At 40.2% G+C, this 134,577-nt stretch overlaps 2 protein-coding genes across 2 annotated transcripts; both read left to right on the forward strand.

Moving 5' to 3' along the window:
- The first annotated feature begins 24,958 nt into the window (after positions 1-24,958).
- Positions 24,959-97,911, forward strand: LOC134372396 (killer cell immunoglobulin-like receptor 3DL1). The gene is given in 16 exon segments (XM_063089914.1): positions 24,959-25,039; positions 30,500-30,515; positions 37,233-37,517; positions 39,305-39,610; positions 40,962-41,261; positions 41,834-41,884; positions 73,920-73,985; positions 74,223-74,258; positions 82,812-83,093; positions 84,938-85,243; positions 86,595-86,894; positions 87,467-87,517; positions 96,926-97,030; positions 97,484-97,536; positions 97,635-97,766; positions 97,768-97,911. Coding segments are annotated over 16 exon segments (2,514 nt in total).
- A 17,225-nt stretch (positions 97,912-115,136) lies between these two features.
- NCR1 (natural cytotoxicity triggering receptor 1) lies at positions 115,137-119,717 on the forward strand. The gene is made up of 7 exons (XM_063091864.1): positions 115,137-115,170; positions 115,252-115,287; positions 115,474-115,758; positions 116,588-116,866; positions 117,094-117,144; positions 119,338-119,385; positions 119,527-119,717. The coding sequence occupies exons 1-7, from the start codon at positions 115,137-115,139 to the stop codon at positions 119,715-119,717; spliced, it is 924 nt and encodes a 307-aa protein (XP_062947934.1).
- Positions 119,718-134,577: the final 14,860 nt, after the last annotated feature.

Raw genomic sequence — 134,577 nt, forward strand, 5'->3', positions numbered from 1 at the left:
ACATTACAAAAGCCTTCTTAGCCCCCAGATTTTAAAGAACAGGAAGCAGTCTGAGACATGCGCTCATGATCTGTCGATACAGATCATCTCTCAGAAAAGAAGGACTTCCTGCAAAGTGGAGCCAAGAGCCTTGATGGCAGAACCAAGGACACTGGGGAACAATGGACTGAGAAGCAAATCCCAAAGAGCTGAAAGGGACCCTAATCAGAGCACCATCCCCACCTTCTCGGTTGGGGGCTTGGCAATGTGAGCCCAGCTACATTTCATCGTTGCAGTGGAGCAGGGATTGCTAAGTGCTTCCCATTCTATCACCTTTTTGCCTCTATTTTTTATTACATTTTAAAATAAAACAAATACAGAAAGCCACAGTCCAAAAAATATATAAATTATTAAAATATTTCAGGCAAACTCCCTTGTAACCATTATCCTGGTCAATAAATAGAACTTTTCCTACAAACAAAAGCCCCTCCATGTCTCCTAATGAAAGCCCCACCATCATTCTAAAAGTATCCTGACAATTCAAGTGATCATCGCAACCATTTCTTGCAGATTTTAAGGCTTTGTAACACAAGTGTTCACTCCTAAACACTACACTATAGTCTTCTTTGCTTTTTAACTTGATTTATCTTTTAAGTCTCCTTTAATCTACAAAAGCTCCCTACATTCCTTTCATTTCCAAAAAAAAAAAGGAAATGCTAGAATAAACCCTGTGGTGTTTAGTTGGGGTGAGAGATATCAGTATGAACTGATATCTCGAGTGTGATAGAGCTGAGAGTTGATATACAGGTAGGTAGATATATAGATATAAATAGGTAGATAAATGTGGATGTGTATATACACACAGGTTAATATGAATACGTATATTTCCTATCTCTGTCCACTGAGAGAACCTAGAAGTAGTGGCATTTCATTAATAATGAACACACACATCACCTGAATTTTAGTATCTAAATACCATTCTCCAATAACTGAAATTAGGACTCCCTGGAAAAGTGGCGTATTCATTGCTGGGGCAGAGAATACCTGAGATGGGCCTGAAGTATCTTGTGGTGTGACAAAGTGAGGAGGCACTCAAAAAATTGGGGACTTGTCAAAAAGACACAGGAGCCAAACCTAAAATATCTTCCAATGGCAGCATCTGGAACAATTTGAGAAACAAAATAAACAAGGATGATACTGGATTATAACCCATAGAATAAAATAACACCTGTGAGTCCATATGGATAAAAATAAATGATTTAATAGATAATTATAGAAGAGACAACTCTTTTGGACAAAAGAATTACAATTAATAAATGAATAGAGAAGGAGGGAAATAGAAAATCACCGTTAAATACCACAGTAATCATTGCTACGGTCAAGACTCACTAATAAATGCTAAAATTGGTGGGTGAAAGATTAAGGAGGAAACAGGACATTTGCATATTCTCAAAGCATTTCCCCCCAAATATTTATTAACTGCAAAAGGAAAAATTAGTAATTTTACAATAAAGAAACCTGGCAGTCATGTCCTTATCTAAGTGATCAAGGTTACCAATGGTAGTTAGACAATGAGTCACATGTAATCCCAAATAAGAGATTATTATTAGTCACATGTAATTCTAATAAGGGCATATTATCCCTTCCTAAAAATTCACAATCCCAGTTTAATTGTGAAAAATCATGACACAAACCTAGACTGAGCGGCATTTTGCAAAATACCTATCTAGTTCTCTTTAGAAGTGTTGAAGACAAAAAACCTGTTGGAATTGATAAATGATTTCAGCACAGTAGCAGGATACAAAATCAACACACAGAAATCAGTAGCATTTCTTTTCTCCAATAGTGAACATGCAGAAGGAGAAATCAAGAAAGCTTGCCCATTTACAATAGCCACCAAAAAAATAAAATACTTAGGAATTGAGTTAACCAAGGAGGTGAAAAATCTCTATAATGAGAACTACAAACCACTGCTGAGAGAAATTAGAGAGGATACAAGAAGATGGAAAGATATTCCATGCTCTTGGATTGGAAGAATCAACATAGTGAAAATGTCCATACTACCCAAAGTGATATACAAATTCAATGCAATCCCCATCAAAATTCCAAAGACATTTTCCTCAGAAATGGAAAAAACTATTCAGACATTTATATGGAACAATAAAAGACCACGAATAGCCAAAGCAATGCTCAGCAAAAAAAATAAAGCTGGAGGCAGAACACTACCTGACTTTAAGCTATACTACAAAGCTATAATAACCAAAACAGTATGGTACTGGCATAAAAACAGACACACTGACCAATGGAATAGAATAGAGAATCCAGAAATCAACCCACACACTTACTTCCATCTGATCTTTGACAAAGGCACCAAGCCTATTCACTGGGGAAGGGACTGCCTCTTCAGCAAGTGGTGCTGGGATAACTGGATATCGATATGCAGGAGAATGAAACTCGATCCATACCTCTCACCGTATACTAAAATCAACTCAAAATGGATTAAGGATTTAAATATACACCCTGAGACAATAAAACTTCTTAAAGAAAACATAGGAGAAACACTTCAGGAAATAGGACTGGGCACAGACTTCATGAATACGACCCCAAAAGCACGGGCAACCAAAGGAAAAATAAACAAATGGGATTATATCAAACTAAAAAGCTTCTGCACAGCAAAAGAAACAATTAAAAGAGTTAAAAGACAACCAACAGAGTGGGAGAAAATATTTGCAAAATATACATCTGACAAAGGATTAATATCCAGAATATATAAGGAACTCAAACAACTTTACAAGAAGAAAACAAGCAACCCAATTAAAAAATGGGCAAAAGAGCTAAGTAGGCATTTCTCTAAGGAAGATATACAAATGGCCAACAGACATATGAAAAAATGCTCAACATCACTCAGCATCCGTGAAATGCAAATCAAAACCACATTGAGATACCATCTAACCCCAGTTAGGATGGCTAAAATCCAAAAGACTATGAACGATAAATGCTGGCGAGGCTGCGGAGAAAAAGGAACTCTCATACATTGTTGGTGGGACTGCAAAATGGTGCAGCCTCTATGGAAAATGGTATGGAGGTTCCTCAAACAATTGCAAATAGATCTACCATACGACCCAGCCATCCCACTGTTGGGAATATACCCAGAGGAATGGAAATCATCAAGTCGAAGGTATACCTGTTCCCCAATGTTCATCGCAGCACTCTTTACAATAGCCAAGAGTTGGAACCAGCCCAAATGCCCATCATCAGATGAGTGGATACGGAAAATGTGGTACATCTACACAATGGAATACTACTCAGCTATAAAAACGAATGAAATACTGCCATTTGCAACAACATGGATGGACCTTGAGAGAATTATATTAAGTGAAACAAGTCAGGCACAGAAAGAGAAATACCACATGTTCTCACTTATTGGAGGGAGCTAAAAATTAATATATAAATTCACACACACACATACACACACACACACACACACAAACCGGGGGGGGGGGGGAAGAAGATATAACAACCACAATTATTTGAAGTTGATACAACAAGCAAACAGAAAGGACATTGTTGGGGGGGAGGGGGGGAGGGAGAAGGGAGGGAGGTTTTGGTGATGGGGAGCAATAATCAGCTACAATGTATATCGACAAAATAAAATTAAAAAAAAATAAAATAAAAATTTTTTTTAAAAAAAAGTGTTGAAGAACTTAACAGTAAAATACAAGTAACCCAAATTTTAAAAATGGGCCAAGAAGCTGAATCGATCCTTCTCAAAGGAAGGCATACAAATAGCCAACAGACACATGAAAAAAATGCTCAGAATCACTAAGAATCAGGGAAACACAAATAAAAACCATGTTGAGGCATCATCTCACTCCAGTTAGACTGGCTATTATCAGAAAGACAGAAAATAGCAAATGCTGGTGAGTATGCAGAAAAAAGGGAACCCGCCTACATTTTTGTCGGGTCTATAAATTAGTGCAGCTGTTATGGAAAACAGTATGGAGTTTCCTCAAACAACTATAGATAGAATGGTCATACCATCTGGCAATCAGAGTACTGGGTATATACCCAAAGGAACGGAAATCATCATGTCAAAAAGATACCTGCACTCCCATATTTATTGCAGCTCTATTTACAGTAGCCAAGAGTGGAAACCAGCTTCAATGTCCATTGACAGACAAGGGGGAACTACTGTATTTTTTATTAAAAAGTAGCATTTTATCATAGCTTTATAACAAATCGTTGAAGAAAATAGTGTTATAATCCCATTCTGATAAAACCAATTAATTTATCTAAGCATACACTGTATTTTTTATTTAAAAGTAGCATTTTATTGAAACTTTATAACAGATCTTTGAAGAAAATAGTGTTATCATTCCATTCTGATAAAACCAATTAATTTTTCTAACTGTATGCCTGCTGTACACTGGCGAGCCAAGGTTAAAACTCCAAGGTGAAAGTCATATAAATCATTTTTATATGATCTTAAGAGTTTTTTTGCTTTTGTTTTTGTGTTTGTGGCTCTGTATACTGCCTCATGACTTCCATGAGCATGACTTCCATGTTGCAAAACTTAGAGGTTGACCCAGATACAAGTTTCAGGCTAGACAGAAAATTGTCAAGGAGCAGGTTAGACTCAGGTGAGGTAAGATGTGTCAGGCAGACCATATCCTTTCCTTAGGTCCATGGTCAGAAGTGGAGGGAAGAGCCTGCAAATAGAAGAGGAAATCTTTATCCTCATAGCCAAGCCCACAGTAACAGAAGCAGCAAGACCTATATCAGATGACCAAAAATCAACAAAAAAATACTAGAACTGCAAACAAACAAGAAGATATGACACCACCAAAGGAACACAGTCATGCTCAAATTCCCGACCCCACAGAACAGGCAAAAGTCTGAAAAGGAATTCCAAGCAATGATCTCAAGAAAGCTCAAAGAAAAAAAAGAAGACAATTAGAGAACACAAAGGAAACAAGAAAAAATACCCAGAATATGAAGGAAATTTGAAAAGGGATTAATACCTTAAAAAGGAGTGTAGCAGAACTCCTAGAAATGAAAGATTCACTCAATGAAATAAAAAACACAACAGAGAGTTTGAGCAGCAGTCTAGAGCAAGCAGAAGAAAGAGTTTCAGATCCCAAAGATGGTCTTCTCGAAATAGCCCAGGCAGACAATAAAATGGAAAAAAGGAATTTAAAATAATGAAGAAAATCTAACAAAGATAGCAGACAACCTCAAGCACTCTAACATCTGAATTGTGGGTACTCCAGAAGGAGAGGAAAAAGGAAAAGATATTGAAAACCTATTCAAAGAAATAATAACAGAAAACTTCCCAGGTGTAAGGACAGATGCCAACCTTCAGACCCAGGAAGCTCAAAGATGCCCATACAGATGCAATCCAAAAAGACCATCTCCAAGACACATTACAGTTAAATTTACAAAGCTCAAAGACAAAGAGAGAATTCTAAAAGCAGGAAGAGAAAAGCATCAAGTCACCTATAAGGGAACCCCCATCAGACTGACAGCAGACTTTTCAGTTGAAAACCTACAGGCCAGAAGGAAATGGAATGCTATATTCAAAACACTAAAACAAAAAACTGTCAGCCAAGAATTCTATACCCAGCAAATCTTTCCATCAGAAGTGAGAGAGAAATAGTGTATTTCCCAGAAAAACAAAAGTTGTGGGAGTTCACCACCACAACCAGCCCTGCAAGAAATTCTCAAGGGCGTTCTGCATCTGGAATCTGAATAATGATGCCCACTGTCACAGATACACAAGAAAGAGTAAAACCTGCCATCAAAACAAAACTGCCAGTGAAAAAGAGAAAGAAGCGAAATCATGCCACCTCAAATTTCCAACTAACATTGAAGAAGAAAATTAAAGGGGAAGTAATAATCAAAAGATAACTAAAACATCTAAACAAAAAGTACTTAAATGACAGGAAATAAATAATACCTGTCAATAACTACCCTAAATGTGAATGGATTAAACTCGCCATTCAAAAGGCACAGGTTGACGGATTGGATTAAAAAGCTAGACCCAAGTATATGCTGTCTCCAAGACACGCATATCACCTATAGAGACACACACAGACTAAAAGTGAAGGGATGGAAAAAGATATACCATGCAAATGAAAACCAAAAAAGAGAATAGTAACTGTTCTTATATCAGATAAAATAGACTTTAAACCAAAATATATAAAAAGATACCAATAATGCCAGTATATAATGATAAAAGGATCTATCCAGCTAGAAGACATACCAATCATAAATATGTATGCACCCAATAATGGAGCATGCAGATATATAAGGCCTATAACACTCTTAGATCTAAAGAAAGAAATAGGCCTAATACATAAATAGTGGGTGACCACAACAACCCTATCTCAGTATGGGACAGATCATCCAGGCAAAAAAATCTGTAAAGAGAAACAGGATTTAAACTACATCTTATACCAACTAGACCCAGCACAGATACACAGAACATGTCACCCAACAAATAAAGAATATACTCTCTTCTCATCGGCACATGGAACATTCTCCAGACAGACCACATATTAGGTCACAAATCAGTCTCAGCAAATTTTTAAAAACTGAAATCCTTCCAAGTATCTTTTCAGACTGCAGTGGACTAAAACTGGAAATCAATAACAAGCAAAACCCTCAAAAATATACAAATACATGGAAACTAAACAATAGGGTCCTGAATTAACTATGCTTCCAAGAAGAAATTAAACAAGGCATCCAAAAATTTCTAGAAACTAATGAAAATAAAGATACAACATACCAAAACCTGTGGGATACTGCAAAAGTAATACTATGAGGCAAATTTATTGCAATAAACACTTCAAAAGAATGGAAAGACTTCAAATAAACTATGTAACACTGCCTCAAAGAATTAAAAAACAAAAACAATCCAATCCTAATGGAAGTGGAAGGAAAGAAATAATGAAGATCAGAGCAGAACTAGGTGAAAGAGACCCAAAAAACAATAGAAAAGATCAATGAAGCAAAATGTGGGCTTTTTGAGAAGATAAATAAAATAGACAAACCATTAGCTAGGTTAACCAAAAAAAAGAAGAGAAAAGACCCAAATCAAAATCAAAAATGAAAAGGGAGACATTACAACCAATACCAGAGAAACATGAAGAATCATTAGAGACTTAAACATAAACATTTAAACATAAACAGCTGTGTGACAACAAATACGAAAACCTGGAAGATATAGATAAGTTTCTGGACAGATACAAACTACACAGGCTGAACCAAGAAGAGATAGAAAATCTGAACAGACCAATAGCAAGCAATGAGATTGAAGCAGTAATCAGAAATCTTCCAACAAAGAAAAGCCCATGTCAGGATGGCTTTACAGCTGTATTCTACCAAACCTTTAAAGAGGAATTAATATCAAATGTTCTCTAACTATTCAAAAAAATTGAAAAAGAAGCCGTTCTCCCAAAATCATTCTATGAAGCCAACATAACTCTGCTACCAAAACCAGATAAAGACACAACAGAAAAAGAAAATTACAGGCTTATATCCTTGATGAACATACATTCAAAAATCCTCAACAAAATATTAGCAATCAGAATACAGCAACACATTAAAAACTTTACACACCATAATCAAGTAGGATCCATCCCAGGGAGGCAAGGAAGGTTCAACATACAAAAGTCAATAAATGTGATACATCACATCAACAAACTCAAGGACAAAGACCATATGAATAGATGCTGAAAAAGCATTTGACAAAATTCAATGTCCCCTCATCATAAAGACTCTCAACAAATTAGATATAGAAGGAGAGTATCTCAACAATAAAAGCCGTTTATGACAAGCCCACCACCAGTATCATTCTGAATGGGAAAAACTGAGGGCCTTTCCCTTAAGAACAGGAACAAGACAAGGATGCCCACTCTCACCACTTCTATTTAACATACTACTGGAGGCACTAGCCAGAGCAATAGGGCAGAGAAAGAAATAAAGGGCATCCAGATTGGAAAAGATGAAGTCAAACTGTCCCTACTTTCAGATGATATGATACTATATATAGAAAAGTATAAAGACTCTATCAAAAAACTCCTTGAGCTGGTTAATAATTTCACTAACATTGCAGGATACAAGATAAATGCCCCAAAATCAGTTGCATTTAAATTCTCCAATAATGAGCTAACAGATAGAGATATAAAGTAAGCCCATTTGCAACAGTCACACAAACAAACAAAATACCTAGGAATCAGTTTAAACAAGGAACTGAAAGATCTCTACAATGAGAACTCCAAACCACTATTGAAAGAAATAGAAGAAGACACAAAAAGATGGAAAGACCTTCCATACTCTTGGATTGGAAGAATTATAGTTATGAAAATGTCTATACTGCCCAAAGCAATTTACAGATTCAATGCAATCCCCATCAAAATATCAATGACATTCTTCACAGAAGTGGAAAAAACAATCTCAACATTCATATGGAACAACAAAAGACCCTGAATAGACAAAGCAATCCAGAGCAAAAAAAAAAAAAAACCTGGAGGCATAAAACTAGCTGACTTCAAATTATACTTCAAAGCTATAGTAACCAAACCATCATGGAAATAGAATAAAAATAGACACTCAGACCAGTGAAGGAGAATAGAGTACCCAGACATCACCCCTCGGGCTTACAGCCATCTGATATTAGAGAAAGGCAAGAAAAACATACTTTGGGGAAAAGACCACCTCTTCAATAAGTGGTGCTGGGAAAATTGGATATCCATATGCAGAAGAATGAAACCAGACATGCACCTCTCACCATATCCTAAAATCAACTCAAAACGGTTTAAAGACTTAAATATAAGACTTGAAACTATAAAATTACTCAGGGAAAATATGGGTGAAACATTTCAGGAACTATGTCTGGGCACAGACTTTATGAACATGAGCCCAATAGAACAAGCAACAAAAGAAAAAATTTACAAGTGGGACTATATTAAACTAAAAAGCTTCTGCACAGCAAAGGAAACAATCAACAGAGTGAAACAACAACCTAAAGAAAAATTTTGATAACTATACATCTGACAAGGGATTAATATTCATCATGTATAGGGAACTCAAGCAATTACACAGTAAAAAAAACAAATAACCCAATTAAAAAATGGGCAAAGGAACTGAATAGACACTTTTCAGAGGAAGACATACAAATGGCCAACAGGTACATGAAAAAATGCTCAACATCACTAGTCATCAGGGAAATGCAAATTAAAACCACATTGAGATTTCATCTCACCCTGCGTAGAATGGCTGTAATCAAACAGATGGAGAAACACAAATGCTGGTGAGGATGTGGAGAGAAGGGAATGTTCTCACACTGTTGGTGGGACTGTAAATTAGTACAACCACTATGGAAAACAGTATGGAGGTTTCTCAAATAACTACAGATAAATCTTCCATACGATCCAGCAATGCCACTTCTGGGCATATCCCCATAGGAATGGAAATCATCATGTCAAAGGGATACCTGCGTCCCCATATTCATTGCAGCTCTATTTACAATAGCCAAATATAGAACCAACCTAAGTGTCCATCGACAGATGACTGGATAAAGAAAATATGGTATTTATGCACAATGGAATACTACTCAGCCATAAAAAAGAATGAAATTCTGCCATTTGCAGCAACATGGATGAGTTTGGAGAAACACATTGAGTAAAACAAGCAAAGCACAGAGGGATAAATAACATATGTACTCACTCATAAGGGGGAGCTAAGAGAGAAAGAAAGAAAGACACACGGGTGTGTTGGACTTGCAGAGGGAGAGAACATACCTAGGGATACAAAGTGGAGTGGGGAAAGGGGGATGGGGAGGGATCTCGTGGATAACTGGGAGATAACCGGGTGGGGACATAGGGTATAATCGCAATTTGTGGTATTGGGCATGCTGCCAGTATGGATATGGCCACCACATCTTTGGCATGAGTGGAGACAATTTGCTTTGTACCCCATGAATAATCATAACCAATAAATAAATAAATAAATAAAGAGATTTTTAAAAGATACCTCAAAAGATTCTGTGAAATATTGTTCTCACATATAAGTTTATGTACATGATTGGTGAGAATAAAGCAAAATCATTATCTGCCATCTATACTGCTGTATACACACTACTTACAAAAATGCTTTGCAAGCAATAGATATTCAATAAAAACTTGTTAGCATAGTAAAAAATTTGTTCACTTAATAGTATTCCACAAATCTGGTAGGATTTTTTTCATTCTTTTTTATTCTATGTTGCTCCTGTTGCTGTTGTTTTCCTGTGTTATTTCAAAACTGCTGCATCCATGATTAGAAACTCTTTCTTCATTGTAATCCAGTCTGCGTTAAGACTCTCTGGCATATTTTTTTAATTTCATAAAGTGAATTCTTCCATTCCAAGATTTTTATTTGATATTTTTATGATATCTCTGTCTTTGTTAAATTTCTCATTCATATATTGAAATGTTTCTCTGATTATCTTGTAGTGTTTGTCTATATCCTCTTGTATCTCCATGAGTTTCCTTAAAATAATTTGAATTCCTTTTCTGTCAAGTCAGCAATTTCTGATTCTTTGAGATCAGTAACTAGAGCATTATTGTGTTTCTTTGGTGGTTTCGTGTTTCTTTATTTTTTCGTGTTCCTGTTTTCCTGCATCTAGTAGAACAGTCACCTCTCTGAGTTTTGTAGAGTGGCTTGCATGGGGAAAGTCTTTCACCTGTAAATGCACCTAGGGCATCAATTGAGTAGACTGCAATGGCTTTCTTCAGCATGGATGCAGTAGTATAGACTCTGTGCAGTTTCTTTAGCTGTAACCCACCTTCACTATATCTATGAGTGACTCAGTAACTTATATTTGGGAGGTTTGTGGCAGGAGTGGCACAGCTTTGCTCCATTGCTTAATAGGCTGGGGGTGAGAACATGCACCATGTAGGTCAGTCATCTCAGGAGCTGGCTCACTGGGGGTTGGGTGGCTAGATTAATTCTCATAATGGGGGTGTAGGTGTGTGGGATATCAGGGATACTTGAACTGGTTCACCATAAGGCAGTGTTACCATGCTAATTCTCTGACTGGGGCTGGGCCTGCTAGGGCCCTGTTTCTCACTGAATGTGTATGAATGTAATGGCTCAAAGAATCAGGGGCGAGCCCATGGTGGCATGACAGCTGGCCTGTTTCTGTGAGGTAGGGGCATCAGCATGCTTTGCCTTGGTGCAGGCCTGCCAGGGGCTGGTCCACTGTACCACTGCTTGGGGCCAGGTGCAAAGTTATGCTTCTCTCAGGATCAAATTTTCCAAGGGCAGGGCTGCTGAGCTGCTTCTTCGGTAGAAGGTGAAGCAGTACATGGGCCTACAGAGAGGAAGGCTGGGCCACTACTTCTTCAGAGTTGGTCAAGACAGCGAGGCAGAATTGCAAGGTGGGGTGCAGCCAGCCAATTATTGTGTGGTGTGTGAGGTCAGGAAGTGGGCTATCTTAGAGGGGGTCCAGATAGTCACTTCTTGAGTCATGGGTGAGGTCAGGAAGTGGGTCTGCTAAAAGGCAGCCCAGCCAGCTGCTTTTTGATTAGTGAGTGAGGCCTTGAGGCACAGTTACAGAGAAGGGACCAGGCCAGCCACTTCTCAGGCAGTGGGTGCAGCTGCTAGGACAGACTGTTGAGGGAGAACCCGCTTGACTGCTTCTCTGAAAGGATGTAAATGTGCTTTATATCTCACTGACTCACCACCAGAAGCCCCACAGGGCCCCCCAGCTGGGGTCGGGATGCTGAGAGCCTCAGCCATGCTCCCTGATATTCATATCCAGCCTAGTGACAACCAAGCCACCACCAGAAACACCCCAGGCCCCTGAGCCACAGTGAGGGTCCTGTGGGCCTCAGCCATAACCCCCCCACACACACACACCCTCACAACCAGGTCAGCATCCTTTAGGACCCAGGCTACTGCAACACAGTGCCGTTTTGAGATTGGAGCCAACACCAAGACTATATTGTGCCCTAGAACCCAGGAGCCCCAGCATCTCCACATTTGTAAGGCCCCATATAAATCCCACCATATTCACCAAGACTGCAGTGCTGCAACACCAGCTGGATCCAGAAGTGCAGCCATGACACCAGCACCTGAACCCACACAACACCTTACACTCCAGGGAGCGGGCAGTACACTACAGTGGAGAGACCACCCCCCACACAAGACAAAAGGTGCCGGTGTGCATGCTTTCCAGAGCCTAAGAGCCAACCACTCAGGGACCTCTGCTAAACTCCAGCAGAGTGCACAAGTACCTTTCCCAGGAACCCAAGCTCCTGCCCATGGCCCTGGCCACCCTGCCCTAAGTCACCTGCTCCAGCCGAGGAGATGCAGAGTGGCCCAGTTCCCCTCCTTAAGGTCGAGCCAAGAAGCTGCAGAGTGGCCCAGCACCTCTCCGAGTGGCCCCAGAAATCCCACTAAAGGTCAACCACTCCAGCTAAAGAGCTGTAGAGTGACCCTGTGCCACTTGCAAGGGCCTGAGTTCTGAGCTGGAGCCCCAGTGACCCTGCCCAGAGTCATCCACTCCAGCTGGGGAGCTTCAAAGCACCCCAATACCTCTCCCCAAGATCCAAATTTTCACTCACAAGACCAGAAGCCCTGCCCAGGGATGCGCTCTAGAGCTGGGAAGCTGAAGAGTGAAACAGCATGTCTTTCAAGAGCCTGAGTTCTCGCCCACAGCACCAGCATCCCTGCCAAGGGTTGTCCACTGTTGCAAAGGAGATTCAAAGCAAGCCAGAGTCTCTCACTGAGATCTGAGCTCCCACTCAAGACCCCTGCAGCCCCGCCCAAGCTCACCCCCTGAGTAACTGTAGCACTGCCTAGTGCCCCTCCCAGATGACCAAATTCATGCCTGAGACCCCAACAACCACACTCAGGGTCACTCGCTCAAGTTGAGGAGCTGCATCCCAGCATCTCTCTCATAGTTCAAGGTCCCATCTGTGGCCCCAGTGGCCCCTCTCAGAACATCCCACTCCAGCAAGAAGCCCCAAGCACTTCAACACTACTCCTAGGAAACAAATAACTAACACCAGCATAGGAGCAGCCAACTGACCCAGAACTTATGTCAAGGGCTTGAAGTCCTACCCACAACCCTAGTAGCCCTGCCTAGGGTCACCCAGTTCAGCTGAGAATTTGCTGAGTGCCCAAGCACCCCTCCCAGGGGCCTGAGGCTCTGCCTGCCCTCCTGGAGAGCCCCATCCACTCAAGCAGAGGAGCAGCCAAATGCCCTAGCACCTCTCTTGGGGGACTGAAGTCCTGCCTGCCCCCAGGCAACCCTGCCCACAAAAAAGCAAGAATATATGACACCCCCAAAGGAATGCAATATTTCTCCAGTAACAAACCCCAAAGAAAAGGACACATAAAATGCCTACAAAGAAATTCAAAATAATTATCTTTTTAAAACTCTGCAAGAAGGAAGAAAATACAGATAAACGATTCAACAAAATGAGAAAAACTATTTGTGGTATCAATTAGACACTCAACAAAAAGAGATATTTTTTATTTTAAAAAAGTAGAAATCTTGGAACTGAAGAGTTCATTGAATGACATAAAAAATATAACCTAAAGCTTAAGAAACAGGCACGATCAAGCAGAAGAAAGAATTTCTAAACTTGAAGGCAGGTCTTTTGAAATAACCCACTCAGATGAAAAATATTTATACAACAAAATAAAAGAATGAGGAAATGTTAAGCATACATTCTATGAAGGGAGTTCAAGAAGGAGAAGAGAAAGGAAAAGGAATCAAAACTTATTTAATGAAATGATAGCCGAAAATGTCATAAGTTTTGAGAGAGATATAAACTTTCAGATTCAAGAAGATCAAAAATCCCCACACAGATTAAACCCAAAAAGATCATTTCTAAGGCACATCACAGTAAAACTGTCAAAAGTCAAAGAGAGAATTCTAAAAACAGTAAGAGAAAACCATCAAGTAACATATAAGGGAATCCCCATCAGATTAACAGCAAATTTCACAACAGAAAACTTACAGGCAAAAAGAGAATAAAATGATATATTCAAAGTGTTAAAAGAAAAAAACTGTCAGCCACAAATATCGTACCAAGAAAAGCTATGCTTCAGAAATGAAAGTGAAACAGTATCTTTCCCAGACAAACAAAACCTGAGGAAATTCATCACAACTAGACTAGCTTTACAAGAAATCCATAAGTAAGTCCTACATCTGGAAGCAAAAAAATGATAGCTAACATCATGCAAACAAGGCACAGTATAAAACTCACTGAGAGAACCATAAGCAAATGAGAAAGAGAAAATTATATCTTATCACTACAGAAAACAGTCAAACTGCAAAGACAAACCACAAAAGAGAAATAAGGGAACAAAAGATATACAAACAACCATAAAACAGTTAACAAAACGTCAGGAGTAAGGCCACACATTTCAATAAAAACTCTGAAAGTAAACAAATTAAATTCCTCAATTAAAAGAGATAGACGAGCTGAAAGAATTAAAAACAAGACCCAACTACAAGCAGCCTATAAGAAACTCACTTTACCTGTACCGACTCACGTAGACGAAGCATAAAAACATGGAAAAAGATATTCCACACAAATCAAAAGCAAAAGCAAGCAGGTGTAGCTATACTTACACGGAATTGAATAGACTTTAAATCCAAAACTATAAAACGAGGAGTCAACACGGCAGACTAAAGGTGCCTGATGTGCAATGCTCCCACAGAAAGGGACCAGAGTAAGAAATGGACAGCTATTGATGGGGAAACCATTGGTGGGAGAGCATGGGGGGGCAGCAGGAGCCTGGTGAGAAGCCTATGGAGCATGAAATCCAAGGAGGGTGGTGTAGAGGAGAAAGAGACATGCAGCTTCAGCTGCCGCCATGTCTCCAACACTAGGATCAGCACAGGACGAATTTTTCCTTGCAGCACAAGAAAAAACTGCTCACTCATGATCACTTTCTAGCACTAAACCTCTCTTGCCTGTGCCGCTACCCCACCACTGCCACAGTCACATGTGCCATGGTCTAGTCCCAGAGCTGTGACACTTCTCCCAACACAGGAGTTCATCATATGCAGTGCACCTCACCACACAGCCTAAATTGCTCACACATCTTTGCCTGCCTCCTGTGTAGCCCAACCCACCTGTGCAGGCCCAGAGCCCCCAGCTGCCCAGTGGGGCCTACCTGCCCAGCAGCCCATGCAACCCCACCCACCTTTGTGGGCACAACCATCCAGCCACCCAGAGGGCTTCAGCTGCCCCACCCAACCACATGGTCTCAGCCACCCAGGCACCTGTACAACTCCCACAACTGAATGGGCCCAGTTATCCACCTGCCCATGTGGCCCCAGCTGCCCCAGCCACCCATGCAACAACAACTGAACAGCAGCCCATGCAGGACAAGCCTCATGGCCCCAGACATCCAGCTGCCCACACAGCCCTAAATGCCCCAGTTGTCCCAGCTGCCTACATGGCCCCACCTGCCTCACTGCCCACATGACCCCACCCCCCTGTATAGACCCAGCTGTCTAGCTGCCTGTGCAGCTCCAGCCACCCCAGCCACCCATACAGTCCTAACCATTCAGCTGACAAACAACAACATCTGCCTGCATGGTCCCAGCCACCTGTCTGGGCTCAGTCATCCAACCTCTCATGTGGCCACAGCCCCCACAGCTGCCCATGCAGCCCCAAAAGCCCAGCCACCTGTGCAGCTCCAGACGCCCATGTGGGTGCAGCCATCCAGAAGCCCATGAGACCCCAACTGGCCAGCTACCCACACAACAGGAAACCACCCGGATGCCCACACAGCCCCACCAGTGCTGGCCTGTTCGTGCAGCCCCAACTGCAGAAGCAGCCACCAATGCTTTCCAGAACTACTGAGTCTACCAAAACAACTGAGACTACTGAGTTAACCTGGAAGCAAAACTGAAACACCTCATCCAATGGGCAATATAAAAGAAATCTACAGGAGGCAATCTCTCTTCTCAAAAGCCACCCCAGAGTAATAGAAGAAGCAATTGCTCCACCAGATGACCAGAAATCAACATAGGAATACTAAAATTATGAGAAAAACAAAAAATATGACACCACCAAAGGAATACTATAATTCTCAAATGCCAGAACCCAAACAACAGGAAACCCTTGAAATGTCTGAAAAGGAATTCCCAGTAACAATCTAAAAGAAACTCAGTGAGATACAAGAAGACTCATATAGTGGACAAAATGAAATGAGAAAAACAATCCAGGACATGAAGTAGGAAATTTACAAAGAAATAAATGCCATGTAAAAAAAAAAGAAGAAGAAGAAGAATGTAGCAGAACTGCTGGAATTGAAAGATTCATTCAACAAGATAAAAACTACAATTAATAGCTTAAGCAGCAGGCTAGAGGAAACAGAAAAAAGAATTTCTGATCTTGAAGACAGACTGAAATAACACAAGCAGACAAAAAAAAAGAAAAAAGTATTTTTAAAAATGGAGACAATCAAAGAGAGCCAGCAGATAATGTTAAGTGCACAAACATCTGAATCATGGGTGTTCCAGAAATGGAGGAGAAAGGAAAAGTCATTGAAAACCTACTCAATGAGATAATAGCAAGAAACTGCCTAGGTTTGGTAGAGATGTAGATGTCCATATCTGGGAGACTCAATGATCCCCCAACAGATTCAAACCAAAAAAGTCCTCTCTAAGACACATTGTAGTCAAACTGTCAAAATTCAAAGACAAAGAGAAAATCCAAAAAACAGCAAGAGAAAAGTATCAAGTCACCTGTAAGGGAGTACCAATCAGAATGACAACAGATTTCTAAGCAGAAACCCTGCAAGCCAGAAGAGAATAGGATGATAGACTCAAAGTACTAAAAGAAAGTCACTGCCAACTAAGAATACTATACCCAGCAAGACTATCATCAGAAAAAAAGGAGAAATAGTGTATTTCTCAGACAAACAAAAGCTGCAGGAGTTCACCACCAAATGAACAGCTCTACAAGAAATCCTTAAGGGAGTCTTGCACCTGGAACTCAAAAAATGATAATCATTACCATCAATCCATGAGAAAGACTGGTAAAATAGATATGCAAATGAGAAAGAGAAAGAAACTATATCACACCACCTCAAAAAACCAACAAACAAGTTCCAGTCAAGATGGCGAAATAGACACTCCTCAGTGTCACTCTCTCACACAAATCAACCAATTTACAACTATAAAAATGTAACATCAGCCAAGCCGGGGGTTGGGGGCACTAGAGCTCAGGGGAAGAGGAGGAAAGACCTACAGAGTTCATGAAGTGGGGAGAAACCACAATGAGCAAAAGAAAAAACTGCTCTGAGCATTTCGGGCTGCAGCGGCTTTAAGGCTCCAGCTGCTGAGCGCATGGAGAAGGAACCGGCAGAAGCCACAGCTGTGCCCTTCAGATGGAGTTACTTAGAGGCAGCAGGCAAGAAGAGAGCCTTGGTGGCCCCCAGGACAGCGAGACCACTAATAGGGTTCCCATGGACCCACACAGGAGCAAGGAGGCAGAACAGCTCTAAAAGGGGAGCCATTCAGAGGTCAGTGAGTCATCGCAAGGGACTGGTGCAGGGCCTGTCCCATGGGAAGTGTTTGGAGCATGGGCAGCAGGGTAGATGGGCCAACAGGAGAACACTGGGACACAGCAAGGACTGCCAATCCACCCCCCAATCAGCACAGGACCACTCAGAGAAGACTGGTTGGGAATGCAGAATTGCATGGGGTGCAGTTTGATGAAAAAATTCAGGCCCAGATCAGAGTTTCCACGAAACCCAGGTGCACCAAGTATCTGGAGAGCCAGAAGTACCTATAAGGTCAACCATTAAACCCTGAGCTGCACAAAAAGCCTTTCCTAGGGAAAAAGCATAAAGCAGCAATTTAGCTCAACCACAAGCTCAAGTACTGGTTCCCACAGGAAGTTCCCCCATTTTAGAAGTAAGTAAATGACAAAAAATTATTTCTGGCCCAGGCACAACACCAGTGCCTTGGCATCTGCCAGGAGACATGAGGTATGGAGCTGGAGACCGGACCCCCAACCACAACCACTCATACCACCAGTGTCTTGGGGCCTGCCTGGGAACCTGAGGCAGGGGGAAAGCGGACCAGACCCCCCTCCCACAATCAGGCACACAGCACCAGTGCCTCTGGGCCCACCCATTGTCCTGAGGCATGTAGAAGGGGACCGGACCCTCTCCCATAACAAGGCACTCTGTGGCAGTGCCTTGGGGCCCTCCCAGGGACTCGAGGTATGGAGCCAGAAACTGTACCCCCTGCCCACAACTAGGCACACTGCCAGCACCAAGGAGCATGCCAAAAACATCACCTCCATGTGGGTGGCCCAACACAGCCACCACCATAACCATGGCTGCCATGAAAGCAGCTAGATGCCACAACTACCACACAGATGGTCCACCAACCACTGGAGTTCATTTACACAAGGAGACTCACCCGCAGAGATAAAGAAGAGATGTCTCTCTCCACAAAGCCCATTTCAGAGTGACAGTAGAAGCATCTGCTCTATGGTAATATTAGGGGACCTGACCACACCTCTCAGCATTGGACAGATCATCTAGACAACAAATCAACAGAATAACCATTATTCTTTCAGAAGGAGAGAAGAAATCTGGGATAATTAGAGGGGGGAGGGGGAGTAAAAGGGGGATAGGGAGAGATTGGACAAGAGGCATAAAGAATAATTACGATTTGTAACAATATATATGCTAGTAATATTGATTTGATCAACATATCTCAATGTTGAACCCCAAAAATATGTATAATCAATTTCAATTCAATAAAAGTTTTTTTAAAAAACCAACAAACACTGAAGACAAACAATAAAAGGGAAAGAAAGAAACAAAAGGTATTTAAAACAATCATACAAAAAGAAATTAAATGCCAAAAGTACCAACCCTAAATGCAAACAAATTAAATTCCCCATTCAAAAGACTGGTCAAATGGATTTTAAAAAACTAGACACAACTATATGCTGCCTACGAGAAACCCACCTCACCTGTAAAGACATGCACAGACTTACAGTCAAGGAATGGAAAGAGATGGGTCATGCAAATGGAAACCAAAAATGATATATTCTTATGTCAGATAAAATAGACTTTAACTAAAACTTTTAAAAAGCCACAAATAAGGGCATTATGTACTGACAAAGGGATCTATCCACCAAGATGACACAGCAATCATAAATATATATGCACCCAACATCAGAGCACCCAGATATGTAAAGCAAATACTATTAGACCCAAGGAGAGAGAAAGACCCCAATACAATAATAGTTAGGGAATAGAATACCCCTCTCTCAACATTGGAAACATCATCTAGGCAAAAAATCAAAAGAGAAACACAGGATTTAAACTACGATTTAGACAGTTTGGACTGGGAAGACACTTAGAATTCATTCAGTACAACAACTATTTCAAGAATATTCATTCTTCTCACCAGCCCATGGAACATTCTCCAATATAGATCACATGTTTGGTCACAAATTAAGTCCCAACAAATTTTTTTAATTGAATTCATTTCAAATATCTTCTCAGACCACAATGGATTAAAACTAGAAATCATTAACCAAAACTTTGGAAACCATACAAATACATGGAAATTAAACAACAGGCTCCTAAACAAGCTAAGAGTCAAAGGAGAAATTTAAAGATTTCTTCAAACTAATGATAATAAAGACACATCATATCAAAACCTATGGGATTCTGAAACATCAACACTAAGAGGAAGTTTATTGCAGTAAATTCTTGCATCAAAAGAATAGACATACTTTAAGCTAACCACTTAATGTTAACCTCAAATAACCAGAAATCAAGAACAATGCAATCCCAAAATTAGTAGATGGAAAAAAATAATTAAGATCAGACCATAACTAAATGAAAAAGAGACCCAAAACATGATACAAAAGATCAATGAAACAAAAAATTGTTTTTTTAAGAAGATAAGCAAAACAGACACACCATTAGCCAGATGAACTAAAAAAGGGAGAGAGAAAACACAAATCAGATATGAAAAAGGATAAATCACAATTGATACCACAGAAATACAAAGAATCATTTGAGACTATTAAGGACAATTATATGCCAACCAATTTGAAAACATGGAGAAAATGGATAAATTTCTGGGCACATACAAACTATCAAAACTGAACCAGGAAGAAATAGAAAACCTGAACAGACCAATAAAGAGCAATGATATTGAAGCAGTAATTAGAAGTCTCCCAAAAAGAAAACCTCAGGACCAGATGTCTTCACAGCTGAACTCTACCAAACTTTTAAGGAGAAAATAGTGCCAATTCTTTTCAAATTATCCCCCAAAAATTGAAACAGAAGCCATTCTCCCAAACTCATTCTATGAGGACAGCATCACCGTGCTACCAAAACCAGACAAAGATAGAACAAAAAAAGAAAACTACAGGCCAATATGTTTGATGGACATAGACACAAAAATCCTCAACAAAACGGTAGCAAACAGAATACAGCAGCACATTAAAAAGATTACACACCATGATCAAGTGGTATTCATCTCAGGGATGCAAGGATGATTCAAAATAAGCAAATTGATAAATGTGATACACCACATCAACAAAATCAAGGACAAAAACCATATGACCATCTCAACAGATGCAGAAAAAGGATTTGACAAAATTCAACATCCTGTCATGATAAAGACTCCTAAGAAATTAGGTATAGAGGAAAGGAGTCACAACGTAATAAAAGCCATATATGACAAACACACTGCCAGTATTGTCCCAAATAAGGAAAAGCTGAAAGATTTTCCTTTAGGAACAGGAACAAGACAAGGATGCCCACTCCTACCACTCCTATTTAACACATTATTGGAAGTACTTGCCAGAGCAATCAGGCAAGAAAAAGAAATAAAGGACATCCAAATTGGAAAAGATAAAATAAATTTGTCCCTGTTTGCAGATAAGATGATCCCATATATACAAAACGCTAAAGACTCTTCCAAAAAACTCTTAGGTCTGATAAACCAATTCAGTAAAGTTGCAGGATACAAAATCTGTATACAAAAATCAGTTCTAATATTGTACTCCAACTATAAACTAGCAGAAAAAGAAATGAAAAAAGCAAGCCCATTTACAATAGTCACCGAGAAAAATAAAATACCAAGAAATACATTTAACCAAGGAGGTGAAAAGTCTCTACAAGGAACACTACAAGTCACTACTGAAAGAAATTAAAGAGGACACCAAAATATGGGAAGACATTCCATGTTCATGGATTGCAAGAATTAACTTGAAAATGCCCATACTACCCAAAGTGACCTACAGATTCAATGCAATCCCCATCAAAATTCCTATCACATTCTTCACAGAAATAGAAAAAACATCCTAACATTCATGTGGAACAACAAAAGACCCTGAAGAGCCAAAGCAATCCTGAGCAAAAATAAAAATAATAATTAACCTGGAGGCATTACACTACCTGACTTTGAATTGTACTACAAAGCTATACTAACCAAAAAAGCATAAAAATAGACACACAGACCAATGGAACAGAATAGAGAACACAGAAATCTATCCACATACTTACAGTCAACTGATATTTGGCAAAAGTACCAAGAACATACATTGGAGAAATGATGGCTTCTTCAATAAACGGTGTTGGGAAAACTGGGAATCCATACATAAAAGAATGAAACTAGACAGTACTTCTCACCATATACCAAAATCAACTCAAAATGAGTTAAACACTTAAATATATGACCTCAAACTATAAGACTTCTAAAAGAAAACACAGCAAAACACTTCAGGATGAAGAGCTGAGCAAAGACTTTGTGCATAAGACCTCAAAAGCACAGGTAACAAAAGAAAATAATAAACAAATGGGATCATATCAAACTATAAGGCTTCTGCACAGCAAAAGAAACAATCAGCAGAGTGAAAAGACAACCTACAGAATGGGGAAAAAACATTTGCAAATTATACATCCGACAAGGGATTAAGATCCAGAATATACGAGGAACTCAAACAACTTAATAATGAAAAAAACAATCTGATTAAATAATAGGCAAAGGAGCTGAATAGACATTTCCCAAAGGAAGATATATAAATGGCCAACAGGTACATGAAAAAATGCTCAACATAACTAATCATCAGAAAAATGCAAATCAAAACTACATTGACATATCATCTCATCCCAGACCATGAATAATGAGGATACGGAACAAGGGGAACCCTTCTACACTGTTGGTGGGACTGTAAATTAATATAACCATCATGGAAAACAGTATGAAGGTTTCTCAAACAACTACAGATAGAACTACCATAAGATCCAGCAATCCCACTTCTGGGTATATACCCAAGGAATGGAAATTATCATGTCTCGGGGATACCTGCACTCCCATGTTTACTGCAGCTCTATTTGTAGTAGCCAAGATACGGAACCAACCTAAATGCCCATTGATGGATGATGGGATAAGAAAAAGATGGTATACATACAAATGCAATACTGCTCTGCCATGAAAAAAAAAGGAATGAAATTCTGCCATTCACAGCAACATGGATGAGCTTGGAGAAAATTATGTTAAGTGAAATAAGCTAGGCACAGAAAGAGAAATATTGCTTGTCCTCACTCATAAGTAGGAGCTAAGAAAGTTGATCTTATGGATGTAGAAAGTAGAACAGTGGTTACCAAAAATTGGGACGGATATGGAGGAGAGTGGATAGTGAGTGGTTTGTTAACAGATACAAAATTACAGCTAGATAGGAGAAATAAGATCTGGTGTTCAACAGCACTGTAGGGCTAATAAAATTATCAATAATTTTTCATCTATTTTCAATTAGCTAGCAGAGAGGATTTTAAAGAAATAACAAGTGTTCCAGGTAATAAAAAAGATCACTGGTTTCCAGGGTTTCTGGCAGAGAGAAGGAGGGAGGTATTATATAAATAGGTGGAGTACAGAGGATTTTTAGAGCAGTGGAACTATGCTGTATGATATTTTAATGGTGAGTAAATGACTATGCATTTGGCGAGACCCATAGAACTGTACAACACAAAAAAGGAACCCTAATGTAATCTTTATTTAATAATATGTCAATATTGACTCACAAATCTAGCAAATGTACCATGTTAATGTAAGATGCTAATAATAGGAGAAACTTTATATGTGTGTAGAAGTGGCATACAAACTGTCTATATTTTCTACTCCGTTTTATTGGAAACCTAAAACCAATGTAAAACTAAAGTCCATTACTTATAAAAAGTCAACATGCATTTGTCATAGCAATATAATGAGATAAAAAAGTAAAATGCAAAGTTTATATTCTTAAAATTTTGAAACTATATATGTGTGTACATAGATGTCTGTATATAAAAACACAACACACACACATATATAACTTTTTTAAACTACAAGTTTTACAAATAGATGTAAATGTTATACAACTATTTTAATTTATAACAAAAACATTTTTACAAATTTTAAAATCGTGGAGATCAAATGAAGAACAGAATTTTGGCAGAACACATGGATAGATTTGGTTATTTGGTTACTGCAGTGTTCTGGTTTTAAGTTGGAAAATGCTATTCGGGTTTTTTTTCTTGAGATGTTCTGGGAGGGGTTTTCCGACATTCACAATTGGCTATTTGAGTGTGGATTTCCTATACCATTATGTTAATAGATATTTTTGTATAGTTTAAAATGATAAAGATAGAGACAGAGAGAAGTTGCATTCTTGGTTCCTGACACAAATTCCAGACAAAACTACAAGATCTAAAATTTACATGTGTTTTTTGCTAATATTGTGAAATTCTATTACTCTGATTAAATAACTGCATACTCTTTCTACTGCGAAATTAAATAATTTTCAACTGATATTGGCTCAGTACTAGAAATAACTGTGGGAAATCATTATGATTTATATGTTACAATTGTTATTACAATATTAATAATCTGTACTATATATGCTGCATATTACACATGAAGAAGACCACAAAGCTCAGATAAAAACAACAAAATATACCAACAGCATTTAATATGAGAACAGAATCTGATCATTCTGAATATGAAGGATTGTGTCCGAGATGTGTTTCAAGTCTGAGCATTGTAAAAGATGTGAAGGGACAGGTCTAGTCTGAGCAATTTCCATTAAGACATATTCCTCCCTCAGCTGGGCTCCCTTCCCTGCTGTATGTGCACAATTACTATATTGTCCAGCAGTCCATTACTGGGTACATACCCAAGGGAATTAAGATGGCTATGTTGTAGAGAAGTCTGCACGCTTATGTCTATTGCAGCATTATTCAAAATACCCAAGATATGGAAACAACCTAATTGTTCATCAACAGATGAATGAATTTTTTTAATATGGTATATACACTCAATGGAATATTATTCAGCCTTAAAAAAAAAATCTGTCATTCACAACAACTTCGATGAATGTAGAGGGCATTGTGTTAAGTGAAATGAGCCAGGTACAGGAGACAGATACTGTACGATCTCTCTTTTAGAATCTAGAAGAAGTTGAACTCGTAGAAACAGAGTACAATCATGCTCACCAAAGGCTGGGGGTGGCAGATGGTGGTAAACAGAAAAAGGGGAGATGTTGGTCAAAAGGCACGAAGTTGCAGTTAGACAGGAGAAATATGTTTAAGTGTTCTCTTGCACAGTATAGTTAATAAGAATATATTGTATGATTGAAAATAGCTTTAAAAATGAGATTTTCAATGTTCTCACCACAAAAATAAGATCAATACTTGAGATGATATACATGCTAATCACCTTGATTTGATCATTCTACAGTGTATATATATACATCACATTGTACCACATAAATATATACAATTATTGTCGATTAAAAATAAAACATAACTTAAAAAATAAAAGAGCCTACCTGCGTCATTGTGGTCAACCTGTCAACTAAATGAGCTGTGCCGCCTCACGGCATCCTGTGCACTTTTCTATTTTGCAGCGTCGCTGCCTCCTGTCAGCAGAAGCAACACCATGTCTTCTGTGTTCCTCAGCCTGTGTCTTGGTGAGTCCCGGAGGGCAATGAAGGGAGAGAACACGACAGTGGAGATATTGGTCTGGGAGGCTGGGTCTCCCCACAGCAGAGAGCCCTGCTTCCCTGGAGCGGGTGGGCATTGATGTCTGACTTTATATTTACCCAGCATAGGCCTGGCTGCGGTGACTTACAGCCCAGGCAGGGGCAGGACGTGGAGGCCAGGTTTTGTGTGCAGATGGATTGTCCATCGTGGGTCTTTCTTTCCAGGATTCTTCTTGGACCAGAAGTTTTGGGCACAAGTGGGTGAGTCCTTTCCCCAAATTTTGGGTTGCCATCCCCTCCAAAGAAGATGACTTTCTTGCAACAGGATGGCAGGCGACACAGGAGTTTGGGCTGATGGGTCAACTATTAGAAGACTTATGAATCTCTTGCGTACTAGGAAGTGGGGGTCCTGAGAAACCTGGCCCCCAATTCTGTCCCAGAGACACTCCCCAGCCACTCTCCCCTGGGCTGAGCCAAGCTCTGGGGGCATTTGGAGGAAACTGTCTGTGGTGCTCAAAGCTGGAGTGTCAGGGAGGAAAGTGGTGTCATCTGCAGAGTAAGAGAAGAAAGCAGAGCTATGAAAACAACCCTCTGAGAAAAAGACAGTAACTCAAGCTCTCCAGCATATCCGTGAAAGTGGGAGCTGCAAAGTGCGGCTGCTAGAGTTCTATCAGAAGAGGTGGGACAACTGCCTGTTAGGACCCTCTGAAATGCCATAATTTTCTCATGCAAGCTCTATTGTTTAATGTGCTTCTCGCACTAGCTGACATTATTTTGCACACATAGATTTTTTATTTAACATTTATTTGTAATGTACATATTTTTAAGATTCCTTGAACACATGCATATACTGTATATTGATTCATTTAAAATAGATAGCTTAGCTTTGTACCCCTTAATACACCACTTCCCCTTCCACTGGACCCTCCTCTACCCCTCCCCTCCTGGCTTCTAGTAACCATTGTTCCACGCTCCACTTCTGTGAGGACCTTTTTTTTCTTAGATTACACGTATGAGTGAGCTCATGCAGTTATTTGTCTTTCCGTGCCTGGCTTACTTCATTTAGCATAATGGTTTCTAGTTTCATCTATGTTGCTGCAAATGACAAGATTTCTATTTTTATATAGCTGAATAGCATTCCATTGTGGATATACACCCCAGGGGTTTTTTTGTTCATTCATCTGGTGATGGGCATTTAGGTTGATTCTACCTTTAGCTATTATGAATACTGTCACAATAAACATGAGAGTGCAGGCGTCTCTCTGATGTATCTATTTCATTTTCTCTTGGTATATACCCAGTAGTGAGATTGCTGGACCATAACGTAGTTCAATTTTTAGTTCTCTGAGGAACCTACATGCTGTTTTCCACAATGGTTGTACCAATTCACATTTCCACCAACCATGCAGCAGGGTTCCGTTTTCTCTGCATTCTCACCAGCATTTATTTTTTGTCTTTTTGATAATGTCCATCTAACTGGAGTAAGATGATATCTCATTGTCGTTTTAATTTGCATTTCCCTGATGATTAGTGATCTTGAGCATTTTTTCATGTGCCTATTGGTCCTTTGTTTGTCTTTTTTTAAGAAAAGTATACTCAACTCCTTTCCCCCTTTTTAAATTGGGTTATTTGGTTTTTTGCTGTTGAGTTGTTTGAGTTCCTTATGTAAGCCCCTTGTCTGATGTGTAGTTTGCAAACATTTTCTCCCATTCTATAGGCTGTATCTCCACTTTATTGATTGTGTTCCATGCTGTGCAGAAGCTTTTTAGTTTGATGTAGTCCCTTTTGTATATTTTTGCTTTAGTTGCCTTTGCCTTTGAAGTCATTTTCAAAAACGTGCTGCCTACTCCTATTTCGTGTACTGTTTCCCATCTGTTTTCCTCTAGTCGTTTCATAGTTTCAGGTATTAAGATAGGATCTTTAATTCATTTTGAGTTGGGTTTTGTGTATGGTGAGAGATAGGGGTCTAGTTTCAATTTTCTGCAAGTGGATATCCAGTTTTCACAGCACCATTTATCAAAGAAGCTGTTCTTTCCCCAGTGTATATTTTTGACAACTTGGTCAAAAAATCAGTTGGGTGTCAATGTGTGGGTTTATTTTTCAGCTCTCTATTCTGTTCCATTGGTCAATTTTTCTGTTTTTATGCCAGTACCATGCTATTTTGTTTACTATTGCTTTAGAGTATACTTTGAAGTCAGGTAGTACGATGCCTTCAATTTTATTCTTTTTATTTAAACTAACTTTGGCCATATGGGGTCTTTTGTGGTCCCATACAAATTTTGAGATTGCTTTTTACAATTTCTGTGAAGAATATTATTGGTATTTTAAGAGGGATTGCATTGTGTCTGTAGATTGCTCTGAGTAATATGAACATCTTGATTATTTTAATTCTTCCAATGCATGAATAGGGGATGTCTGTCCATTTATTTCTGTATTCTTCAGTTTCATTCACCAATGTTTTATAGTTTTTGTTGAACAGGTCTTTCATCTTTTAGTTAATTTTACTTTTAGATACTCTATTTTTTTGGTAGCTATTGTAAATAGTATTACATTCTTCATTTTGTTTTTGGATATTTCACTAATGGTTTATAGGAACACTATTGATTTTTTGTTTGTTGATTTTGTATCCTGCCACTTTACTTTTTTTTTTTTTTTAATTTTATTTTGTCGATATACATTGTAGCTGATTATTGCTCCCCATCACCAAAACCTCCCTCCCTTCTCCCTCCCCCCCTCCCCCCCAACAATGTCCTTTCTGTTTGCTTGTTGTATCAACTTCAAATAATTGTGGTTGTTATATCTTCTTCCCCCCCCCCCGGTTTGTGTGTGTGTGTGTGTGCGCGTGTGTGTGTGTGTGTGTGTGTGTGTGAATTTATATATTAATTTTTAGCTCCCTCCAATAAGTGAGAACATGTGGTATTTCTCTTTCTGTGCCTGACTTGTTTCACTTAATATAATTCTCTCAAGGTCCATCCATGTTGTTGCAAATGGCAGTATTTCATTCGTTTTTATAGCTGAGTAGTATTCCATTGTGTAGATGTACCACATTTTCCGTATCCACTCATCTGATGATGGGCATTTGGGCTGGTTCCAACTCTTGGCTATTGTAAAGAGTGCTGCGATGAACATTGGGGAACAGGTATACCTTCAACTTGATGATTTCCATTCCTCTGGGTATATTCCCAACAGTGGGATGGCTGGTTCGTATCGTAGATCTATTTGCAATTGTTTAAGGAACCTCCATACCATTTTCCATAGAGGCTGCACCATTTTGCAGTCCCACCAACAATGTATGAGAGTTCCTTTTTCTCCGCAGCCTCGCCAGCATTTATTGTTCATAGTCTTTTGGATTTTAGCCATCCTAAATGGGGTTAGATGGTATCTCAATGTGGTTTTGATTTGCATTTCCCGGATGCTGAGTGATGTTGAGCATTTTTTCATATGTCTGTTGGCCATTTGTATATCTTCCTTAGAGAAATGCCTCCTTAGCTCTTTTGCCCATTTTTTAATTGGGTTGCTTGTTTTCTTCTTGTAAAGTTGTTTGAGTTCCTTATATATTCTGGATATTAATCCTTTGTCAGATATATATTTTGCAAATATTTTCTCCCACTCTGTTGGTTGTCTTTTAACTCTGTTAATTGTTTCTTTTGCTGTGCAGAAGCTTTTTAGTTTGATATAATCCCATTTGTTTATTTTTCCTTTGGTTGCCCGTGCTTTTGGGGTCGTATTCATGAAGTCTGTGCCCAGTCCTATTTCCTGAAGTGTTTCTCCTATGTTTTCTTTAAGAAGTTTTATTGTTTCAGGGTGTATATTTAAATCCTTAATCCATTTTGAGTTGATTTTAGTATACGGTGAGAGGTATGGATCTAGTTTGATTCTCCTGCATATCGATATCCAGTTATCCCAGCACCACTTGCTGAAGACCACAATGGATTAAAACTAGAAATTAATAACAAACAAAACTCTGGAAACTATACAAACACATGGAAATTAAACAGCATTCTACTTAATGACATATGGGTCCAAGAAGAAATCAAGCAGGAAATCAAAAAGTTTATTAAACTAATGAAAACAACGATACATCATACCAAAACCTGTGGGATACTGCAAAAGCAGTATTGAGGGGAAAATTTATTGCATTAAATGCTCACTTCAGAAGAATAGAAAGATGGCAAGTGAACAACCTAACACTTCACCTTAAAGAACTAGAAAAACAAGAACAATCCAAACCTAAAGTTAGCAGACGGAAAGAAATCATTAAGATCAGAGCAGAACTGAATGAAATTGAAAACCAAAAAACAATTCAAAAGATCAATGAATCAAAAAGTTGGTTTTTTGAAAAGATAAATAAAACTGACAAACCATTAGCATGGCTAACAAAAAAAAGAAGAGAGAAGACTCAAATAACAAAAATTAGAAATGAAAAAGGCGATATTACAACTGATTCATCTGAAATACAAGGAATCATTCGAGACTATTATAAACAACGATACGCCAACAAATTTGAAAATCTGGAGGAAATGGATAAATTTCTGGACACACACAAGCTCCCAAAACTGAACCATGAAGACGTAGAAAATTTGAACAGACCAATAACAATAAAGGAGATTGAAGCTGTTATCAGAAGGCTCCCAACAAAGAAAAGCCCAGGACCAGATGGATTCACAGCAGAATTTTACCAAACATTCAAACAGGAATTGACACCGATTCTTTACAAACTATTCCAAAAGATTGAAACGGACGCAAATCTCCCAAACTCATTCTATGAAGCAAACATCATCCTGATACCAAAACCAGGTAAAGATATAACCAAAAAAGAAAACTACAGGCCGATATCCTTGATGAATATAGATGCAAAAATCCTCACTAAAATACTAGCAAACAGAATACAGCAACACATACGAAAAATTATTCATCACGATCAAGTGGGATTCATCCCAAGGATGCAAGGTTGGTTCAACATATGCAAATCAATAAATGTGATACACCATATTAATAAACTCAAACACAAGGACCATATGATCATCTCTATAGATGCTGAAAAAGCATTTGATAAAATTCAGCACTCATTCATGACAAAGACCCTCTATAAGTTAGGTATAGAGGGAAAGTATCTCAACATAATTAAAGCCATATATGCCAAACCCACTGCCAATATCATCCTGAATGGGGAAAAGCTGAAAGCTTTTCCTTTAAGAACAGCAACTAGACAAGGATGCCCACTCTCACCACTCCTATTCAACATAGTGTTGGAAGTACTAGCCAGAGCAATCAGAGAAGAGAAGGAAATAAAGGGCATCCAGATTGGAAAAGATGAAGTCAAACTGTCCCTGTTTGCAGATGACATGATCCTATATATCGAACAGCCTAAAACCTCTACAAAAAAACAGTTGGAATTGATAAATGATTTCAGCACAGTAGCAGGATACAAAATCAACACACAAAAATCAGTAGCATTTCTTTTCTCCAATAGTGAACATGCAGAAGGAGAAATCAAGAAAGCCTGCCCATTTACAATAGCCACCAAAAAAATAAAATACTTAGGAATTGAGTTAACCAAGGATGTGAAAAATCTCTATAATGAGAACTACAAACCACTGCTGAGAGAAATTAGAGAGGATACAAGAAGATGGAAAGATATTCCATGCTCTTGGATTGCAAGAATCAACATAGTGAAAATGTCCATACTACCCAAAGTGATATACAAATTCAACGCAATCCCCATCAAAATTCCAAAGACATTTTTCTCAGAAATGGAAAAAACTATTCAGACATTTATATGGAACAATAAAAGACCACGAATAGCCAAAGCAATGCTCAGCAAAAAAAATAAAGCTGGAGGCATAACACTACCTGACTTTAAGCTATACTACAAAGCTATAATAACCAAAACAGTATGGTACTGGCATAAAAACAGACACACTGACCAATGGAATAGAATAGAGAATCCAGAAATCAACCCACACACTTACTGCCATCTGATCTTTGACAAAGGCACCAAGCCTATTCACTGGGGAAGGGACTGCCTCTTCTGCCACTTTACTGAACTCATTTATCAGTTCTAGTAATTTTTTTATGGAGTCTTTAGGGTTTTCTACGTATAGGACCATGTCATCTCCAAACAGGAATAGCTTGACTTCCTCCTTTCCAATTTGGATGCTCTTTATTGCTTTCTCTTGCCTTATTGTGCTGACTTGAACTTCCAGTACTATTTTGAGTAAGAGTGGGGAAAGTGGGTATCCTTGTCTTGTTCCAGATCGTAGAGAAAAAACCTTCAATTTTTCTGATTCATTATATTAGCTGTGGGTTCATTGTATATGGCCTTTATTGTGTGGAGGTACATTCGTTCTATACCTAATTTTTTAATGTTTTTTATCATAAAGGGGTGTTTGATTTTATCAAATATTTTATCTGCATCTATTGAAATGACCATGTTATTTTCCTTTATTCTATAGATGTGGTGTATCACATTTATTGATGTGCGTATGTTCAACCATTCTTGCATCCCATCTTTTAACATGTTGTCAGACTCTGATCGCTAGGGTTTTTTTGAGGATTTTCACATCCGTGTTCAGTAGGGCTATTGGTCTGTAGTTTTTTTTTTTCTTTCTTCTATCTTTTTCCAGCTTTGGTGTGAGGGTGATGGTGGCCTCATAGATTGAATTTGGAAGTATTCCCTCAGCTTCAGTTTCTTGGAACAGTTTAAGAAGAATTCATGTTAGTTCTTCTTAAATGTGTTATAGAATTAGGCAGTAAAACTACCTGGCCTTGTGTTTTCTATGTTGGGAGACATTTTTTTACTGTTTTTATCTCACTACCCATTACTGGTCTGTTTAGATTTTCTAATTCTTCATAATTCAACCTTGGTAAGTTGTATGTGTCCAGGAATTTACCCACCCTTTTAAGTTTTCCAGTTTGTTAACATATAGTTGTCTGTAATAGTCTCTTATGATCCTGTGTATTTTTGTGATACCCCTTTAATGTCTCCTTATTCATTTCTGGTTTTATTTTTTTGAGTATTCTTTCTTTTTTTTCATTAGTCTAGATGAAGATTTATTGATTTTATCTTTAAAAAATTCTTATGTTTTATCAATGTTTCTATTGGTTTTTTAATCTCTAATTTATTTATATATGCTCTGATCTTTATTATATTTCTCTTCCTCTACTAATTTTGAGTTTGTTTTGTTTTTGTTTTTCTATTTCCTTAAATTGTAAGATTATGTTGCTTATTTGAAGTCATTCTTCTTTTTTGATATAGGCATTTATTGCTATAAACTTCCCTCTTGGAACTGCTTTTGATCTATCCCATAATTTCTGCTGTGCCGTGTTTTCATTTTCATTTGTCTCCAGGAATTTATTCATTTCTTTTTTGATATCTTCTTTGACCCATTCATTGTTTAGGAGCGTGGTATTTAATTTCCATGTATTTGTACAGTTCTAGTGTCCCTTTTGTTCATGGTTTCTAGTTTTATTCTATTGTGGACTAGCAAGATAGTTGATATAATTTCACTTTTTAAATTTGTTGAGACTTGGTTTGTGACCTAACATATGGTGTATTCTAGAGAATGTTTCATATACTACTGAGAAAAATGTGTATTCTGCAGTTGTTGGATGAAATGTTCTACAAGTCTCTGTTAGATCTAATTAGTCTAGAGTGGAACTTAATTCTGATGTTTCTTTGTTACTTTTCTGTCTGGATGACCTGTCCTTTGATGAAGGAGCTTTATATATCTGGGGGCTCTGGAGCTGGATGAATAAATACTTAGAATTGTTATATCCTCCTGTTGAATTGGTCCCTTTATCACTATATGATAACCTTCTGTATCTTTTTTTTTTTACTTCCCTTGGTGTGAAGTCTATTATTTCTATCTGATGTAAATATAGTTACTCCTGTTCTTTTTTTGTTACACTTATATGAAATATCTTTTTCTATCTCTTCACTTTTGGTCAACATATGTCCTTATAGGTGAAGTGAGCTTCTTGTAGGCAGCATATTTTCAGTCTTGTTTTATAATCCATTCAACCACTCTTTGTCTTTCAATTGGGGGATTTAATTCATTTACATTTAGAGTTATTATTGACAAGTTTTTGTATTATTGTAAGTTCTTGTTACTGCCTTTTTTTTTACTTTGTTTCTGGCTGTTTTATGGATGCTTTTTTCCTTTTTACAGGTCTTACTGTCTTTCTTTGTGATTAAGTGGTTTTCTCTAGTGGTATATTTTGATTTCTCACTATTTATTTTTAGTATGCGCATTATAGGTTATGGTGTTATAATTACCAGGACACTTAACAAAAAATGTTATAGTTATAACAGATTGTTTTAGACTAATAACTTTGCTTTGATCACTAAGAAAATGGAAAATATCAAGCTCAGCTCTACATTTTGACATCATTCACACACACACACACACACACACACACACATACACACACACACACACTTCTTGACATTTTGTTGTTTTGAGTTATGTCTTTTAATGCTGTTGAGTTTGTTATTATCTGGTTGAATTTGTCCTTTAGTTTTCATAGTAAGGATATAAGAGGTTTATTCACTGCCCTTACAACATTTGTGTATTCTGAGAATGTCTGTGTATTTCCATTACCAGTGAGTTTTTTAGCTTCCAATATTTCTTGTTACACTTGAGCATCACCTTCTTTCAGCCTGAAGTGCTCCTTTTAGCATTTCTCGTAAGGCAGGTGTAGTGTTGATGAATTTTCTTAGCTTTTGTTCATCTGGGAAAGACCTTATTTCTCCTTTGTATTGAAGGATAGTCTTGCTAGACACAGAATTCTTGGTTGACAGTTTTTTTTCTTCAATTCTTTGAATATACCATGGCACTCTCTCCTAACCTATATAGGGTTTCTACTAAGAAATTTGCTGAGAGCCTTATTGAGGTTCCATTGAATGTTATGTGTTTCTTTTCTCTTACTGTCTTCAGTATTCTTTCTTTGCCTTTGGTTTTTGATAATTTGATTATGATGTACTTGGGGTGTTCTTTGTCCTGAATTTGATGTGTGACTTCTGAGTTTTCTGTACCTGAATGCTGTCATTTTTCTTCATACATGGGAAATTTGTGGCCATTACTTCCTTAAATATGCATTCTAAGTCTCCTCTTTTTTCATCTTCTTCTAGTACACCAATTTGGAGCAGGTTATTTTGCTTGAGGAAGTCCCATACTTGCTGCAATTCTGTTTCATTTTTCTTATTCTTTTTTCCTGTTGCTCTTCTGATTGAATAGTTTCATATATTCTGCCTTCGAGCTTATTGATTCTTTTCTTTGTTTGATCAAGTCTGCTGTTGGAGATTTCTGTCAAGATTAGATAATGTATTCTTTATTTCCAAACTTTCTGTTTTTTTAATTCATTCTATTTCTTTTTCTAAGTTTCTTGTTCTGCTCCTAGATTGTTATCCTAATACAATTTAATCTTTCATCTGTATTTTCTTGTGACTCCCTGAACATCTTTCAGAGGATTATTCTGAATTCTCTGTCAGACATTTCATAAATCTGCTATTCTTCTGGGTCCATTGCTGTCACTTTACAATGCCAGCCTGTGAGAGCTGAAGCATGGCTTCAGACCAGGAAAGCCATAGGAGCAGAGTTGCCCACGGACTTTTGTACCCAACCTCCACATCAGCATGCAGAGGACATTGAACATGGAATCAAGGTACCTGATTCACAAGCTTTAAGATTTAATGCTTGCCCTCCTGGGTCTTGGACTCGTCTGGGACCTGTTACACCTTTCTTTTGGCATATTTCTCCCTTTTGGAATGGGAATATATACCCTATGTTTGTCCCACCATTGTATATTGGAAATAGATCATTTGTATTGATTTCACAGATGGGACTTTGAACTTTGGTCTCTTGAGTTGAAACAAGTTAAGACTTTGGGGATAAAGTGAATCCATTTGCATGTGAAAAGGACATGAATTTGGGGAGGCCAGGGACGGAATGTAGTGGACTGAATTACATCTTCCCAAAACTCCCTGAAGCTTGAATTGTGTCCCCCAAGTTTTATGTATTAAAACCTTAACCCCCACTGTGACTAAGATGGTGGGAAATCCTATTTTGGTCATTGAAAGGTGGAGCCTTGAAGAGGTGATTGGATTGTAGGGTCATGCAGGAGTGAATGGATTAAAAATGGTGGTCAAGGGCATGGTTCTGAGGGCTTTAAAAGAAGAGGAGAGTCTGTCTGTCTCTATTCCTGCTCTCTCTGTTTCCATCATCTTGCAATGTGAGACCCATGGGTCACTGTTACCACCACCAGATGGACTTTGGAGTTCCCAGCCTCAGAAACTGTAAGCAACAAATTTTGTTTTTCTTTATAAATCACCCAGTTCAGTGTGCTTTGTGATAAGCAACAAAAATGGACTATAACAATAAAGTATTCATTTCCAAAATTTCTTTTTTTAATTAATTCGTTTTCTTTTTCTAAGTTTCTTGTTCTGCTCCTAGATTGTTATCCTAATACAATTTAATCTTTCATCTGTATTTTCTTGTGACTCCCTGAACATCTTTCAGAGGGTTATTCTGAATTCTCTGTAAGACATTTCATAAATCTGCTATTCTTCTGGGTCCTTTGCTGTCACTTTGTTGGTTTCCTCTGGTGGTGTCATATTTCTCTGTCCTTTCTCGACCTTTATGTCTTTATGTTGATGCCTGTACATCTGAAGAGACAGCTACCTCTTCCACATTTTATATGGGCCCTTTGGTGCCATTAGATCTTTACTGCTCAATATCTGAAGTTCATCTCTGTTGACCTCTGATTTTGTTTTGTTTTGTTTTGTTTTATGCTGTGGTAAATTAATAACCACTACCAACACTGAAGCACTGCTCTGCAATTAATCTACTGTACTGTGGTTAATTCTGAGATTGGGGGAAATGTTCTGCAGGGACCAGAACTTGGATGCTGTACCAAGCTAAATTGTTGGCTTACTGTTCTTTCACAGACGGGGGAAAACTTATTATGCTGATGGATTTTTTTTTTTTTTTTTTTGTGAACGGTAAGTGGATCGCAACCCTTGGCTCGGGGTCGTCCACACCATGCTCAGCCAGTGAGCGCACCGGCCATCCCTATATAGGATCCGAACCCACGGCCAGAGCGCCACTGTGCTCCCAGCGCAGCACTCTCCCGAGTGAGCCACGGGGTCGGCCCGTGCTGATGGATTTTAATTGTCAGCATTTTAGTCATTTCTGGGTCATGTGGGGTCCCTATAGATGCAACTGAGCTATGTGAATATTCTGACCCAGTACTTACTCTTTCCTGCAAACTGTGCCCCCTGCACTTCTATCTCACTGATCAGTCTCTACTCTCTGGCACCCTGCTGACTGAAAGGCAGATCAGCTGCTTATGCTGTTCCCCAATGCATGCCTGCTGGATCAGCCCTCCCTCTCCATCACTGCCAACATTTCCTGTAGGACAGGCCCTGCGTGAGTCCCTTGCAAAGACTCACTGGCCTTTGGGTGAATTCTTCCTCCCATCATCTGCAGCCCCTTTCTTTTATGTGTGTGTCAGAAAAGCTTGCAAGCAGCTTTGCTCACCTGGCAAATGGGATAATGCACTCTAAAATGGGTTTTTTGTTTGTTTGTTTGTTTGTTTTTGCGAGCAGTCACAGCATCTTTCTCCATTGCAGACTTTAAAAAGCTTCATGCAAAGGGTGTTGTGGTGGTTTTGCTGTCTCCAGGTAGCCGCTCCATGTGGTGTTCCATGCTGGCCCAATGAATAACTGGAGCTGGGACTGATAGGGATGGTCCCTCCTCCTGCTTGCCTAGGTTTTTCATGCCTTCATGGACTCAGCAGGTCTCACTGCCTCTTGCCCCAAGTTCTAGTGATTGCAGGATGGCAGTTTTTGTGTTTCAATAGTTCTGAGCTGATATATTGATAGGGAAAGCAATGCCAGGATCATCTATTTTGCCATCTTGGTGACATCACTCTCCTGCACATACGTCTTGCCCTCTATTCTCTGTCCACTTTGTATTGCTTTACGTAATTAATTTTGCATCATCAAAATCTAGTAAGAGTCCCTTATTCAGTACTTGCCCAAAATTTTGAGCTGACATTTGTCATAGGAAGAACTGCCGTGTCTATTTGGTAGGAGGTGCCTTCTGTAGGCCTGGGCACCCTCATTATGGAAATGAGCCTTAAAACATTGAAAGGAGGAAAAGCCTCCAAGCACAGGGAGGGAGGGGACTGCTCCCATTTTTCTCTCTAAGACTGTGCCTCCTTCTATTCCAGGTGGTCACACCAAGCCCTCCCTGTCTGCCTGGCCAAGCTCTGTGGTTCCTCGAGGAAGCCATGTGGTTATTCAGTGTGACTCTAGTCTTCAGTTTCACAGATTTAGGCTGTATAAAGAAGATGGGGGTCACATCCCTGGGCTCCAGGACAGAACATTCCGGAAAAACTTTCTCATAGACCCTGTGACCCCAGCACATGGGGGAACCTACAGATGTTATCTTCATACTCGCTACTCTTATTCGTTGTTAGCACTGAGTGATCCTCTGGTAATCACGGTCACAGGTAAGAGAGCTCATATCTAAAGTGGCTATTCATTGTCACAAACTTTCTAATTCCAGAGTTTTCTGACAGGACTATGAGTCAGGGTCCAATAAGAACAGTAAGTACTGCTCCATTGCTTTAGATAAAAGAGGAGTCAGTGTAGGGAATTGGGTACTACAGTAGTGAGAATAATAATTCCCCGATGTTGTCCACATTCTAATCACTGGAGCCCATGAACGTTGATGTCATATGGAAAAGGGGAAAGTAGGATTTAGATGGAGACTGGCTGTTAATCACTTAACCCTGAAATGAGAAAACTGCCTTGATCGTCCAGATGAGCTTGCTGGAATCACAAAGATCTTTCAAAGGGAAAAGGGGAAGCAGGAGAGTGAGGGTCATAGTAATACAGCAAGAGAGAGACTCCACCAGCCATTTCTGGCTTTGAAAATGGACGAGGGTCCCTGTACCAAGGAATGCAGGTGGCCTGTAGAGGCTGGAAAAGGAAAATAAATGGACCCACCCCTAGAGCTTCCAGAAGGAATGCAGCTCTACAGACACCTTAATTTATACCAGTGAGACGTATTTCAGAATTCTGACCTCCGGAATTGTAAGATAAAAAAAAAAAAAAATGTGTTCTTTTAAGAACCAAGTTTGCAGGAATTTGTTACAGCAGCAGCAGGAAACCAATAAAGGTACTTTGGTCAAGGACAAATTAAGAAGCCAAACAAAAGAAAGTAAAGAAACCTAGAGAACAATAGGGGCAAAGTGCTGATGCCATCACCGGGCTGAAGGAAATCTATGCTCTTAGAGTCAGACTTGCACGCTGGGACCATGGAGAAGGCCCAGGTATGGCAGGAGACCCTCCCTCCAGGAACAGATTGGGTGGACATGGAAAAGTACTGTGTTACCTGCCTTACTGACTAATTCTTATCTCCGGCCAGGGATTCCACTTTGTCCGTAAAAGCATGAGCTGGCTGATAAGAGAGCCTGGAGTTGCAGCCTGTAGTGGTTCCTCTTCCACCCCCACCATAGAAAGCAGGAAAGAAATCTGTGGGAGAAAGATACAGCAGCCAAGCTGCCAAGGACCAGCCCAGGGGGAATGGAGTCTGGTGCTTCTAGAGACAGAGAAACGGAAAGCAAAGAGACAACTGGGGGACCTAGACAGAGGGGGACGTAGACACAGAAAAGGACATGGAGACAGGCAGAAGAAAGAGAAAGACAGACACGGGGGGAGGGGAGGGGGAGGGGAGGGGGAGGGGGAGGGGAGGGGAGGGGAGGGGGAGGGGAGGGGGAGGGGGACACCGTCCACTGTTCTAGTCCGTTTCTGTTGTTTATACCAGAAATACCTGAAACTGGGTAATTTGTAAAGAAACAATATTTATTGCTTACAGTTTCAGAGGTTGGGAAGCCCAAAGTCCAGGAAATCATCTGGTGAGGACTTTCTTTGGTGGTGACTTTAGTGAAGAATGGCATCAGCTTGTGAGAAAGGCAGAAGCAAGAAAGAGCTAACCTCCCACTGGCTTCCCTCTTCAAGCCCTCAGAAGTATGCCCATGACCACCATTAAACCACGAATGGATTAATCCACTTACTAGAGTGTGATCTTCACAATCAATCATCTCTTCAAGGATCCACCTTTCCATTCCCATAATAGGATTTCCCAGCCTCTCAACACTGTCACCGTGGGATTTTAGAGTCAGTCATCTTTGGGGGGACATCCAACCCACAAGAGGAACCCTCACATATTTCGGTTCCCATGGAATGGGGTGAGGAAGGGTGACTCCTAAACTTGCGACCTCTTTGTTCCTAGGAGTCTACAGAAAACCTTCTCTCTTGGCCCAGCTGGGTACCCTGGTGAAATCAGGAGGGAACTTGACCCTGCAATGCTTCTCAGAGATGGTATTTGAGAAGTTCATTCTGGTTCAGCGCAGATCAGGGGCAACTGAGAACACGTTGCACCTTGCTGGGGAGCTCCATCATGGGAGTTCCCAAGCCAACATCTCCATGAATCCTGTGACACCTGCTCATGCAGGGACCTACAGATGTTATGGCTCTGTCAGTCACTCCCCCTATGAGTGGTCAGCCCCCAGTGACCCCCTGGACATTGTGATCACAGGTGAGAGTACCCAAACCTGCCCTTCATTCTCTTTGGGATACAGGCTGGATGTTCTAGGACGTGGAAGCCCCAGGTCATGGTGAGGAAGATGAATGTGGGGATCCAGACTTGGTTAGAGCTACACCAACAGAGGCAAAGAAAGAGGAGGAACAAGTACAGACCACTTGTTATAACATAAAGGACAGATACAGGGGCAGAGACAGAGGAGTCCCATGAGATGCAGAGCAAAGGGTGAGGCACAGACAGATGTACACGTGGCAGAGGGAGAGTGTGCCCTTCCACCCTGGTCTTTGTTCAGAGACCGGCGACAGTTTAGAAGTTTGCTTGCCATTTTGCCTCCATACTCTCTTCACCACCAGGAGGACCCAAAGACACACCACATATCTGACCTAAGTTGGGCCCTGTGGCCTCAGCCCATGTGGCACCCACAGATGCCGTGTTTATTCTGACAGCTCTCCCTCCCATGTGGTTGAGTCATAATTTGTCCCAGAATATCATGGTTCCAGGTAAAGCAGCCAAACACCAGCCCCATATGCTGTGTGTTTTCTACGTCCCCAAACTGGTTTCTCAACCCGTGTTCCAAAGTAACCCCAGGTGTTATAGGATTACTGAAGACAAAAGCCCACAGACAAAATCAGAGATCAGACAAGGTCAATGAAATACAAATGGAATCGCAGGCACAGACACAGAGAGAGACAGACAGACAGAATGAGCCCGAAGAAGGGAATTGAGAAAGAGAGAGACTCAGAGAAACATAAAGAGAAAGAAAGAGAATTTAAAGAAAATGGGGATAAAGAAGTAGAGAGGATGCAGAGAAAAGCCCTAAAAGTCAAAGTCCCTAATGAGGGACACAAAGATATAGAAAGATAGAGATGTGGATGGATGGCCAAGATTCCAAAAGAGAACTAGAGAGTCAGAGAAGCAGAGAAAGACATAGAGATAGAGGGAGGTAGGTAGATGATAGATAGATAGAGATTAGACAGATAAGAGAGAGACGGACACACAGAAAGATAGGGACAAGACAGAGACTGAGAGACTCGGGATGAAAGAATAAGAAAGACAGACAGATCGACCAATCCAAGAAGCAAAGAGAGTAAAAAAAATACAAAATAAAAAAATAAATAAAAGAAACCTGGGCAGGGAAAAGACCTAAAGGGACAAAGAGCAAGAGATGGAGAAAGTACACAGAAGAAGAAAACTAGACACGGGTGGGGCGGGGGGAGAGAGAGAAATGGTGAGGGAGAGAGAGAGAGCTCTAAGTCAAGGGAGCAGGAAGAACAAATTCTCAGGTCAGGAGTGAAGGACACTGAGGTAAGGAAGAGTCTTCCAACTAAACAGCCTCTTCTTGCAGGTCTATACGAGAAGCCTTCTCTCTCAGCCCAACCAGGACCCATGGTTATGTCAGGAGAGAATGTGACCTTGTCCTGTGGCTCTAAGAGCTCCTTTGACATGTACCATCTATCCAGGGATGGGGAGGCCCCTGAAAGCAGGCGCCCTGCAGTATGGAGCCAAAATGGTATATTCCAGGCTGACTTCCCTCTGGGCCCCGTGACCACAACTCACCGTGGGACCTATAGATGCTACGGGTCTTTCAGTGGCTCTCCCCATCAGTGGTCAGCCTCAAGTGACCCAACGCACCTTTCTGTCACAGGTGAGGAGCCTTGAACCTGTTCTATGTCTTGTGACTCAGTCTAAATCCTAAAGCCATATCTCAGGAACATTCTGCTGATGAAGGAAAGAAGCCTAGAGAAATAGAGAGAGGAGAAGAGAGTATGGGAGGAGATATCAAAATATACAGGATGGTAGACCGGGCACTTCTAAAACCCTCCTTCATATTTTTCATGGAGGTCCCCACAGGGGAGTCTATGAGAGGCAGAGTCAGGACTCTGCCCAGAGGAGGGGAGACTGGGCTCATGTCGGGGAATCAGACGTTGTGTCAGCCCCTCACCATTCTCCATTTCCCAGAAGCCCCTCCTGACCTCTCACCGTAGAGAGATTTCATCACCAGCATCTTCATCACCCTAACTCCCATTTCCTCTTCATACCTTGAAGTCTCAGGAGGGGAGTCATCTCCTCCAAGGGCTGTCAGGAAGGAGATCTCAGGATCGCAGGGCTCAGTGTTAGATGACAGAGTGTTGGCCACAGATCAACCTCAAAGGCACTTCAGTAGGGTGGAAGACAGGCAGCCTCACTTCCCCACCTCTCCCCCGTCCTGTGTTCTAGGAAACTCTTCAAGCAGTTGCCCTTCACCCACAGAGTCGAGCTCCAAAAATGGTGAGTGAAGGATCTCTCTTATCTCTGCTTGTGAAAACCTGGGGAGACAGGAGCCTTGGATTTCAGTGTTAGTTCAGCCACCTCCCAGCACTGTGATGTGGGATTTGTTTTCTTTCCTCTCTGATCCACTCTCTGATCCTTGATGCTACAACAGCTCATGGGATTTGGGGTCAGCATGGGGCCCAGTAGGGACACTTAATCTCTAATTTTCTGCAACAAAGACCTCATCCAAGCAGGAAGGATGAGAGTCACCCTGACAGCCTTCCCAGCAAAAATGTGGTCTTCATTCTATCCCTAATACTGATGCAGGAGAGATCATGGGAGCTTGAGCGAGGGCAGGGAAAAAAGCAACTGGTGGGGAGTTCTTCTTAAAAATTCCATCTGCCAGAGAATGAGCTCTTGTCTGTCAAGACGCAACCCTGGTGCAGGCAGAAAAGCAATAGCCCTGCAGTAAGAGAGGACTGAGTTCTGCCACACTTACGACACCTTCCTTAATTTATTCATTCAGGCGCTGTTCAATATGCTGGAAATGCTGTGTGCATGTTTTCCTTATTGCTGCTATGAAGATTTCCCCAAGCTCAGTAAATTAAAACAGCTACTTGTTAAGATTATCTTACAGTTCTGCAGTCAGAAGTCTGAAATGGGCCTCACCGGGATTAAATCGAGGTGGCAGCAAGGCTGCATTCCTTCTGAAGGTTCTGGGGGAGAACCCACTTCTTTCCTTTTTCCAGCTTCTAGAGGAGCCCATGTTTCTGTGATCATGCGCAAACAGCAATGGTTGGTCCATTGTTTCTAACATTGCATCACTCTGACCCTGTTTCCTTCTTATCCTCTCTCCCTCACTCTTCTCCTGGCTCACTCCTCTCTTAAGAACTCCTGTGATTACATTGGACCCACCAGATAATCCAGGGTAATCTCTCCTATTTTAAACCCAACTGATTACCAACCTTAATTTCCTCTGCAACTTTAATTTCTCCCTGCCATGTAATATAACACAATCACAGGTTATGGGATTTCGGCAATGGTCATCTTTTGTGGTGGGCATTCATCTTCCAACCACAAACAGTGAACAAGATAAATCTGGCCTCTGCTCTTGAGAAGCTGATATCACCGTACTATTAAACAGGAGAGCAGAAAATTCATATACCAATGGATGAATGAATGACTAATTATGAAGCATTTATACATGAAATTTTAAATAAAGGTAACTGATAGGTAATGCTTAATGGACAATTTAAAGTGAGTGGTAGAAAATCTCCCACTGATCAGTCAATATTTAAGCTGTGACCTTAATGACAAAATGGATTCGACCCTTAGAAGATTAGCAAAATAATATCCCAGACAGAGCTATAAGCCATGAAGCTATTAAGGTGAGAATAATCTTAATTTCAAGAAAGAGTCTATACCTGAAATGTTGTGAATAAGATGGAGAGACGTGTGAGATAACTGTAGAGATATAGGACCCAGAATATATAAAAGGATTACATAAGAACAAGGAATTCATGTTTTATTTTAGCTGCTATTGGAATTCATCTCTGGAATCCATATATGATTAATAATGACTGACGTAAGAGTATAGGATGCTCAGGCACGTAACTGTGAGCCAGGAGACCAGGGAGAGACAGTTGCCTTCTCCTGGTAAAAATGGCGGTGACTTAGACACTAATGAATGAAGTAGATAGATACACATTCGCAAGGTAGAACCATTTGGAGAGAAGTCCTGTTGGATCTGACTTCTGCTAGTTGCTTGATCTTGGCTTTATTAATGTCTTTCTGAGACTCACTTTCACTACATCAAAATTCATACTTCCCAGGAGAGAAAAAATTGTGGGGTTGGGGGAAGGGGGTGAAAATGCACACAACTGTGGTTTAACATACCAGAATGACAAGGGCACTCAAATTAAAATCATCTTTGTTCTACTTTGTATGATTACCTCCTTGATCCTCTATGTTATCCACAATAAACTAGGCTAAAAGCACCTCCCTTTTAGACTTTGTGTAAGCATGAGAACAGTTTGAAAATGTGAAAGCCTGGGCTGGCCAGTTAACTCACTTGGTGGGAGCACAGTGTTGCACGACCAAGATCTGATCTTGAAGACAGACTTTGAAATAACACAAGTAAACAAACAAAAAAAAGGAGAAAGTATTTTTACCAGCCAGCCACCAAAAAAAACAAAAAAATGTGAAGGCGCTCCCTCCCCACCAACATACATGGGTACTAGAATAGAGAAAGTGCTGAAGACGTGGCATAAATCTGGTCGTCCTCCATTCCCCTCACCCCTACTTTAAATCACATATGCAGATACAGACAGATCCCTGGGAGGCGAACACCAGTGTTCTATTGAGGGAGTTCAGATCTTGAACTCAGAGAGCAGACAGAGCACTGTCTGCTGGTCGACTTTCCTCCTCATTCACAGAAGGACAAGCTGTGTTGGGCCAGGCAACAGCAAAATAGGTTCAGCAATAGCTGACGCAGGGCATGGTCTTCTCCCTGTGCCTCCCAGAAAGAGCACACACCTCACAGGGACTCATGAGACAACAAAAAGGAACACAGCACACTCTGCAGCCCTCAGGTCACATACCTCAGCATCATATCCTGGGCATAGGACACAGGACAAGTCCACTTCACTTCTTCTGATCTGGATTTCACTTTTTTCCTTTTATTGGAGAAATTAATTTGGTTTTGTTTTTTTTTTTTTTTGGAAGAGGACATCGATTTTTTTTTTAATTTTTATTTTGTCGATATACATTGTGGCTGATTATTGTTGCCCATCACCAAAACTTCCCTCCCTCCTCCCTCCCCCCCTCCCCCCCAACAATGTACTTTCTGTTTGCTTGTCGTATCAACTTCAAGTAATTGTGGTTGTTATATCTTCTTCCCCACCCGGTTTGGGGTGTGTGTGTGTGTGTGTGTGTGTGTGTGTGTGTGTGTGTGTGTGTGTGTGTGTGTGTGTGTGTGTGTGTGAATTTATATATTAATTTTTAGCTCTCACCAATAAGTGAGAACATGTGCTATTTCTCTTTCTGTGCCTGACTTGTTTCACTTAATATAATTCTCTCAAGGTCCATCCATGTTGCTGCAAATGGCAATATTTCATTCGTTTTTATAGCTGAGTAGTATTCCATTGTGTAGATGTACCACATGTTCCATATCCACTCATCCGATGATGGGCATTTGGGCTGGTTCCAACTCTTGGCTATTGTAAAGAGTGCTGCGATGAACATTGGGGAACAGGTATACCTTCGACTTGATGATTTCCATTCCTCTGGCTATATTCCCAACAGTGGAATAGCTGGGTCGTATGGTAGATCTATCTGCAATTGTTTGAGGAACCTCCATACCATTTTCCATAGAGGCTGCACCATTTTGCAGTCCCACCAGCAATGTATGAGAGTTCCTTTTTCTCCGCAACCTCGCCAGCATTTATCGTTCAGAGTCTTGTGGATTTTAGCCATCCTAACTGGGGTTAGATGGTATCTCAGTGTAGTTTTGATTTGCATTTCCCAGATGCTGAGTGATGTTGAGCGTTTTTTCATATGTCTGTTGGCCATTTGTATATCTTCCTTAGAGAAATGCCTACTTAGCTCTTTTGCCCATTTTTTGATTGGGTTGCTTGTTTTTTTCTTGTAAAGTTGATTGTGTTCCTTGTATATTCTGGATATTAATCCTTTGTCAGATGTATATTTTGCAAATATTTTCTCACACTCTGTTGGTTGTCTTTTAACTCTGTTACTTGTTTCTTTTCCTGTGCAGAAGCTCTTTAGTTTGATATAATCCCATTTGTTTATTTTTCCTTTAGTTGCCCATGCTTTTGGGGTTGTATTCATGAAGTCTGTGTCTAGTCCTATCTCTCTCCTATGTTTTCTTTAAGAAGTTTTATTGTTTCAGGGTGTATATTTAATTCTTTAATCCATTTTGAGTTGACTTTAGTGTATGGTGAAAGGTATGGGTCTAGTTTCATTCTCCTGCATATTGATATCCAGTTCTCCCAGCACCATTTGCTAAAGATGCAGTCTCTTCCCCAGTGTATAGGCTTGGTGCCTTTGTCAAAGATCAGATGGCTGTAGGTGTGTGGGTTGATTTCTGGATTCTCTATTCTATTCCATTGATCAGTGTGTCTGTTTTTATGCCAGTACCATACTGTTTTGGTTATTATAGCTTTGTAGTAGACTTTAAAGTCAGGTAATGTTATGCCTCCAGCTTTATGTTTTTTGCTCAGCGTTGCTTTGGCTATGCGTGGTCTTTTGTTATTCCATATAAATGTCTGGATAGTTCTTTCCATTTCTGAGAAAAATGTCTTTGGAATTTTGATGATTTTATAAGAGGAAAAAGAGCTCTAGTGAGGAGAAGCCTGGCCATCTTATGGCCAGATAGACGACGTCCAGCATGAGGAGTGTGGGTGAAATGCAAAAATTACCAAACATTCTTTCCTCCTCTTTTTCTGTGATGTATAAAATACGCTTTTCTTCTTGCAAAATAAAACTATGCACCCATTAAACACTAACTCTGCATTCCCCCCTTCCCCCAGCCCCTGCCACCCATCCTTCTACTTATTGTCTTTATAAATTTGACTGCATTAGGGACCTCACGTCAGTGGATCATACAATAGTTGTCCTTTCGTGACTGACTTATTTTACTTAGCATAACGTAAAGAGTTCTGGAGATGGAAGGTGGTGATGGCTGCAAAACAACGTGAATGTACTTTATGCCACTGAAATGTACACATTATAATGGGAAAATGGTAAATTTTGTTATGTATATTTTGCCATAACTTTTAAAGGTCATGTAAATTGAAAAATACACTTTTTGTATCTTCCCCATTAGAAAAGTAGACATAAACATATTGGATAGAAATGCTTTACTATTGCTTGTGAGAAAGTTTTTCTCCAAGTGTTAAAAAAATATTTATCCCAAAGTCCACTGTTTGGGGCTGAATTGTGTCCCCCCAAAATGCATATGTTGAAGTCCTAACCTCTGGAACTTCATAATGTGACTATGTTTAGGATAGGGACTTTAAAGAAGTAAAGAAGTTAAATTAAAGCCATTAATGTGGGCCCTAATCCAATCGGACCCATATCCTTATAAGAAGAAGAACTTAGGACACACACAGAGACACCAGACATGGGCATGCACTGAGGAAGGGCCATGTGAAGACAGCCAGAAGGCAGCCACCTACAAGCCAAGGAGAGAGGTCTCAGAAGCACCAAACTGCCAACACCTTGATTTTATACTTCCCCAGAACTGTGAGAAAGTAAATTTCTGTCGCTTAAGCCCACCCAATCTATTTTTTCTTTTTAGTTCTTTTTCTCATGTATAAATCCAACAATTTTCAGAACAATTTCCTTAATTTTTCAAAGCATTCAATTTGATTTACATGAAAACGCTTTCCCGCCCATTTTTCATCAGTAGTTTTTTTTAATTTTTAATTACGAAATTACAATAGTACTGGCATAAATAGATCCAGACAATCCATCTTTAGTAAAGAAAAAATTCAACTGGTTAGGTGTTTACAGCCCCACCTCGCTGCCGACATTGCTCTCTAAGCGATGCCAGCGCCACCTCTAGCTAGCCAAGCTCCAGCGGAAGAAGAGGGTTGAGTGACAAGGTCTCAATACCACGCCTGCAAATCGACCGCAGACTGCAAAAGCCGCTTGCAAGAGTGCGCCCTCTACTGGAAGAGGAAGACACTTCATTGTAACTTGGCACTCTGTGAAATTAAATATTTTCACAAGTCCACTGAACTTCTGATTCCCAAACTCCTCTTCCAGGGTCTGGTGCGAGAAATTACTCAAGACTTCCAACTCCATCTACGCTCCCAGAATGCAACTCTTTGTGCTTTTCAGGAGGCAAATGAGGCCTATCTGGCTGGCTTTTTTGAAGACACTAACCTGTGTGCTGTCCATCCCAAATGTGTAACAATTATGCCAAAAGACATCCAGCTAGCACATCACATTCGTGGACAACATGCTTAAGAATCCGCTGTGATGGAAAACATTTCATTCTCAAAACTAATTTGTTTTCCTCTTCTTCCTGTTATTGGTGGTTAAGAACGTTAGATTTTTTTTTTCCCCCCTGTGGGTCGGAAAGGTACCTTTGTATATGATTGCGAGTGGAAATATAGGGGAAAGAAATCAGATATTGGCAGTTTTTTCGTTTTCAATTGTGCGTGGATTTTTAATATAAATGCGGGGATATAAAGCATTAATGCAAGTCAAAATATTTCAGTGAAAAGTTTCAGCAGTTCAACTTTATAATAATTATAAATAAACATAAAAATTTTCTGGACAATGCCAGCATTTGGATTTTTTTTAAAAACAAGTAAATTTCTTATTGACAACTAAATGTTGTTTGTAGCATTTTTATTACACAGTAGATTCCATCCCTTCACTATACTTTTCTGAGTTGTCCTACATGCAAGTACATGTTTTTAATGCTGTCTTTCTGTGCTGTGCCTATAAGTTTCCTATTAAAATACATAAGGGGGAGAGGGGAGAGGGAGAGGGAAAAAGGAAGAGTTGGTAAAGGGACACAAAATTCATCTACGTTGTATACTGATAAATTTAAAAATTTTAAAACATACAATTAAATTTTAAACCTTGAAAAATTAAAAATAATTACGTTAAATAACTTTTTTAAGAATTCGATTGGTTGGAGCCATATGGATTCAGTATGCCTGGGTACCAGTCAAGATATTTTACTAGGAGAGTACAGAGCCTCCTTTATTCATAGACTCAGAGCTTTATTAAGACAACTTCTACTCTAAAAGGTGAAATTTACTGTGACAGACCAAGCAAACTAATATGCCACCAAAATTTCAGACATGTTCATGCTACAGCTGATAAGCATGCCTTATTTGTAGATGTTTTTGAGCATGCAGAGATAAGTATTTGACTATCATCCCCCAAAAAGATAAATACCCACGCCATTGGAAATCACCCCAAAGTTCTGAAGTGTGCTGATAAAGAATAAAGAAACGATGAAATGTTTTTGAGGGTAAAAAATCAACATTGACGCTGCAAAAGAATGGAAGGGCAGCTTAAGCAACCAGGCACTCGCATTAGTATATATGCCTGGGCCACCATGGCATGACCACACTGGGCAACAATAGAGCATTGATTCTCTGCATCTCTCTGGAATGCATTGATCCAGTTGATGAAGCACTACATACTGACCACAAAACACTTACAACCCCTCATGCAGATCAGGACAGAACTACCTGCAAGTACGGGCCACTGGACATGCCAGCTGAGAGTGAGCAGAGGTGAAGGCAGGGAGAGAGAAGCTGACTAACCCAAGCACAGGAAGCATGTCCCTTCTCCCCCTCTTTGTTACTTACTCACTGGTCCACTTCACTTATTGAAGGGACCAATGAGAGATCTGTTGGATCCAATCCATGCTCATTTGTAATTGTTCTCTGTATTGTTTTCTTGGTGACATCCCAAACTCAAGGTTTGATTTCACCTTATTCCTCATATTAAAACAATGTTTATCACCTGTATAGCTTCCTAACCATGAATCTGAGATGTGTCATGATATTCACTTGGACCAAGAGAGCTTTGGTGAAAATTAACACACCAATGGCTTTAAAAGGGCTTGTACCGTGGACTGTGTTATGTCCTGCTACTCTTGGGATCTTCTACGACATGTAGAAGCCCAGGCTTGCTTTCTGGATGATGAGCAACTGCATAGAACAGAAACAACTCGTCCCACCTAAACACAAGAGAGGCAGATCCAGCTCATGCATGGGAGGATGCAGCAGAGATCTGTGGAGAAGAGCAGAGGAGACTCTCAGGTGAGCCAGCCCAAATTATCAACTGCAGAATCACAGGCGGAACTGGTGGTTGGTGCAGGCCACTAATTTTGGTGTAATTTATTAGGCATCAATAGATAATTCTACAGAAACTGGTATATACAAGCAAGGGACTGTCATCACAAAACCCTAAATCTTCTCAAATTGGATTTAAAAATGGGAAAGGTACAGACAGAAAAACCGGAGAGAAAACTGTTAGAAAAGACAGGAAAACAGGCAATAAATACACTGATAGAAGCTGGAATAGCAATGAGGCAATAGCTATAGCAAACTGAGATAATGTAATGTATGTTTATAGACATGTGTCAATTCTTAAAACTCTTACCTACATTAACTTGGAGGACAGAAAATGTAGCTAATGAAACTGTCACCTAGGCAATATGACATTAAGGAAGAATGCTGAAAACTTCAATTGACTTTTCTTAGCTGCCTATAAAAGGTATGAAAAAAGAAAGATAACCTAAAAGAAAAAAACTTTCCTGTCACCAAATATAGTTTTGAGAAAACATAGAGGAGGTGGTTGGTCAGAATTTTTTGATTAAGGGAAAAAAAAGTGTTTTTCACACTCAATATTTATATCTACTAAAATATTCTCACAGTGAAATGAGACCTAAACTGAAGGGGAAAAAAAACCCAATAGTGTAACTCAGTGTTTCTCTACTGGAGCCATTTTTACCCAGCAGGGGACATTTGGAAAATGTTTGGAGACATTTTTTGTTGTCATAGCTGGAAAAGGACGCTACTGGCATCAAGTGGGTAGAGGCCAGAGCTGCTGCTAAACATCCTGTGATGCACAGAAAAGCCCCTCACAAGAAAATATTATCCAGGCCAAATATCAATGCCTCAGTAGAGAAATTCTGGAGTAACTGTCTGACTGTTAAGAACTGGGAAAGATTTAAGATGATGTCAAGTAGACCTTCTCAGCTAGACTTAAGGTCATATAAGAATTTTAATGGCATAGTTCCACAGTACAGTATCCTTAAATGCCCAAAAGGTAGAGAATGCTGTATTGTCAAAATAAAATTAGGAGTGTATCTTTTTTCTAATAGAGAAAAATAAAGTTTTTTGGCACATGGCCAGTATGGGGATCCGAACCCTTGACCTTAGTGTTATCAGCACCATGTTGTAACCAGGTGAGCTCAAGCCGGCCCAAGAGAATAATGTGATACATAAAAAACCCATGAAGTTTTAAGGCAAAAAGGCCGTCGTTTGGGGATAAATGAGACTAATGCTCACATTGCAAAAGCCTTCCTAGCCCCCAGATTTTAAAGAACAAGAAGCAGTCTGAGACATGCGCTCATGATCTGTCAATAGAGATCATCTCTCAGAAAAGAAGGACTTCCTACAAAGTGGAGCCAAGAGCCTTGATGGCAGAACCAAGGACACTGGGGAACAATGGACTGAGAAGCAAATCCCAAAGAGCTGAAAGGGACCCTAATCAGAGCACCGTCCCCACCTTCTCGGTTGGGGCTTGGCAATGTGAGCCCAGCTGCATTTCATCGTTGCAGTGGAGCAGGGATTGCTAAGTGCTTCCCATTCTATCACCTTTTTGCCTCTATTTTTTATTACATTTTAAAATAAAACAAATACAGAAAGCCACAGTCCAAAAAATGTATAAATTATTAAAATATTTCAGGCAAACTCCCTTGTAACCATTCTCCTGGTCAATAAATAGAACTTTTCCTACAAACAAAAGCCCCTCCATGTCTCCTAATGAAAGCCCCACCATCATTCTAAAAGTATCCTGACAATTCAAGTGATCATCGCAACCATTTCTTGCAGATTTTAAGGCTTTGTAACACAAGTGTTCGCTCCTAAACACTACACTATAGTCTTCTTTGTTTTTTAACTTGATTTATCTTTTAAGTCTCCTTTAATCTACAAAAGCTCCCTACATTCCTTTCATTCCCAAAAAAAAAAAAAAGGAAATGCTAGAATAAACCCTGTGGTGTTTAGTTGGGGTGAGAGATATCAGTATGAACTGATATCTCGAGTGTGATAGAGCTGAGAGTTGATATACAGGTAGGTAGATATATAGATATAAATAGATAGATAAATGTGGATGTGTATATACACACAGGTTAATATGAATCCGTATATTTCCTATCTCTGTCCACTGAGAGAACCTAGAAGTAGTGTCATTTCATTAATAATGAACTGACACATCACCTGAATTTTAGTATCTAAATACCATTCTCCAATAACTGAAATTAGGACTCCCTGGAAAAGTGGCGTATTCATTGCTGGGGCAGAGAATACCTGAGATGGGCCTGAAGTATCTTGTGGTGTGACAAAGTGAAGAGGCACTCAAAAAATTGGGGACTTGTCAAAAAGACACAGGAGCCAAACCTAATATATCTTCCAACGGCAGCATCTGGAACAATTTGAGAAACAAAATAAACAATCATGATACTGGATTATAACCCATAGAATAAAATAATACCTGTGAGTCCATATGGATAAAAATAAATGATTTAATAGATAATTATAGAAGAGACAACTCTTTTGGACAAAAGAATTACAATTAATAAATGAATACAGAAGAAGGGAAATAGAAAATCACCGTTAAATACCACAGTAATCATTGCTGCGGTCAAGACTCACTAATAAATGCTAAAATTGGTGGGTGAAAGATTAAGGAGGAAACAGGACATTTGCATATTCTCAAAGCATTTCCCCCAAATATTTATTAACTGCAAAAGGAAAAATTAGTAATTTTACAATAAAGAAACCTGGCAGTCATGTCCTTATCTCAGTGATCAAGGTTACCAATGGTAGTTAGACAATGAGTCACATGTAATCCCAAATAAGAGATTATTATTAGTCACATGTAATTCTAATAAGGGCACACTATCTCTTCCTAAAAATTCACAATCCCAGTTTAATTGTGAAAAATCATGACACAAACCTAGACTGAGCGGCATTTTGCAAAATACCTATCTAGTTCTCTTTAAAAGTGTTGAAGAACTTAACAGTAAAATACAAGTAACCCAAATTTTAAAAATGGGCCAAGAAGCTGAATAGATCCTTCTCAAAGGAAGGCATACAAATAGCCAACAGACACATGAAAAAAAATGCTCAGAATCACTAAGAATCAGGGAAACACAAATAAAAACCATGTTGAGGTATCATCTCACTCCAGTTAGACTGGCTATTATCAGAAAGACAGAAAATAGCAAATGCTGGCGAGTATGCAGAAAAAAGGGAACCCGCCTACATTGTTGTCGGGTCTATAAATTAGTGCAGCTGTTATGGAAAAAAGTATGGAGTTTGCTCAAACAACTATAGATAGAATGGTCATACCATCTGGCAATCAGAGTACTGGGTATATACCCAAAGGAACGGAAATCATCATGTCAAAGAGATACCTGCACTCCCATATTTATTGCAGCTCTATTTACAGTAGCCAAGAGTGGAAACCAGCTTCAATGTCCATTGACAGACAAGGGGGAACTACTGTATTTTTTAATTAAAAAGTAGCATTTTATCATAGCTTTATAACAAATCGTTGAAGAAAATAGTGTTATAATCCCATTCTGATAAAACCAATTAATTTATCTAAGCATACACTGTATTTTTTATTTAAAAGTAGCATTTTATTGAAACTTTATAACAGATCTTTGAAGAAAATAGTGTTATCATTCCATTCTGATAAAACCAATTAATTTTTCTAACTGTATGCCTGCTGTACACTGGCGAGCCAAGGTTAAAACTCCAAGGTGAAAGTCATATAAATCATTTTTATATGATCTTAAGAGGTTTTTTGCTTTTGTTTTTGTGTTTGTGGCTCTGTATACTGCCTCATGACTTCCATGAGCATGACTTCCATGTTGCAAAACTTAGAGGTTGACCCAGATACAAGTTTCAGGCTAGACAGAAAATTGTCAAGGACCAGGTTAGACTCAGGTGTGGTAAGATGTGTCAGGCAGACCATATCCTTTCCTTAGGTCCATGGTCAGAAGTGGAGGGAAGAGCCTGCAAATAGAAGAGGAAATCTTTATCCTCATAGCCAAGCCCACAGTAACAGAAGCAGCAAGACCTATATCAGATGACCAAAAATCAACAAAAAAATACTAGAACTGCAAACAAACAAGAAGATATGACACCACCAAAGGAACACAGTCATGCTCAAATTCCCGACCCCACAGAACAGGCAAAAGTCTGAAAAGGAATTCCAAGCAATGATCTTAAGAAAGCTCAAAGAAAAAAAAGAAGACAATTAGAGAACACAAAGGAAACAAGAAAAAATATCCAGAATATGAAGGAAATTTGAAAAGGGATTAATACCTTAAAAAAGTGTGTAGCAGAACTCCTAGAAATGAAAGATTCACTCAATGAAATAAAAAACACAACAGAGAGTTTGAGCAGCAGTCTAGAGCAAGCAGAAGAAAGAGTTTCAGATCCCAAAGATGGTCTTCTCGAAATAGCCCAGGCAGACAATAAAATGGAAAAAAGGAATTTAAAATAATGAAGAAAATCTAACAAAGATAGCAGACAACCTCAAGCACTCTAACATCTGAATTGTGGGTACTCCAGAAGGAGAGGAAAAAGGAAAAGATATTGAAAACCTATTCAAAGAAATAATAACAGAAAACTTCCCAGGTGTAAGGACAGATGCCAACCTTCAGACCCAGGAAGCTCAAAGATGCCCATACAGATGCAATCCAAAAAGACCATCTCCAAGACACATTACAGTTAAATTTACAAAGCTCAAAGACAAAGAGAGAATTCTAAAAGCAGGAAGAGAAAAGCATCAAGTCACCTATAAGGGAACCCCCATCAGACTGACAGCAGACTTTTCAGTTGAAAACCTACAGGCCAGAAGGAAATGGAATGCTATATTCAAAACACTAAAACAAAAAACTGTCAGCCAAGAATTCTATACCCAGCAAATCTCTCCATCAGAAGTGAGAGAGAAATAGTGTATTTCCCAGAAAAACAAAAGTTGTGGGAGTTCACCACCACAACCAGCCCTGCAAGAAATTCTCAAGGGCGTTCTGCATCTGGAATCTGAATAATGATGACCACTGTCACAGATACACAAGAAAGAGTAAAACCTGCCATCAAAACAAAACTGCCAGTGAAAAAGAGAAAGAAGCGAAATCATGCCACCTCAAATTTCCAACTAACATTGAAGAAGAAAATTAAAGGGGAAGTAATAATCAAAAGATAACTAAAACATCTAAACAAAAAGTACTTAAATGACAGGAAATAAATAATACCTGTCAATAACAACCCTAAATGTGAATGGATTAAACTCGCCATTCAAAAGGCACAGGTTGACGGATTGGATTAAAAAGCTAGACCCAAGTATATGCTGTCTCCAAGACACGCATATCACCTATAGAGACACACACAGACTAAAAGTGAAGGGATGGAAAAAGATATACCATGCAAATGAAAACCAAAAAAGAGAATAGTAACTGTTCTTATATCAGATAAAATAGACTTTAAACCAAAATATATAAAAAGATACCAATAATGCCAGTATATAATGATAAAAGGATCTATCCAGCTAGAAGACATACCAATCATAAATATGTATGCACCCAATAATGGAGCATGCAGATATATAAGGCCTATAACACTCTTAGATCTAAAGAAAGAAATAGGCCTAATACATAAATAGTGGGTGACCACAACAACCCTATCTCAGTATGGGACAGATCATCCAGGCAAAAAAATCTGTAAAGAGAAACAGGATTTAAACTACATCTTATACCAACTAGACCCAGCACAGATACACAGAACATGTCACCCAACAAATAAAGAATATACTCTCTTCTCATCGGCACATGGAACATTCTCCAGACAGACCACATATTAGGTCACAAATCAGTCTCAGCAAATTTTTAAAAACTGAAATCCTTCCAAGTATCTTTTCAGACTGCAGTGGACTAAAACTGGAAATCAATAACAAGCAAAACCCTCAAAAATATACAAATACATGGAAACTAAACAATAGGGTCCTGAATTAACTATGCTTCCAAGAAGAAATTAAACAAGGCATCCAAAAATTTCTAGAAACTAATGAAAATAAAGATACAACATACCAAAACCTGTGGGATACTGCAAAAGTAATACTATGAGGCAAATTTATTGCAATAAACACTTCAAAAGAATGGAAAGACTTCAAATAAACTATGTAACACTGCCTCAAAGAATTAAAAAACAAAAACAATCCAATCCTAATGGAAGTGGAAGGAAAGAAATAATGAAGATCAGAGCAGAACTAGGTGAAAGAGACCCAAAAAACAATAGAAAAGATCAATGAAGCAAAATGTGGGCTTTTTGAGAAGGTAAATAAAATAGACAAACCATTAGCTAGGTTAACAAAAAAAAAAGAAGAGAAAAGACCCAAATCAAAATCAAAAATGAAAAGGGAGACATTACAACCAATACCAGAGAAACATGAAGAATCATTAGAGACTTAAACATAAACATTTAAACATAAACAGCTGTGTGACAACAAATACGAAAACCTGGAAGATATAGATAAGTTTCTGGACAGATACAAACTACACAGGCTGAACCAAGAAGAGATAGAAAATCTGAACAGACCAATAGCAAGCAATGAGATTGAAGCAGTAATCAGAAATCTTCCAACAAAGAAAAGCCCATGTCAGGATGGCTTTACAGCTGTATTCTACCAAACCTTTAAAGAGGAATTAATATCAAATGTTCTCTAACTATTCAAAAAAATTGAAAAAGAAGCCGTTCTCCCAAAATCATTCTATGAAGCCAACATAACTCTGCTACCAAAACCAGATAAAGACACAACAGAAAAAGAAAATTACAGGCTTATATCCTTGATGAACATACATTTTCAAAAATCCTCAACAAAATATTAGCAATCAGAATACAGCAACATATTAAAAAATTTACACACCATAATCAAGTAGGATCCATCCCAGGGAGGCAAGGAAGGTTCAACATACAAAAGTCAATAAATGTGATACATCACATCAACAAACTCAAGGACAAAGACCATATGAATAGATGCTGAAAAAGCATTTGACAAAATTCAATGTCCCCTCATCATAAAGACTCTCAACAAATTAGATATAGAAGGAGAGTATCTCAACAATAAAAGCCGTTTATGACAAGCCCACCACCAGTATCATTCTGAATGGGAAAAACTGAGGGCCTTTCCCTTAAGAACAGGAACAAGACAAGGATGCCCACTCTCACCACTTCTATTTAACATACTACTGGAGGCACTAGCCAGAGCAATAGGGCAGAGAAAGAAATAAAGGGCATCCAGATTGGAAAAGATGAAGTCAAACTGTCCCTACTTTCAGATGATATGATACTATATATAGAAAAGTATAAAGACTCTATCAAAAAACTCCTTGAGCTGGTTAATAATTTCACTAACATTGCAGGATACAAGATAAATGCCCCAAAATCAGTTGCATTTAAATTCTCCAATAATGAGCTAACAGATAGAGATATAAAGTAAGCCCATTTGCAACAGTCACACAAACAAACAAAATACCTAGGAATCAGTTTAAACAAGGAACTGAAAGATCTCTACAATGAGAACTCCAAACCACTATTGAAAGAAATAGAAGAAGATACAAAAAGATGGAAAGACCTTCCATACTCTTGGATTGGAAGAATTATAGTTATGAAAATGTCTATACTGCCCAAAGCAATTTACAGATTCAATGCAATCCCCATCAAAATATCAATGACATTCTTCACAGAAGTGGAAAAAACAATCTCAACATTCATATGGAACAACAAAAGACCCTGAATAGACAAAGCAATCCAGAGCAAAAAAAAAAAAAAACCTGGAGGCATAAAACTACCTGACTTCAAATTATACTTCAAAGCTATAGTAACCAAACCATCATGGAAATAGAATAAAAATAGACACTCAGACCAGTGAAGGAGAATAGAGTACCCAGACATCACCCCTCGGGCTTACAGCCATCTGATATTAGAGAAAGGCAAGAAAAACATACTTTGGGGAAAAGACCACCTCTTCAATAAGTGGTGCTGGGAAAATTGGATATCCATATGCAGAAGAATGAAACCAGACATGCACCTCTCACCATATCCTAAAATCAACTCAAAACGGTTTAAAGACTTAAATATAAGACTTGAAACTATAAAATTACTCAGGGAAAATATGGGTGAAACATTTCAGGAACTATGTCGGGGCACAGACTTTATGAACATGAGCCCAATAGAACAAGCAACAAAAGAAAAAATAAACAAGTGGGACTATATTAAACTAAAAAGCTTCTGCACAGCAAAGGAAACAATCTACAGAGTGAAACAACAACCTAAAGAAAAATTTTGATAACTATACATCTGACAAGGGATTAATATTCATCATGTACAGGGAACTCAAGCAATTACACAGTAAAAAAAACAAATAACCCAATTAAAAAATGGGCAAAGGAACTGAATAGACACTTTTCAGAGGAAGACATACAAATGGCCAACAGGTACATGAAAAAATGCTCAACATCACTAGTCATCAGGGAAATGCAAATTAAAACCACATTGAGATTTCATCTCACCCTGCTTAGAATGGCTGTAATCAAAGAGATGGAGAAACACAAATGCTGGTGAGGATGTGGAGAGAAGGGAATGTTCTCACACTGTTGGTGGGACTGTAAATTAGTACAACCACTATGGAAAACAGTATGGAGGTTTCTCAAATAACTACAGATAAATCTTCCATACGATCCAGCAATGCCACTTCTGGGCATATCCCCATAGGAATGGAAATCATCATGTCAAAGGGATACCTGCGTCCCCATGTTCATTGCAGCTCTATTTACAATAGCCAAATATAGAACCAACCTAAGTGTCCATCGACAGATGACTGGATAAAGAAAATATGGTATTTATGCACAATGGAATACTACTCAGCCATAAAAAAGAATGAAATTCTGCCATTTGCAGCAACATGGATGAGTTTGGAGAAACACATTGAGTAAAACAAGCAAAGCACAGAGGGATAAATAACATATGTACTCACTCATAAGGGGGAGCTAAGAGAGAAAGAAAGAAAGACACACGGGTGTGTTGGACTTGCACAGGGAGAGAACATACCTAGGGATACAAAGTGGAGTGGGGAAAGGGGGATGGGGAGGGATCTCGTGGATAACTGGGAGATAACCGGGTGGGGACATAGGGTATAATCACAATTCGTGGTAATGGGCATGCTGCCAGTATAGATATGGCCACCACATCTTTGGCATGAGTGGAGACAATTTGCTTTGTACCCCATGAATAATCATAACCAATAAATAAATAAATAAATAAATAAATAAATAAATAGATTTTTAAAAGATACCTCAAAAGATTCTGTGAAATATTGTTCTCACATATAAGTTTATGTACATGATTGGTGAGAATAAAGCAAAATCATTATCTGCCATCTATACTGCTGTATACACACTACTTACAAAAATGCTTTGCAAGCAATAGATATTCAATAAAAACTTGTTAGCATAGTAAAAAATTTGTTCACTTAATAGTATTCCACAAATCTGGTAGGATTTTTTTCATTCTTTTTTATTCTATGTTGCTCCTGTTGCTGTTGTTTTCCTGTGTTATTTCAAAACTGCTGCATCCATGATTAGAAACTCTTTCTTCATTGTAATCCAGTCTGCGTTAAGACTCTCTGGCATATTTTTTTAATTTCATAAAGTGAATTCTTCCATTCCAAGATTTTTATTTGATATTTTTATGATATCTCTGTCTTTGTTAAATTTCTCATTCATATATTGAAATGTTTCTCTGATTATCTTGTAGTGTTTGTCTATATCCTCTTGTATCTCCATGAGTTTCCTTAAAATAATTTGAATTCCTTTTCTGTCAAGTCAGCAATTTCTGATTCTTTGAGATCAGTAACTAGAGCATTATTGTGTTTCTTTGGTGGTTTCGTGTTTCTTTATTTTTTCGTGTTCCTGTTTTCCTGCATCTAGTAGAACAGTCACCTCTCTGAGTTTTGTAGAGTGGCTTGCATGGGGAAAGTCTTTCACCTGTAAATGCACCTAGGGCATCAATTGAGTAGACTGCAATGGCTTTCTTCAGCATGGATGCAGTAGTATAGACTCTGTGCAGTTTCTTTAGCTGTAACCCACCTTCACTATATCTATGAGTGACTCAGTAACTTATATTTGGGAGGTTTGTGGCAGGAGTGGCACAGCTTCGCTCCATTGCTTAATAGGCTGGGGGTGAGAACATGCACCATGTAGGTCAGTCATCTCAGGAGCTGGCTCACTGGGGGTTGGGTGGCTAGATTAATTCTCATAATGGGGGTGTAGGTGTGTGGGATATCAGGGATACTTGAACTGGTTCACCATAAGGCAGTGTTACCATGCTAATTCTCTGACTGGGGCTGGGCCTGCTAGGGCCCTGTTTCTCACTGAATGTGTATGAATGTAATGGCTCAAAGAATCAGGGGCGAGCCCATGGTGGCATGACAGCTGGCCTGTTTCTGTGAGGTAGGGGCATGAGCATGCTTTGCCTTGGTGCAGGCCTGCCAGGGGCTGGTCCACTGTACCACTTCTTGGGGCCAGGTGCAAAGTTATGCTTCTCTCAGGAGCAAATTTTCCAAGGGCAGGGCTGCTGAGCTGCTTCTTCGGTAGAAGGTGAAGCAGTACGTGGGCCTACAGAGAGGAAGGCTGGGCCACTACTTCTTCAGAGTTGGTCAAGACAGCGAGGCAGAATTGCAAGGTGGGGTGCAGCCAGCCAATTATTGTGTGGTGTGTGAGGTCAGGAAGTGGGCTATCTTAGAGGGGGTCCAGATAGTCACTTCTTGAGTCATGGGTGAGGTCAGGAAGTGGGTCTGCTAAAAGGCAGCCCAGCCAGCTGCTTTTTGATTAGTGAGTGAGGCCTTGAGGCACAGTTACAGAGAAGGGACCAGGCCAGCCACTTCTCAGGCAGTGGGTGCAGCTGCTAGGACAGACTGTTGAGGGAGAACCCGCTTGACTGCTTCTCTGAAAGGATGTAAATGTGCTTTATATCTCACTGACCCACCACCAGAAGCCCCACAGGGCCCCCCAGCTGGGGTCGGGATGCTGAGAGCCTCAGCCATGCTCCCTGATATTCATATCCAGCCCAGTGACAACCAAGCCACCACCAGAAACACCCCAGGCCCCTGAGCCAGAGTGAGGGTCCTGTGGGCCTCAGCCATAATCCCCCCCAACACACACACACCCTCAAAACCAGGTCAGCATCCTTTAGGACCCAGGCTACTGCAACACAGTGCCGTTTTGAGATTGGAGCCAACACCAAGACTATATTGTGCCCTAGAACCCAGGAGCCCCAGCATCTCCACATTTGTAAGGCCCCATATAAATCCCACCATATTCACCAAGACTGCAGTGCTGCAACACCAGCTGGATCCAGAAGTGCAGCCATGACACCAGCACCTGAACCCACACAACACCTTACACTCCAGGGAGCGGGCAGTACACTACAGTGGAGAGACCACCCCCCACACAAGACAAAAGGTGCCGGTGTGCGTGCTTTCCAGAGCCTAAGAGCCAACCACTCAGGGACCTCTGCTAAACTCCAGCAGAGTGCACAAGTACCTTTCCCAGGAACCCAAGCTCCTGCCCGTGGCCCTGGCCACCCTGCCCTAAGTCACCTGCTCCAGCCGAGGAGATGCAGAGTGGCCCAGTTCCCCTCCGTAAGGTCAAGCCAAGAAGCTGCAGAGTGGCCCAGCACCTCTCCGAGTGGCCCCAGAAATCCCACTAAAGGTCAACCACTCCAGCTAAAGAGCTGTAGAGTGACCCTGTGCCACTTGCAAGGGCCTGAGTTCTGACTTGGAGCCCCAGTGACCCTGCCCAGAGTCATCCACTCCAGCTGGGGAGCTTCAAAGCACCCCAATACCTCTCCCCAAGATCCAAATTTTCACTCACAAGACCAGAAGCCCTGCCCAGGGATGCGCTCTAGAGCTGGGAAGCTGAAGAGTGAAACAGCATGTCTTTCAAGAGCCTGAGTTCTCGCCCAAAGCACCAGCATCCCTGCCAAGGGTTGTCCACTGTTGCAAAGGAGATTCAAAGCAAGCCAGAGTCTCTCACTGAGATCTGAGCTCCCACTCAAGACCCCTGCAGCCCCGCCCAAGCTCACCCCCTGAGTAACTGTAGCACTGCCTAGTGCCCCTCCCAGATGACCAAATTCATGCCTGAGACCCCAACAACCACTCAGGGTCACTCGCTCAAGTTGAGGAGCTGCATCCCAGCATCTCTCTCATAGTTCAAGGTCCCATCTGTGGCCCCAGTGGCCCCTCTCAGAACATCCCACTCCAGCAAGAAGCCCCAAGCACTTCAACACTACTCCTAGGAAACAAATAACTAACACCAGCATAGGAGCAGCCAGCTGACCCAGAACTTATGTCAAGGGCTTGAAGTCCTACCCACAACCCTAGTAGCCCTGCCTAGGGTCACCCAGTTCAGCTGAGAATTTGCTGAGTGCCCAAGCACCCCTCCCAGGGGCCTGAGGCTCTGCCTGCCCTCCTGGAGAGCCCCATCCACTCAAGCAGAGGAGCAGCCAAATGCCCTAGCACCTCTCTTGGGGGACTGAAGTCCTGCCTGCCCCCAGGCAACCCTGCCCACAAAAAAGCAAGAATATATGACACCCCCAAAGGAATGCAATATTTCTCCAGTAACAAACCCCAAAGAAAAGGACACATAAAATGCCTACAAAGAAATTCAAAATAATTATCTTTTTAAAACTCTGCAAGAAGGAAGAAAATACAGATAAACGATTCAACAAAATGAGAAAAACTATTTGTGGTATCAATTAGACACTCAACAAAAAGAGATATTTTTTATTTTAAAAAAGTAGAAATCTTGGAACTGAAGAGTTCATTGAATGACATAAAAAATATAACCTAAAGCTTAAGAAACAGGCACGATCAAGCAGAAGAAAGAATTTCTAAACTTGAAGGCAGGTCTTTTGAAATAACCCACTCAGATGAAAAATATTTATACAACAAAATAAAAGAATGAGGAAATGTTAAGCATACATCCTATGAAGGGAGTTCAAGAAGGAGAAGAGAAAGGAAAAGGAATCAAAACTTATTTAATGAAATGATAGCCGAAAATGTCATAAGTTTTGAGAGAGATATAAACTTTCAGATTCAAGAAGATCAAAAATCCCCACACAGATTAAACCCAAAAAGATCATTTCTAAGGCACATCACAGTAAAACTGTCAAAAGTCAAAGAGAGAATTCTAAAAACAGTAAGAGAAAACCATCAAGTAACATATAAGGGAATCCCCATCAGATTAACAGCAAATTTCACAACAGAAAACTTACAGGCAAAAAGAGAATAAAATGATATATTCAAAGTGTTAAAAGAAAAAAACTGTCAGCCACAAATATCGTACCAAGAAAAGCTATGCTTCAGAAATGAAAGTGAAACAGTATCTTTCCCAGACAAACAAAACCTGAGGAAATTCATCACAACTAGACTAGCTTTACAAGAAATCCATAAGTAAGTCCTACATCTGGAAGCAAAAAAATGATAGCTAACATCATGAAAACAAGGCACAGTATAAAACTCACTGAGAGAACCATAAGCAAATGAGAAAGAGAAAATTATATCTTATCACTACAGAAAACAGTCAAACTGCAAAGACAAACCACAAAAGAGAAATAAGGGAACAAAAGATATACAAACAACCATAAAACAGTTAACAAAACGTCAGGAGTAAGGCCACACATTTCAATAAAAACTCTGAAAGTAAACAAATTAAATTCCTCAATTAAAAGAGATAGACGAGCTGAAAGAATTAGAAACAAGACCCAACTACAAGCAGCCTATAAGAAACTCACTTTACCTGTACCGACTCACGTAGACGAAGCATAAAAACATGGAAAAAGATATTCCACACAAATCAAAAGCAAAAGCAAGCAGGTGTAGCTATGCTTACACGGAATTGAATAGACTTTAAATCAAAAACTATAAAACGAGGAGTCAACACGGCAGACTAAAGGTGCCTGATGTGCAATGCTCCCACAGAAAGGGACCAGAGTAAGAAATGGACAGCTATTGATGGGGAAAGCATTGGTGGGAGAGCATGGGGGGGCAGCAGGAGCCTGGTGAGAAGCCGGTGGAGCATGAAATCCAAGGAGGGTGGTGTAGAGGAGAAAGAGACATGCAGCTTCAGCTGCCGCCATGTCTCCAACACTAGGATCAGCACAGGACGAATTTTTCCTTGCAGCACAAGAAAAAACTGCTCACTCATGATCACTTTCTAGCACTAAACCTCTCTTGCCTGTGCCGCTACCCCACCACGGCCACAGTCACATGTGCCATGGTCTAGTCCCAGAGCTGTGACACTTCTCCCAACACAGGAGTTCATCATATGCAGGGCACCTCACCACACAGCCTAAATTGCTCACACATCTTTGCCTGCCTCCTGTGTAGCCCAACCCACCTGTGCAGGCCCAGAGCCCCCAGCTGCCCAGTGGGGCCTACCTGCCCAGCAGCCCATGCAACCCCACCCACCTTTGTGGGCACAACCATCTAGCCACCCAGAGGGCTTCAGCTGCCCCACCCAACCACATGGTTTCAGCCACCCAGGCACCTGTACAACTCCCACAACTGAATGGGCCCAGTTATCCACCTGCCCATGTGGCCCCAGCTGCCCCAGCCACCCATGCAACAACAACTGAACAGCAGCCCATGCAGGACAAGCCTCATGGCCCCAGACATCCAGCTGCCCACACAGCCCTAAATGCCCCAGTTGTCCCAGCTGCCTACATGGCCCCACCTGCCTCACTGCCCACATGACCCCACCCACCTGTATAGACCCAGCTGTCTAGCTGCCTGTGCAGCTCCAGCCACCCCAGCCACCCATACAGTCCTAACCATTCAGCTGACAAACAACAACATCTGCCTGCATGGTCCCAGCCACCTGTCTGGGCTCAGTCATCCAACCTCTCATGTGGCCACAGCCCCCACAGCTGCCCATGCAGCCCCAAAAGCCCAGCCACCTGTGCAGCTCCAGACGCCCATGTGGGTGCAGCCATCCAGAAGCCCATGAGACCCCAACTGGCCAGCTACCCACACAACAGGAAACCACCCGGATGCCCACACAGCCCCACCAGTGCTGGCCTGTTTGTGCAGCCCCAACTGCAGAAGCAGCCACCAATGCTTTCCAGAACTACTGAGTCTACCAAAACAACTGAGACTACTGAGTTAACCTGGAAGCAAAACTGAAACACCTCATCCAATGGGCAATATAAAAGAAATCTACAGGAGGCAATCTCTCTTCTCAAAAGCCACCCCAGAGTAATAGAAGAAGCAATTGCTCCACCAGATGACCAGAAATCAACATAGGAATACTAAAATTATGAGAAAAACAAAAAATATGACACCACCAAAGGAATACTATAATTCTCAAATGCCAGAACCCAAACAACAGGAAACCCTTGAAATGTCTGAAAAGAAATTCCCAGTAACAATCTAAAAGAAACTCAGTGAGATACAAGAAGACTCATATAGTGGACAAAATGAAATGAGAAAAACAATCCAGGACATGAAGTAGGAAATTTACAAAGAAATAAATGCCATGTAAAAAAAAAAAAAGAAGAAGAAGAAGAATGTAGCAGAACTGCTGGACTTGAAAGATTCATTCAACAAGATAAAAACTACAATTAATAGCTTAAGCAGCAGGCTAGAGGAAACAGAAAAAAGAATTTCTGATCTTGAAGACAGACTGAAATAACACAAGCAGACAAAAAAAAAGAAAAAAGTATTTTTAAAAATGGAGACAATCAAAGAGAGCCAGCAGATAATGTTAAGTGCACAAACATCTGAATCATGGGTGTTCCAGAAATGGAGGAGAAAGGAAAAGTCATTGAAAACCTACTCAATGAGATAATAGCAAGAAACTGCCTAGGTTTGGTAGAGATGTAGATGTCCATATCTGGGAGACTTAACGATCCCCCAACAGATTCAAACCAAAAAAGTCCTCTCTAAGACACATTGTAGTCAAACTGTCAAAATTCAAAGACAAAGAGAAAATCCAAAAAACAGCAAGAGAAAAGTATGAAGTCACCTGTAAGGGAGTACCAATCAGAATGACAACAGACTTCTAAGCAGAAACCCTGCAGGCCAGAAGAGAATAGGATGATAGACTCAAAGTACTAAAAGAAAGTCACTGCCAACTAAGAATACTATACCCAGCAAGACTATCATCAGAAAAAAAGGAGAAATAGTGTATTTCTCAGACAAACAAAAGCTGCAGGAGTTCACCACCAAATGAACAGCTCTACAAGAAATCCTTAAGGGAGTCTTGCACCTGGAACTCAAAAAATGATAATCATTACCATCAATCCATGAGAAAGACTGGTAAAATAGATATGCAAATGAGAAAGAGAAAGAAACTATATCACACCACCTCAAAAAACCAACAAACAAGTTCCAGTCAAGATGGCGAAATAGACACTCCTCAGTGTCACTCTCTCACACAAATCAACCAATTTACAACTATAAAAATGTAACATCAGCCAAGCCGGGGGTTGGGGGCACTAGAGCTCAGGGGAAGAGGAGGAAAGACCTACAGAGTTCATGAAGTGGGGAGAAACCACAATGAGCAAAAGAAAAAACTGCTCTGAGCATTTCGGGCTGCAGCGGCTTTAAGGCTCCAGTTGCTGAGCGCATGGAGAAGGAACCGGCAGAAGCCACAGCTGTGCCCTTCAGATGGAGTTACTTAGAGGCAGCAGGCAAGAAGAGAGCCTTGGTGGCCCCCAGGACAGCAAGACCACTAATAGGGTTCCCATGGACCCACACAGGAGCAAGGAGGCAGAACAGCTCTAAAAGGGGAGCCATTCAGAGGTCAGTGAGTCATCGCAAGGGACTGGTGCAGGGCCTGTCCCATGGGAAGTGTTTGGAGCATGGGCAGCAGGGTAGATGGGCCAACATGGAGAACACTGGGACACAGCAAGGACTGCCAATCCACCCCCCAATCAGCACAGGACCACTCAGAGAAGACTGGTTGGGAATGCAGAATTGCATGGGGTGCAGTTTGATGAAAAAATTCAGGCCCAGATCAGAGTTTCCACGAAACCCAGGTGCACCAAGTATCTGGAGAGCCAGAAGTACCTATAAGGTCAACCATTAAACCCTGAGCTGCACAAAAAGCCTTTCCTAGGGAAAAAGCATAAAGCAGCAATTTAGCTCAACCACACAGCTCAAGTACTGGTTCCCACAGGAAGTTCCCCCATTTTAGAAGTAAGTAAATGACAAAAAATTATTTCTGGCCCAGGCACAGCACCAGTGCCTTGGCATCTGCCAGGAGACATGAGGTATGGAGCTGGGGGCCGGACCCCCAACCACAACCACTCATACCACCAGTGTCTTGGGGCCTGCCTGGGAACCCGAGGCAGGGGGAAAGCGGACCAGACCCCCCCTCCCACAATCAGGCACACAGCACCAGTGCCTCTGGGCCCACCCATTGTCCCAAGGCATGTAGAAGGGGACTGGACCCTCTCCCATAACAAGGCACTCTGTGGCAGTGCCTTGGGGCCCTCCCAGGGACTCGAGGTATGGAGCCAGAAACTGTACCCCCTGCCCACAACTAGGCACACTGCCAGCACCAAGGAGCATGCCAAAAACATCACCTCCATGTGGGTGGCCCAACACAGCCACCACCATAACCATGGCTGCCATGAAAGCAGCTAGATGCCACAACTACCACACAGATGGTCCACCAACCACTGGAGTTCATTGACACAAGGAGACTCACCCGCAGAGATAAAGAAGAGATGTCTCTCTCCACAAAGCCCATTTCAGAGTGACAGTAGAAGCATCTGCTCTATGGTAATATTAGGGGACCTGACCACACCTCTCAGCATTGGACAGATCATCTAGACAACAAATCAACAGAATAACCATTATTCTTTCAGAAGGAGAGAAGAAATCTGGGATAATTAGAGGGGGGAGGGGGAGTAAAAGGGGGATAGGGAGAGATTGGACAAGAGGCATAAAGAATAATTACGATTTGTAACAATATATATGCTAGTAATATTGATTTGATCAACATATCTCAATGTTGAACCCCAAAAATATGTATAATCAATTTCAATTCAAAAAAAGTTTTTTAAAAAAACCAACAAACACTGAAGACAAACAATAAAAGGGAAAGAAAGAAACAAAAGGTATTTAAAACAATCATACAAAAAGAAATTAAATGCCAAAAGTACCAACCCTAAATGCAAACAAATTAAATTCCCCATTCAAAAGACTGGTCAAATGGATTTTTAAAAACTAGACACAACTATATGCTGCCTACGAGAAACCCACCTCACCTGTAAAGACATGCACAGACTTACAGTCAAGGAATGGAAAGAGATGGGTCATGCAAATGGAAACCAAAAATGATATATTCTTATGTCAGATAAAATAGACTTTAACTAAAACTTTTAAAAAGCCACAAATAAGGGCATTATGTACTGACAAAGGGATCTATCCACCAAGAAGACACAGCAATCATAAATATATATGCACCCAATATCAGAGCACCCAGATATGTAAAGCAAACACTATTAGACCCAAGGAGAGAGAAAGACCCCAATACAATAATAGTTGGGGAATAGAATACCCCTCTCTCAACATTGGAAACATCATCTAGGCAAAAAATCAAAAGAGAAACACAGGATTTAAACTACGATTTAGACAGTTTGGACTGGGAAGACACTTAGAATTCGTTCAGTACAACAACTATTTCAAGAATATTGATTCCTTCTCACCAGCCCATGGAACATTCTCCAATATAGATCACATGTTAGGTCACAAATTAAGTCCCAACAAATTTTTTTAATTGAATTCATTTCAAATATCTTCTCAGACCACAATGGATTAAAACTAGAAATCATTAACCAAAACTTTGGAAACCATACAAATACATGGAAATTAAACAACAGGCTCCTAAACAAGCTAAGAGTCAAAGGAGAAATTTAAAGATTTCTTCAAACTAATGATAATAAAGACACATCATATCAAAACCTATGGGATTCTGAAACATCAACACTAAGAGGAAGTTTATTGCAGTAAATTCTTGCATCAAAAGAATAGACATACTTTAAGCTAACCACTTAATGTTAACCTCAAATAACCAGAAATCAAGAACAATGCAATCCCAAAATTAGTAGATGGAAAAAAATAATTAAGATCAGACCATAACTAAATGAAAAAGAGACCCAAAACATGATACAAAAGATCAATGAAACAAATATTGGTTTTTTTAAGAAGATAAGCAAAACAGACACACCATTAGCCAGACGAACTAAAAAAGGAAGAGAGAAAACACAAATCATATATGAAAAAGGATAAATCACAATTGATACCACAGAAATACAAAGAATCATTTGAGACTATTAAGGACAATTATATGCCAACCAATTTGAAAACATGGAGAAAATGGATAAATTTCTGGGCACATACAAACTATCAAAACTGAACCAGGAAGAAATAGAAAACCTGAACAGACCAATAAAGAGCAATGATATTGAAGCAGTAATTAGAAGTCTCCCAAAAAGAAAACCTCAGGACCAGATGTCTTCACAGCTGAACTCTACCAAACTTTTAAGGAGAAAATAGTGCCAATTCTTTTCAAATTATCCCCCAAAAATTGAAACAGAAGCCATTCTCCCAAACTCATTCTATGAGGACAGCATCACCCTGCTACCAAAACCAGACAAAGATAGAACAAAAAAAGAAAACTACAGGCCAATATGTTTGATGGACATAGACACAAAAATCCTCAACAAAATGGTAGCAAACAGAATACAGCAGCACATTAAAAAGATTACACACCATGATCAAGTGGTATTCATCTCAGGGATGCAAGGATGATTCAAAATAAGCAAATTGATAAATATGATACACCACATCAACAAAATCAAGGACAAAAGCCATATGACCATCTCAACAGATGCAGAAAAAGCATTTGACAAAATTCAACATCCTGTCATGATAAAGACTCCTAAGAAATTAGGTATAGAGGAAAGGAGTCACAACATAATAAAAGCCATATATGACAAACACACTGCCAGTATTGTCCCAAATGAGGAAAAACTGAAAGATTTTCCTTTAGGAACAGGAACAAGACAAGGATGCCCACTCCTACCACTCCTATTTAACACATTATTGGAAGTACTTGCCAGAGCAATCAGGCAAGAAAAAGAAATAAAGGACATCCAAATTGGAAAAGATAAAATAAATTTGTCCCTGTTTGCAGATAAAATGATCCCATATATACAAAACGCTAAAGACTCTTCCAAAAAACTCTTAGGTCTGATAAACCAATTCAGTAAAGTTGCAGGATACAAAATCTGTATACAAAAATCAGTACTAATATTGTACTCCAACTATAAACTAGCAGAAAAAGAAATGAAAAAAGCAAGCCCATTTACAATAGTCACCAAGAAAAATAAAATACCAAGAAATACATTTAACCAAGGAGGTGAAAAGTCTCTACAAGGAACACTACAAGTCACTACTGAAAGAAATTAAAGAGGACACCAAAATATGGGAAGACATTCCATGTTCATGGATTGCAAGAATTAACTTGAAAATGCCCATACTACCCAAAGTGATCTACAGATTCAATGCAATTCCTATCACATTCTTCACAGAAATAGAAAAAACATCCTAACATTCATGTGGAACAACAGAAGACCCTGAAGAGCCAAAGCAATCCTGAGCAAAAATAAAAATAATAATTAACCTGGAGGCATTACACTACCTGACTTTGAATTGTACTACAAAGCTATACTAACCAAAAAAGCATAAAAATAGACACACAGACCAATGGAACAGAATAGAGAACACAGGAATCTATCCACATACTTACAGTCAACTGATATTTGGCAAAAGTACCAAGAACATACATTGGAGAAATGATGGCTTCTTCAATAAACGGTGTTGGGAAAACTGGGAATCTATACATAAAAGAATGAAACTAGACAGTACTTCTCACCATATACCAAAATCAACTCAAAATGAGTTAAAGACTTAAATATACGACCTCAAACTATAAGACTCCTAAAAGAAAACACAGCTAAACACTTCAGGATGAAGAGCTGAGCAAAGACTTTGTGCATAAGACCTCAAAAGCACAGGTAACAAAAGAAAATAATAAACAAATGGGATCATATCAAACTATAAGGCTTCTGCACAGCAAAAGAAACAATCAGCAGAGTGAAAAGGCAACCTACAGAATGGGGAAAAAACATTTGCAAATTATACATCCGACAAGGGATTAAGATCCAGAATATACGAGGAACTCAAACAACTTAATAATGAAAAAACAATCTGATTAAATAATAGGCAAAGGAGCTGAATAGACATTTCCCAAAGGAAGATATATAAATGGCCAACAGGTACATGAAAAAATGCTCAACATAACTAATCATCAGAAAAATGCAAATCAAAACTACATTGACATATCATCTCATCCCAGACCATGAATAATGAGGATACGGAAGAAGGGGAACACTTCTACACTGTTGGTGGGACTGTAAATTAATATAACCATCATGGAAAACAGCATGAAGTTTTCTCAAACAAGTACAGATAGAACTACCATAAGATCCAGCAATCCCACTTCTGGGTATATACCCAATGAATGGAAATTATCATGTCTCGGGGATACCTGCACTCCCATGTTTACTGCAGCTCTATTTGTAGTAGCCAAGATACGGAACCAACCTAAATGTCCATTGATGGATGATGGGATAAGAAAAAGATGGTATACATACACATGCAATACAGCTCTGCCATGAAAAAAAAAGGAATGAAATTCTGCCATTCACAGCAACATGGATGAGCTTGGAGAAAATTATGTTAAGTGAAATAAGCTAGGCGCAGAAAGAGAAATATTGCTTGTCCTCACTCATAAGTAGGAGCTAAGAAAGTTGATCTTATGGATGTAGAAAGTAGAACAGTGGTTACCAAAAATTGGGATGGATATGGAGGAGGGTGGATAGTGAGTGGTTTGTTAACAGATACAAAATTACAGCTAGATAGGAGAAATAAGATCTAGTGTTCAACAGCACTGTAGGGCTAATAAAATTATCAATAATTTTTCATCTATTTTCAGTTAGCTAGCAGAGAGGATTTTAAAGAAATGACAAGTGTTCCAGGTAATAAAAAAGATCACTGGTTTCCAGGGTTTCTGGCAGAGAGAAGGAGGGAGGTATTATATAAATAGGTGGAGTACAGAGGATTTTTAGAGCAGTGAAACTATGCTGTATGATATTTTAATGGTGAGTAAATGACTATGCATTTGGTGAGACCCATAGAACTGTATAACACAAAAAAGGAACCCTAATGTAATCTTTATTTAATAATATGTCAATATTGACTCACAAATCTAGCAAACGTACCATGTTAATGTAAGATGCTAATAATAGGAGAAACTTTATATGTGTGTAGAAGTGGCATACAAACTGTCTATATTTTCTACTCCGTTTTATTGGAAACCTAAAACCAATGTAAAACTAAAGTCCATTACTTATAAAAAGTCAACATGCATTTGTCATAGCAATATAATGAGATAAAAAAGTAAAATGCCAAGTTTATATTCTTAAAATTTTGAAACTATATATGTGTGTACATAGATGTCTGTATATAAAAACACAACACAACCACATATATAACTTTTTTAAACTACAAGTTTTACAAATAGATGTAAATGTTATACAACTATTTTAATTTATAACAAAAACATTTTTACAAATTTTAAAATGGTGGAGATCAAATGAAGAACAGAATTTTGGCAGAACACATGGATAGATTTGGTTATTTGGTTACTGCAGTGTTCTGGTTTTAAGTTGGAAAATGCTATTCGGGTTTTTTTTCTTGAGATGTTCTGGGAGGGGTTTTCCGACATTCACAATTGGCTATTTGAGTGTGGATTTCCTATACCATTATGTTAATAGATATTTTTGTATAGTTTAAAATGATAAAGATAGAGACAGAGAGAAGTTGCATTCTTGGTTCCTGACACAAATTCCAGACAAAACTACAAGATCTAAAATTTACATGTGTTTTTTGCTAATATTGTGAAATTCTATTACTCTGATTAAATAACTGCATACTCTTTCTACTGCGAAATTAAATAATTTTCAACTGATATTGGCTCAGTACTAGAAATAACTGTGGGAAATCATTATGATTTATATGTTACAATTGTTATTACAATATTAATAATCTGTACTATATATGCTGCATATTACACATGAAGAAGACCACAAAGCTCAGATAAAAACAACAAAATATACCAACAGCATTTAATATGAGAACAGAATCTGATCATTCTGAATATGAAGGATTGTGTCCGAGATGTGTTTCAAGTCTGAGCATTGTAAAAGATGTGAAGGGACAGGTCTAGTCTGAGCAATTTCCATTAAGACATATTCCTCCCTCAGCTGGGCTCCCTTCCCTGCTGTATGTGCACAATTACTATATTGTCCAGCAGTCCATTACTGGGTACATACCCAAGGGAATTAAGATGGCTATGTTGTAGAGAAGTCTGCACGCTTATGTCTATTGCAGCATTATTCAAAATACCCAAGATATGGAAACAACCTAATTGTTCATCAACAGATGAATGAATTTTTTTAATATGGTATATACACTCAATGGAATATTATTCAGCCTTAAAAAAAAAATCTGTCATTCACAACAACTTCGATGAATGTAGAGGGCATTGTGTTAAGTGAAATGAGCCAGGCACAGGAGACAGATACTGTACGATCTCTCTTTTAGAATCTAGAAGAAGTTGAACTCGTAGAAACAGAGTACAATCGTGCTCACCAAAGGCTGGGGGTGGCAGATGGCGGTAAACAGAAAAAGGGGAGATGTTGGTCAAAAGGCACGAAGTTGCAGTTAGACAGGAGAAATATGTTTAAGTGTTCTCTTGCACAGTATAGTTAATAAGAATATATTGTATGATTGAAAATAGCTTTAAAAATGAGATTTTCAATGTTCTCACCACAAAAATAAGATCAATACTTGAGATGATATACATGCTAATCACCTTGATTTGATCATTCTACAGTGTATATATATATACATCACATTGTACCACATAAATATATACAATTATTGTCGATTAAAAATAAAACATAACTTAAAAAATAAAAGAGCCTACCTGCGTCATTGTGGTCAACCTGTCAACTAAATGAGCTGTGCCGCCTCACGGCATCCTGTGCACTTTTCTATTTTGCAGGGTCGCTGCCTCCTGTCAGCAGAAGCAACACCATGTCTTCTGTGTTCCTCAGCCTGGCGTGTCTTGGTGAGTCCCGGAGGGCAATAAAGGGAGAGAACACGACAGTGGAGATATTGGTCTGGGAGGCTGGGTCTCCCCACAGCAGAGAGCCCTGCTTCCCTGGAGCGGGTGGGCATTGATGTCTGACTTTATATTTACCCAGCATAGGCCTGGCTGCGGTGACTTACAGCCCAGGCAGGGGCAGGACGTGGAGGCCAGGTTTTGTGTGCAGATGGATTGTCCATCGTGGGTCTTTCTTTCCAGGATTCTTCTTGGACCAGAAGTTTTGGGCACAAGTGGGTGAGTCCTTTCCCCAAATTTTGGGTTGCCATCCCCTCCAAAGAAGATGACTTTCTTGCAACAGGATGGCAGGCGACACAGGAGTTTGGGCTGATGGGTCAACTATTAGAAGACTTACGAATCTCTTGCGTACTAGGAAGTGGGGGTCCTGAGAAACCTGGCCCCCAATTCTGTCCCAGAGACACTCCCCAGCCACTCTCCCCTGGGCTGAGCCAAGCTCTGGGGGCATTTGGAGGAAACTGTGGTGCTCAAAGCTGGAGTGTCAGGGAGGAAACTGGTGTCATCTGCAGAGTAAGAGAAGAAAGCAGAGCTATGAAAACAACCCTCTGAGAAAAAGACAGTAACTCAAGCTCTCCAGCATATCCGTGAAAGTGGGAGCTGCAAAGTGTGGCTGCTAGAGTTCTATCAGAAGAGGTGGGACAACTGCCTGTTAGGACCCTCTGAAATGCCATAATTTTCTCATGCAAGCTCTATTGTTTAATGTGCTTCTCGCACTAGCTGACATTATTTTGCACCCATAGATTTTTTATTTAACATTTATTTGTAATGTACATATTTTTAAGATTCCTTCAACACATGCATATACTGTATATTGATTCATTTAAAATAGATAGCTTAGCTTTGTACCCCTTAATACACCACTTCCCCTTCCACTGGACCCTCCTCTACCCCTCCCCTCCTGGCTTCTAGTAACCATTGTTCCACGCTCCACTTCTGTGAGGACCTTTTTTTTTTTTAGATTACACGTATGAGTGAGCTCATGCAGTTATTTGTCTTTCCGTGCCTGGCTTACTTCATTTAGCATAATGGTTTCTAGTTTCATCTATGTTGCTGCAAATAACAAGATTTCTATTTTTATATAGCTGAATAGCATTCCATTGTGGATATACACCCCAGGGGGTTTTTTGTTCATTCATCTGGTGATTGGCATTTAGGTTGATTCTACCTTTGGCTATTATGAATACTGTCACAATAAACATGAGAGTGCAGGCGTCTCTCTGATGTATCGATTTCATTTTCTCTTGGTATATACCCAGTAGTGAGATTGCTGGACCATAACGTAGTTCAATTTTTAGTTCTCTGAGGAACCTACATGCTGTTTTCCACAATGGTTGTACCAATTCACATTTCCACCAACCATGCAGCAGGGTTCCGTTTTCTCTGCATTCTCACCAGCATTTATTTTTTGTCTTTTTGATAATAGCCACTCTAACTGGAGTAAGATGATATCTCATTGTCGTTTTAATTTGCATTTCCCTGATGATTAGTGATGTTGAGCATTTTTTCATGTGCCTGTTGGTCCTTTGTTTGTCTTTTTTTAAGAAAAGTATACTCAACTCCTTTCCCTCTTTTTAAATTGGGTTATTTGGTTTTTTGCTGTTGAGTTGTTTGAGTTCCTTATGTAAGCCCCTTGTCTGATGTGTAGTTTGCAAACATTTTCTCCCATTCTATAGGTTGTATCTCCACTTTATTGATTGTGTTCTGTGCTGTGCAGAAGCTTTTTAGTTTGATGTAGTCCCTTTTGTATATTTTTGCTTTAGTTGCCTTTGCCTTTGAAGTCATTTTCAAAAACGTGCTGCCTACTCCTATTTCGTGTCCTGTTTCCCATCTGTTTTCCTCCAGTCGTTTCATAGTTTCAGGTATTAAGATAGGATCTTTAATTCATTTTGAGTTGGGTTTTGTGTATGGTGAGAGATAGGGGTCTAGTTTCAATTTTCTGCAAGTGGATATCCAGTTTTCACAGCACCATTTATCAAAGAAGCTGTTCTTTCCTCAGTGTATATTTTTGAAAACTTGGTCAAAAAATCAGTTGGGTGTCAATGTGTGGGTTTATTTTTCAGCTCTCTATTCTGTTCCATTGGTCAATTTTTCTGTTTTTATGCCAGTACCATGCTATTTTGTTTACTATTGCTTTAGAGTATACTTTGAAGTCAGGTAGTACGATGCCTTCGATTTTATTCTTTTTATTTAAACTAACTTTGACCATATGGGGTCTTTTGTGGTCCCATACAAATTTTGAGATTGCTTTTTACAATTTCTGTGAAGAATATTATTGGTATTTTAAGAGGGATTGCATTGTGTCTGTAGATTGCTCTGAGTAATATGAACATCTTGATTATTTTAATTCTTCCAATGCATGAATAGGGGATGTCTGTCCATTTATTTCTGTATTCTTCAGTTTCATTCACCAATGTTTTATAGTTTTTGTTGAAAAGGTCTTTCATCTTTTAGTTAATTTTACTTTTAGATACTCTATTTTTTTGGTAGCTATTGTAAATAGTATTACATTCTTCATTTTGTTTTTGGATATTTCACTAATGGTTTATAGGAACACTATTGATTTTTTGTTTGTTGATTTTGTATCCTGCCACTTTACTGAACTCATTTATCAGTTCTAGTAATTTTTTGATGGAGTCTTTAGGGTTTTCTACGTATAGGACCATGTCATCTCCAAACAGGAATAGCTTGACTTCCTCCTTTCCAATTTGGATGCTCTTTATTGCTTTCTCTTGCCTTATTGTGCTGACTTGAACTTCCAGTACTATTTTGAGTAAGAGTGGGGAAAGTGGGTATCCTTGTCTTGTTCCAGATCGTAGAGAAAAAACCTTCAATTTTTCTGATTCATTATATTAGCTGTGGGTTCATTGTATATGGCCTTTATTGTATGGAGGTACATTCGTTCTATACCTAATTTTTTAATGTTTTTTTATCATAAAGGGGTGTTTGATTTTATCAAATACTTTTTCTGCATCTATTGAAATGACCATGTTATTTTCCTTTATTCTATAGATGTGGTGTATCACATTTATTGATGTGCGTATGTTCAACCATTCTTGCATCCCATCTTTTAACATGTTGTCAGACTCTGATCGCTAGGTTTTCTTTGAGGATTTTCATATCTGTGTTCAGTAGGGCTATTGGTCTGTAGTTTTTTTTTCTTTCTTGTATCTTTTTCCAGCTTTGGTGTGAGGGTGATGGTGGCCTCATAGATTGAATTTGGAAGTATTCCCTCAGCTTCAGTTTCTTGGAACAGTTTAAGAAGAATTGATGTTAGTTCTTCTTAAATGTGTTATAGAATTTGGCAGTAAAACTACCTGGCCTTGTGTTTTCTATGTTGGGAGACGTTTTTTTACTGTTTTTATCTCACTACCCATTACTGGTCTGTTTAGATTTTCTAATTCTTCATAATTCAACCTTGGTAAGTTGTATGTGTCCAGGAATTTACCCACCCTTTTAAGTTTTCCAGTTTGTTAACATATAGTTGTCTGTAATAGTCTCTTACGATTCTGTGTATTTTTGTGATACCCCTTTAATGTCTCCTTATTCATTTCTGGTTTTATTTTTTTGAGTATTCTTTCTTTTTTTTTCATTAGTCTAGATGAAGATTTATTGATTTTATCTTTAAAAAATTCTTACGTTTTATCAATGTTTATATTGGTTTTTTAATCTCTAATTTATTTATATATGCTCTGATCTTTATTATATTTCTCTTCCTCTACTAATTTTGAGTTTGTTTTGGTTTTGTTTTTCTATTTCCTTAAATTGTAAGATTATGTTGCTTATTTGAAGTCATTCTTCTTTTTGATATAGGCATTTATTGCTATAAACTTCCCTCTTGGAACTGCTTTTGATCTATCCCATAATTTCTGCTGTGCTGTGTTTTCATTTTCATTTGTCTCCAGGAATTTATTCATATCTTTTTTGATTTCTTCTTTGACCCATTCATTGTTTAGGAGCGTGGTATTTAATTTCCATGTATTTGTACAGTTCTAGTGTCCCTTTTCTTCATGGTTTCTAGTTTTATTCTATTGTGGACTAGCAAGATAGTTGATATAATTTCACTTTTTAAATTTGTTGAGACTTGGTTTGTGACCTAACATATGGTCTATTCTAGAGAATGTTTCATATACTACTGAGAAAAATGTGTATTCTGCAGTTGTTGGATGAAATGTTCTACAAGTCTTTGTTAGATCTAATTAGTCTAGAGTGGAACTTAACTCTGATGTTTCTTTGTTACTTTTCTGTCTGGATGACCTGTTCTTTGATGAAGGAGCTTTATATATCTGGGTGCTCTGGAGCTGGATGAATAAATACTGAGAATTGTTATATCCTCCTGTTGAATTGGTCCCTTCATCACTATATGATAACTTTCTGTATCTTTTTTTTTTTACTTCCCTTGGTGTGAAGTCTATTATTTCTATCTGATGTAAATATAGTTACTCCTGTTCTTTTTTTGTTACACTTATATGAAATATCTTTTTCCATCTCTTCACTTTTGGTCAACATATGTCCTTATAGGTGAAGTGAGCTTCTTGTAGGCAGCATATTGTCAGTCTTGTTTTATAATCCATTCAACCACTCTTTGTCTTTCAATTGGGGGATTTAATTCATTTACATTTAGAGTTATTATTGACGAGTTTTTGTATTATTGTAAGTTCTTGTTACTGCCTTTTTTTTACTTTGTTTCTGGCTGTTTTATGGATGTTTTTTTCCTTTTTGCAGGTCTTACTGTCTTTCTTTGTGATTAAGTAGTTTTCTCTAGTGGTATATTTTGATTTCTCACTATTTATTTTTAGTATGCTCATTATAGGTTTTTGTGTTATAATTACCATGACACAACAAAAAATGTTATAGTTATAACAGATTGTTTTAGACTAATAACTTTGCTTTGATCACTAAGAAAATGGAAAATATCTAGCCAGCTCTACATTTTGACATCATTCACACACACACACACACACACACACACACACTTCTTGACATTTTGTTGTTTTGAATTATGTCTTTTAATGCTGTTGAGTTTGTTATTATCTGGTTGAATTTGTCCTTTAGTTTTCATAGTAAGGATATAAGAGGTTTATTCACTGCCCTTACAACATTTGTGTATTCTGAGAATGTCTGTGTATTTCCATTACCAGTGAGTTTTTTAGCTTCCAATATTTCTTGTTACACTTGAGCATCACCTTCTTTCAGCCTGAAGTGATCCCTTTAGCATTTCTTGTAAGGCAGGTGTAGTGTTGATGAATTTTCTTAGCTTTTGTTCATCTGGGAAAGACCTTATTTCTCCTTTGTATTGAAGGATAGTCTTGCTAGACACAGAATTCTTGGTTGACAGTTTTTTTTCTTCAATTCTTTGAATATACCACGGCACTCTCTCCTAACCTATATAGGGTTTCTACTAAGAAATTTGCTGAGAGCCTTATTGGGGTTCCATTGAATGTTATGTGTTTCTTTTCTCTTACTGTCTTCAGTATTCTTTCTTTGCCTTTAGTTTTTGATAATTTGATTATGATGTACTTGGGGTATTCTTTGTCCTGAATTTGATGTGTGACTTCTGAGTTTTCTGTACCTGAATGCTGTCATTTTTCTTCATACATGGGAAATTTGTGGCCATTACTTCCTTAAATATGCATTCTAAGTCTCCTCTTTTTTCATCTTCTTCTAGTACACCAATTTGGAGCAGGTTATTTTGCTTGAGGAAGTCCCATACTTGCTGCAATTCTGTTTCATTTATTCTTATTCTTTTTTCCTGTTGCTCTTCTGATTGAATAATTTCATATATTCTGCCTTTGAGCTTATTGATTCTTTTCTTTGTTTGATCAAGTCTGCTGTTGGAGATTTCTGTCAAGATTAGATAATGTATTCTTTATTTCCAAACTTTCTGTTTTTTTAATTCATTCTATTTCTTTTTCTAAGTTTCTTGTTCTGCTCCTAGATTGTTATCCTAATACAATTTAATCTTTCATCTGTACTTTCTTGTGACTCCCTGAACATCTTTCAGAGGATTATTCTGAATTCTCTGTCAGACATTTCATAAATCTGCTATTCTTCTGGGTCCATTGCTGTCACTTTGCAGTGCCAGCCTGTAAGAGCTGAAGCGTGGCTTCAGACCAGGAAAGCCATAGGAGCAGAGTTGCCCACGGACTTGTGTACCCAACCTCCACATCAGCATGCAGAGGACATTGAACATGGAATCAAGGTACCTGATTCACAAGCTTTAAGATTTAATGCTTGCCCTGCTGGGTCTTGGACTCGTCTGGGACATGTTACACCTTTCTTTTGGCATATTTCTCCCTTTTGGAATGGGAATATATACCCTATGTTTGTCCCACCATTGTATATTGGAAATAGATCATTTGTATTGATTTCACAGATGGGACTTTGAACTTTGGTCTCTTGAGTTGAAACAAGTTAAGACTTTGGGGATAAAGTGAATCCATTTGCATGTGAAAAGGACATGAATTTGGGGAGGCCAGGGAAGGAATGTAGTGGACTGAATTACATCTTCCCAAAACTCCCTGAAGCTTGAATTGTGTCCCCCAAGTTTTATGTATTAAAACCTTAACCGCCACTGTGACTAAGATGGTGGGAAATCCTATTTTGGTCATTGAAAGGTGGAGCCTTGAAGAGGTGATTGGATTGTAGGGTCATGCAGGAGTGAATGGATTAAAAATGGTGGTCAAGGGCATGGTTCTGAGGGCTTTAAAAGAAGAGGAGAGTCTGTCTCTATTCCTGCTCTCTCTGTTTCCATCATCTTGCAATGTGAGACCCATGGGTCACTGTTACCACCACCAGATGGACTTTGGAGTTCCCAGCCTCAGAAACTGTAAGCAACAAATTTTGTTTTTCTTTATAAATCACCCAGTTCAGTGTGCTTTGTGATAAGCAACAAAATGGACTATAACAATAAAGTATTCATTTCCAAAATTTCTTTTTTTAATTAATTCGTTTTCTTTTTCTAAGCTTCTTGTTCTGCTCCTAGATTGTTATCCTAATACAATTTAATCTTTCATCTGTATTTTCTTGTGACTCCCTGAACATCTTTCAGAGGGTTATTCTGAATTCTCTGTAAGACATTTCATAAATCTGCTATTCTTCTGGGTCCTTTGCTGTCACTTTGTTGGTTTCCTCTGGTGGTGTCATATTTCTCTGTCCTTTCTCGACCTTTATGTCTTTATGTTGATGCCTGTACATCTGAAGAGACAGCTACCTCTTCCACATTTTATATGGGCCCTTTGGTGCCATTAGATCTTTACTGCTCAATATCTGAAGTTCATCTCTGTTGACCTCTGATTTTGTTTTGTTTTGTTTTGTGTTATGCTGTGGTAAATTAATAACCACTACCAACACTGAAGCACTGCTCTGCAATTAATCTACTGTACTGTGGTTAATTCTGAGATTGGGGGAAATGTTCTGCAGGGACCAGAACTTGGATGCTGTACCAAGCTAAATTGTTGGCTTACTGTTCTTTCACGGATGGGGGAAAACTTATTATGCTGATGGATTTTTTTTTTTTTTTTTTTTTGTTATTGTGAACGGTAAGTGGATCGCAACTCTTGGCTCGGGGTCGTCCACACCATGCTCAGACAGTGAGCGCACCGGCCATCCCTATATAGGATCTGAACCCACGGCCAGAGCGCCACTGTGCCCCCAGCGCAGCACTCTCCCGAGTGAGCCACGGGGTCGGCCTGTGCTGATGGATTTTAATTGTCAGCATTTTAGTCATTTCTGGGTCATGTGGGGTCCCTATAGATGCAACTGAGCTATGTGAATATTCTGACCCAGTACTTACTCTTTCCTGCAAACTGTGCCCCCTGCACTTCTATCTCACTGATCAGTCTCTACTCTGTGGCACCCTGCTGACTGAAAGGCAGATCAGCTGCTTATGCTGTTCCCCAATGCATGCCTGCTGGATCAGCCCTCCCTCTCCATCACTGCCAACATTTCCTGTAGGACAGGCCCTGCGTGAGTCCCTTGCAAAGACTCACTGGCCTTTGGGTGAATTCTTCCTCCCATCATCTGCAGCCCCTTTCTTTTATGTGTGTGTCAGAAAAGCTTGCAAGCAGCTTTGCTCACCTGGCAAATGGGAAGTAATGCACTCTAAAATGGGTTTTTTGTCTGTTTGTTTGTGTGTTTTTGCGAGCAGTCACAGCATCTTTCTCCATTGCAGCCTTTAAAAAGCTTCATGCAAAGGGTGTTGTGGTGGTTTTGCTGTCTCCAGGTAGCCGCTCCATGTGGTGTTCCATGCTGGCCCAATGAATAACTGGAGCTGGGACTGATAGGGATGGTCCCTCCTCCTGCTTGCTTAGGTTTTTCATGCCTTCATGGACTCAGCAGGTCTCACTGCCTCTTGCCCCAAGTTCTAGTGATTGCAGGATGGAAGTTTTTGTGTTTCAATAGTTCTGAGCTGATATATTGATAGGGAAAGCAATGCCAGGATCATCTATTTTGCCATCTTGGTGACATCACTCTCCTGCACATACGTCTTGCCCTCTATTCTCTGTCCACTTTGTATTGCTTTACGTAATTAATTTTGCATCATCAAAATCTAGTAAGAGTCCCTTATTCAGTACTTGCCCAAAATTTTGAGCTGACATTTGTCATAGGAAGAACTGCCGTGTCTATTTGGTAGGAGGTGCCTTCTGTAGGCCTGGGCACCCTCATTATGGAAATGAGCCTTAAAACATTGAAAGGAGGAAAAGCCTCCAAGCACAGGGAGGGAGGGGACTGCTCCCATTTTTCTCTCTAAGACTGTGCCTCCTTCTATTCCAGGTGGTCACACCAAGCCCTCCCTGTCTGCCTGGCCAAGCTCTGTGGTTCCTCGAGGAAGCCATGTGGTTATTCAGTGTGACTCTAGTCTTCAGTTTCACAGATTTAGGCTGTATAAAGAAGATGGGGGTCACATCCCTGGGCTCCAGGACAGAACATTCCGGAAAAACTTTCTCATAGACCCTGTGACCCCAGCACATGGGGGAACCTACAGATGTTATCTTCATACTCGCTACTCTTATTCGTTGTTAGCACTGAGTGATCCTCTGGTAATCACGGTCACAGGTAAGAGAGCTCATATCTAAAGTGGCTATTCATTGTCACAAACTTTCTAATTCCAGAGTTTTCTGACAGGACTATGAGTCAGGGTCCAATAAGAATAGTAAGTACTGCTCCATTGCTTTAGATAAAAGAGGAGTCAGTGTAGGGAATTGGGTACTACAGTAGTGAGAATAATAATTCCCCGATGTTGTCCACATTCTAATCACTGGAGCCCATGAACGTTGATGTCATATGGAAAAGGGGAAAGTAGGATTTAGATGGAGACTGGCTGTTAATCACTTAACCCTGAAATGAGAAAACTGCCTTGATCGTCCAGATGAGCTTGCTGGAATCACAAAGATCTTTCAAAGGGAAAAGGGGAAGCAGGAGAGTGAGGGTCATAGTAATACAGCAAGAGAGAGACTCCACCAGCCATTTCTGGCTTTGAAAATGGACGAGGGTCCCTGTACCAAGGAATGCAGGTGGCCTGTAGAGGCTGGAAAAGGAAAATAAATGGACCCACCCCTAGAGCTTCCAGAAGGAATGCAGCTCTACAGACACCTTAATTTATACCAGTGAGACGTATTTCAGAATTCTGACCTCCGGAATTGTAAGATAAAAAAAAAAAAAAATGTGTTCTTTTAAGAACCAAGTTTGCAGGAATTTGTTACAGCAGCAGCAGGAAACCAATAAAGGTACTTTGGTCAAGGACAAATTAAGAAGCCAAACAAAAGAAAGTAAAGAAACCTAGAGAACAATAGGGGCAAAGTGCTGATGCCATCACCGCTGAGGGAAATCTATGCTCTTAGAGTCAGACTTGCACGCTGGGACCATGGAGAAGGCCCAGGTATGGCAGGAGACCCTCCCTCCAGGAACAGATTGGGTGGACATGGAAAAGTACTGTGTTACCTGCCTTACTGACTAATTCTTATCTCCGGCCAGGGATTCCACTTTGTCCGTAAAAGCATGAGCTGGCTGATAAGAGAGCCTGGAGTTGCAGCCTGTAGTGGTTCCTCTTCCACCCCCACCATAGAAAGCAGGAAAGATATCTGTGGGAGACAGATACAGCAGCCAAGCTGCCAAGGACCAGCCCAGGGGGAATGGAGTCTGGTGCTTCTAGAGACAGAGAAACAGAGAAAAGGAAAGCAGAGAGACAACTGGGGGACCTAGACAGAGGGGGACGTAGACACAGAAAAGGACATGGAGACAGAGAGATGAAAGAGAGAGACAGACACGGGGGGAGGGGAGGGGGAGGGGAGGGGGAGGGGAGGGGGAGGGGGAGGGGAGGGGAGGGGGAGGGGAGGGGGAGGGGAGGGGAGGAGAGGGGGAGGGGAGGGGAGGGGAGGGGGAGGGGGACACCGTCCACTGTTCTAGTCCGTTTCTGTTGTTTATACCAGAAATACCTGAAACTGGGTAATTTGTAAAGAAACAATATTTATTGCTTACAGTTTCAGAGGTTGGGAAGCCCAAAGTCCAGGAAATCATCTGGTGAGGACTTTCTTTGGTGGTGACTTTAGTGAAGAATGGTATCAGCTTGTGAGATAGGCAGAAGCAAGAAAGAGCTAACCTCCCACTGGCTTCCCTCTTCAAGCCCTCAGAAGTATGCCCATGACCACCATTAAACCACGAATGGATTAATCCACTTACCAGAGTGTGATCTTCACAATCAATCATCTCTTCAAGGATCCACCTTTCGATTCCCATCATAGGATTTCCCAGCCTCTCAACACTGTCACAGTGGGATTTTAGAGTCAGTCATCTTTGGGGGGACATCCAACCCACAAGAGGAACCCTCACATATTTCAGTTCCCATGGAATGGGGTGAGGAAGGGTGACTCCTTCTAAACTTGCGACCTCTTTGTTCCTAGGAGTCTACAGAAAACCTTCTCTCTTGGCCCAGCTGGGTACCCTGGTGAAATCAGGAGGGAACTTGACCCTGCAATGCTTCTCAGAGATGGTATTTGAGAAGTTCATTCTGGTTCAGCGCAGATCAGGGGCAACTGAGAACACGTTGCACCTTGCTGGGGAGCTCCATCATGGGAGTTCCCAAGCCAACATCTCCATGAATCCTGTGACACCTGCTCATGCAGGGACCTACAGATGTTATGGCTCTGTCAGTCACTCCCCCTATGAGTGGTCAGCCCCCAGTGACCCCCTGGACATTGTGATCACAGGTGAGAGTACCCAAACCTGCCCTTCATTCTCTTCGGGATACAGGCTGGATGTTCTAGGACGTGGAAGCCCCAGGTCATGGTGAGGAAGATGAATGTGGGGATCCAGACTTGGTTAGAGCTACACCAACAGAGGCAAAGAAAGAGGAGGAACAAGTACAGACCACTTGTTATAACATAAAGGACAGATACAGGGGCAGAGACAGAGGAGTCCCATGAGATGCAGAGCAAAGGGTGAGGCACAGACAGATGTACACGTGGCAGAGGGAGAGTGTGCCCTTCCACCCTGGTCTTTGTTCAGAGACCGGCGACAGTTTAGAAGTTTGCTTGCCATTTTGCCTCCATACTCTCTTCACCACCAGGAGGACCCAAAGACACACCACATATCTGACCTAAGTTGGGCCCTGTGGCCTCAGCCCATGTGGCACCCACAGATGCCGTGTTTATTCTGACAGCTCTCCCTCCCATGTGGTTGAGTCATAATTTGTCCCAGAATATCATGGTTCCAGGTAAAGCAGCCAAACACCAGCCCCATATGCTGTGTGTTTTCTACGTCCCCAAACTGGTTTCTCAACCCGTGTTCCAAAGTAACCCCAGGTGTTATAGGATTACTGAAGACAAAAGCCCACAGACAAAATCAGAGATCAGACAAGGTCAATGAAATACAAATGGAATCGCAGGCACAGACACAGAGAGAGACAGACAGACAGAATGAGCCCGAAGAAGGGAATTGAGAAAGAGAGAGACTCAGAGAAACATAAAGAGAAAGAAAGAGAATTTAAAGAAAATGGGGATAAAGAAGTAGAGAGGATGCAGAGAAAAGCCCTAAAAGTCAAAGTCCCTAATGAGGGACACAAAGATATAGGAAGATAGAGATGTGGATGGATGGCCAAGATTCCAAAAGAGAACTAGAGAGTCAGAGAAGCAGAGAAAGACATAGAGATAGAGGGAGGTAGGTAGATGATAGATAGATAGAGATTAAGCAGATAAGAGAGAGACGGACACACAGAAAGATAGGGACAAGACAGAGACTGAGAGACTCGGGATGAAAGAATAAGAAAGACAGACAGATCGACCAATCCAAGAAGCAAAGAGAGTAAAAAAAATACAAAATAAAAAAATAAATAAAAGAAACCTGGGCAGGGAAAAGACCTAAAGGGACAAAGAGCAAGAGATGGAGAAAGTACACAGAAGAAGAAAACTAGACACGGGTGGGGCAGGGGGAGAGAGAGAAATGGTGAGGGAGAGAGAGAGAGCTCTAAGTCAAGGGAGCAGGAAGAACAAATTCTCAGGTCAGGAGTGAAGGACACTGAGGTAAGGAAGAGTCTTCCAACTAAACAGCCTCTTCTTGCAGGTCTATACGAGAAGCCTTCTCTCTCCGCCCAACCAGGACCCATGGTTATGTCAGGAGAGAATGTGACCTTGTCCTGTGGCTCTAAGAGCTCCTTTGACATGTACCATCTATCCAGGGATGGGGAGGCCCCTGAAAGCAGGCGCCCTGCAGTATGGAGCCAAAATGGTATATTCCAGGCTGACTTCCCTCTGGGCCCCGTGACCACAACTCACCGTGGGACCTATAGATGCTACGGGTCTTTCAGTGGCTCTCCCCATCAGTGGTCAGCCTCAAGTGACCCAACGCACCTTTCTGTCACAGGTGAGGAGCCCTGAACCTGTTCTGTGTCTTGTGACTCAGTCTAAATCCTAAAGCCATATCTCAGGAACATTCTGCTGATGAAGGAAAGAAGCCTAGAGAAATAGAGAGAGGAGAAGAGAGTATGGGAGGAGATATCAAAATATACAGGATGGTAGACCGGGCACTTCTAAAACGCTCCTTCATATTTTTCATGGAGGTCCCCACAGGGGAGTCTATGAGAGGCAGAGTCAGGACTCTGCCCAGAGGAGGGGAGACTGGGCTCATGTCGGGGAATCAGACGTTGTGTCAGCCCCTCACCATTCTCCATTTCCCAGAAGCCCCTCCTGACCTCTCACCGTAGAGAGATTTCATCACCAGCATCTTCATCACCCGAACTCCCATTTCCTCTTCATACCTTGAAGTCTCAGGAGGGGAGTCATCTCCTCCAAGGGTTGTCGGGAAGGAGATCCCAGGATCACAGGGCTCAGTGTTAGATGACAGAGTGTTGGCCACAGATCAACCTCAAAGGCACTTCAGTAGGGTGGAAGACAGGCAGCCTCACTTCCCCACCTCTCTCCCGTCCTGTGTTCTAGGAAACTCTTCAAGCAGTTGCCCTTCACCCACAGAGTCGAGCTCCAAAAATGGTGAGTGAAGGATCTCTCTTATCTCTGCTTGTGAAAACCTGGGGAGACAGGAGCCTTGGATTTCAGTGTTAGTTCAGCCACCCCCGAGCACTGTGATTTGGGACTTGTCTTTCCTCTCTGATCCACTCTCTGATCCTTGATGCTACAACAGCTCATGGGATTTGGGGTCAGCATGGGGCCCAGTAGGGACACTTAATCTCTAATTTTCTGCAGCAAAGACCTCCTCCAAGCAGGAAGGATGAGAGTCACCCTGACAGCCTTCCCAGCAAAAATGTGGTCTTCATTCTATCCCTAATACTGATGCAGGAGAGATCGTGGGAGCTTGAGCGAGGGCAGGGAAAAAAGCAACTGGTGGGGAGTTCTTCTTAAAAATTCCATCTGCCAGAGAATGAGCTCTTGTCTGTCAAGACGCAACCCTGGTGCAGGCAGAAAAGCAATAGCCCTGCAGTAAGAGAGGACTGAGTTCTGCCACACTTACGACCCTTTCCTTAATTTATTCATTCAGGCGCTGTTCAATATGCTGGATATGCTGTGTGTATTTTTTCCTTATTCCTGCTCTAACAGATTTCCCCAAGCTCAGTAAATTAAAACAGCTACTTGTTAAGATTATCTTACAGTTCTGCAGTCAGAAGTCTGAAATGGGCCTCACTGGGCTTAAATCAAGGTGGCAGCAAGGCTGCATTCCTTCTGAAGGTTCCGGGAGAGAATCCACTTCCTTCCTTTTTCCAGCTTCTAGAGGAGCTCATGTTTCTGTGCTCATGTGCAAACAGCAATGGTTGGTCCATTGTTTCTAACATTGCATCACTCTGACCCTGTTTCCTTCTTATTATCTCTTCCTCACTCGTCTCCTGGCCCCCTCCTTCTCTCTTAAGAACTCCTGTGATTACATTGGACCCACCAGATAATCCAGGGTAATCTCTCCTATTTTTAAAGCCAACAGATTACCAACCTTAATTTCCTCTGCAACTTTAATTTCTCCTTGCCATGTAATATAACATAATCACACATTATGGGGTTTAGGATGTGGACATGCCTTGTGGTGGGCATTCTTCTTCCAACCACAAATAGTGAACAGGATAAATCTGGCCTCTGCTCTTGAGAAGCTGATATCACCGTACTATTAAATAGGAGAGCAGAAAGTTTGTCCACCAATGGATGAATGAATGAATAATTAATTATGAAGCAGTTATACATGAAATTTTAAATACAGGTAACTGATAGGTAATGCTTAATGGACAATTTAAAGTGAGTGGTAGAAAATCTCCCACTGATCAGTCAATATTTAAGCCGTGACCTTAATGACAAAATGGATTTGACCCTTGGAAGATTGGCAAAACAATATCCCAGACAGAGCTATAAGCCATGAAGCTACTAAAGTGAGAATAATCTTACTTTCAAGAAAATGTCTATGCCTGAAACGTTGTGAATGAGACGGAGAGACGTGTGAGATAACTGTAGAGAGATGGAGAGGACCCACAATATATGAGGATTACATAAGAACAGGGAATTCATGTTTTATGTTAACTGCTATTGGAATTCATCTCTGGAATCCATATATGATTAATAATGACTGACGTGAAAGTATAGGATTCTCAGGCACGGATCTGTGAGCCAGGAGACCACGGAGAGACAGTTGCATTCTCCTGGTAAAAATGGCGGTGACTTAGACACTAATGAATGAAGTAGATAGATACACATTCGCAAGGTAGAACCATTTCGAGAGAAGTCCTGGTGGATCTGACTTCTTTTTTTTTTTTTTTTTTTAAGAGGTCAGAATTTTTATTTTTTTATTTTTTTATTTTTTTTAAGTTTTATTTTGTCGATATACACTGTGGTTGATTATTGTTGCCCCTCACCAAAACCTCCCTCCCTCCTCCCTCCCCCCGCCCCCCCCAACAATGTCCTTTCTGTTTCCTTGTCGTATCAACTTCAAGTAATTGTGGTTGTTATATCTTCTTCCCCCCACCCGGTTTTGTGTGTGTGTGTGTGTGTGTGTGTGTGTGTGTGTGTGTGTGTGTGTGTGTGTGTGTGAATTTATATATTAATTTTTAGCTCCCACCAATAAGTGAGAACATGTGGTATTTCTCTTTCTGTGCCTGACTTGTTTCACTTAATATAATTCTCTCGAGGTCCATCCATGTTGTTGCAAATGGCAGTATTTCATTCGTTTTTATAGCTGAGTAGTATTCCATTGTGTAGATGTACCACATTTTCCGTATCCACTCATCTGATGATGGGCATTTGGGCTGGTTCCAACTCTTGGCTATTGTAAAGAGTGCTGCGATGAACATTGGGGAACAGGTATACCTTCGACTTGATGATTTCCATTCCTCTGGGTATATTCCCAACAGTGGGATGGCTGGGTCGTATGGTAGATCTATTTGCAATTGTTTAAGGAACCTCCATACCATTTTCCATAGAGGCTGCACCATTTTGCAGTCCCACCAACAATGTATGAGAGTTCCTTTTTCTCCGCAGCCTCGCCAGCATTTATCGTTCATAGTCTTTTGGATTTTAGCCATCCTAACTGGGGTTAGATGGTATCTCAATGTGGTTTTGATTTGCATTTCCCGGATGCTGAGTGATGTTGAGCATTTTTTCATATGTCTGTTGGCCATTTGGATATCTTCCTTAGAGAAATGCCTACTTAGCTCTTTTGCCCATTTTTTAATTGGGTTGCTTGTTTTCTTCTTGTAAAGTTGTTTGAGTTCCTTATATATTCTGGATATTAATCCTTTGTCAGATGTATATTTTGCAAATATTTTCTCCCACTCTGTTGGTTGTCTTTTAACTCTTTTAATTGTTTCTTTTGCTGTGCAGAAGCTTTTTAGTTTGATATAATCCCATTTGTTTATTTTTCCTTTGGTTGCCCGTGCTTTTGGGGTCGTATTCATGAAGTCTGTGCCCAGTCCTATTTCCTGAAGTGTTTCCCCTATGTTTTCTTTAAGAAGTTTTATTGTCTCAGGGTGTATATTTAAATCCTTAATCCATTTTGAGTTGATTTTAGTATATGGTGAGAGGTATGGATCTAGTTTCATTCTCCTGCATAACGATATCCAGTTATCCCAGCACCACTTGCTGAAGAGGCAGTCCCTTCCCCAGTGAATAGGCTTGGTGCCTTTGTCAAAGATCAGATGGCAGTAAGTGTGAGGGTTGATTTCTGGATTCTCTATTCTATTCCATTGGTCAGTGTGTCTGTTTTTATGCCAGTACCATACTGTTTTGGTTATTATAGCTTTGTAGTATAGCTTAAAGTCAGGTAGTGTTATGCCTCCAGCTTTATTTTTTTTGCTGAGCATTGCTTTGGCTATTCGTGGTCTCTTATTGTTCCATATAAATGTCTGAATAGTTTTTTCCATTTCTGAGAAAAATGTCTTTGGAATTTTGATGGGGATTGCATTGAATTTGTATATCACTTTGGGTAGTATGGACATTTTCACTATGTTGATTCTTCCAATCCAAGAGCATGGGATATCTTTCCATCTTCTTGTATCCTCTCTAATTTCTCTCAGCAGTGGTTTGTAGTTCTCATTATAGAGATTTTTCACCTCCTTGGTTAACTCAATTCCTAAGTATTTTATTTTTTTGGTGGCTATTGTAAATGGGCAGGCTTTCTTGATTTCTCCTTCTGCATGTTCACTATTGGAGAAAAGAAATGCTACTGATTTTTGTGTGTTGATTTTGTATCCTGCTACTGTGCTGAAATCATTTATCAATTCCAACAGTTTTTTTGTAGAGGTTTTAGGCTGTTCGATATATAGGATCATGTCATCTGCAAACAGGGACAGTTTGACTTCATCTTTTCCAATCTGGATGCCCTTTATTTCCTTCTCTTCTCTGATTGCTCTGGCTAGTACTTCCAACACTATGTTGAATAGGAGTGGTGAGAGTGGGCATCCTTGTCTAGTGCCTGTTCTAAAAGGAAAAGCTTTCAGCTTTTCCCCATTCAGGATGATATTGGCAGTGGGTTTGGCATATATGGCTTTAATTATGTTGAGATACTTTCCCTCTATACCTAACTTATAGAGGGTCTTTGTCATGAATGAGTGCTGAACTTTATCAAATGCTTTTTCAGCATCTATAGAGATGATCATATGGTCCTTGTGTTTGAGTTTATTAATATGGTGTATCACATTTATTGATTTGCGTATGTTGAACCAACCTTGCATCCCTGGGATGAATCCCACTTGATCGTGATGAATAATTTTTCGTATGTGTTGCTGTATTCTGTTTGCTAGTATTTTAGTGAGGATTTTTGCATCTATATTCATCAAGGATATCGGCCTGTAGTTTTCTTTTTTGGTTATATCTTTACCTGGTTTTGGTATCAGGATGATGTTTGCATCATAGAATGAGTTTGGGAGATTTGCGTCCGTTTCAATCTTTTGGAATAGTTTGTAAAGAATCGGTGTCAATTCCTCTTTGAATGTTTGGTAAAATTCTGCTGTGAATCCATCTGGTCCTGGGCTTTTCTTTGTTGGGAGCCTTCTGATAACAGCTTCAATCTCCTTTATTGTTATTGGTCTGTTCAAATTTTCTACGTCTTCACGGTTCAGTTTTGGGAGCTTGTGTGTGTCCAGAAATTTATCCATTTCCTCCAGATTTTCAAATTTGTTGGCGTATAGTTGTTTATAGTAGTCTCGAATGATTCCTTGTATTTCAGATGAATCAGTTGTAATATCGCCTTTTTCATTTCTAATTTTTGTTATTTGAGTCTTCTCTCTTCTTTTTTTTGTTAGCCATGCTAATGGTTTGTCAATTTTATTTATCTTTTCAAAAAACCAACTTTTTGATTCGTTGATCTTTTGAATTGTTTTTTGGTTTTCAATTTCATTCAGTTCTGCTCTGATCTTAATGATTTCTTTCTGTCTGCTAACTTTAGGTTTGGATTGTTCTTGTTTTTCTAGTTCTTTAAGGTGAAGTGTTAGGTTGTTCACTTGCCATCTTTCCATTCTTCTGAAGTGAGCATTTAATGCAATAAATTTCCCCTTAATACTGCTTTTGCAGAATCCCACAGGTTTTGGTATGATGTATCATTGTTTTCATTAGTTTCAATAAATTTTTTGATTTCCTGCTTGATTTCTTCTTGGACCCATACGTCATTAATTAGAATGCTGTTTAATTTCCATTTGTTTGTATAGTTTCCAGAGTTTCGTTTGTTATTAATTTCTAGTTTTACTCCATTGTGGTCTGAGAAAATACATGGGATAATTCCAATTTTTTTGAATTTATTGAGACTTGATTTGTGACCTAATATGTGATCTATCCTGGAGAATGATCCATGTGCTGATGAGAAGAATGAATATTGGGAGGTTGTTGGATGGAATGTTCTGTAGATAGATATCTGCCAATTCCAATTGGTCTAGAGTCTTGTTTAGATCTTGTGTTTCTCTACTGATTCTTTGCCTAGATGATCTGTCTAATATTGACAGTGGGGTGTTCAGGTCCCCTGCTATTATGGTATTAGTGTCTATTTCCTTCTTTAGGTCTAATAGAGTTTGTTTTGTAAATCTGGCTGCTCCAACATTGGGTGCATACATATTTATGATTGTATGTCTTCTTGATGGATCAGTCCTTTTATCATTAAGTAGTGTCCCTCATTGTCTCTTTTTATGGTTTTTAGTTTAAAGTCTATTTTGTCAGATATAAGAATAGCTACTCCAGCTCGTTTTTCTTTTCTGTTTGCATGGTAAATCTTTTTCCATCCTTTCACTCTTAGTCTATGTGAATCTTTATGGGTGACGCGGGTCTCTTGTAGGCAGCCTATAGTTGGGTCCTCCTTTTTGATCCAGTCAGCCAGTCTGTGTCTTTTGATTGGGGAATTTAAGCCTTTTACATTAAGAGTTGTTATTGAAAGGTATTGATTTATTCCTAGCATTTTATTGGTTGTTTGGTTGTCTTAGCTCTTTTGTTCCTTGCTTTCTGATTTACTGTTTGGTTTCTGTGTTTGTTGGTTCCTTAGGTTGTAGATAGCGTTTTTGTTAGCTTGTTTTCTCTTCATGAATGCCATTTTTATTATACTAGTTGGTTTTGATTTTTCTTGGGTTTTTATGGCAGTGGTAGTTATTTTTCAGGAACCAAACCCAGTACTCCCTTGAGGATTTCTTGTAAGGGTGGTCATGTGGTAGTGAACTCCCACAGTTTTTGTTTGTCTGAGAAATATACTACATGCCCTTCATTTCGGAAGGATAGCCTTGCAGGGTAGAGTATTCTTGGCTGACAATCTTTGTCTTTTAGTATTTTGAATATATCATCCCATTCCTTTCTAGCTTTTAGGGTTTGTGATGAAAAGTCTGATGTTAGCCTGATTGGGGCTCCCTTATAGGTGATTTGATGCTTCTCTCTTGCAGCTTTTAAGATTCTCTCTTTGTCTCTGAGTTTTGCCAGTTTGACTATAACATGTCTTGGAGAAGGCCTTTTTGGGTTGAATACATTTGGAGATCGTTGAGCTTCCTGGATCTGAAGATCTGTGATTTTTCCTATACCTGGGAAGTTTTCTGCCACTATTTTTTTGAATATGTTTTCAATGGAATCTCCATTTTCCTCCCCTTCTGGAATACCCATGACTTGGATATTTGAGCATTTAAGGTTGTCTGATATCTCTCTCGGATTTTCTTCAATGTCTTTGATTCTTTTTTCTTTCTTTTTGTCTGCTTGTGTTATTTCAAACAGCCCATCTTCAAGTTCAGAGGTTCTCTCTTCAACTTTGACAAGCCTGCTGGTTAAACTCTCCGTTGTGTTTTTTATTTCGCTGAATAACTTCTTCAGTTCAGCAAGTTCTGCTACATTTTTTTTTCAGGACATTGATTTCCTTGTACATTTCCTCTTTCAGGTCCTGTATACTTTTCCTCATTTCATCATGATGTCTAGCTGAGTTTTCTTGTATCTCATTCAGTTTCCTTAGAATTATCACTCGAAATTCCTTGTCAGTCATTTCAAGGGCTTCTTGTTCTAGAGGATCTAGAGTTTGAGATTTATTAACTTTTGGTGGTGTACTTTCTTGATTTTTTGTATGTCTGGTATCTTTTTTTTATGTTTATTCATTGTGGCAGGGGGTTTCACAGTCCACCGGTTTGAGACTATTGACTAACTATGATGTTGCTGTGGTTGCCAATTTGGTATGGCTACCTCCGTGACTGCTCAGTTGGCCTCTAGTGCCTTGTGTGTATGGTTGCATTGGGTCTTGGGCCTCTCCGGGGAGCCACCTTTCTGGTCAGCTTGGACTCTGCTGGGCTGCTGGATCATGTACCACAGGGTGTGTGATCTCTGTTGAGCTTTCACTTTCCGTGCAGGACTTCTCTCTGTTCTGTGTGCTCTGGCCCAGGCTGTTGGATCGTGCAGTGGCGATCCCACAGGGTGTGTGGTTTCTGTCGAGTCTCCGCCTCCCTGGCCACACGTCTCCCCACTCTGTGTGCACTGGGCTGGGCTGAGACGTGTCCTCTGCAACCCTCGTCTATCAGCTGGGCCTTCAGGACCCTGCTCGGCACCGCCTCGCCCAGGAAGTCTACCAGGTTTCTGGTAGGCACAGACGACCGGTCGCTCTGGGTGCCTTTGTAGCACTGTGTAGATTTTTCTCGGGAATTGTTCATCTTTGTATCCCTCCGGTATGGACTGAGTCTACCGCCTGCCTGCAGCCAGCTCTCTGGCAGGTTCAAGCAGACTTGGGAACTCTCCTACCACACTGTTCCCAACCAGAAATTGGTTAGGCGTTTTTCCGAACAGGTGGCCGCAGAGATGGTATCTGCCTCCCAGTAACAGGAAGTTTTCTGGGGGCCAGAGTCCAGGGTGTGGTGGAGTGACAGTCGGCTCCACCTGTACTTCCTTGCCCTCCCAACACTGGCTTGGGACGCCCCACGCCACCAGCCCCACCAGAGAACCGTGGAGGGAGTGGGAAGGGGGGCCGGCCCGCAGGCCCCAGGAAGCCCCGCGGCCGGGGCAAGCATGTGTGAAGGCTCAGTGAGGGGCCGAGCCAAGCCGGGCCGGAGCTGCCAGCACCTGGGAAAATAGAGGCAGCCCCGGGGTGGTGAGTGAACCGGTGATGCAGGCGGAAGCCAGGTGAGCGTCAGCCCCCTGAGCAGGGCTGGGCCAGGGGTCACTCACAGGGCTGTGCCAGGTCGGGCGCTCACTCTCTGCCTCTGGTTTGTCACCTTCCCCGTTCTCGGCCACTGCTGCCCATCCAGAGAAATTTAGAGACAATTCAGCAAAACTCTCTTTGCTTTGATGCTACTGGAATCAATGGATGTGCCAGTCAGTGGCCTCCGGGTCCTTTAAGACTGGCCAGAAGGAAGAGAACATATTTCTTGACCTCCAGGATGATCAAAAGGCAATATGAGAAAGCTCTCTAGCAAAAAGGACATATAATCTTTTCTTGTTCTATGAAACTATCAGTTCCAACAGATAGCAATGTATCTTGCTCTCTCATTTGAGAATTGCATAAGCAGTCTACAGCCATACCATTCTGAACACACCCAAGCTCATCTGACCTTGGAAGCTGAGCAGGGTCAGTCAGGCCTGGTTAGTGCTTGGATGGGAGAGTTGCATAAGCAGTCCCCTCTTCACGATGGGAGAATTCCAAAGGTTCATTTGTAGAAGTGAGTTACGTGGAATTCAGAATGCGTTCTCCATAGTAACCATATTATGCATGGTGGTTAGTTACGTTTAACCCTTAATGCTCTAAAGTAGGATTCTAACAGAACTATAGGACTTGGCTACCTGATGAGCAATATTTTTACAGGAAGATGCATTCAAGGGTCAAGCTAAAGACGCCGAGAAATTAATTTGTTTGATTCCAGGGTGCTGTGGATGTAGAGATTGCGAAGCAGATTTTCTGTGCACTGGTATCAATCCCAGTGGAAGTCTCTAAACGATTCACACACTACACATTTGGCTGTGCTGATTTCTGTCAGCTCCCAGAGTCTAGGGAGAGAGAACACTCACACAATAAGTTACGTGAAGCAGGTTTACTATTCACAAATAACAAGCAAGAGAGAACAGAAGCTTAGGGATGACAAAGTCCCCCACGGCTCAGGAAAGCTCCCCAGGAAGGATGGAGTCGCCCCACTTGCACTGCAGCTGAGGGAACCCAAAAAGCAGCCTGCCCTGGGTTTTATACCCTGGAGAGACAGAAATCACTGGGCTAAAGCATTGCAAAACATCCTGTTCTTGGAAGCACAGGAATAGAGGCGGGGTACAGTTCCTCTTTATCTCAAGATGTTGTGTTCCCAGCACATCCTGCAGTTACTATTAGAACTACAAGTAAGAAAGAGGGGACAGCTGTGCCGCCTGCCATCCAGGCACTTGTCCTAAAGAGATATTGTATGCAATTATCTGGCGATCACTAAGTGGGAGGCAATCCATAATGGGGAGCTGCTATGATTTGCTTCTTATTGGATTCAAATCTTCCTTCAGATAACTCCAGCTCCCTGCATGTTCTGATTGGACCTTCAGTGGTCACCATCCTCCTTGCCATCCTCCTTTTCTTCCTCATTCGTCGCTGGTGTCCTGCCAAAAAGAGTAAGTCTCAGGAAGAGGAGTCCAGTGCCATCTGGGCATATGGGGTCAGGATGGGAGTTAGCTGCTGTGTGTTGTCCATTTGCAGGAGATGCCTGTCCCAAGGCAGGAGCCACAGAGTTAGGGCTTCCTGAAGGTAACACCAGTGTCCCTGCCCCTTCCCACAGGTCACAGACCATTGCCTAATTCTCCACTGTATCCTCAAACGACCAGTGCAGCCTCTGATATCAAAAGGTTCTATGAAAGGGAGAAAGTAGGAAAGAGAATCAATGGGATGGAAGTTCGAATGATTGATGGGCTGGGTTCTTAAACTGAGACAAATGGAATATCTGACTCTGCTGTTGGGCAGCTAAGTAATCTCAACCACGCACCACATCTCAAGTGTTCGTATCTGTATATGAAATAAGAATCCCAAAGTTCCTTCCTAGGTGTTTTAATGATTTCTATTTCCTATAGATGCTGCTATGGTGGGCCAAGAACCTGAGGTGAACAGAACAGTTAATAGGGAGGTAGGTCCTCCACAAACCACCCTCTTCAATAAAGTTGTTCCTGATGAGTCTGCAGGAATGTATGCACATACCCTCACTCAACATTTCCCTTTATCCAGGACCCCAAAGAAGAAGACCCAAAGGAGGTGACATATGCACAGTTGGATCATTGGATTTTCACACGCAAAAAAATCACTCCCACTTCCCAGAGGCCCGAGGAACCCTCAACAGATACTAGTGTGTATGTGGAACTTGCAAAATCCTGAACCCAAATCAAGGGTCGTCTCCTATCCCTTGAGAACACGTAGAAAGACCTCGAGAAGGTCTTCCATGCACACCATAGATCCTTTCCAAACCCAGCTTGACAGCTGCAATGCAACAACAGCTAGAATCTGAAGATGTTAAGTCTTCATCTTCAGGGTCCTCCCTCTTATCAAAACATGAGTCTAAACATGAATCCTTGCTTACAAGTTTCTATTGTCCCCATTGCCTGCTGGAGAGAAAACAAACTCCTTTGCTTAGCCTCCAATTTTCTATTTCACTTGACCCCTGCCAACTCTGCAACCTAACTGGCTGTGCTTTCTTGACCTGCTTGAAGCTACGACCTGCTGTTCCATCTCCCCTGAAAGCTAGTTTTCAGCTTTCTGTCATCAGGAACGTTTCTGTATATTTTGAAGATGTCAATGTAGTTTCTTCCTCTTTGAAAAAAAACATTTTCTGACCTCATGGTTTAGGTAAGGTGCCTCTGTGTTTGCCTACCGTTTCACATGCTACCATGACTATGTACTTATTACCCTATATGCTCTCCACTGTGTTCTCATTCCTGGACTGGGAGTTTCTGGGAGCAGGGCAGAGTCTGGTTTGTCTCTGGGACCCAAGTTCGCGTCCAAGGAACTAGCACATAGGTTTCACCGATCACTTGTCAAATGAACAAGTGAGAATTCCTACTCTCTGCAGACCAATGAAAAGCTTCTGCATCTTACAGGAGACATTGATAGGGTCATTGTCCTTGTTATTCTCATCTTCACGAGGTCATGTATCAAAAAAACATGTTGTACATCATAAATATATGCAACTTTTGCTTGTCAATTTTAAAAAATTAGTTAAAATTAATAAAATTTTAAAAATTTTGTATAGTGTGAGAAAGGATTTGGATTTCATTTTTTGCTACCTTAACCCTTTGGTCTGATGTCATTTATTGAAAAAACATTTAATTTCATCTTAAACCACACTGCAGCGTTTGTCAAACATAAGGTGACCAAATATACAAATGAATGTATATTTTCACCCTCTTTTCTGTTCAGTTGCTCATTATGTCTAGACTCATGGTGTCACACTTTGTGTAGCCTTACAACACCTCTTAAAATCTGGTAGCATGAGTACTCTAATTTGTGGATTTTTTCTTTAACAGCGTTATAATTATTATAGGTTGTTTGCCTTTCCATTCAAATTTTATATTCAGGTTGCTAATTTCCACCCAAAAAAGAATCTTGTAATTTGATTGTGATTGTATTAAATCTACAGATCAGCTCTTTCTCGTAGAAATATAATGCAATCTACATAAATCATCTTAAGTTTGCTAGTAGCCAAATTAAAAAGTTAAAAAGAAACAGGTGGAATTAATGTAAGTACTTTATTTTATCTAATCAAATATATCTAAAATATTATCATTTCAACATGTAGTGTTATAAAAAAATGTAACTCTAACCTGCACCATTGCCTATATAGCTTTAGCCTGCACAAATTGTAACAGAAAAGTAACAGAGAAATATGACTTTAGCTTAACTTGCACAAATTATTCCTGTAAGCACTTACTAAAAACGGGGAAAGCACATCTAAAGGTATTTTAAGTGAAGCAGCTTTTAAGAGGTCAGGCAGAAGTCAAAGCAGAACCAGGCACACATTCCACGAGACAGCCGGTCCCAAGGACTGAACCAGCCCCCCCTTATTCTCTGAACACCTGGCTGGACCAGGGAAGATAAACATGTAACATCTTTTATCGGGGTGCTAGCAGTGCGGGCCTGTTGAGCCTAACCATAAATCTTAAGGCACCATGGCTAATTAACAACTCAGCCTGTTATAAAAATCTGTCTAAAATAAACTGTATAAAAAGCCTTGGTATTGTAAGTTCGGGGCCACTTATGAAAAAGCGATCCAGCATGCTGAAATAAACACCTCTTGCTTGATTGCAGCGGACTCTTGTCTCATGGTCTTTGTGAAGCGAGCTACTCCGGCGTGTGTGGGATTTGTGCCTAGTGCACGGGTCTTACAGCAGTTACATGTAATCTCGAAAAAGAACAGATCTATACCTAGGTGGGCAAATATTTTCCTTTATAATATCTCATCCTCATAGTGCAATTTACCACAGACAACTGGCCCTAAGGCTCAGGAGAAGAAGATACAGTAGGAATGGGTAGACCCATGACCTGGATGATTACAGAAGGTCAAAAGAGTACTCTTACATTAAAACACCTGAGTTTAAGAACCTAACAAGAATTACAGGTCCAGCCATTTTTGCATGCAGAGATGCATCAATGTTAGCACTGTTACTGAAAAACAATGAAGGAGATAGTTTCATGTGCAGCAAGGACAGCTGCACCCTTTGAGCACCCATTCAGTGAAGTGTTTTTTACATATATTTTCTTGCTGAATCTTTATATAAAACATACCAGATGGCAATATGGATGAGGCTAGAAAAATTATGTTAAGTGAAATAAGTCAGGCACAGAAAGATAAATACTGCATGTTCACTCATATATGGCAGCTGAAGAAAGTGAGCTCATAGAAGTACAGAGTAGAATTGAGGTTACTAGAGGCTGGGAAAGGAAGGGGAGGATAAGAAGAGGCTGATTAACATATACAGAATTAAAGCTAGATAGGAAGAATAAGTTCTAGTGTTCAATGACAGTGCTACATGTCTATAATTAACAATAATTTATTGTATATTTTCAAATGACTAGAAGAGAGGAGTTCAAATTGTTCCATCACAAGAAAATAAGTGTTTACAGTGGTGGATAGGCTAACTAGCTTGTCTGATCATCCCACAATGTATACATGTATTGAAACATAACTCTTTATCCCCTAAATATGTACAATTATTACATGTCAATTAAAAAAAAATGAGAGAGTTCCCAAGACCACAGACCCTGAGCCAGCTGTGCCAGGACCAGCAGGCACTGCACTTCAGGACCTGCACCCTGGGTGAGTCCCCGCCACCCAGAGAGGTCTGAGAGCCACTGCACCCAGAGGCCTCAAGGTAGCCCTTCTGGAACAGACAGGTTCTGCACCATGGGACCCCCAGTCCAGGTGATTCCCCACCACTCAGAGACCAGAAAGTAACCTACCCACAGGCCCTGAGGTAGCCATGCCAAATTGGCAGTCCCTGCATGATCTGGGCCAGACACCAGAGTGTATCAAATGGACCATGAAACCCCCTGCCACAATGACTAAACACCAAAAGAAAGATACCAGAAATATGAAAAACCAAGAAAGTATGACACCACCAAAGGAATATAATAACTCTCAAGTTCTAGATCCTATTGAACAGGAAGTCCTTGAAATGACTGACAAGGAATTTTGAGCAACAATTCTAAGGAAACTAAATGATATACAAGAAAACTCATTTAGACAAAACAATGAAATGAGAAAAATATACAGGATCTGACAGAGAAAGGTACAAAGAAATCAATGCCCTGAAAAAGAACGTAGCAGAACTTGTGGAGCTGAAGGATTCATTCAATGAAATAAAAAACACAACAGAGTGTGTAAACAGCAGGCTAGGACAAGCAGAAGAGAGAATTTCTGACCGTGAAGACAGTCTGTCTGAAATAACACAGGCAGATAAAAAAAAAAAGAATTTAAAAAATTGAAGAAAATCTAAGACATATAACAGACAACCTTAAGCACCCAAATGTCTGAATCATGGGTATTCCAGAAAGGGAGGAAAAAGGAAATAGCATTGAAAACATATTCAATGAAATAATAGCAGAAAACTTCCCAGGTATAGGGAAAGACACAGATCTTCAGATTCAGGAGGCTCAAAGATCCCCAAACATATTCAACCCAAAAAGGTCCTCTCCAAGACATGTTCTAGTCAAATTGGAAAAACTCAAAGACAAAGAGAGAATCTTAAAAGCTGCAAGAGAAAAGCATCAAGTCACCTATAAGGGAGCCCCAATCAGACTAACATCAGAACTTTCATCAGAAACCCTAAAAGCCTGAAAAGAATGGGATGATATATTCAAAATACTAAAAGACAAAAATTGCCAGCCAAGAATACTTCACCCAGCAAGGCTATCCTTCCAAAAAGAAGGACAAATAGTATATTACTCAGACAAACAAAAATTGCAGGAGTTCACTACCACACAGCCAGCCTTACAAGAAATTCTCAAGGGAGAACTGGGTTTCATACCCAAAAAACAACCATCACTGCCATGAATACTCAGGAAAGAACAAATCCCACCAGTAAAATAAAAATGCTAACCATAAAGAGAAAAAAACTTTATCTACCATCCCAAGAAACCAACAAACGTAGAAGACAAACAGGAAATCAGAAACATAGGAACAAAAGATATTAAAGACATCCAAACAAAAATCAATAAAATGCCAGGAGTAGATCAACACATTTCAATAATAACTCAATGTAAAATGGTTAAATTCCCCAATCAAAAGACACAGACTGACTGACTGGATCAGAAAGATGGACCCTACAATAGGCTGCCATCAAGAGACTCACCTCACCTGTAAAGACACACATAGAATGAGAGTGAAAGGATGGAAAAAGATATACCATGCAAATAGAAGTGAAAAATGAACTGAAGTAGCTATTCTTATATCTTATATCTTATATCTTTTTCCACAAGATTGAAACAGAGGCCATTCTCCCAAACTCATTCCATGAGGCAACATCACCTTCATACCAAAACCAGACAAAGATACAACAAAAAAAAAAGAAAAGTACAGGCCAATATCTGTGATGAATATAGATGCAAAATCCTCAATAAAACACTAGCTAACAGAATACAGCAACACATACACAAAATTATACACCAAGATCAAGTGGGATTCAGCCCAGGGATGCAAGATTGGTTCAACATATGCCAAATCAATAAATGCAATGCACCACAACAATAAAATCAAAGACAAAAACCAAATGATCATCTGTATAGACGCTGAAAAAGCATTTGACAAAATTTAGCACTCATTCATGATAGACTCTGTACATGTTGGTTATAAATGGAAAGTATCTCAACATAATTAAAGCCATATATGATAAGCCCACTGCCAATATCATCCTGAATATGGAAAAGTTTCCAGCTTTTCCCTTTAGAACAGAAACTAGACAAGAATGCCCACTCTCACCACTTCTATTTAACATAGTGTTGGAAGTACTAGCCAGAGCAATCAGAGAAGAGAAGGAAATAAAGGGCATCAGACTGGAAAAGATGAAGTCAAACTGTCCCTGTCTGCAGATGATATGATCCTATAAATCAAACAGTCTAAAGCCTCTACAAAAAAAAAAAAAAAAAAAAAAAAAAAAAAAAAAAAAAACCTCTTAGGGTTGATAAATGATTTCAGCAAAATTTCAGGGTACAAAATCAACACACAAAAATCAGTAGCATTTCTATACTCCAACAGTGAACATCCAGAAAAAGAAATCAAGAAAGCTACCCCATTTACAATACCCACCAAAAAGATAAAATATTTAGGAATAAAGTTAATCTGGGATGTGAAAAATCTCTATGATGAGAATACAAATCACTGTTGAGAGAAATTAAAGAGGACACAAGAAGATAGAAAGATATTCCATGCTCCTGGATTGGAAGAATTAACATTGTGAAAATGTCCTTATTACCCAAAGTGATCTACAGATTCAATGCAATCCCCATCAAAATTCCAATGACACTGTTCTCAGAAATGGAAAAAACTATCCTAACATTTATATGGAAAAACAAAAGACCACAAATAGCCAAAGCAATCCTGAGCAAAACAAATAAAGATGGAGGTATAGCACTACCTGACTTAAAACTATACTACAAAGCTATAATAACCAAAACAGCATGGTACTGGCATAAAAACAGATACATGGATAAATGGAATAGAATCCAGAAATCAACCCATACACTTACAGCTACCTAATTTTTGACAAAGTCACCAAGTCTACACACTGGGGAAGACACTGCCTCTCCAACAAATGATGCTGGGAAAACTGGATTACATATGCAAGAGAATTAAACTAGACCCGTACCTCTCACCATATACCAAAATCAACTCAAAATAAATTAAAGAATTAAATATGTATCCTGAAACAATAAAGCTCCTCATAGAAAACATAGGGGAATCCCCCCAGGAAGTGGGATTGCATACAGACTTCATGAATACGACCCCAAAAGCACAGAAATATGTGCCTAGAAATATGTTTTAGAGACCTTCCTTCTGGGCTGATCTATACTCTGTGACCTTAAGGGGATCTACATTCCATAGAACCTGAGCACCTCAAGGAAAGGGTGTGGGATGTGGACTACATGCAGCTCAGTAATATCTCAGAACAAGGTCCAGGTCCACAACCTGTACCTATCAGCAGACACTACAGGGCAGGGGTTCTCAAGCAGGGACAATTTTTACCCCACTGTAGACACTGGGCAATGTTTAGAGACTTTTTTTTTTATCACAACTACTGGCACCTAGCAGGCAGAGGCCAGGGAAACTCCTCCATGTTCTACAGTGCACAAGGCAGCTCACACAGCAGAGAATCATAATCCAGTTCCAAATGTCAATTATAATAAGATTGAGAAACCCGTGTCTAAGATATAATGCTTGTCGCCATCTCAATAGAGCTAGCTGGTGAATGTGCCATGAACCCCTGGAACATGTGGCATACCCTGAGACAGGCTCACGTTTTTACAATAACAAAGCCATATTTTACTGTATAAATTCCATGTTTTCTTGTGTGTGTGCGTATATACATACATGTATACATATGCATGAATATATATACACACACATATTTATAAATATACATGTATATTAGAGCAATACACATATGTATGTATATGTGTATACACATTATGTATGTACACGTGCAGCACACATACATATATTGAGCAATACTTCCACTTAATCTTTAATATAAAATATTTTACATATTAGAATATATTCAGAAAAGTATCCTTCAACATTTCTCAAAACTCTAGTGTTGGCGAAGATGTGGAGAAAAGAGGCCCTTGTACAGTGTTGGTGGAAATGTGAATTAGCATAGCCGCTGTATAAAACAGTATAAAGGTTCTGAAAAAACTGAAAATTAAAAATTAAAGAATTTGTTTTTTAATTGACAGATAAAATTGTCTATATTTATCATGTTGAAGCTTTCTAATGTATTTTTTATTTCATGTATTGAATTCTTCTGCTCCAATATTTCTCTCTGGTTTTTTTATGATGTCTATTATGCAACATCTATCTTTCTTCTTATATTTATCTTATGATACCTATCTTTTTAGCTCTTATTTCTCATTCAGATCATGAACTCTTTTCCTGATTTTGAACTGTGTCTATATCCTTTTGTATCTCACTGAGTTTCCTTAAGATCATTCTTTTTAATTCCTTATCACGGATTTTTGTCAGTATCTTTTTCTTTGGTTTCTGTTGGTGAAGACTCATTGAGGTACTTAGGAGAGGTCATGTTTCCTTGCTTTTTTGTGTTTCTTATGTTTCTATGCTGATGTCTGCACATCTAGTAGAACAATCAGTCACTTTCTCTAATTTTGTCGAGTAGCTTCATAGGGAGAGATTTTTTTTGAAGGTGGGGTTTTTCTTTAAAAAGGTTTTTTTTAAAAGGTAAACTTTTCTTTTAAATTCTTTCCAGAAAATTTTAAAAATTCAGAGAATTAGAACAAGAAATTCACAACCACATTCTCACCAGCCAGAGAAAGTGTCTGCCAATATAAAAGTAAATGTTGAAGGTGGGTTCTAACAAGATGTTTTTAAATATACACATTGTGGAATGGCTAAATCAAGTAATTAACATATGCATTACCTCATATAGTTGTCATTTTTGTGGTGGGACATGTGTTCACTCAAAGACCACAGCAAAGAACAGAAAAATACCACCTTATTATTATCAGAGACCTAAACATCTAAAAAAATGTTTGAAAAGATATGCTCTAGAGCAGGAGGTCATCAATCCACAGCTTAAAGTCCAATTCTGACCCTCTACTCTTTTATTAACTTTTTTTAAACTAATTTTAAACTTAAAGAAAAGTTGTAAAGATAGTACAGAGAGTTCACCTAGCTTCCCCTAATAGTAACCCCTTACAAAACCATAGTATATGTATCAATACTACTAACAAAACTACAAACTTTAAACTTCATTGGTTTTCCTACTGATCCTCTTTTTTTTTTTTTTTTTTTTCTATTCTCATATCTTATCAGGGATCCTACAACACATTTAGTTTTTATTTCACCTTAGTCTCTTCTGGTCTGAAACAGTTCCTCAGTCTTTCTTTGACTTTCATGATTTTGACCCTTGTGATGAATACCAATTAGATATTTTGGATAATTAATTTCTCTAATGTTTTCCCATGCTTGTAATGAAGCTATGCGTCTTTCACACAAATGTTATGGCCCTCTCAGTGCAACATATCACAGGGTTCAGGAGGTCGATAGGTCTGATCACTGGTGATTTTAACCCTGATCACTTGGTAAAGGTGATATCTGTTGCTCCCTACCCATGCTTGTAAATAAAATTTGATTGGAACACAGCTGCACTCATTTACTTATTATCAATAGCTGCTTTCATGATACAATGACAAAATCGATTGGTTGTGGCAGAGACCATATGGCTCACAAAACCTAAATTATTTACTATATTTTTATTTTTTAATAAGTTTGCTGAGCCTTAGGCTAGAGTTGGGGGATGAGCCTAGGAGAGATTCATGAAAGATTTTTTGACATTCCTAAGTTCAGGCCCAAACTCAAGTTCTTATCTTCAGTCATCTGGACTCAGGAGACAACAGAATCTAATAAATTTGAAAATAATGAGCCAAAATATGCTTGAAAGAGAGCAGACCAAGATGTGGGAAAAAATCGGGGCTATTTTACTACTCCTCTTCCACAAAAGAAGGAAACACAAGAAAAAAAACTCACCCCAAAGGTTATGGTCAGTTAACACAATCTGTCTCTGACCATTAGAAAATGCAACCCAGGGAGCTTCCTAGAATCCAACCAATTAGTAATTATCTCTTCCCCCTAGAAAGCCACATAGTTTTTAAGAAATAACAATAGTATTTTTAATGAGGTCATTCTGCTTCTAGAATTCATTCTTTTTTCTTTCTTTCTTTCTTTCTTTTCTTTTTGGTGGCTGGCCAGTAGGGGATCCAAACCCTTGACCTTGACCTTGATGCTCTAACACCATGTTCTAACCAACTGAGCTAACCAGCCAACTCTGGAATTCATAAATTTTTTACTACTCCTCTACTCATTTTAAATACCCAGCTAAGACCACAGCCATTACTTTTTTCTCCACCCAGGCCCCACTCATGTGAGAACAAACAAATAAATAAATAAGGTATAAATCACAAGAAAAAAAATAGAATGTGGTCGATTTTATGTGATCTACATCACCAAATTTTCAGGTGACCAAAAATCAATATGTATGTGGAAATGAACAAAATATGGTGACAGCCCGTCCCCCTTGAACCCAGCGGGAAGCTCCAGCACCCACAGCTTGCCCCACCAAGAGGTGAGTCGTGTGGCTCATTCTACGGCCACAGATTCTGGCACAGGAACCAAGGTGGTGTAATATACCCACTACCACACCAACTCTCAAGCAAGGACCATTCGCCAACACAGTTAGCAGCCAGGGCCACTCTACAGGTAACCTACTACTCACCCGACTACACTGATAGAAGACGAGTCAGCAGTAAAGCTTGCAAATAGAGGAAGAAATCTTTATCCTCATAGCCAACATCAGTGTTATAGAAGAAGAAAACCCTCTACCAAATAATCAAATGTCAACGAAAAAATACTAGAACTGCAAATAAACAAGAAGACATGACACCACCGAAGGAATACAGTAATGCTCGAATTTCAGACTCCATGGAACAGGGAATCCTTGAAATGTCTGAAAAAGAATTCCGAGCAATGATCTTAAGAAAACTTGAAGAAATAAAAGAAGACTCAGTTAGAGAACACAATAAAACAAGAAGAAATATCCAGAATATAAACGAGGAAATCTACAAAGAGATTAACACCTTTAAAAAGAGTGTAGTGGAACTCCTAGAAATGAAAGATTCCCTCAATGAATAAAAAAACACAACACAGAGATTGAGCAGCAGCATAGAGCAAGTAGAAGAAAGAATTTCAGATCTTGAAGACGGTCTTTTCAAAATAACCCAGGCAGACAAAAAAAAAGGAAAAAAGAATTTAAAATAATTAGGAAAATCTAAGAGAAATAGCAGACAACCTCAAGCACTCTAACATCCAAATTGTGGGTATTCCAGAAAGGGAGGAGAAAGGAAAAGATACCAAAAACCTGTTCAAGGAAATAGTAACAGAAAACTTCCTAGGTGTAGGGAGAGATGCAGACCTTTAGATCTAGGAAGCTCAAAGGTCCCCAAACTGATTCAATCCAAAAAGATCCTCCCCAAGACACATTATAGTTAAATTTGGAAAGCTCAAAGACAAAGAGAGAATTCTAAAAGGAGCAAGAGAAAAGTGTCAAGTCACCATAGGGGAGACTGCATCAGACTAACAGAAGACTTCCCAACCAAAACCCTACAAGCCAGAAGAAAATGGAAAGATATATTCAAAATACTAAAAGAAAAATACTGCCAGCCAGGAATTCTTTACCCAGCAAGGTTCTCCTTCAGAAATGAGGGTGAAATAGTGTATTTCCCAAACAAACAAAAGTTGTAGGAGTTTGCCACCAAACGACCAGCCCTGCAAGAAATTCTCAAGGGAGTCATTCATCTGGAATCTGAATAACTGTGACCACTATCACAAATACACAAGAAAGAGCAAAACCCACCATTTAAACAAAAATGCCAGCAAGAAAAGGAAAGAAGCTAAATCATGCCACCTTAAACTTCCAACTAACATTGAAGAAGAGACATAAAAGGGGAAGTGATGATCAAAAGATATTTAAATCACCTAAACAAAAAGCAGTTAAATGACAGGAATTAAACAATACTTGTCAATAACTACACTCAATGTGAATGGATTAAACTCCCCACTCAAAAGACACAGATCAACAGGATTAAAAAGCTAGACCCAAGGATATGCTGTCTTCAAGAGACCCACCTCACCTGTAGAGACACACACAGACTAAAAGTGAAGGGATGAAAAAGATACACCATGCAAATGGAAACCAAAAGTGAGCAGGAGTAGCTATTCATATATTGGACAAAACAGACTTTAAACCAAGAAACATAAAAAGAGACAAAGAAGGCCACTATATAATGATAAAAGTATTTATCCAGCTAGAAGACATAACAGTCATAAATATGTATGCCCCCAAAACTGGAGCACCCACATATATAAAGCAAACACTCTTAGACCTAAAGAAAGAAATAGGCCCTAATACATTAATAGTAGGTGATCTGAACACCCCTCTCTCAGTATGAGACAGATAAGAGACACAGGATTTAATCTACACATTAGACCAACTGGACCTGGCAGATATATACAGAACATTTCACCCAACAACTAAAGACTATACTTTCTTCTCATCAGCACATGAAACATTCTCCAAGATAGATCACATATTAGGTCACAAATCTAATCTCAGCAAATTTTTAAAAATTGAAATCATTCCAAGTATCTTTTCAGACCACAATGGACTAAAACTGGAAATTAATAATAATCAAAACCCCAGAAACTATACAAATACATGGAAACAAAACAATAGCCTCCTGAACGACCTATGGGTCTAAGAGGAAATTAAACAGGAAATCAAAAAATTTCGTGAAACTAATGAAAATAAAAACACATCATACCAAAACCTGTGGGATACTGCAAAAGCAGTATTAAGAGGCAAATTTATTGCAATAAATGCTTACATCAAAAGAATGGAAAGACTTCAAATAAATGACCTAACACTACACCTCAAAGAAGCTGAAAAATAACAACAATCCAAACCTAAAGGAAGTAGATGGAAAGAAATAATTAAGATCAGGGCAGAACTAAATGAAATAGAGACCAAAAAATCAATAGAAAAGATCATTGAAACAAAAGTTGGTTTTTCAAGAATATAAACAAAATAGACAAACCATTAGGTAGGTTAACAAAAAAAAAGAAGAGAGAAGATCCAAATAACAAAAATCAGAAATGAAAAAGGAGACATTACAACCAATACCACAGAAATACAAAGGATCATTAGAGATTATTATAAACAACTGTATGACAACAAAAATGAAAATCTGGATGACATGAATTAGTTTCTGGATATATACAAAATACCCAGACTGAACCAAGAAGAGATAGAAAATCTGAACAGACCAATAACAATAAACAAGATTGAAGTGATAATCAGCAATCTTCCAACAAACAAAAGTCCAGGTCCAGTAGCTTTATGGCTGAATTCTATCAAACTTTTGAAGAGGAGTTAATACCGACTCACCTCGAACCACTCCAAAAAATTGAAACAGAAGCTACTCTCCCAAACTCATTCTATAAGGGCAACATAACTCTAATACCAAAACCAGATAAAGATACAAAAAAAAAAAAAAAAAACCAGAAAATTACAGGCCAATATCTTTATGAACATACATGCAAAAATCCCCAACAAAATATTAGCAATCAGAATACAGCAACACATCATAAAAATTATATACCATGATCGAGTGGGATTCATACCAGGGATGCAAAGAAGTTTCAACATATGAAAGTCAATAAATGTGATACATCACACCAACAAACTCAAGGACAAAGTCCATATGATTATCTCAATAGATGCTGGAAAAGCATTTGACAAAATTCAAGATCCATCCATGATAAAGACTCTCAAAAAATTAGGCACAAAAGGAAAGTATTTCAACTCAAGGTTTACTTTTCACCTTATTCCTCATATTAAAACAATACCTATCACCTGTATAGCTTCCTCATCATAAATCTGAGATGTGTCATGATATTCACTTTGACCAAGAGGGCTTTGGTGAAAATTAACACACCAATGGCTTTAAAAGGGCTTGTACTGTGGACCAGGTTATTTCCTGCTACTCTTGGGATCTTCTACGACATGTAGAAGCCCAGGCCTGCTTTCTGGATGATGAGCAACTGCACAGAACAGAAACAACTCATCCCAGCTAAACACAAGAGAGGCAGATCCAGCTCATGCATGGGAGGATGCAGCAGAGATCTGTGGAGAAGAGCAGAGGAGACTCCCAGGTGAGCCAGCCCAAATTATCAACTGCAGAATCACAGGCGGAACTGGTGGTTGGTGCAGGCCACTGATTTTGGTGTAATTTATTAGGCATCAATAGATAATTCTACAGAAACTGGTATATACAAGCAAGGGACTGTCATCACAAAACCCTAAATCTTTTGGTATTGGATTTAAAAATGGGAAAGGTACAGACAGAAAAACCAGAGAGAAAACTGTTAGAAAAGACGGGAAAACAGGCAATAAATATACTAATAGAAGCTCGAATAGCAATGAGGCAATAGCTATAGCAATTGAGAAAAATGTAACGTATGTTATATAGACGTGCGTCAATTCTTAAAACTCTTACCTACAATAACTTAGAGGACAGAAAATGTAGCTAATGAAACTGTCACCTAGGCAATATGACATTAAGGAAGAATGCTGAAAAGGTCAATTGACTTTTCTTAGCTGCCTATAAAAGTTATGAAAAAAGAAAGATAACCTAAAAGAAAAAAACTTTCCTGTCACCAAATATAGTTTTGAGAAAACATAGAGGAGGTGGTTGGTCAGAATTTTCTGATTAAGAAAAAAAAAGTGCTTTTCACACTCAATATTTATAGCTACTGAAATATTCTCACAGTGAAATGGGACCTAAACTGAAGGGGAAAAAAATCGAATAGAATAGTGTAACTCAGTGTTTCTCTACTGGAGCCATTTTTACCCAGCAGGGGACATTTGGAAAATGTTTGGAGACATTTTTTGTTGTCATAGCTGGAAAAGGATGCTACTGGCATCAAGTGGGTAGAGGCCAGAGCTGCTGCTAAACTTCCCGTGACGCACAAAAAAGCCCCCCACAAGAAAAAATTATCCAGCCCAAATTTCAATGCCTCAGTAGAGAAACTCTGGTGTGACTGTGCGACTGTCAAGACCTTGGAAAGATTTAAGATGATGTCAAGTAGACCCTCTCAGCTAGACTTAAGACCATGTAAAAATTTTAATGGCATAGTTCCACAGTACAGTATCCTTAAATGCCCAAAAAGTAGAGAATGCTGTATTGCCCAAAAAATTAGGAGTGTATCTTTTTTTCTAACAGAGAATTTTTTTTTTTTTTTTTTTGCACCTGGCCAGTATGGGGATCTGAACCCTTAATCTTGGTGTTATCAGCACCATGTTGTAACCAGGTGAGCTCAAGCCGGCCCAAGAGAACAATGTGATACATAAAAAACCTAGAAAGTTTTAAGGGCAAAAAGGCTGTCATTTTGGGATAAATGAGACTAATGCTCACATTGCAAAAGCCTTCCTAGCCCCCAGATTTTAAAGAACAGGAAGCAGTCTGAGACATGCGCTCATGATCTGTCAATACAGATCATCTCTCAGAAAAGAAGGACTTCCTACAAAGTGGAGCCAAGAGCCTTGATGGCAGAACCAAGGACACTGGGGGACAATGGACTGAGAAGCCAATCCCAAAGAGCTGAAAGGGACCCTAATCAGAGCACCATCCCCACCTTCTCGGTTGGGGGCTTGGCAATGTGAGCCCAGCTGCATTTCATTGTTGCAGTGGAGCAGGGATTGCTAAGTGCTTCCCATTCTATCACCTTTTTGCCTCTATTTTTTTTATTACAGTTTAAAATAAAACAAATACAGAAAGCCAGGGTCCCAAAAAATGTATAAATTAATAAAAATGTTTTAAGGAAAACTCCCTTGTAACCCCTATTCTGGTCAATAGACAGAACTTTTCCTACAAACAAAAGCCCCTCCATGTCTCCGAGCCTAATCACAGCCCCACCCACCCTCATTCTAAAAGTATCCTGACTCTTCAAGTGATCTTTGAGACCATTTTCTTGCAGATTTTGAGGCTTTGTAACACAAGTGTTCACTCTTAAACACTACAAAATAGACTTGTCTGTGTTTTAACTTGATGTATCTTTTACGTCTCCTTTAATCTATAAAAGCTCCCTACATCCCTTTCATTTCCAAAAAAAAAAAAGGGAATGCTAGAATAAACCCTGTGGTGTTTAGTTGGGGTGAGAGATATCAGTATGAACTAATGTCTCTGTGTGTGATATAGATAGTTGATAGTTGATATATAGGTAGGTAGATATATAGATATAGATAGATAGATAGATGTGGATGTGTATATACACAGGTTAGCATGAATACATATATTTCCTATCTCTGTCCACTGAGAGAACCTAGAAGTAGTGGCATTTTATTAATAATGAACACACACATCACCTGAATTTTAGTGTGGGTTTTTTTGTTTGTTTGTTTTTTAAAGATGACTGGTAAGGGGATCTTAACCGTTGACTTGGTGTTGTCAGCACCACGTTCTCCCAAGTGAGCTAACCGGCCATCCCTATATAGGGATCCGAACTCATGGCCTTGGTGCTATCAGCACCGCACTCTCCCAAGTGAGCCACGGGCCAGCCCTTGAATTTTAGTTTCTAAATATCATTCTCCAGTAAAAGAAATTAGGACTCCCTGGAAAAGTTGTGTATTCAGGGCTGGGGCAAGGAATACATGAGATGGGCCTGAAGTATCTTGCGTGTGAAAAAGAAAGGAGGCACTCAAAAAACTGGGGACTTGTCAAAAAAGTCACAGGAACCAAGCCAAAATATCTTCCACTGTCGGAATCTGGAACAATTTGAGCAACAAAATAAATAACGATAATACTGGATTAAAACCCATAGAATAAAATAACACCTGTGAGTCCATATGGATAAAAATAAATGATTTAATAGATAATTATAAAAGAGACAACTCTTTCTGACAAATGAATTACAATTAATGAATGAATAGAGAAGGAGGGAAATAGAAAATCACCCTTAAATACCACAGTAATCATTGCTGCAGTCAAGACTCACTAATAAATGCTAAAATTGGTGGGTGAAAGATTAAGGAGGAAACAGGACATTTGCATAGTCTCAAAGCATTTCCCCCAAAATCTATTAACTACAAAAGGAAAAATTAGTAATTTTACAATAAAGAAACCTGGCAGGCATGTCCTTATCTAAGTAACCAAGGTTACCAATGGTAGTTAGACAACGAGTCACATGTAATCCCAAATAAGGGATTATTATTGGTCACATGTAATCCTAATAAGGGCACATTATCTCTTCCTAAAAATTCATAATCCCAGTCTAATTGTGAGAAATCATGAGACAAACCTACATTGAGAGGCATTTTGTAAAATACCTATCCAGTTCTCTTTAAAAGTGTTGAAGAACAGGCCAGCCCGTGGCTCACTCGGTAGAGTGCGGTGCTGATAAAAGTGTTGAAGAACTTAACAGTAAAAAAAAATAAGTAACCCGATTAAAAAATGGGCCAAGTATCTGAATAGGCCCTTCTCAAAGGAAGACATACAAATAGCCAACAGACACATGAAAAAAATGCTCAACATCACTAAGAATCGGGGAAACACAAATCAAAACCACACTGAGGTATCATCTCACCCCAGTTAGACTGGCTGTTATCAAAAGACAGAGAATAACAAATGCTGGCAGGGATGCAGAGAAAAGGGAACCCGCCTACACTGTTGTTGGGTCTGTAAATTAGTGCAACCATTATGGAAAACAGTATGGAGTTTCCTCAAACAGCTACAGATAGAATGGCCATACCCTCTAGCAATCCCACTATTGGGTATATACCCAAAGGAATGGAAATCATCATGCCAGAGGGATACCTGCACTCCCATGTTTATCGCAGCCCTATTTACAATAGCCAAGAGCTGAAATCAGCGTCAGTGTCCATTGATGGACAAGGGGGCGCTACTGTATTTTTTATTTAAAAGTAGCATTTTATTGAAGCATTATAACAAATCTTTGACGAAAAATAGTGTTGTCATTCCATTCTGATAAAAATAAATTAATTTATCTAAGCATGTGCATGCTGTACACAGGGGAAGTAAGGTTAAAACCCCTATTTTTATAGGGGATTTTTGGCTCTGTACACTGCCCCATGCCTTCCATGTTGCAGAATTTAGAGGTTGACCCAGATACAGTTATCAGACTGGACAGAAAAATTGTCAGAGGAGCTGGTTAGACCACAGGTGTGGTTAGATGTGTCATACAGACCATAACTTTTCCTTAGGCCCATGGTCAGAGTAGGAGGCAAAGCTGTGAACTTTCTTGTAAAAAATATCTATGTGAAAGCCCCGTGGCAAATGGCCAGTTGGACCTCACCCACCACATCCTGCGCGTCTCCCTGGCCTGCTAGGCTCATTCCGCACACAGCGGCTCGACATCAGCCTGGTGGAATCTGTGCTATGCCTTCTCTACTCGCTGCCCTGCTCTGCCTCGGTGAGTGCTTGTGTGGAAGGGAGACAGAATCCAGGAGGGTGGGGGTAGGGGGCACCAGGTCTCATCATTCCTGTCTTTCAGGGCTGTGTCTGAACCAGAGGATCAGTACCCTGAAGGGTGAGTACTTTCAAAGTCCGAGATTCACTTTTCTGGGTTCACACTAAATATCCATCCACCTGAGAACAACTAGAGACAGAAGGCCAGGGCTCTGGCTTGCTGGAGGGGGCTTCAGGCTGGCAGCTGGGTGACAAGTAGGGTGGGGAGGGGGTTTCATCTGGAACTAAGTCTCTGATTCCCTTCCAGAGTCGTTCTCAAAACCTGTTATCTGGGCCATACCCAATTTCATGATTCCAAAGGGAAAGCCAGTGGCCATCTGGTGCCAAGGAACTCATGAGGCTGTTGAGTACCAATTATATTTTGAGGGAAGCCTTTCTGACTTGGAGATACCAAAACCACCTGGATTAATAAACAAGGTTAAGTTCCTCATTCCGGCCATGACCTTACGCACCGCAGGGCGATACAGCTGCCTCTATCGAAGTGGGGAACTCTGGTCAAAGCTCAGTGACCCCCTGGATCTGGTGGTAACAGGTAACTGTCTGTTCTCTAATTGTAGAGTCACCTCCTCAGCCTGAATCATGGGCAAGACTATCGTTTAATCATTCTTGAGCTCTTCCAAGCCCCACTCAGACACTGCTTTTCTTGGAGGGCTGTTCAGTCATGATCACCTCCTACAAAGATTACCTTCGGAAAGTTGTCTCTATGTCCTCGGAGCATATTTGTCTTAGGTCAAGTTCTCCAGGAAACAGATTCTGAGATGGATATTTGTGTGCAGGGGGAGTACTGAGAAGTATTCTCTAAAATAACACTCGTGATGGGTGAGAGAAGCGAAGCTGGGCAGAAAGAGATGTTGAACTGTGATAGGGTTTCAACAGAGACCGCAGCCCAGCAAATGGGGAATGCTGGACCTGGGATAGTCCTTCAGAGTAGTCTTGAAATGAGGCTGGGGGCTCTGAGACTTTGTATTCCCCAGCATCAACCCATAATTGGAGGAGGACCACCCCTAAGGATGAAAGATAACTTTGAGTCAGACAGTTCCCTTCAGCCGAGGGAAGTGCTTCTCCAACATAAGCAAGTATCAGAATCACTTGGAGGGCTCGGTCCCAAGGGACAAACTCTGAGAACCATTGGCAATTCCCAGACAGAATTCATATTGACAGTCCTGGAAGCTGGGGGACTGAGTTCCCCAGCCTTGAAGGAAAGATCAGGGAGGGTATGTCCAAGACCAGGACAAAGCTAGGAAATAGAAGAAGGAACTGAGACACTCAAGAGTCATATCTGCTCTTAAGGACAAGGGAAATGGAAAATAAAGGAGGCAAGATAGTGATGCTCTTTACCTACCTACCGCCTTCTCTCTCAGGAATGTATGACACGCCCACCCTCTCAGTTCATCCCCGGCCTGAGGTGATCTCAGGAGAGAATGTAACCTTCTATTGCCGTCTAGAGACTGCAACAAGCAAGTTCTTTCTGCTCAAAGAGGGGAGACCCGGCCGCACACAGCACAGACATGGGAATATCCAGGCAGAGTTCCCCATGGGCCCTGTGACCACAGCCCACAGAGGGACATACAGATGTTTTGGCTCTTACAACAACCACGCATGGTCTTTCCCCAGTGAGCCCTTGAAGCTCCTGGTCACAGGTGAGGAAACCCCCAAATTCCACACACACCCCCGTGTCCTACCGAAAGCCCTAAGGGAACCCCAGACAGTAGCAGGGAAGGTGGCAGAAGGCCATCTATTTTCTAGAGATCCAGTTGGTCATTCATGAGGGAGAACACCAGATGGACAGGGAAGAAGTACAGAGAATATATATGAAAACCAGAGGAAACCCATAATTCTTACTTTTTTTCTTTATCTCCATTTTCAGGAGATATTGGGAACACCAGCCTTGTACCTACAGACCCCACCTCTTCTCCTGGTGAGTAACTTGGGACTTCTAAGCTCAGGGGAGAGATTAAAGCCTCCCAATGACACTAAAACTGTGGTACCTATTCAAAATATTTACTTAATGCATAGTGCATGCCATAAACTACAGCTATGTCAGTCAACCAGACAAATACCCTTGCTTTTGTACGAGGAGACAGACCATGAGTCAAAGTCAGGATAAATAAATGAATTACGTAGCCCCAAAGGAGGAAATAATGATGTGTAAAAAGACAAGGTAGAGCAGGATTAATGTGATTGGGAAGCCAGACAGCAGTACAGTATTTCCCCGCTTATCCAGAGGGGATATGTTCCAAGACCCCAAGGATGCCTGAAACTACAGGTAGTACCAAACCCTATATATGCTATGTTTTTCCTATACATACATACCTATGTTCAACTTTAATTTATAAATTTAGCAAAGTAAGAGATTAACAACAATAACTAATAATAAAATAAAACAATTGTAACAGTACACTGCAATAAAAGTTATACGAATGTGGTCTCTCTCTCCCTCAAAATATCTTATTGTACTTAATAGATTTTAGCAACCTCAGCATACAATTTTTTTTTTCTTTCCTTATTAAGTTGAGAACTTTCACCTTTTCACTTAAAGGAAGTACTTTATGGCTTCTCTTTGGCATATTCAAATTGCCAGCATCACTACTCTTGTACTTTGGGGCCATTATTAAGTAAAATAAGAATTACTTGAATACAAGCACTGTGATCTTGCAACAATCTGAGACAGTTACTAAGTGACTAACAGGCGGGTAACATATACAGCATGGATATGCTGGAAAAGAGGTGATTCACGTCCCACATGGGATTTCATCACACTACTCAGAATGGCGTGCAATTTAAAACTTATGAAATGTTTATTTTTAGAGTTTTCCACTTACTATTTTTGAATCGCCGTTGAGCACAGGTAACTGAAACCACAGGAAGCAAAACTGTGGATAAGGGGAACTGCTATATTGAACAGGCTTGTCTAGGTTGGCCTCACAGAGAAGGAGGCATCTGAACAAATCCATTACCAGTTGAGGGAGTTAGTCTTGTGGCTACCTGGAGAAAAAAGGCTCCAGAGAGAGACAAGGGCCTCTGACTATGCCCTAAGGCAGGAAGATGCCCAGGGTGATAAGAGAATAGCAGTGAGACCAGTAGGATTGAAACTGATGTTAAGGAGATGACGGTGGGTATGGGGTGTGGCTGGGGCAGCTTGTTTAGGACCCTGAACAACACGGTAAAACTTTGAATTTGACTATGTGTTGAGGAGAAAGAAATGATGTTGATTCAGTGATGAAAATGAGGCTCAAATAGAAGATACGACTGGTGGGAAGACATACAACGATTAGCTCTAGAACTGAACTCTTCCTCAGGTTTGTCTGTCTTTTGACGATTCCTCTCTACCTGTCAGATGAAGCTACTGGATCCTGAAGTGTGGGGTTGGGATTTCAAAAAGCTGTAGAATGTCACGGACAGTCGTGTGTTGCGTAACAACAGGCATAGGTTCTGAGCAATGCGTGATTAGGTGATTTCATCTTTGTGCGGACATCATACACACACCTAGATGATATAGCCGGTTACACAATCACTTGACATGGCCTCTTACTGGCAACCATAGCTGTGGATTTTGTATGCTAGGGGTCATGATGAACAAAATAACATGAGATTAAATCAAACATAAGAGAAAATGATGCAACCTAGAGATGCTGTAAACACGAGATACGTGAGGCCGCGGCTGGTATAACACAGCAGACTGATTTTACAGAAAATTTCTTTGTATAAGTAAAAGTAGTTCACTCTAAAAATAATGATAAAAATGATAGTATTGCAAATACATAAGCCAGTAACATTGTATTATTATAGAGTATTAGGTACTGTACATACAGTAATTGTATGTGCTACATTATATGACAGGCAGCACAGTACTTTTGCTCACACCAGCATCACCACAACACATGAGCAATGCATCGCATTATAACGTTACAATGGTTACAATGTCACTAGACAATAGGAATCTTCCAGCTCCATTACAATCTTATGGGGCTACAGTCATATATGAAGTTTGTCATTGACTATCATGGTTATGTAGCACATGACTCCATATCCAAAGGAAGGAGAAGCTGGGGTGAAAGAGGTCAACACCATCCTCTTTTCTTCACTTCTTCCCTTTCCTTATCCTCAGCAGACTCTTGGGACTCCTACTTTTTAACCACAGAGGCGGGATTCCAGAAAGGTAAGGAAACAGCTGGAGCCTTAGACTCAAAGACAGGAGCTGGACAAAGAGTTATGATCTAGAAAGGAGAGGGGGAGAGAGATGGGGTGAGGTGGTCTCCCTACATTCCTACCAGTGATCTCTCTGTTCTTCTGACCCCAGATCTTGCCCTCTGGGATCACACTGCCCAGAATCTCTTTAGGATTGGCCTGGCTTTCCTGGTCCTGGTGGCTTTAGCATGGCTCCTTGTTATAGACTGGCTCAGCAGGAAGAGGACACAAGAGGGAGCCAACAGAGCTTCACAGAGGGAATTCAGGAGAAGGTTGAGGACACAAAGACCCATTGAACAATGACCGAGAGATACAGTGGCCACAGATGGAACTGAAAGCTGATCCTTGACCTTGGGCTGTGTGCACTCTGTATTGGACCTATGGAGGAGGGGATCATTGCAAGAAACAAGGGGACAACTGCATAAAGTTAGGCAGAGTATCCTAGAGGAGGCAGGAGATGGGATGAGGATGATAAATTTCTTCTGTAGACAAACACATTGTCTCTTATAGGTTCTAAGTATTTTTGTGTCCACTGATGGCAAACCATCCTTTGAGCCATTCTAGTCTTTTCCGAAAATCTTTCTCCTTTAACAGCATGGTATGGGAATATTTTCTTCCTAATTTGGTTTTTATCCCTATTTTTTCTTACCTTTCTCTTCACGATGCCATTCAACATCATTAACAACCAATATAGAATAGGCATTTATCAAATGGCTTAGGAACCATTGAGACAGCAACCAGTCCATGGAGATGCAGGCTATAAGCAAACCACACAGCTATGAAAGTGAGACCTGAGTGGATCTCAGCCATGCCCAGATTCCCTCCATCCTACACCACCACACAACTCAGTCTTCTCTTCCTCATGAGTACCTTGCCTGGTTCTTCAGGTCTCTTACTACATAATTTCTCCTCCAAGAAAGTTTCCCATATCCCCCAGCTTGACAAAGATACCATTTTTATACTCCCCAAACATCTGTTATTTCTCTATACAGTAGCCCCCCATTACCTCTGGGGGATACATTCCAAGACCCCCAGTGGACGCCTGAAATCACGAATAGTACCAAACCCGATCTACACGTTTTCTCCTATATATACATACCTATGATCAAATTTCATTTATAAATTAGGCACAGCAAGAGATTAACAACAATAATAATAAAATGGAACAATTATAACAATATACTGTAATAAAAGTCATGTGGTCTCTCTGTCTGTCTCAAAACATCTTAATATGTTCAGACTACAGTTTACCACGGGGAACTGAAACCGTGGGAAGCAAAACCATGAATAAGGGAACTACTGTACTTGAACCTTGATATTGCACAAACGTCTATTTTTCTGTCGCTACTGTGAACTCATGGGAATTAAATGTGTGTCAGATTTATGGGCTATGTTCACAGTTCCCATTGCTAAGGGAGTTCTCAGGAAATATGTTGTATAAATGGGGCTGGTGCACAGCTTGGAATTTGAGAGTCCTGACTATGGGCTTTGAAATGCTGTCTAAGCACCACCAGCTCTTTACACTCAGGACAATGGGGATACTGTAACTAATATGGGTAACCCACAGGGAGGTCCAGCTGTGATTGATGAAGACAAGGTCTTAAGATCTGGAAACATATATTCTCCATCTTTGTTATCTTTCGAGATTGCCTTGACTATTCTAGGTCTTTTAGATTTCAATATTAACTTTAGAACGAGATCAACAGTCTTCACAAAATTCCTGACTGGTTGCCCAATAGATTTTACTGAAGCTATAGATAAATTTAGGGAAAATCACCATCTCTTCAGTCTTTCAATCCATGGAAGTATTGAAGCATAAATGTGGTATGTTTTGACATTTAATTAATTTCTCTAAATAATATCTTGCAGTCTTCTACCTAGAGAATGTCCATATCTTTTGTTAGATTTATTCCTAGTTACATTATTTTTATTTTGTAAGTGGCATGATTCTTTAAATAATTTTATTTTTATTATCTGTTGCTGGTATGATAAAAATAAAATTGAGTTTTGTATATTGAACATGTATTCAGTGGCCTTGCAACATTCATTTGTCAAATTTAATAGTTTTAGATTATCTTATTTTTTTTTTAATTTTTTTATTATTAGCATACTCATTCTTACAAATCGTGATATTTATGCCCTTTACCCAACCTATCACTTTCCTCCCTTCCCCCGACCTCTAGTATCCTTAGATTTGTTCTCTCCTTCTCAATGTATTGTTGTGGTCTTTTCTTTCTTTCTTTCCTTCATTCTTTCCTCCCTCCCTTCCTTCCTTCCTTCCTAGCAGCCAATTATGAGTGAGAACATGCAGTATTTATGTTTCTTTGGCTAATTTCACTTAACATAAGATTCTCCAGACTCATCCATGTTGCTGCAAATGGCAGAATTTCATTCTTTTTATGGCTGAGTAGTATTCCATGGTGTATATATAGACATTTTCCTTATCCAATCATCCATAGATGGACATTTAGGTTGGTTCCACATATTGGCTATTGTGAACAGAGCTGCAATGAACATGGGAGTGCAGGTATCCCTTCGACATGGTGATTTCCATTCCCCTGGATATATACCCAGAAGTGGGATTGCTGGATCATATGGTAGCTCTATCTGTAGTTGTTTGAGAAACCTCCATACTGTTTTCCATAATTATTTTTCCAAATTATTTTTCCAAAAAATTTCTAGAATTCTTTTCTAAAGTTAATTTTTTTATTGTCTTATGCCATGGCTAGAACCTCTAGTACAATAATGAATAAGAGTATTGAATGATATCAGGCTCCTTTTATTAGTACGAATATTATGGGAAATATTTTTAATATCTTACCATTAAGTAAGCTGATTGCTTTATTTTTTGGTAGGTACTCTTTATCCCAGTTAGAAAATTGCCTTCTATTTTTTGTTTGCTAAAGGTGTTTGCTGTTTTTTAATTTTCAAATGAGAGTTGAGTTTTGTTGAATTTTGTCTTCAAACTTTTTCTCCGAATATCAAGATAGTCATATGATTTTTGTCCTTTTTTATTGATATGGTGAACAACACTGATTATTTATTGAATAGTATACCTTCTTCATACACATGGAATAAATACTGTGCGTTTGTGGCTTTTTTCTTATAACCTTTTAAAACATAAGTTTAAGTTTACAGAAAAAAATGCAAGAAAAATATAAAGAACTGTTGTGTACCCTTTACTTAGATTCATCAGTTGATAACATTTTACATTTTGCCCTAATTGATTGGTAGATAGATGATAGATAGGTAGATAGATGATAGATAAAGCAGTGATATACAGAGGTATAGATATATAAAGTATGGAATGTGTATACATGTATATATTATATAATCATACATACATACATAATTCTCTGAAAAACTGAATATAAGTTGGAAACTGGAAACATCACATCCCTTTACTCTAAATACTTCAGTGTATATTTTCCAAGGGGGAAAAGATCAGGTAATTTAATACTGACAAAAAATTTGGTGTTTTGTTCATTGTGGAACAGTGGTTCTTAAAAGTCTATGTGCTGTCCAGTTAGCTCGTTTGGTTACAACATGGTGCTGTTAACATCAAGGTCCAGAGTTCAATCCCTGTATGGGCCAGCCACAAAAAAAAAAAAATAAAGGGCTGCCAGTCCTCCGCTCCCAAAGTTTCTGATTTTGATACTAAAAAGGGTTCATCATACAAGTCAGAAGCTGGGGAAGAAATTTTTCAGAGGGGAAAAAATACATCAGAGAAAATGATCAGAAAGTTGCCTACTGGTCTGAAACATGAAAATTGGACATGGACTTTTTTTCGTAAATGTTATTTGACCACCTTTTTCCCCTGGCACAGTTTAGTTATTTCCCTTACCACTGTGGGGTCGGACAGAAGTCTAAGGACCTGTTTTTTTCTCTCTGCTCCAGCTGATGCAGGGAAGACATCTCCTTGTTCATGGAGTCTTCCTCTTGCTATGCCAGGAATAAGCCACCAGGCCTACAAGGAAGGGCCACAGGGACCCAGCCAGCCAGGCCCATCCATGTGTGCATCTCCAGAGTGTGATCCTCGGCTGTTCCACCCACAGGTGGAAGGAAAAGTGAATCACTGATGGGGAACCCTCACATTTTACCACAAAATGCCTGAACTACAAGGGCAGAACTAGGGTAAAGCAAGTGGGGCACCCTCCCCGGCTGCAAAACTTAAGGGGGCACCAAAAAACTCAGATTCCAAGTTAGATAATATTTGAATGAAATACTTTTAAAAATTGAAATGACTGAAGACAATCTCCATGATGAAAAAAATCCCAAATTTTTTTTCATTTTTATTAGCATATTCATTATTACAAATCATAATTTTTCTTTATGCCCCTTACCCAAACTACCACTCCCCAACCGCCCTCCCTCCCTCCCTCCCATCTCCAGTATCCTTAGGCTTGTTCTCTCATTCTGAAAATTCAACATATTATTCAGAAAATAGCAAAATTTTAAATAAAAATGGTGTATATTAGTCTGCTCAAGCTGCCATAACAAAATACCACAGACTGGGTGACTTAACATAAATGTATTTTCTCAGAGTTCTGGAGGCTGGAAGTCTAAGACCAACCTGTCAGCAAGATGGGCTTCTCCTGAGTCCTCTCTCCTTGGCTTGTAGATGACTGTGTTCTCCCATGTCTTCACATGGTTGTCTGTCTGTTCGTGTCCATGTCCTAATCTCTTCTTGCAAGGACACCATTTGGATTAAGGCCCACCTTAATGACCTCATTTTACCATCATTACTCCTTCAAAAGTTCTATCTCCAAATATAGTCACATTGGGGGTTAAGACTTCAACATATAAATTTTAGGGAGGCGGACACAATTCAGTCCATAACAGGTGCAATATGACCCTACATTTGCATGACCTTGACCTGCTGGCCTCTCCCTAAACCTGGCCCTGCTTTAAAAATGTAACCCTGCTTACTCACATTTCTGGCCATACTGGATACCAATTTGGGTGCCTAGATTCTGGGCTGGGGGAATTATGAAGTGATTACCACAATCAAATTAATGAACATATACCTCACCTCACATAGTTACCATTGGAGGGGAGACCAGGGACTGGGGTGAGTACAGTAGTTCCCACTTATCCACAGTTTCGCTTTTGACAGTTTTGATTATCCACGATCAATTGCAGTCTGAAAATATTACAGTATTTTGAGACAGAGAGAGACCACAGTCACATAACATTTATTATAGTACATTGTTATAATTGTTCTATTTTATTATTCATTATTGCTCATCTCTTATTGTGCCTAATTTATGAATTAAACTTTATCATAGGTATTTATGTGTAGGAAAAAACATAGTACATATAGGGTTAGGTGCTATCTGCAGTCTCAGGCATCCACTAGGGGTCTTGAAAACTATCCCTCACAGATAAGGGGGCACTACTTACACTTAAAATCTGCTCCATTATCAAATTTCCAGTAAACACTACAGTATTATTAACTATAATCACCATGCTGTACATTAGATCCCCAGGATTTATTTATCTTATAACTGCAAGTTTGTACCCTTTGACCAACATCTCCCCACTTCCCTCACCCCCCCACCCCTGGTACCCACCTTTCTACTTTCTGCTTCTATCAGTTCAACTTTTAAGATTCCACATATGTGAGATCATGCAGTATTTTTCTTTCTGTGTCTAGCTTATTTCACTTAGCATAATGTCCTCCAGTTCCTCCATGTTATCCCAAATGGCAGGATTTCCTACTTTTCTATGGATAAATAATATTCTGAAAAGTATTTTCTCAGGTAGGCACAATTATTCCTTCATGGCACAGCATGGGTCTAGCTCATCTCCCGTCCCAAGGTACTCACATCCTGGAAAATCTGTTTCTGGTGCCACAGTTTCCTGGTCTCATGGGTAAATCAGGAAAGGTGAGGTTTAAAGGCTGAGATGACATTTTCTTTTTCTACCTCAATCCAGCCTCTCTTCCTTCTGAATTTACCCCAGGTTCTTCCTATTTCCAATGATGTCAATAAGCCTAAATCTCCAATCTGCCTTCCCTGTATACCCTCTTCATCCTATTCCATACAACAAATCCACTACAGGACCAGGAAGTAGCAAGAAAGAACGAAATTCAATTCCTATTAACAGTTGTGTTGGGGGGGGGGGACTGTAAATTAGTACAACCACTATGGAAAACAGTATGGAGATTTCTCAAACAACTACAGATAGATCTTCCATACGATCCAGTAATCCCACTTCTGGGTATATACTCAGAGGGATGGAAATCATCATGTTGAAGGGCACTCCCATGTTCCTTGCAGCTATGTTCCCAACAGCCAAGATATGGAACCAACCTAAATGCCTATCCATGGATGATTGGATAAGGAAAATATGGTATGTATACACCATGGAATACTACTCTGCCATAAAAAAAGAATGAAATTCTCCCATTTGTAACAACATGGATGAGCTTGGTGAAACTTATGTTGACTGAAATAAGCAAAACACAGAGGGATAAATACCATATGTACTCACTCATGTGGGAGCTAAGGGAGAAAGAAGGAAGGAAAGAAAGACCACAGTGGTGTGTTGGACTTGCAGAGAGAGAGAGCACCTGGGGATACAAAGTGGAGTGAGGAAAGGGGGATGGGGAGGGAGGTCAGGGATAATTGGGTGGGGGACATGGGGTATAATCACAATTTGTGGTAATGGGCATGCTGCCAGTATGGATCTGGCCATCACATCTTGGGCACGAGTGGTGACAATTTTCTTTGTACCCCACGAATATTCATAACCAATAAAAATAAGTTGTGTTCCTGCGGCAGGACATGCCTTCTTTACTTCCATCTTTCACTTGCCAAAAGGAGAAAACAGTATCTCCTTCTTAGCAATGTAAAGAGGACATGATGTCATCCTGGAGATTTATCAATGATCCACAATTATAACCCCACCAAGACCACCACCACTGTGACAAGAGTTTTCCAACTCTGAGTTAAGAACAGGAGTCAGGCAACGTGGATAAGCCTGGAAGACATTACAATAAGTGAAATAAGTCAGGCACAGAAAGATGAATACTGCCTGGTCTCACTCATATATATGGAAGCAAAAAAAAAAAAAAGTTGAGTTTTTAGAAGTAGAGAGTAGAATTGTGGTTCCTAGGGGCTGGAAAGTGGAGGCGGGAGAGGGCTAGGGAGAGAGTGGTTAACAGATACAGAATTGCATGTAGACAGAAAAAATAAGTTCCAGTGTTCTACAGTAGTGCTAGGTGTCTATAATTAACAATAACTTATTGTGTGTTCTCAAATGTCTATAAGATACAAGCTCACATATTCTCATCACAAAGAAATGATAAGTTTTTGTGATGGTGAACATGCTAATCATCCTGATTTGTTCATCATACAGTATATACTTTATTGAAGTAGAACTCTGTACCCCATAAATATGTACAATCGATATGTGTTGATTAAAAAATAAATTTAAAAAAAAAGAACAGGAGCCAAAGCTTTAGAATATGGAGACAATTATGTGAAAGAATGTGCATCCCCTTCTCCCCTTCCTGATCCATGATCTGGAGACCAATTTCCCTAAAATATCTCCCACACTGGCAGTGTTTGCTTTGCCCCCTCACGCTTTCTCCCCAACCCACCGGAAACTGTTTTCCCTCCCACACTTCCTCTGGAGCTGTTGTTGTGTGACCAGCTCTAATGAACTTCCTGGAACACATGGTAGACACGCCTCACCTCTTCTTATCTCTGTTCCCCCATCAGTTGTATTTGACACTTTGACCACTTCCTCCTTGAAACACTCTCTTCGCTGGCTTTCTGTAACACTTCTTGTGACTTGTTTTCAGGTAGGTGGCAGCACCATCAGGTTCTCGGGCTCTTCCAATGCCAGTTCTCTTTAGGGTTCTCTGGTGGACCCATCTGTCAATGGATCCAAGCCTGGGTTGATCTCACTCAACGACATGGCTTCAATTTCTCTAAGACTGACTCCCAAATCTGTTTCTCTAAACCCTAGTTTTGGGGGGTTTTTTGTTTGTTTGTTGTTCGTTCGTTTGCTTCAGAACTTCAGATTGTTTTATCAGCTTCTTTAACCAACCTGGATTCATCACATTCCTACCACCAAAATTGTTCCTCTGACTTGGAAAAATCCCAACCCTGTTCATGCTTGCTCTGCTCTCTTCTATCTATATTTGTGTTTTGATCACTGCTGGAAAAATGTGCCACACAAATCAGCAGGTAATAACATGTACGTGTTTGTGGGTTGGAATATATTTTTTTATTATTTCTCCTAACAAGTGTTCTTGTGTCTACTTGTGTCTTGAAATTTCAATCATGTAAATGTCTCATATGTAAACATTTTAAAGGGTTATTTGTCTTCTTACAACTTTTAGGAGTAATGTGTGTATAATTTCTTTAGTTGTATTCATGTCACAATGTATCTCACCTCTACGGTATCAATTACAATTCACATTTTGATTTGTGTGTAGGCATCAGTAGGTACTTTTTGACTTCTGTGCTCCTGTATTTTCATTTGAAGTTCTCACAAATCCCAACACAATGTCTTTATCTATCTTGTTAAATTTCTGTTTCTTGGCTGGCCATTTTGCTCAGTTGGTTAGAGTGCAATGTTAAAACACCAAGGTCAAGGGTTTGGATCCCAATACTGGCCAGCTGCCTAGAAAAATAGAAAAATTAACTTCTGTGTTTTAGATTACCTATATATATATATATATATATTTAGATATATATAGATTACACACACACATATATATATATTCCATTTTTCCAAAATCTGTTTGAAGAACTCTCACATAGAGACAGAGACAAAGAGCTTATATTGTAGAAGTGAGTTGTTTCATTTTCTTTCTTCCAAATGAAAAACAATTTATGAAAACACAAGCTATTATATAAACCACTCTCAATGTCACCATCATATATGAAGCTAAGTACATATATTTAATTAGTTTTTGTCCACCATCATAAATGTGGTTCATCATTGACCAAAACATCGTCATGCAGCATGACTGTAGTCCTCCACCATCATTGTGTATGGTAGCTCTCCTCCCACTTGTTAATTGACCATCCACTGGCTTCTGCCTCAAATGCACTCTGCAAATGGCTTTCCCAGCACCAAGTCATCATTAGGACATCCAGAGGTCACCACTCACTCTTTATCCTGCTTGACTTTTCACTTGCACTTTACATCACTGATTTTTTTAAATTTCTTGACTTCTTTGGTTAGACTCGGAGGCATTAACACAATGTAGTCTTCTTATTGCTAGTGCTTCATTCTTGGATTTCACAATTTTCTGTGCATATTTTCAAAATTGATCTTCTCAATTTATTGACTCTACCTGGATGGGCTTATCCATCTACCTGGTATCAATGGCAAAGCTAGTGTATCTTTCTCCCACCCATATCTTTATGGCCATCCACACCTACACTAGGTTTGCCATCCATACCGGACTGAAGGGTATCCAGAACATGGGACTTTAAGTGCTAAAATCAAGAAAGTTCCAAGTAAACCAAGATGAGTTGGTCACCCCACCTACAAATCAAACTCTCACACGGACATCACCATCTGTATATGCATATCTGAGCAGGGTTCTAAACCTCAGTACTACTGTATTTGGGGCAAGATAACACTGTATCTGGGGGCCTGTCTTAACTCAGGCTGCCATAATAAAATACCAGGGACTGGGTAGCTTAAACAGAAATTTATTTCCTCATGGTTCTGGAAGTTGGGGAGTCTGAGACAAGGTGCTGGAAGATTCAGTTCCTGGTGAGGGCTCTCTTCGTGGCTTGCAGATGGCAACCTTCTTCACACTGCCTTTCTTCAGTACTTGCATGATCTCTCTCTTCCCATTCTTATAAGGCTCCCAACCCTATTGGATTAGGATCTGATCCTTATGATCTCATTTAACCTTAATTACCTCCTTAAAGCCCCATCTCCAAATACAGTCACATTGGGGTTAGGATTTCAACTTACAAATTTTGGTGGGACACAATTCAGCCCATAACAGGGACTGCTGTGTGCATTGTATGATGTTTAGCAGTATCCCTGGGCTTTCATACTACATGTCACTAGCATTCCCCACCCCACCCCACACACTCTGTGCACATACATATGCACATGTGCAACATACATACAAAAACGTCTCTGGACATTGCCAAATGTCTCCTTGGGGACAAAATCACCCCCACTTGAGAACTGCTAGCTTAGAAAAATGCAAATAGAGTGATATGGGAGGTTGTGACGAGGAGGGGCCTAGGTGAGATTTGGTGGTCAGGAAACAGAAAGGTGAAGGAGGATGACTGTGCTGAGCAGGGCCGGCCATGAGAAATGCGGCAGCACCCCGGGAACACTCCCCAGGCAGAGAGAACAACAGGTGCAGAGGCCCGAGGCAGGCACATGGTTGGGGAAGTAGCAGGAAGCCCAGCTTGGCCAGAGCAGAGTAAGCTTGGGGGAAACCCACATGAAAGGTTAAGTGAAGAGGTTGGCAGGGCCGGAGAGACGACCTATTGCTTAAATATTTTCTTTAGAAAACATCTCAATCTATGTATCATTGACAGTTTTACCTCTCCTCATTGACATAGAACCTCATTCTAGTTCTCTAAAAATGACTGTCTAACCCTAAGCTGAGTTTGGAGAATTGCCCTGGACTTGTAACTCTGCCTTCATCCCCAAATTAAATGAACCAAGGTGATTATTACTTTATGCTTAAGCTAGTGTTTCTCAACTTGGGCCCTATTACCATTTGGAGACAGATGCCTTTGTTGTTGGGGCTGTCCTGTGCCCTGCAGGACGTTGAGTGGCATCCCTATATCCTACCTACTAGATGCCTGTAGCAGCCCTTCCCCCAGTTAGTGACAACCAAAAATGTCCCCAAGACATTGCCAAACGTCCCCTGCAGTGGAGAGCAAAAATCACTAGGCTAGAAAGAGATCCAGGAGCCTAGCCCTCGTCTCAGAGTAGGATCTAAGAAAGTGCTGAGTGAGACTCAAAAGGAGATTTACAATGGTCTGTTGAGCAGTGGATTTGCTAGATAACAGATCCCACCTTCCTGACCAAGATGTTCCTGTGAGCCCCTCACCCTTTACTATTTACTCCAGGGAGTCACTGAGCTCTGAACAGGGTCCCTGCTTTGAAAGGAAGTGGTACCTCCCGTCTCTATCTGGATCCATCCCTGAGGTGTACACGGAGCCCGTGCCCACTGACCCTGGTGGTTTCTCTCTACCCCAAGTGTGAAGATTCCTCCTTGGTCTATAATGAATTGTCCCACTTCTGAAGGACCCACACCATGGTTACAGATCCCTCGTTTGGAATTATGGAATTGGGCTAAGCTGAAAGAGGAGGTCTGGAGTATATTCCTGGGGAAGAAAGATCAAATCCCGAGGATCTCTGGCATCAGCTCTCCCTGACATTCTCCCTATGGAGCTGTTATCAGAGAAATGTGTTTAAGACACCAAATTCAACTTCTACAACCAATTTGTGCTAAATAACTGAGGTTGCGAGAAGGATTCACCTTCCTGTGCCCCTACACAGCCCTGGAAGAGAAGCTCTGGGGAGATCTACCCCAAATTCCTCCCTTTCTAGGCACTATACGATGTTCCACCTTCTGGGACTTCCAGAGTCTGAGCAGGGTGGGGAGAGAGGTGATTCTGCAACCATTCAAGTCCTCTGACCCCAGCAGAGCTGATTGATAAAGGACTGTGAGGTGAAGTAGAAGTATAAGATGTGGGGACAGGGGCCCCCTTGGCACCATGAAGCTCAGGTTTCTAACAGCTAGTCTCCTGTAGAGAGAGAAGAAAATAAACTCCTCCTAGATCTTGATTTACCCCAGAATGGAGACTGAAGGAGGGTGCAATATCCTGAAGACATTTCAGACAAACCTCAATTGCGTACCACCTAGGGGAGCATTTTCAACCTCAGAATAACTGGCATTTGAGACCAGATCATTTTTTGTTTGGGAAGAGGCCCTACGCACTGCAGGACGCTTAGCAGCATCTCTGGTTCCTGCCCACGAGAAGCTACTGCACAGCTGTGCCCTGCCCCCCCCAAAGAAAAATCAACCTCCCCCAGTTGAGGGCCACTGCCTTATTCTACAAGGACAGACGGCAGGGTTCCTAAAATTCAGTGTTATTGAAATTTGGGGCTAGATCTCTTCACTGAAACATGATTGTACATATCTGTGGGGTACAGCTTTGAATATCAATACCTGTAATATGTGATGCTCATATCAGGATAATTAGTATATTCAACATTATACGATGTAATCATTTTGTGGTCCTTTACCAATTTCTCGCTAGTCCCCACCCCCACCCCACCACTGGGCTGGATCATTCGCTTTGTAGAAGGTAGAGGGTCCTGTGCTTTGTAGGATATTGAGCATGCAGCATCCCTTGTCTCCACTCACTAGATGCCAGGTGTGCCCCTAGTTGTTAGCTCCCTGGAACTGAAAACCTGACTTTTAGAATGCCCCCACCCTTTGGTTTTGTTTCTCTAAATCTCGTTCCTCTAAGTTTCTGTCTCCCTAAGTCTCTGTTCCCACCAGCAGGCTGAGCAAGCTGTACCCGAGTATAACATTGTAACTGCTTCCCCCAGCTAGCCCAAGGTTTGTCTCCCCAAGTCTCTGTTCCCATGAACAGGCTGTCTCCAGAGTGGAACACTGTGACCGTCTTCCTGGGCTAGGCCGGATGCCAATCTTAACCCTATGAAAGAAGACACCCAACTGCCTCTAGGCACTGATGCCATTCTTTGGCTCAGCCCAGCAGGTCCACCTTGCCGCTGGCTAATAAAATCTTTTCCTCTTTACCTGGCTAGTATCTCCTTCCTCAGTGACCTTACACTTGTGGCAACCAAAAACATCTCTAAACATTATCCAATATCCCATGGGTGGCAAAGTTGCCCCTGTAGGACACTTTAGATCAATTGTCAAAACTTTGGATCCCTGAATTGGCCAGCCACCAAAAGTGTCCTAAGCTCTATGCTGTTTTGTCCCAATTTTTTTTTTTTTTTTTGGCACAAAGTGAGCCACAAAACAAGCCACAGGTTCTACAATCTGAACATCGGTTTCAATTCTCGTTCTACTTCTAGACACCATGCCCTATGAAGTCATTGAATCCCATTTCCTTATGTTAAGTCGATAAAATGATTTGGGGGGAAAAATATTCCACAAAGTTTAAATCACAATGAATTTAAGATATAATAGTCTGACCCAGACACCTCCCTCCACAATGTATCTTTGTTTTTCAAAAAATCCTAACCATGAGCTTCGTACCCAAATGAAACCCTAAATTTTAATTCATCCCAGCACTAATAACTTGACCACTTCTTACGTATTCTCCACTCCATACTCTCCAGCACAATTCCCATTGATGTGAACTGTAGGCAAAGATTTCAAACGTAATTGCATCCCCCCAAACACTATTACCCCAAAGCCTAAGTTAACATCAAGCTGAGTATCACCCCAAAGACCAGAGCAATCTTGAACCCTTGAGATTTACCTTGAACAAGGGACTGCAAATGATAGCAATGCTGAACTGTAAGATAAATTGGGTCCTTTGTGGTCTGAGTGATTAAGCCATTCTACTTCCATTCGTGAGATAACAAGAACTGTCCTTGAGAGTCTGTAACCTGGGCCAGCCAGTTAGCTCAACTGGTAAGAGCATGGGGCTGATAACACCAAGGTCCAGGGTTTGATCCCCCTACTGACCAAAATACGCGTGTATAAGTTCTCAACCGAAATCATTAACCATAGGCCACTGTTTTTGTAACTGAGACTTTACCACTTCCCTTATAACAATGTTCTCATTCTTAGTCACATCTTTTTTTTAAACATTCTGATGTTGCGGAACAGTTGGGGGAAAGGGGTAAAGAAATAGGGTGGGAGAAGGGAGGAGGGGCAGGGCTGAGGCCTGTGGCACCCCCTCAATCCTGCAGGGGAGACAGGGGGCTTCCAGCGGTTCTCAGTCATTGCTGGGCTGGGTGCACGTGTCAAGGGGGCAGGGCTGAGGTCCCCAGCACTCCCCCCTCCCTGGCTTAGTAGCCCAGAGGACTTCTGGTCCTTCTAGGCTTTATAGGTGTTCTTTGGTGATGTGAGACCTTTCTTAGTTAATATCAAACTTTGTCTCTGGTTGTGGGTATTGTTTTTTCTTCCAGTTCTGTGTTGGATTATTTCCTGTTTCCACCACTTAAACTCTGCACTCTAATTTGTTGTCCTTCGCTCGCTTCTAAAATGGGGGAACTTCCTGTGGGACCAGCACTTGAGCTCTGTGGTTGAACTAAAATTGCTGCTTTGCTGCTGATTCCCTGGGCAAGGATTTTTGTGCAGCTAAGGTTTTAATGGTTGACTTTATAGGTACTTCCAGCCCTCATGAGATCTGATACACCCGGGTTGTGTAGAAACTCCGGTCTGAGCCCAAGTCTTTTTCAGCAAACTGCACTCCCTGCAGTTCTATACTCCTGACCAGTCACCGTGAACGGTCCTACGCTAAGTGGAGGGCAGATCAGCTGTCCCTGCTATGCCCCAGTGTTCCCCCCGTAGGCCTGTCCCCCACCGCCCATGCTACAGACACTTCCCATGGGGCGGGCCCTGCGCTAGTCTCTTGCGATGACTCACCAGCCTCTGACTGGCTCCTTTTCAGTTGTTGTGGCTCCTCGTTCCTATGTGGGTCCACAGGAACCCTGTTAGTAGTCTTGCTGGCCTTAGGGCCAGCAAGGCCCTTTTCTCCCCTGCAGCCTCCAAGCAACTTCATCCGAAGGACACAGCTGGAGCTTTTGCCGGCTCCTGCTCCATGCACTCAGCAGCTCCAGCCTGGAAGAGGCCAGGGCTCTCAAAAGTTGGAGCTGGTTCTCTCATGGTTTCTCCTGCCTTCATGCACTCCACGCTCCATAGGTCTCTCCTCTTCCCCTGAGCTCTAGTGGCCCCAGCTTGGCTGTCATTGCTTTATGGTTGTAAATTGGTTCATTTGTGGGAGAGTGACACTGGCAACCTCTATTCTACTCTCTTGACTGGAAGCCATCCTCTTGAACTTGATGGAAAAATTGAGGATAGGGAAAAATTCATTTTTGTTAGCGTGTGGGAACTTGTGCTAAGATAGTGGTGACTAAACTTTTTGAAGTTCTGGATTGGCTTTGATGCATTTTTTATGAATTAACAGCAATAGATCGTGGATAACATAAGAAAGGGCTATGTTTT

The sequence above is a fragment of the Cynocephalus volans genome, chromosome 3 (genome assembly GCF_027409185.1).
Source record: "Cynocephalus volans isolate mCynVol1 chromosome 3, mCynVol1.pri, whole genome shotgun sequence".
NCBI classification, from domain to species: domain Eukaryota; kingdom Metazoa; phylum Chordata; class Mammalia; order Dermoptera; family Cynocephalidae; genus Cynocephalus; species Cynocephalus volans.

Excerpts from the sequence above, each read along its gene's own strand:
- NCR1 (XM_063091864.1), top strand. The coding sequence starts at position 115,137 with ATGCCTTCTCTACTCGCTGCCCTGCTCTGCCTCG. Across the intron at positions 115,288-115,473 it reads GAGGATCAGTACCCTGAAGG|AGTCGTTCTCAAAACCTGTT; the intron begins GTGAGTACTTTC and ends ATTCCCTTCCAG. Across the intron at positions 119,386-119,526 it reads AGAGGCGGGATTCCAGAAAG|ATCTTGCCCTCTGGGATCAC; the intron begins GTAAGGAAACAG and ends TTCTGACCCCAG.